Raw genomic sequence first — 144179 nt, forward strand, 5'->3', positions numbered from 1 at the left:
GAAGAGTGCAGAAATGTAAATGTCTTCTTAATGCTGTGGAGGAAATCAGACGTGCTTATATGCACAATGATGTGCATTTGTGCTGCAAAGCTGTTTCTATGGCAAAGACAGATAAGACACCCCAGTATGTTTTGTAGTTGCATTAGTCTGACAGTTCAAATCTAGATCCATGTAAAAATCTGTAAGTTGTGGTGAAATGTAATTGTAATGTTGTTTCTGTTTCCTATTATATATTATTTATATTTTTAAATATTAGTATTTGTTCAATGTATGAATTAGAGAAAATATGGTGAAAAAGCAAAATAATTTCAGATTTATGAAAGTTGCTTCTATGATAAAGGCAGCGTAAATTAAACCTGTGAATCAAGTGTGCAAGTAGTGCAACTGTTAGACATGATGAATCACACTGTAAATAGTATATGTAGGTCAAGGTTCAATTCCTACCTGTATCTTTTACTGATAAAATGTAAAAAATACTTTTAACAATAATAATCCATATTAAACTCTGCTAATCTCATTTGCACATTGCTCACCTCCATGCAACCATGGTGTGATGGCCCAGACAGTTGCCAGTTTCAAAAGGGATATGTTGTTGCATATTTTGCATTCCATCAAACAAACATGCTAAGTGGCGTTGAGTCCCAATCAGCAAGCTTCCACAACACCTACAGGTCTGGAACACCTACAAACAACAGGCAGACACTTGTCGGTTTCAAAATGGATACATTCTATCATGTGTGGTATAGGGTCTATATTAAATTCTCGAAAGTCGACAAGGTCGAATCTGACATTGTCGACATGAGAATAGCGAAACTGCAAGCATCGAGCAAGTAACTGGAAATCTCTGTAAGGGGAGATTTCCATTTACTTCAAAGTACTGTGGTCTCGGAGTTGGTATATTTAAGTAGCGGGGGGTGTGGAGGGGGTGCAGCTCCCCACGTGGGGGGTGCAGGGGTGCTTGCCCCCCTGCCTACACTGTTTAGTTTTTTGTTGTTGTTTTTATTTTTTTTTCTGAACATTCGATGTTTTAACAGTTCGATCACTAAAGGTTGACTTTTAGTGATTCGAACTGTTAAATATTCGATGTTCTAATATAGACCGTGGTATATACTATAAGGATTACTTGGAATAACATCAGTCACAGTTTCTAAATGTTAAAAGCAAACTTAATGTAAAAGTAAAATTATTATTTATAACATTAAAATAAAAGAATAAAAATACCCCAAACAACTATAGGTCACTTGATTCAACAGTAGAATGATAAAATAAACAAAATCAAGTGTCCACCACGGCTGCTGCATAAAAAGTTTATTACAATTCAACAGGGTAAGCACTATCAGGTGTTAAAGTGCTTATCCTATCAAATTCTAATACACTTTTTATGCAGCAGCCATGGTGGACACTTGATTTTGTTTATTTTATTATTTATATCATTCTAATTTATTGTATGTCACAAATGATGGTACTAATTACCTTCTTTTTTGTCTCTTATCACATTCTTTAGCTCTCTTTTTTTATTTTATATGTGTGGTTACAACATTCTGATGTCATGAATTTCAGACAACTCACAAAATGATTTACAGCATGGGTAGGTAGGCCAACCAGTGCAGCTCAGCTCGCTCCCACTCCAACAACTGCTGCACCAGTGCCCAGTACATCTGGGACCCAACCTTGCAGTATTGCCTCTGCTGTGTCTGCACTACCTGGGCCCTCCACATCAGGTAGCATTTCTCTGGCAGCTGGTGTGGTGATACCCTACAGGAGTATTGACTGAGGTGGTGATTTTTTTCATGGAGATTTTGTCCAGGAGGTGCCAGGCATGCTGCTTGAGGTCATGGAAAGTGCCTTTGGTGCACAAATTAGCTGGATGGAAAAGATACTTGCAAGAATGCTGGGCAAAACAAAATGTCAGGCACTTCAACAGCAAGTTCAGGAGGGGGAAAGTCATGACAGTTCTGAGGGTGAGGACTAAATTCTAACTGTACCCATGTTTGATGGGCATTGGATTCCGATGTCCCCTCCCTTTCCCCAATTGTGGTGTCCTCTAACTGTTGTGTCCCTCACCATCTCTGTCTCTTGTCTTGTCTGTCCTGTTTGTCTGCATCCACTTCCTCACCTATTCTACTTACTTGACCCTGACATACCAATGTCCCTTACCCTTGTTCTTCTCTTAGTAAAGTAAAAATACAAAAATGGGCACCTGTCCAAAATAAAACATTGTTCTGTACATAGTTCTCCAGTTTGCACATATCTTCTCATCACACTTGATTCTGTCCACTTGGCTATACAATACTGTGTTGTTGTTACCTATCTTTTTAAGGTGACAGTCCATATTTGTCTAATATTCTATCCATGTTCATTTTACATTGCTGAAGAATAGGATAGCTATAGTTCTTTCCCAATACCCTCCTGCACATTCCTATATTGCTTCCCCTTTGTTCTTCCCCCTGCTTGCCCCCCATTTCACCAGTTTCAAATCTACACCATTTTCACACCTTTAATCTGGTCAAATATGAGAATCACACACCACACAAATAAATCCCTGATGAAGCCCTTCACTTTTTGCCCTCTGCGTTGAGTGGAGTTTGGCATTATGCACCGATGCTGAGTGACTGTGAATGGCTCTTCATGTCTTTTGGCATTGTGGGGTTTCCTCCGTGCAATGCTGCTTAAACTCACTGCACTAAGGAAATAAACATTTAAAGCAGAATAAAGACTCTGATATTAAATGTTTCATATAAATATTTATTTAGACTGATGACTGTATAGATATGTAAATCCATATGTGTGCTGTTTGACAAAAATCCCTTGAGTACTGTTTGTTTTTCTACAGTACTTCAGTCTAGTTATTCTCTCTCACATTTTAAAAAAATATCACATGTAATTATTTAATTACATCAGGAAATCATATGTAAAAAAATTGATAGAGATGGATTTAACCCTGTATCATCTGTGCTCAAAATAAGAGCCCACTGCTATTACACTTGCTGTCACAGAATCAGCTAGGCAGCTGTTTTTTTTTTCTTCCACTCAGTACTGTCCAAAGTGCTGACTGCTGCTCCTCTCCACTCAGTGTGTTTGTGCAGAAGAAAGCAAACAACTGCAACTATCATACGTTTTTCAGTGAAGCAGACACCCATGTTTGCTTGTCATTTAACTACATGCAAATGGGGAAAGCAGAAAATTAGTTTTTTATGGTTATACAGTTTATGACACAACATTTCCGACATGAACTTGTTATGAACACCATAGTATCTGTTTGCTGAGTCTACCATAGCCAGTATAGATAAATACTTCTGAACTTCAAGTAGGAGACCTTAACTGTGTATCTCACATGAGCAAACACTTTGCCATTGATTGCACAAGCAGCTGCTCAGCAGTATGCTATGGAAAGTGCTTATTAGCATGTATTACTTAGGTTTACCAGCCAGTTAATATTCATTCTATTAAAATCCATGTAAAAATACAACCAAAGGGAAGGTACTTTGTTAATGACTGAACATGCTTTTAAACTAATGTGTTACCTGCATCCATGCACTTGAAACTTGATATGTTAGTACTAGTTCTCAAAAATCAACTACACTACAGAAATGAATAGCAAAACTGCACTGTTACATACCATGTACACCTCTAGCATGACAAAAGACATTCCGACTGTCTTATACATGTATGAATGTGAACAGCAGTTCTTCACAAATTTGAATACATGTACATACACAGTTGCATCCATGCTGATCACAAAAATGTGTGTGCCTGTATGTGACAATAAGTGTGTAATGTACACGACATACTGGGAAATATCTGCTTATGTCTCATTTGTGCTGCATGCATTTATGACAGTGTTTTGCATCCAGTTTGACAAGCCATCTCTTAAAGCATACCTGTACATTGGAAATACAGCAGAATATAGTACATTCACACTTTGCACACCATTCTGATAACAGAATATGTTACCCACATCGTATAATGATGACAGAGTCATCTATAAAGGACAAAGTAAAACATACTTCAGGGGTGTTGCAATCATTAAATACTGTGTTTTGCAGATGGGAACAAAATACTTACACATCTGTTAAATTAAAACAAGCAGCCACATTATGTATGTGTCTCTATGTATGTGTAAGTGTTTGTACATAGTCAGACGAAAATCAGTCTGCATCCTATTATCATCAGTCTTGTCCCATGCAGAACTAATATTTTGACAGTCATAAATGCCTACACATCCATGTCATACAGGCCTCCCAACATCTTCTCTCAAACTTCCAGTGATGATGTCATCCACTATAAATTGTTCACCAGCATGTTAGAAGTCAGACTGGTACTGTGGCACTTGCTTAAGTACTGAGTTATCTAGCTTGTGTACTTATATAGGGGTTCTAATCTCACTGCAGTCAAGTGGTGTGAGAGTGTGTGCATTTTTATGTTCAGTTGGCTCACATTCAAGAGACCATTTTAGAACAGCATGTGAGAAATTCCTTCTACCATCTTCTTCTCACCAGGCACTGCAGATGTCATCAGCTATACAGTGTTGTCTGACATTATAAAACCCAGATTTGTGCAGTGGCACTTGTGTTAAGTACTGTGCTCTGTAAATAGTTATGTATAGGTGCTACTCTCAGTGTGGTCAGGTTCTACTCTCACTGTGGTCAACTGGTGTATGTATTTATGTTCCTTTGGTTCACATTAAGTGCTGTGCTCTGTAGATAGGTAAGGATTTTACACTCACTGTGGTCATCTGGTATGTATATTTTTGTTCAATTGGTTTACATTCAAGAGACCATTTTAGAACAGCATGTAAGACACTCCTACTGCCATCTTCTTCTCAAGGGGCACTGCTGATGTCATCAGCTATAAAGTTTTGTATGATTCTAAAAAAGCTGGACTTGTGCTATGGTGCTTGCATTGAGTATTGTGTTCTGTAGATAGTTTGATAGGGATTCTATTCTCACTGCAGTCAAATGGTGTTTGTGTTCATTTGGCTCACATTTAAGAGATCATTTTAGAACAGCATGTGAGACACACCTACTATCATCTTCTTTTCACAAGACACTGCTGATGTCATCAGCTATAAAGTGTTGTCTGAAATAACAAAATCCAGACCTGTGCTGTGGAGCTTGCATTAAGTGTTGCGCTCTGTAGATATGTATGTACTGGTTTTACTCTCACTTTAGTCAAGTTGTGTGGTTGTGTTCAGTTAGCTCACATTCAATAGGCCATTGTAGAACAGCATGTGAAACATTCCTACTGCCATCTTCTTCTAACCAGACACTGCACAGATTTGTGCTGTAGCTCTTGCATTAGGTATTGTGCTCTGTAAAGAGGTAGGGGTTCAACACTTACTGCAATCAACTGTTTTTTTGTGTATATTCAATAATTAGTATGTTGACAATTTTATAATGATATGTGAGGCCACAGCTATGTCAGATACTCCTCAGGGTATCTTATTGTAACATACATTGATGATGTCATCCTGTATAATATGAACTCTGACAGCATTCAAAACAAACTTGCACTGTGGCAGTAACATTAAGTACTGTGTTCTTAATTTTCTTTACCTAGATATATAAAGGTTCTAATCTAATAGCAGGCAACTTGTGTGTGTATACATCCCGATATTACTATTACAAAGAGATGTGAGTCCACATCCATGTCAGACACTCCTGCCAACATATTCTTCTCAGCATACAATGATGCTATCATACTTCATAAAGTGCAATGTGACAGTGTTAAAATCAAACATACCTGTTGTTGCTAGTGTTACACTGCATGGCATTCATATTCTATATGTACAATGTGTAATCGTCGCTCATCTCTCTCTCTCTCTCTCGCACTCTCTCTCTCACACATAGATGGCAAGCAGGCAGGGTATTGCATTTAGATGCATTAATACATAGAAACACATCAGGATGGATAGCAGCATCATAAAATACAAAAAAACTAACAGACAGACCTTACATACATACATGCTTACATCTCAATGTCTTACTACAAAATAGCTGTTTAGCTTGCACACGTATTTATACAATTGTGCAAGCCCTTGGATAGCTTCTTAAAGGTATATATGCACACATTCATCTACAGTAATGTTCAAATTGGTCCCAGTGTACTGCTGTGTGCGTGGTTGCTGGTACATTAGGGCCACTGTATGACCTTTTGAATCACTCTTCATTTCATTACCACTTACAAGAACCTTTAAAACGTAGCTCCATACATCCACCAACCTCTTTTTTCCTCTGTCCACATCACATCCTTCCTGCAGAGGAGTGAAGGATGTCCTCATTTCAAATATGCATGCATACATCATGAAGCAGAGTCCTGACATGGGCATCTATAAGCCATCTCTAGAACACTGCATGTGTTTTGCTAATTCTGTCATATTGTGGTGCACAAGTTCCATATGGACAGTGGCAGTATCTAATGCAATCAAAAGAATAAACTCATATGCACAATACTCTTACAATCTGCCATCATACAGATATAAAGATTTTTTTCAAATGGTATAATAATGGCTAGAATTTTATATGATGTTGGCTATTAGCTTTCTAATGTCATAAGACCCTGTGAACATTTAACATGTCAATGTTGCTGTCATTGTCACATGCCATGTTGATGTGTGGATGCACAGTATGCCTACAATAGGTTCCTACAATATGTGATGTAGCTAATGTATCAATGGCCACTGCTGCCATTCACTACTAGCTCCTTCTATAACAGCTGTAGTAATATGCCTCCTGAGAACTGTTGACATGGTATGATAAACTTTTACTTATATTATTGGCTTATTAAGCTGCATTGTTGCAGTGGAGCAGTTTTCATTCCACCATCACAGAGACTCTTGCAGTATGGCACAGGTGTGCATGTGTCTTCTTATCAACATTAAATGGTCTGTTACAGACATCAATATAAATCCATACTGATTACCTGGGCACATAAATATCACGTTTTGATTCAATTGCAACCTTGTGGAATGTACTGTATGTGCAGTTGTGTTTCTGTTCCCAAGGATTATAAAGGTGGTCAGCAGAACCATTGTGTGACTATCAGCATTTGTGTCAGAAAATGTTCTGCATGAGCCACAAACAACTGATTTGCAATATGTCCACGTATGGCATCAGACCTCTCAAACACAGCTTTCACATGAAAGACATATAGGCGTATGTTGTGCAACTGATGTAATTAAATGACATTGGTACAGTTGTATGACTATGTGAACAGTACAAGTGTGCCATGTGATGCATGACCAAGACTGTATGTGGAGTTGTTTTCACAAATCTTGTATTTCAATAAATGTGACATGTTAGAGGACTACAGAACTATGCACAGAGTTGTGTATGGCACCAGCCATACTCAACCAGAGAAAATAGACAAGCTACTAGCTGACAGTTTGTCTCACACTTCACCTCCCCATCACCACTGGCCATCAGCCAAAGTATACATGCAAACATTACTCCGTTTTTCTCCTCAGGAGATCTGCTCATCTGTGTGTGCTCTGCGGGTAATAACACAGAATCAGTGGGCCCTGACAAGATCCCTGCTTGCCTATACTGTGACTTAAAACCTGACCTAGCACACACAGTTGTATCCCAACTTCAACACAGCCTCCAAACAGTCTATGTTTTTATAGAATGGTGCACAACAACAGTCATCCATCTGACGGGGGGGTGGAAAATCACCTGATGCATGAAGTTATAGACCCATATGCCTCAGTCACCTCATCTATGAGGCATACCAGTGAGTTATCATGGACTTTATCAAAAAGAACAGGTAATTTCTCAACCATGTACCACACCCATGTTTGGTTTGCTAAGGCTACATCATGTCTTTTACCTCTGTTTGATGTCCTCAGGAAGGTCACCAAGGTCATGCATAAGGAAATTACTCTCATGCTGCATAACTTGACCTGGCCAAGCACTTCACAGAAATCCTCAGGTGTTACAGAGAAACTGTCTCAAGTGAACATACACACCTACATCACCAAGTGGGTAGAAAAATGGATCACATACATGACAGATAATGTAAAAGTGTATGAACCTCTATCTAGACTGTGTGACCAGGACTATAACTTGGGTACCTATCATTTCATCGAAGCTCCAATTCACGAAATGTCTATTTGTCAAACTTAAAGCATCAAATACCATTTCAGCAAAGGATTATATGATCAAATCTTTTTCCTGGGGAAGGGAGTTAGCTAGCTATTGTAACAAATTTGCACTTTTCCCCAATGTAGTGAAGTCTTAGAGTTGGAATATATAATTTTTTTTGGGGGGGTGAACCCCCCCCCCCCCCCGCTCACCTTGATGAGGTTAAAATAATGTAATTTGTGTCACCATCACTCTGGTAGCCAAGTATTTGTTTTCCCTGAGAAATCTGTTTGATGATTTAATCCTTCACTGAAGCGGTATTCAATGCTTTAAGTTTGACAAATAAGCTTTCGGTGAATTGGGGCTTTGATGAAATGATATAGACCCCATAACTCAGAATTCTGTACTAAGCCCTTTTCCTGTTCACTATTTAAGTCTCAGAAGTCAAGACTAACTTACACATCCTTTCTCTTAACAGCTCTGCAGAGGGCTGCAAATTTTGGACAATCACTGAATCCGAGATTTGTATTGGTATAATGCAGAGTATTAACACACACAAAGGATGGTTGCCTCAGCCAAGGGGACACAGTAGATGAACAGAAATCAATGAGGGATTAGTTCCATTATGACAGCAAATACACAAGCTAAATATAATGCAAACAGTAAGTGGTATGTGACCTGTGTACTCAGGAAGATGGTATGTGGAATGTCCACCAGCAGGTGCTCACAGTGGTGACTAATCTCTCGTATGTAGCACAACTCCTCAGTATGTGCAGGATATCCACATCAAAGGGCATTATAGTCCCATTATTGTCAGTCCACATCACACCAATAATTCAGTACAAGGCACCCTTTTGGATGTACCTCCCAACACATCTTCCAGGAATGATTTACTCAAGTGCAGCACTTTTGAACAATGAGCTCCCACACATGTTATTGGCCGTACCTAAGTATTTTTTTACACACTACAAAAACATTAAGATTTGACAGTGCAGAACTCTCTTGAAGGTGTTATACAAGATGCATGTTTGATATGTGTTCCTGGGATGCACCCAGTAAATACATAGCTCATCAACAACATTGTCGGCATGAGTTAAATTCATGCTAGTGTGGATTATGAAATATATATGCCATGCAAACCTATCAACTAGCCAAGATCGATTGTAATTTAAACTACAGGTATAACAGTGTCCCTCATAACACTTCCAAAGTGTGTCATTTTTTCAGCAAAGTGTGCTTGATTCTCCTTATATATTACTTACAAATCATTCTGGTTTTACAACTGAGTGCATACAGAACATGTATACTAACTCAAAATCATATATTTAATGTCACTGACACAGATAAGTAGTGTTATTATTCTGATATTGTCCATGATTGAGCATGCTTCTGTCTACTGCTGTGCATGAGTCTATTACTATGTGTCCCACTTGGCTGAGACCTGTGCTGACATTACCTTCATATTCAAGAAAATCAGTTTTCACATCTTAACAATGTCCACATACCCCCTAGTGTATATACCAACCTTGATAAATGTCCTCTCCAGTGATCACATCAGGATGCATATATCACAACAAATCTTCTCCAATAATATGTCACCTTCTGTGACAGTCACATAATATACATTAACTCTTGATGATCTCAGTGTATACACATAGGAGGTATAAACAGTAATATGTACTATAGTATGTAGATATGTGATTAATTTTTATACTGCAACTGTCTTGTCTTTGTGGTGCATGTACATTGACATGCTCACATCTACAGTACATTACCATGTTTCACTTGTCCTCTTCCCCTGTGTTCATTCCTACCATTCATGTGTGTGGCCCTTTTCAATACACACAGTTACCCAGAATAATTATTTATAATGCAGTCTACATACCCTTGCTGATCACCACCAAAACATTTATTCTGCATGCCTAAAACAGGTTTGCACAGTACTCTGCACTGAGTGCACTTTCCTATAATGTGTTAGAACTCTATACATTGTCTTATATTAAGCCATGGTTCTTATTGTGGCTGTCCGTGCAATCCAGCAGACCTACTTTACCCATAGGTAAACATATCTGCATGTGTTTGTTTTTTACATGGTTTTCTGGATGGCATCACTGCTGTTGGCTGAGAAACCTAAATTGCATTCATATAAATGAGATGGAAGGTATGCATATGCAATTAGCACTGTTGCTCATCCCACAAACACTTAAACTCCATGTAGGCTTTGCACTAAGCCTACATAGAGCTTATTGAATTCCCAGAAGTATCTGCTCTTTATATAAAATATTCATTATGTTTCATAATATGTCTGAGTGCTTGTGTATGTGATATCTTGTATTACACATATCACATTCATGTCAAGTCTTTATTATTGCAGTTTACACTTTGCATGGTTGCCGTACCTGTGCCCTTTTAGTTTGGAAGCTAATTACTACCCCGTTCCCCAGTTGTGTTCAATATTACATAGATTCTTGCATCTGGAGCACTAGGCTTCAGAACACTTCTGAACACCTATGGGTGGCCCATTATTTCCCCATAATGCTGACCCTGTCAAGTATTATTGCTTGCTGAATGAATTAGTGCTATTATTCTGTATAACCCACGTCCTGAAATAGGTTACTTATAAAGTTTCTTTAAACTTTTCTTACTGATTTGTTATCTACTGGTCAAAGCAAGAGTAATGAACACTGGCAGCAGGAGAGGCACAATCATCTGCTTACAATTCATCCATACATACAGGAAATGGGGTTAAACTCCATAGCAATGTGAAAATGTAATAATTATTGGGATAGCTTGATATGCATGTATTTGAAAGTCAGTCCTGTTTCATGTTCATTTCCTTGTTTTTATATAAAAATCTTCATTCTACTTTAACAATAAGAAAAGATTTCCTAGATGTAGAATAAGTCTTGGTTTTCATTATTACATGATGTGGATAGAAAAGCAACCTAAGAGGTTTTTTTTTTCAAAACAATTGTATTGATTTTAACAGAGTAAAACCAGATCATAAACAATCACATAAATTGTACAGAAAAATTTAAACTTCAAAGTTATAACATATAAAATTCACATTGCTAAATGTAATAACTAGTAAAGAAAAAAAAAAAACAAAAGTATTTACAAAGACATCCATTAATCTATGCAGAAATATAATACTCTATCTGTTGATATTACAATATATATATATATATATATATATATATATATATATATATATATATATATATAAAGGAGAATTGATGCTATACACTGTAATTATTTATCATTGTTTAACAAGTTATGTAAGTTTACTCACATGTAATAAGCATGTCTTTCTTGTTGTTCTGAAAATAATAGTTTTAAACTGTAGGTAACAAACTTCATTCAACATATTCTTAAATTCCATAAAAGTAAGAGGAGATTCAGCAATCCAATTCTTTGTAATGCTCTTTCTAGCCACAGCCAATATTGCCTATAGTAAAGGATGTTTAACTTTTTTAACTCTGTGAGGTATAGGTGTATTAAAAAGAACTAAAGATTTGTTAAGCATAAAATCATCTGTGAAAAGTACATGTAAAAGTTCATTAATACTATCCCAGAATGTTCTTATTGCAGGACAATCATAAAACATATGAGCCCAATCTATATATATGCCTGACTTACATTTATTACAAATATTATGTTTTTGTTAATTAGGTCATAAGTTGAGGAGTATAGAAGGATCTACAAATTAATCTCCTGGAGTACAGTCTCCATTTAAGTGACAGAATTGTTTTCCCTGCTGATTCCAATATGTTAAATTTATCTTGATCACAGGGAGGCCTATTATTAATTGAGTAAAAATTATTTCAGTAACTTTATGGCCAACTATATATTTCATCTCGTATGATTGTGAATATAAAGGAAAGTTCACCTGAATAGGTTTGTTTAAGCAAGAGAACAGACTGAAGATAATCTAGCAATGTATTACCATCTTGTTTATTTTTGTAGTGGGAGTAATCAAATCTATTTTTTAACTATAAATAATCTAAGAGTTTGTACATCTAACCATAATGATTTATCCAATTCAGTTTCTTGAATCATCTGATCTACACTTTTAACTTTATTCTCTATGGTCAATTGGAACCAAAATTTAACTTTGCTTTGTTTAAATAATGTAATTTTATTTAAGTCAGATGTTAACAAAGAATTTTGAGCGAATGCTACAGGGAATACCAGGAAAAAAACATTCTTTATATCTAGGGTGTTTGTAAATGAAGTCTCTAAATTTTGAGAGAATATTATAAATATAGCTGGTTATGAGGTTTGGTATAACATGTGTAGTAAAAAAACTCTCAACATCCATAACTTTGGATTATTTATTATGTCTAACTTATATGTCTGAGGTTTTACTATTGTTTGCATTGCTATCATTTCCCAATACACCTTTCATTTTGCAGAGTATGAAGCATCTAAAGGTTGTATAATAGTTTTAATTATAGAAGAAATTGAATATAAATTCAAGTCTGGGAATGCTATTCTCCCAGTACTCCAATATTTAAATGTTATTTAATGGCTATTCTCTGTTTTTGGTGGACCAAAAGAACTTCAATAACAAGGAATTTAACTTATTTGTAAATTTTATAGTAGAAAATATTAATATGGATTGAATATAAGATCTTAGGAAAAATGATCATTTTGACGAGTGCTAATCTTTCTTCTGTAGTAAATAAGATCGTATTCCACTTCAGAAATAGAAATTGAATATTTTCATAACATTTATCATAATTTAATTGTATTATTGTTTTTATATCTTTAGCAAAGATAATTCCCAAATATATAATTTGATCTGTATTAGGTTTATATTTATTATTATTATCTGTAGTTTTTTTATTTTTGTTTGGGTATATAGGTAAACTTTTGGTTTTATTATCATTAAATGACAATCCAAACATCCTTTGGAATTTATTAATAGAATCAAACAATGAAGTTATACAGGAATCATTTCCTTTCATAGTTATAAGCACATCATCTGCAAATAACTGAATTTTAGAAGTTATTTCATCATTAAGCTCTAGACCTTCTATATTTTTATTTTTTCTTATATCATTAGCCCATGGTTCCATTATAAGAGTGAATAGAAGGGGAGAGTGGGGGCAACCTTGCTTCATTCTTTTTATGATAGGTATTTTGGTTGAGATATATGAACCTATTTTTATATATGCTAGGGCTCCAGTGTATAGATGTTTAAGTAAATCAATAAAACTTTTTGAGAATTTTAGACATTGTAGTAATATAAATAGATAATCCCAACCAACTGAGTCAAATTCTGAATATATGTCTAAGCCTATTAATGTCAAGTTTTTCTTCTTTCTTTGGGAATAATCAATTAAGGCTGTAATTCGCTTGATATTATCGAATGCACTTCTATTGATTATAAAACCTGTCTGATCATAGTCTATTAAAAGTGGTAGAAATTTCTTTAATCTATCAGTATAAATATTCATAAACATTTTATAATCAAATTAAGTAGCAAAATGGGTCTATAGGATGAGCAATATTCAGGGTCTTTGTTGGATTTTAGTATAGGTGATATAAATGTGTATTTACAAGATGGGAGGGGTTATAGTGTCATTTTGAGCAGTGTTATAAACTCTAAGGAGTAAGGATATAGCAATTTTAGGCATAATTTTATATAATTCGGGTGTAATGCCATCATTTCCTGGAGCTTTATTTGACTTAAGTTTGTTAATTTGAGTTTGTATATCTGCTAGGGTAATTTGTCAATAACTTCAATTTGTTGGTTGTTAAGCTTATTAGAGACATTATTATTAACAAATTCTTTTATCTTATCCTTGGGTTCTATGTTATGTGTAGTTTGATTGTGTGAAAGTGATTTCTGAATTCTATTATGTCTTGCATGCTATATACTTCATTCTTTTTCTTTAGAGAATATATCTCTTTAATATGATATTGTTTATTCATTCTTTTTTTTTTGTTATTAAGGATAGGTGTTTTGAGTTCAATGAGTATGCAAGAAACTTGTATTTTCCAAGGTAATCATAGTCTTATGATGAAGTATAGTTCTGTATTCCTCATTTAGTTTGTCTCTTTCATCTCTAAAATTTTTAGTTGTAAGCTTATCTTTGCTCTTAAGGTGCAACTCATCCAACTTATCTTGTATTGTTTTTAAGTCTTAACGTATTTAAGAACTTAAAGTATTTGTGAAAGACTTGGAGAAAACTACAGACTTCCTCAGATTCTCGATGGAATATTCTTATTCCAATGTTAACTTTTTAGACCTTAACATTGGAAAAGAGAACAAAGGCAAACTTGTCACATCTCTCTACAGAAAAGAGTGTTGGAAAAACACACTATTAGAACACGATAGTATGCACCCCAGATTCATTTTTTCCAATATTATTAAAGGGCAGTTTACAAGGCTAAACAGGATCTGCCAGGACAAAACAGAATGCAATATTGAATTTCACAAACTAGAATGCCTGCTTTTGGATAGAGGCTACAATCAATATAATATAGCATGTATAAAAGAAAAATTTATGAATGATACTGGCTATAAACCAAGGGTCATATTTCAACATAAGGACGGTAATAGGCATCTAGAACATCAAGAACATAAGCAAGTAAGATGCATCATCAGCTACACCAGTGATAATAAATATATCACCGATATTATTAGCAAAAATTGGTCAATATTAACCACCAATGAGGAAATAAAGAGGCTAATAGGAAGTAGAGCATCCTTTACATATAAAAATATGCAGAATTTAAAAAGAATTCTATGCAATGAAAAGTTTAACAAAGCAAGTAGCCATAAAGTTAATACGGGCACTGTCCCTTGTGGAGGGTGCACTTCATGCAAATGGATATCTACTAATAATAAGTTTCTGCATCCGGAATTACTGTATGAATTTGATATCAGTTGCTCAGCTAGTTGTGATGATACTAATGTGATTTATTTAGCTACTTGTGAACTATGCCCGGCTTTTTACGTGGGCATGACAACGAGAAGGCTTAGGGACAGGATACAAGAGCATCTATATGCTATAAAAAAGAAAGATTCTAAAAATGCTCTATCCGAACATATCTCAGAATATCCGAATCATACCTTTGTCTTTAGGGTATTACAAAAAAGAATGCCTAACTTGAGAAGAGGAGACAATTTTAATGACCTAGAGAATTTAGAGTTAGATTGGATATTCAAGGTTAGAGCACAAAAGTATCCAGCCCTTAATAGCTACATTAGCATTAGATCACACTTGAAGAAACGGAAATATCATTGACCTATTTAGTCTTTATATATCCAACCGTATAATTAAGTTTTCTGCTATTCTATGTGTGATTTTATATCAAGGTTTGAATGCTCACTTAATTAACATCATATATTTTATATATCACTATTTTTATGTGTTTATATGCATTTAGTTGCTTAGATGCAATGTTCAGACACATCATATATATACTATTAAGGATGTAGATATATTTCTTGAGGTTATTCTGATTGCTATTTTTCTATATTTATTTTATTTATTTATTTACTATCATGCAGGTCCTTTCATGAGATAAAAGCTTTATGTCCTTATAAATGAATTTTTAGATTAAGTAGATAATTATTTATTTATTGATTTCATGATTTATGTATATTTATATTCAGTTTTTACTATGTCAGTTTCTATCTAATGTATAGGGAATGACTACCCACTATAATATTATGCAGTACACTAACACTCTATATAGATTATGTTTCATCAACATTGTTATAGTCCTTAGTTTTTCAACATTTAATATATTCATTTAGGGCAATACATATACATATACATTTATAGATGTTATATATTAGTTATTTATATACATATTTTTTATACATTTGTCATTTTTATATATTTCTGTCATATTTATATATTTCATATTTATATTTATACATATATACATGAATTATAAATACAGTTAGATTCTACTTGGTTATTTAATATTTACTTAATAAATAATAAATACTTAGTTTTAATATACAGTATATATAACATATGTATTTTTAACAGATATACGTATATTTCAATAGCAGTTTTTAACATTTAAAACATTATACACACCTGGTCGTTCAGAGATTCCCACTCCGCTATATACCTGACTCTATTGTTACACAGTAAACATCTCGGATATAATTGGGTAGAGTATATATTCAGTATGAAAGAGAAGATATATAATAAGATTAGTATTTTATCAATATGAACCCTCACATTCTTTCATACATAGTTTTAGTATTGAGTGTTGTGAGTGATAAACGCCATCTCACATAACGAAATGAATATAAGTTTTTTCTCTCCATTTTACTGACTAAGCATCACAGAATGCAGTTTATGCTATACAGCTTTAAGTAAATTGATGATTCAAGAATTAAATGGCGTAATTAATTGATTAATTAATTAAATATTTTTGCTGCTAGATATATAAGGCGTGGATCACTATAATATTTTAAATCTGTCTGAAGAAGCGTGCATTGGAAGCAGCCTCACTCCTTTGGATTTTATATGAAATAAAAGTTTTAACGTCGTTCGTGGTGGTGGTCTACCTTCTTTACTTGTTTGTTGCTGGTTTTTTGTGGTCGACCAACTTTGAGGGAAAGGTGTGCTTTTTGTTTGGAACTGTTTTTGCTGTTGGCTGTTCACCGATTCCCTACACGATGGATAATTCAGCTGTCGAACTTGATTACCATCCTGAAAGAATTATGTCGAATTCTAAATGGATTCATTTAACGGAGCAGAGATCTAATCCGTTACTTAATATGGATTTGTCCATACAATCTAATATAACGGAATCAGGTACTGTAAACCTACTTAATGACTTTAATACATTATACAAAGAACTGGAAAATGATTTATATAAACCATTCAGACTGATATGGCAACGCCGTCACTTAGAGGCATGCCTGCATCATAAAGTAGTACCCAGGAGAATGAGGGTGCTTTGCATGCCCTCCTACGGCAATAGCCACCCCGTGCTCCTTAAGAACTGGCAAAAAATGAACATTGAGCTTGGTTTCAAATATATTCAATTAATTATTGACTATTTTCAACCAATAGAAAATGAATTATCAGCCAAAACTGATTCATTATACAAAGACATAAGTAAGAGATTTAAAGGGGAAATATTTGCCAGTAAAATTGACAGTCTTATCAATCAAGTTAGTGCTTATGGAGAACGTTTACAAGTGGTTAAACTACGTAAATTACAGAGAGATGTACAAGATTTCGCAAATGGCCAGGTCTTTGTATGGCCAAGATATAATCAGAGAGAAGGACAACAACGAACCGAAAGGGTTGAAGGAAGAGTAAGAGGATCAGTTAGTGAGAGAGAAGACCAAACCCCTTTAACAGACTCAGCCATGTCTTGTGACGTAAATATGGTAGATGCAACGAGTGGTCACAGAATCAACACAGATGACAGCACACCACCACCCAATCAGCTAGCACTGTTAACTCAACATGGACCGGGAGCGAGACCGAAACTACAGCAAACAAACTTGGATTCTTTTTTACCACTTCCCGTACGCCAACGAAGAGAGTCCAGAGGAAGATCGACAAGCCATGGAAGGCGGAAAAGAAGAATGTCAGGAGAACCGACGAGCAAGAGGGGGTGAGGAAAGGATTGAACGACCTGGTTTTTAATTTGTCTGACACAGTATTGACGGAAACGGACTATAAACTTTTAAATAAGGGACTGAGCTTCATACCAGCTCAAGTTAGTAATGTTTCTACCTTGTTAACAGAATTGCGTTTATTTACTCGCAATATTGTCTTGGCGTAATTTTTTAAAGAAACTACTCAGAATAGTAACAGTTTGAATGAGGGAGTGAATGGTTTTGAATGTTATAAAAGGAAAAGCACCTTCTCACCTACCCTACACCCGTGCATAGAATGCTTTATCAAAGCATGTGAGAATGATCTGTATAAACATTATGCAAGTTACAAAAAAGGTGCACTTTCACTCTTTCACAACATTTCCAAGGAGGAAAGGTTAGCAATGAATACTTTATCTAAGGACAGAACTGTGACAATCAGACCTGCAGATAAGGGAGGGGGGATTGTTATACTCAACAAAGTTGATTATATACAATATATGGATACACTTTTAAAGGATGACCTCACATATAAGGAGATAGATAAAAAGACAATAGATAAATTAATATATGAGGTACACCATGACATCTATGATATGATGGTCACTAGACAAATTAGCCATGAGTTTTATTTGTTTCTACTTATTGAACATCCATTGATACCATACATTAAGGGGCTACCTAAGATGCACAAGGGTATAACACCACCGCCCTTACGTCCCATAGTAGTAGGACATCAGTGGGTTACGGAAAATATTTCGATATTTATCGAAAAGAAGTTAAAACCAATAGTGAACAATATCACTACAATATTAAAAGATTCATACCAATTGATTCAACATCTTAATAATATACAGAAACAGATCTCTGACAAATATTTACTAGTTACACTAGATGTGCAGAGTCTTTTTACGGCGATACCCAACACATATGGTCTAGAGGCCATAAGATACATACTAAATAAATTTGGGGCCTACAATAACAGTGAACAGATTTTACTGAATGCATTACTAGAGATAGTGCTTACTAAGAATGCTATGATGTTTAATAACTCTTATTACATACAACAGTGGGGGGTGGCCATGGGCACCCCCTGCGCCAACTCATATGCTAATTTGGTCGTATATAAATGGGAGACCACATGTCTGTTTTCACACCTTGCATATCATAAAGTATTGGCGTATTTTAGATTTGTGGACGACATACTATTAATTTGGGATGGAACCCCTGAGGAACTTAAAGTATTTGTGAAAGACTTGGAGAAAACTACAGACTTCCTCAGATTCTCGATGGAATATTCTTATTCCAATGTTAACTTTTTAGACCTTAACATTGGAAAAGAGAACAAAGGCAAACTTGTCACATCTCTCTACAGAAAAGAGTGTTGGAAAAATACACTATTAGAACACGATAGTATGCACCCCAGATTCATTTTTTCCAATATTATTAAAGGGCAGTTTACAAGGCTAAACAGGATCTGCCAGGACAAAACTGAATGCAATATTGAATTTCACAAACTAGAATGCCTGCTTTTGGATAGAGGCTATAATCAATATAATATAGCATGCATAAAAGAAAAATTTATGAATGATGCTGGCTATAAACCAAGGGTCATATTTCAACATAAGGACGGTAATAGGCATCTAGAACATCAAGAATATAAGCAAGTAAGATGCATCATCAGCTACACCAGTGATAATAAATATATCACTGACATTATTAGCAAAAATTGGTCAATATTAACCACCAATGAGGAAATAAAGAGGCTAATAGGAAGTAGAGCATCCTTTACATATAAAAATATGCAGAATTTAAAAAGAATTCTATGTAATGAAAAGTTTAATAAAGCAAGTAGCCATAAAGTTAATACGGGCACTGTCCCTTGTGGAGGGTGCACTTCATGCAAATGGATATCTACTAATAATAAGTTTCTGCATCCGGAATTACTGTATGAATTTGATATCAGTTGCTCAGCTAGTTGTGATGATACCAATGTGATTTATTTAGCTACTTGTGAATTATGCCCGGCTTTTTACGTGGGCATGACAACGAGAAGGCTTAGGGACAGGATACAAGAGCATCTATATGCTATAAAAAAGAAAGATTCTAAAAATGCTCTATCCAAACATATCTCAGAATATCCGAATCATACCTTTGTCTTTAGGGTATTACAAAAAAGAATGCCTAACTTAAGAAGAGGAGACAATTTTAATGACCTAGAGAATTTAGAGTTAGATTGGATATTCAAGGTTAGAGCACAAAAGTATCCAGGCCTTAATAACTGCATTAGCATTAGATCACACTTGAAGAAACGGAAATATCATTGACTTATTTAGTCTTTATATATCCAACCGTATAATTAAGTTTTCTGCTATTCTATGTGTGATTTTATATCAAGGTTTGAATGCTCACTTAATTAACATCATATATTTTATATATCACTATTTTTATGTGTTTATATGCATTTAGTTGCTTAGATGCAATGTTCAGACACATCATATATATACTATTATGGATGTAGATATATTTCCTGAGGTTATTCTGATTGCTATTTTTCTATATTTATTTTATTTATTTATTTACTATCATGCAGGTCCTTTCATGAGATAAAAGCTTTATGTCCTTATAAATGAATTTTTAGATTAAGTAGATAATTATGTATTTATTGATTTCATGATTTATGTATATTTATATTCAGTTTTTACTATGTCAGTTTCTATCTAATGTATAGGGAATGACTACCCACTATAATATTATGCAGTACACTAACATTCTATATAGATTATGTTTCATCAACATTGTTATAGTCCTTAGTTTTTCAACATTTAATATATTCATTGAGGGCAATATATATACATATACATTCATAGATGTTATATATTAGTTATTTATACACATATTTTTTATATATTTTTTATATATTTCTGTCATATTCATATATTGATATTTTATATTTATATTTATACATATATACATGAATTATACATACAGTTAGATTCTACTTGGTTATTTAATATTTATTTAATAAATAATAAATATTTATTTTTAATATACAGTATATATAACATATGTATTTTTAACAGATATACGTATATTTTAATAGCAGTTTTTAATATTTAAAACATTATATACACCTGGTCGTTCAGAGATTCCCATTCCGCTATATACTTGGCTTTATTGTTACACAGTAAACATCTCGGATATAATTGGGTAGAGTATATATTCAGTATGAAAGAGAAGATATATAATAAGATTAGTATTTTATTAATATGAATCCTCACATTCTTTCATACATAGTTCTACTATTGAGTGTTGTTAGTGAGAAACGCCATCTCACATAACCAAATGAATATAAGATTTTTTTCTCTCCATTTTACTGACTAAGTATTACAGAATGCAGTTTATGCTATACAGCTTTAAGTAAATTGATGATTTAAGAATTAAATGACGTAATTAATTGATTAATTAATTAAATATTTTTGCTGCTAGATATATAAGGCGTGGATTACTATAATATTTTAAATCTGTCTGAAGAAGCGTGCATTGAAAGCACGCGAAAGCGCTCACTCCTTTGGATTTTATATGAAATAAAAGTTTTAACGTCGTTCGTGGTGGTGGTCTACCTTCTTTACTTGTTTATCTTGTATTGTTTTTAAGTCTTTATCCCAGGATGTCTTTTTATTATAATAACACTTGTTTATTTGCCCATATAAGTACGCCTTTAAAGCATCCCATGTATATATATGCCTAGAGTGATAGATATAGAGTTCGTATCTATGAAGCATTGTACTTCTTTTAGGAGCATCTGAAAATCCTTTAACTGTGTAAGATATGCAGAAATTCTTATTTGTACATTAGGTAAATTACTAATGTTAAACTCAAAAATAATAGAATTGTGGTCAGAGATTGGACATAATATAATTTTACAGCTAGATAAATCATTTATAATTTGTGTAGAGAATATAATCCTATCTATTCTTGAATAAGTTTTGAATCTATTGGAATAGAAAGTGTATTGTAATGAGCTCTGGTCTGTAAAGTTATGTATGTCTTTTAGATGATATGTTTCCATAGATCTTATTAATTGTTTACAAGGCAATAGTGAGAAATAAAAAAAACGGTGTAACAAAGCATAGCAGCAAAAACCATACAACAAATTTAATAATGATTAGCGCTTTCACCACACACTGGTGGCTTCATCAGACCATCAATACAAAAATATAAAAAAATTCTCTCATATATATATATATACTTACAATTTATCAGCACTGATTAGAAATCAGCGTCAGCTGCTAGCATATTTCCATTCCATGTAAGGCTCAAAAGGATGTGTAACCATACATACTACGTATCAAAATCTAAACAACTTTATCCCCTTAAAGGTACAGTGCTAACTTAACAGATTTAAGAACATAAATGTATAAATATGTAAATATGTAAATAAATAACAGGCAGCGACATTGAATACTTTTAGTTAAATGCATTGCTTCATTTTTTGAGTGTATAAATATTCAAATTAGATATGATTCCACTACTTGCATCCACTACAACCATTACCTTAGCCATAAAAGCTATAACTAAATGTAAATTCCTAACTAACAAGCTAGTGAAACACAATACATTCACCTGCAAAAATACATAAATGTATAATAATATAAAATAATGTAAAATAATAATGTAAGTTCAAATATATATATATATATATATATATATATACAATACGTGAAAAATTCAAAAAGGTATTCAATAAATCCAAGTTAACAGATCCCATTTATGGTATCAAAATAGAATCAACATTATTAGTAAGCCACAAATATCAACACAGAACTGAGATTAACTGTATCTTAATGATGATTAAATAATCATAACAATCTTCTTCTTCTTCTTTCGGCCTTTCCTGGTTTGGGGTCGCCACAGCGGATCACCTGTCCGCTCATGATTGTCAGGGAAGTTTTACAGTGTCGAGTTGCCAGCACGGCACCCAAACTTCCACAGAAGGCACACACACGCACTCACACCTAGGGAAATTTAGAGTGTCCAATCCACCTACTGCATGTCTTTGGGATGTGGGAGGATACCGGAGCACCCAGAGGAAACCAACGCGACCACAGGGAGGACATGCAGACTCTGCACAGAAGTAAATAATCATAACAATATAACTTATTATTTTACTCTACAGGTAAAGCCCAATTTGTTTAGAATAAATTTAACCTAAGAGTTTTGATGAGTAAAGTACTGTACTCATGCCTTTCATGGGAACTGTTTTGAGAGAGTCATTCATTTTAAATCTCATAACAGGAAGGGATAACTAATACAGTTCATCTCACAAAGAGGTAGAAATATGGAAAACACAGTTAATAAAAAAAAGCTCCACCAAAGTGTAAAGATATATTTCAGAATAAAATAAAACCTTGTAAAATTAAACTGTAGTTCAGCATATATTGAGGAGATATCATTTCCTATTGTTTTCACCTATAAAATCATAGCAACCTTCAGATGCACACAGGTTTCATTCACCAATTTACACACACACATATATATATATATATATATATATATATATATATATATATGTATATATATATATATATATATATATATATATATATATATATATATATATACACACAAAACAAAACAAATTCTGACAGTTACATGTGTGCATATTTTTGAAACCAAAAATGAATAAAACTATCAGAATTAAGAAGCAAATACCCAACTTAAATAGCAATGTCTTTAGGCTTCTCCTATTAGAGGTCACCACAGTGGATCAGTAGTCAGCATATTGATTCACAGTGTGGTTTTTATGGTATTGAGTTGTCATCTTAGTGCCCAGCCTTCACAGAAGGAACATACACACACACACACACACACACACACACACACACACACACACACACACACACACACACACACACACACACACACATATGCACCTACTGCATGTCTTTAAAACTCAGTCGACCAAAGGGAGGATATGCAGACTCCACACAGAAGGAAGTCCAGCCGAGAAATTACCCAAAGAACCTCTTGCTTCGTCTTTTTCTTTTGGCTGCTCCCATTAGGGGTTGCCACAGTGGATCATCTGTTTCCATTTCTTCCTGTCCTCTGCATTTTGCTGTGTCACAACAACCACCTGCATGTCCTCTCTCACCACATCCATAAACCTTATCTTAGGCCTTCCTCTTTTCCTGTTACCTGGCAGCTTCATTCTTAGCATCTTTTTCCCAATATGCTCTGCATCCCTCCTCAGCACATGTCCAAACCAACATAATCTTGCCTCTCTGGCTTTGTCTCCAAACCTTCCAACCTGGGCTGACCCTCTAATATACTTATCCCTAATCCTGTCCACCCTCGTCACACCCAGTGCAAATCTTAACATCTTTAACTCTGCCACATCCAGCTCTGACTCCTGCCTTTTTGTCAGTGCCACTGTCTCCAACCCATATAACATAGCTGGTCGCACTACCCTCTTGTAGACCTTCCCTTTCACTCTTACTGGTACTCATCTGTCACAAATCACTCCTAACACTTTTCTCCACTCACTCCATCCTGCCTGTACTCTCTTCTTCACCTCTCTTCCACACTCACCATTACTCTGAACTGTTGATTGCAAGTATTTAAACTCCTTCACCTTCGCCACCTCTACTCCCTGCATCCGCAACATTCCTCTATCCTCCCTCTCATTCACACACATATATTCTGTCTTGGTCCTGCTGACCTTCATTCCTCTTCTCTCTAGACCATATCTCCATCTCTCCAGGGTCTCCTCCAGCTGTTCTCTACTCTCACTACAGATCACAATGTCATCTGCAAACATCATAGTCCACGGGGACTCCTGTCTGACCTCATCTGTCAACCTGTCCATCACCATTGCAAATAAGAAAGGGCTCACAGCTGACCTTTGATGTAATCCCACCTCCACCTTAAACGCATTCATCACTCCCACCACAGACCTAACTGCTGTCACACTACCCTCATACATATCCTGTACCACTCTTAAATACTTTTTTGACACTATCAACTTCTTCATACAATACCATAACTCCTCTCTAGGCACCCTGTCATATGCTTTCTCTAAGTCCACAAAGACACAATGCAACTCCTTCTGACTTTCTCTGTACTTCTCCATCAACACTCTCAGAGCAAACATCGCATCTGTCGTGCTCTTTCCTGGCATGAAACTATACTGCTGATCACTAATCATCACGTCCCTTCTTAACCTAGATTCCACTACTCTTTCCCATAACGTCAAGCTGTGACTGATCAGTTTAATCCCTCTGTAGTTACTACAGCTCTGCACATCAACCTTATTCTTAAAATTGGTACCAAAACACTTTTTCTCCATTCTTCAGGCATCCTCTCACTTTCCAAGATTTCATTAAACAATCTAGTTAAAAACTCCACTGTTTTTGTTTGTGTCTTTCAGCTTTTCCCAGTTAGGGGTCGCCACAGTGGAACTCTGGTCCGCTAATGATTGGCAGTAGAGTTTACATGCTGGCTTGCTGGGCCTAACGCACAACCTTCAACAAAGGAATGCCCGTTCATGCATGTCGCCACACAGAAGACGCTCTAATTGGGAATCGAACGGGCAACGTCTAACTGTGAGGTGACAACGTTACCACAGCACCACCACCACAGCACAAACTCCACTGTCATTTCACCTAAACACCTCCATGCTTTCACAGGTATGTCATCTGGACCAACAGCCTTTCCATTCTTCATCCTCTTCATAGCTATCCTTACTTCCTCCTTGCAAATCCACTGCACTTCATGATTCACTATCTGCACATCATCATACCTTCTTTCCCACTCATTCTCTTCATTCATCAGCCCCTCAAAGTACTCTTTCCATCTGCTCAACACACTCCCCTCACTTGTGAGTACATTTCCCTCATTATCCTTTATCACCCTTACCTGCTGCACATCTTTACTAGCTTGGTCCCTCTGTCTAGCCAATCTGTAAATCTCCTTTTCTCCCTCCTTAGTGTCCAACCTTTTATACAACTCTTCCTACGCCTTATCCTTAGCTTTCGCCACCTCTCTCTTTGCCATGCACCTCATCTCCTCTTGTCTACTTTCTTCATCTCTCTGACAATCCCACTTCTTCTTCACCAACTTCTTTCTCTCTATACTCTCCTGTATTTCTTCATTCCACCACCAGGTCTCCTTGTCCTCCTTCCTTCTTTCCAGATGTCACACCAAGCACCTTTCTAGCCATCTCCCTTACTAGCTCTGCTGTAGTTACCCAGCTATTCGGTAACTCTTCACTTCCACCCAGTGCCTGTCTTAACTCTTCCCTGAACTCCACCTCACAATTACCCTTTTTCAATTTCCAGCATTTGATCCTTGGTGCTGCCCTCACACTCCTTCTCCTCTTCTTGATCACCAATGTCATCATACAAACCACCATCCTATGCTGCCTAACTACACTTTCCCCTGCCACCACTTTACAGTCTCCAATCTCCTTCAGACTGGCCCTTCTACATAAGATATAATCCATCTGTGTGCATCTTCCTCCACTCTCGTATGTCACCCTATGCTCCTCCCTCTTGTTAAAATATGTATTCACCACAGCCATGTCCATCCTTTTCACAAAATCCACTACCATCTGATCTGTATTCCTTTGCTTAACACCATACCTACTAGCTGTGAGGCAGCAATGATCACCGCTGCATCACTGCAGCCAGCAAATACCCAACTTATTAAAACACGAGGCTTATATCCGGGATATCAGTGAAATTATTCAGTACCATGCTGACACAATTAAACTAATGTGCAAGGATTTATGTCTGTCAGCTTGACATGTTGTTTACAAATCACCTAGAATATGAAAAAATATGTGTCACTATACATGCTGACCAAAGATAAATAACCTATAAAACAAAAGTAAAATACAAGAGATTTATAAAAAGCAAAAATAAAGTATTTTTAATACTTTAATGTTTAAGTTAACTGCAATTTGAGGTCAAAGTCACATGTAGCTGTGCCTTTTACTAGAACCTACCTTCAGTATGTAACACACAGGATTATGAGAGGGGTGCCGATGCTAAATGACTTATTATGTGCTTGAGAAATGGATGCCAAGAAATTCATCTAGACAGCAAAGCTTGAGAAATGAATCTTGGCATCTGTATCGAGAATACATAATATTAGGTTAGCATCATCATTATCTGATCACAATTCTTTGTAGTGTACAGAGCTTTATCTTCTCCATGCACTACTAGTTACAGTAAGAAGGAAAAAAAGTTAGTAAGTGTTTTTCCAGCTTTCAAAGCCATAAAGCACTTAGTGGATGCTGTCAGGAAGGCAGTATAATTTAGTCCTTTACGTTTATACTCACCTTCCATACCTCTCAATTGTTCAGATTTTTGCCTCACGAAAAAATGTTTCAATTAGAAAAACGGTGATGCCGAGAGGAATATATTAATACATTAACATATGCCATGTAATACCTTCTTAATACTTCAGTGTCATTTCTCCTAGTAAAGCAATTCATTATCTTAGATCATTAACTTGAAATGAAGGGTGAAATATGTGATCAAATGCCATTAATACTTGTTATCCTTTCTATGCTCTAAATTTTTATTTTGGACTATTGTCATTCTTCCTTTGTATAGGTGTGTGTTAATCTCTCTGGGGTAGGGGAACAGCTATGTCAGCAAATATATGAACACAGCTGATCAGCCTGCAACATTTACTGTATAAGCCAATAACATTCTGATTGCTATATGCATACTGCTACAGTCATTGCTACTGAGGAATCCTATGAGCCTGAGTTCTAGACAGTGACAGCAAATGGCTTGATATAGTCTGTTCTTCTTCATTAAGTCCAAAGCAGAATTTTTTTCTTCTGCACTATAAATATAGAACAACCCCTGCAAAGGTTTTAGTACTGACAAACTCATTTTATAGTAGTTTCTTCATTCAGCTACAATAATTCTTGCCAAGACTTTCTTCCTTTGTTTTTAAAATGTCATTCTGGCAATAGGAGAGTGTAACATGCAGAAATAGCTGTGACTAGTACAAGAGAAGAAAATGCCTTTAGCACAATAAAAACAGCATGACTGGAAAGCAATGCAATCCTGCTGTGTAAAAAGCTAAGTATGACATTTCCTTGATCTTTTCAGCATGGCAACCACCAACTGTCCTTCAGACCATAAGTAAATGAGCAGAATGACTTATGAATAAATGGATAGCTTCATGATATCCAATATTTACTTTCTATTGCATTGTATACATAGCACTGTTAATAAAGGTTTTTTACACTGTATTACTAAAAGAAAAAAGTATTATGAAAATGAAAACATAAACACACACACACACACACACACACACACACACACACACACACACACACACACACACACACACATACATGTATCATGTTGACAACACACTCCAGTATTTAGGGATATAGGAGCCTATGCAGGCAACAAACTGTCCTTCAATAGCCATGTATCCACCATGGTAAAAAATTCCTTTTTCATTGTACAGATTATTACTACTGCTATGGCATCTAGATCTAGGGATATGAACATTCCGCTACATTCAGCACTTATCAGCCAATCATTGAGTATAATACCCCCTTGGTCAATACATGTCCAAACACGTAACATTTCTTTAATGACAAAAGATAATACAAAAATTGAGAAACTGGAAGCTCTGTTATATGGATACGGATAGTAAGATACAAGCATTTAAAATCGTGTTAGTCCCTTCAGTCTTATACACAGGTCAGGCATAGTTCATCAACCAGTGGGAAATTGTGGATAACAATTAATAAAGAGCTGAAAGATTTTAGTTGGGAGGGGAAGTCAGTAAGAGTCATGTGGGATAAGCTGATTCTTCCAATAGGACAAGGCAGATTGGAGTTACCTGATTTGAAGGGGTATTTCAGAGCTACACAGTTAAGGCTCCTATACATAGCACAAGCAGAAATATATCATTCAAAGTGGAATGCGATGATACTGAAACAGTGGGGAAGCTCAAGAAACAAACAGAGACTGGGATGCAACTCTTTAAGGAGAACAGCAATAATCATACAGAATATTATATTCATGAATTAGCAAAAAGTGTTCTAAGAACTAAACCAACATGGCATTGGAGAAAGGGGATCCTGCCAAAAAGGATGACTACAATTAGGGATACAGGTAATAGGCAAGAGGAGGCTGGAATTTATAGGCGAAAATTGGAAAAGGAACCAAGGTATTGGGAGCAAACAACTAGAGAGGGAAAGATAATAAAATGGGAAGATGCAAATAATTGATTTGGACTGCAGGTTAGAGACTGCCTTCCCTATCAAGGATTGGGGTTTATATCACATAATCGAAATGCAATAACATTGAACTTATAACCGTGAGAACTGAAAACATCGAAAGCTGAGAACAGCAATTTTTTTCCCCTGGGAATAAATTGCTGTTCCAGCACAAAACACAAAACACACAAACACTACTATGTCTGATGTGGGGGGCTTTGCCCCCCCACAACCCCCCAATGTGGGGGGCTGTGCCCCCCACACTCCCCTACTTAAATATACCAACTCTGAGATTGCACCACAGTGGAGGAAATAGCGAAGCTGCGGAAAAGTCCCACCAAATTCTTTCCCTGGGAAAGAATTTGATGTTCCACGGGTTTGCTGTTTTCAGTCTTCGAGGTTTTGGGTTCAATATCATAACATTTGAGGTTTTGCAACTTCAATGTTATGATATAGACCCAAGGATTGATATCAGAGTATAGGCAAAGAGAAAGAAATAAGGGGGTCCTAAATGAAAGACCAGCACTGGTAGAGTTTTTAGTAGAATCTAGAGCAGAAGCTGCTGTTAAAACAGGAATAATTAGTAGAACATATAAAATATTGCATGATAACTATGCGAATCAATGTGATGAGGTTAGAAAGGATTGGGAAGAGAGACTGGATAAGACATTCACAAAGAAGCAATGAGGGATATATGTATGCCACAAATATGTATCAAAATCTAGAAAATTTACGATGTTGGTTGAAATGTTTACACAGGTATTTTTATACCCCAAGTAGATGCCAGAGAATTCTTCTGCAGGTAGAAAGCAAATGTTAGAAGTGTGATGGGGAAAAAAGAGGTAATTGGGAATATATTATCTAGGAGTGTAATGAGTTGGCTGATTATAAAGATTCCTGTAGACTACTCTATCAGAGATACTTGGTCAGCAAATTGGTGTATCTAGGGAAATGATTTTTCTGAGTTATGGTACACAATAGGAATTGGCCTGACATAGTAAGGCCTGGCTGAGTCTAATTATGGTTACTGCCATAAAAGCAATTACTAGAAAATAGAAATAAAAGTATAAAACCAACTGTGCTAGAAGTAATGAATATAGTTACAGAGAACAACTGGCATTGAGATCATTAGAAAAAGGATTGGAGCAAGTTACATAGACAAAAATGGCAAATGTGGGAACAATACATACGGGGCAAATGAGATTTAAAAGAAGGCAGGATTTGAATGAGCTATGTAATATTTGACTTAAAGTGATTGGGTAGATTATAAGTTGCCCAGAAATAATGCAGGTGGCAAGGTTAGTCTGACTGCTACCTATGGTAAAGATGGCAAGCCATTGTTAAACATTGGCTCTTGGTGAAATGTGATGAATTCTTCAGCAATATTCTGTCAGACAAGTTGAATTGTAGCTACAGATGATTTGAAATATTGGTGAGTATTAAAGTTTGTACAAGAAAGGCTGAAAAATTATTGATAGTCAAAGATTATTAAGCAGTTGAGCCTGTAGTTCAGCTAAGTGTGTCCGGTGTGTATATTAGAGCTACAGAGCATTTTATTTCTGTTAACAGTACAAAAACGTATACCATTAGACTGATCATGACTGTACTTCTGATTGGTTGATTTGTACAGTAGTATGCCATTGTAGTGTGTTTTACAATGAGCAAACCACAAAGGAGTAAACACAGCATATAGCTTTATCCTGGATTGATATCAGAAGTAGGAAGGAAAGGCATTCTATTTAAACATGCAATAGATCACACCACAGTAATATTTGCATTCATTGGTATTGATAAAATTACCCCTGGAAGACAGTTTTAGGGTGAAAAACTACTAGGCTAGTTCCCCTTGTGGACCACTTTAAACCTAGCCAATCTCCCTTTCAAAGGGGAGAATCAGACCTGTAACTTGTATCTGTGAGGGTTAAACTTGGATCAGGGTGAAGTACCACACTGAGAACATAGCTTAAGAGCATGATACTGCAGCAGAGTGTGTGCACAACTTTGAACAAAACAGTAAAAGCTTGATTTGTAATTAAAAAAAAACAGCAATGCAACAGATTTTTGTAACCTGCCTCAGCAAATTAGTTTGTGTGAGTTCAGATATCTGCAACCTTTTCCTTTACGGTTTGCACCTCCCACATTTGCCAACATTTAACTTCTCCCTGCATCACTCTCTATAATGTTATGAAGTCTGAGACTGTGAAAGCTGCTGGGTTATTATAAAACCCCATAGGCTTCTTGACTCTTCTGTTTTGTATTTGTTCACCAAACTAGGATAATTGAATTTGACTGTAAATACATGTGCTCTTATATAAAGTTCTATCATGAGGAATAACTTATGGTTAAAACCATGGAACAAAAAGTAAAACAAATCTTTCCAAAGAAATTATCCAGAAGAGACAACAATCAAATGTATTCACTCACCTGCTACTCCATGCAGTTATAGTTAATTGTGCAAAAAATGTTATTTTATTTTAGGCCACTTATTCTCAAAGTATACAGTCCTTTTTTGCATTCTTTTTTCCATTTGTTTTTCAATGCACTCTTATTCTGTGCAGGGTAGAGACAGAGCTTAAGGCTATCTTGCCACTCATTGAGCTTAAAGCAGAAGAATAACCTGGACAGAAACCCAGACCATAAAAGTATGGCAGGATGCACACACACACATGCACGTGCGCGCACACACACACACACACACACACACACACACACACACACACACACACATACTCACAACACGCGCACACTGATGCACACACACACACACAAACACACACACACATGCATGCACAACAGGCACACACACACACTTGCACATGCGCACACACACACCCTCATGCATGTGTGCATACACACACATGCACACACATGCACACACAACAGGCCCTCACTCTCACATACACACACACACACACACATACACATACACACACACACACACACACACACACACACACACACACACACACACACACACACACACACAGCGCACTCTCACATCCTCACAGAAACACATATCAGGAACATGCATCCACACAAGACACACACATACGCACACACACACACACACACACACACACACACACACGCACACACACACACACACATGCACACACATGCACACACACGCACACACACACGCACACACACACACACACACACACACACACACACACACACACCAGGCATATCCACACACACGCGCGTACACACACACACACACACACACAAACACACACACACACATACACACACACACACACACACACACACACACACACACACACACACACACACGCACATATACAGCAGCCACACACATACACCCAGATACACATCGACAGGCACAGAGATACACAAACATACACATACACACAGACACACACACAAACAATCGCTTAAACCTCAGGGACACCAATATAGAAAATCACCATTTGCATGCCAGCATGCCTTTGCTATATGGTAAAAAAAAAATAGCACCCAGCAAAACCCATATAGTTATAGCAAAGAATATGCATTTTACACAAATGGACACACAGCTGTACCATTTTTATGTGAATGGATTTTCACAAAAAATATATCTTTTCACTCTTCATAGAAACACATTTTAGCAATGGTTTTATAACTATTGATATTTTTTTGTTGATCATAAGTTCTAGGTATGTTTCCCTAGTGGGTCTTGATTGACAGACATCGCAGTACTATCCTTGCTTACTACATTGTGTCTGACATACTGAACTATAAGATATAATAGTGGGCAAATCCAAAGTTAGCAGCGGATTTAGGTACATGAGTGTAGCACGGCCACGGTGGTGCAGCGGTTAGCATTGCTTCCTTCCAGCAAGAGGTTCTCCGGTTCAATACTCAGCTGGGGTGCCTTCTGTGTGTAGTCTGCATGTCCTCCCTGTGGTCACGTGGGTTTCCTATGGGTGCTCCGGTTTCCTCTCACATCCCAAAGACATGCTGTAGGTGGATTGGACACTCTAAATTGGCCCTAGGTGTGAGTGAGTGCGTGTGTGTCTTCTGTGGAAGGTTGGGCATCGGGCTGGCAACTCGACACTGTAAAACTCGACTGCCAATCATGAGTGGACAGGTGATCCGCTGTGGTGACCTCTAACTGGGAAAAAGCCGAAAAAAGAAGAAAAAGAAGAAGTATATCACAAACTCATGTGATAAAGTGGCCTGATACAAAATAATTAAAGAATGTGAATCTGCATGACATCATGAGTTCAATTGGTTTGCTCAGCATTCTTAACACTATTATGGGGTTCTTTGAACTAAAGTGACTATAAGTTGGAAGCCCAGATGACAGATTATATAGCAGTTAAAACACTTTCAGTTGAACCTTGGGTGAAGCAGGTTTGACAAGTAACTAGAATTGTTTTTACTACAGGTTGAGTCCTAGGTGTCTGTAACTTTTGAGGGGAGTGGGTAATATCTGTCTCACCCTTAGCAAAGTTGTGTTAATTAATATTAAAGACAGGTGATATTTTTACAAGAAATCTCTTAGCATTTTAAACAAATTGTAATGTATAATAGATTTCCCGTATATCATAGCTTCTTTATGCTTAAACTAAGCAGAGGAAATATGTTCTGCACATGCATGCATTCTTTACAAGATAATATACACACAGGGCAGTTACACAAGTTATTTACTGTCAGTATGTGTTTGCTTGATGTATAGATACAGCAGTGTGTATTTTTCTAGTTTACCATGTATTACTCTCTAACGTGAAGTCCTTCATACATGTTTGATTTTCTTCATACGTGTCTGATCTTTTTAATACGTGTTTGATTTTCTTCATACGTGTTTGATTTTCTTCATACATGTTTGATTTTCTTCATACGTGTTTGATTTTCTTCATACATGTTTGATTTTCTTCATACATGTTTGATTTTCTTCATACGTGTTTGATTTTCTTCATACATGTTTGATTTTCTTCATACATGTTTGATTTTCTTCATACTTTATTATTGTTTTCAATGAACTTGCAATTCACTTTGCAACAGAATTGCATGCTTTTGTATCCTTGGCTAAAGTGAACTTTTTGCAATGATAACTATAGTTGGTTTACATTCATTTGCCTGTATTGCCCTTGGTCGGATCCACTTTAAGAGAAGTCTGAAATATGAACATTGAAAATGCCGAATACCAATATGTCTGACTGACAAATCTCACTCCCTTCTTGACCCATGTTAATACTTGCCCCTGGGTCCAGAGCAGTAAGACGTTGTGAATTCAGGATTTATTTCGGGCATACCAGAATTTGGCATTTCAATGGAAGCATTGGGATTATGAGATCACTCTACTGAGTGCAATTCGTGTAAATAAATGTAAACCCTAGCGTTAACCAGCACTACAAATACTCAATATCAAATGGCACACTTTTAGATCCTTTCTTTAAGATGCAGTCTGCAATATGCATCTAACTAATGAAAAACACATTTGCAATTACTGAAGCAGCTAGAATGCATCAGAGTTGACAGGTATTGCCATGGATTAATTGTGAGACCCACACAAGAACACTGGTAATTGGTAAAGGCAAACAGTGACATGTATGGCATGATGTGTGGAAATGGGTCTTAGAAAGACAGGGCAGCACATTCCACTATACAGATCCATGGTGAGTCAAACTTGAAATACTTCACTGAATTCAAAGCAATAGAAGTAATTTGTTTTATCGTGTAGATTTCTTTCTCTACTCTTTCACTTAATTTCAATGAACACTAGAAGTAGCTTACTTTCTTTTTGCTTACTCAGGGTACAAGATGTCATTTTATAAAGACCAAATATTCCACCCCCTCCCATATGACTGTTTAGGGGAATGTTCAGAAGATTTTTTTTTGTTTACATATTGCAGTACATGTAAGTAAATTTCATGAGTCTTGTGTACAATCCTTTGTTGCCATCAGAAGTCACTCTATACATTAATACCATATGCTGTAAAACAGGTTGTGCATATATGTAGCTATAGTTATCACCGAGCTCCTTAACATAAGTACTCTGCTAAGATTCCTGTAGCTTTACGCTACTGTGAACAGTGAATCTATCATAATAATGCCTGATGTCAACTAACAAGAGGATTATTCAACTGCCTCATTGTCGATAATATAAAACAATCTACTGTAAGGTGCAAAGTAGATAATACTTAAAACAGTCTGCTGAGTTTATGCTGTAAAATCCATACAAATTCATTTACAAAAATTAAGTCTAGGGAACATGTTTTTCCTTTCATAAGCATAGCAGCAGCTTGTGCGTGTGCTTAAAGTTCTGAAATTAGCAGGTTTCCTGCACTTGATGTTTTATTTAGTGCTAGATTGAATACCTGGAGGAGATTCTTCTCAGCGCTGGCCTAACAGCTGAAGAAAACATTAAAGACTAGTATCTACCTCAGCAGACTGATGCCTTCTGACCCTATTCGATCAAACAGAACATAAAGCAGACTACATGCATCCAGTTCTTTTTCTTCTTTCAGGTCTGCTGAAAAGCCATCAAATCTCTAAAACCCTAATTATTTTGCCCAGTGGCAGCCTTCTGTACTTGGCAGCCTATAAAGCCAGGTAGTTCAGATTATTCTTGAAAACGAAAGGGTCAGAAGCACTCACCCACAACCAATGTTGCTGCAAGCCTTTTCGTTCAGGTTCCAATTAAGTAGTAGAGCTCTGGAGATGGAACAAGTGAACCTCTAAGGTGTGAGGCATCCATGCACAGAATATGTAGCCTGACTGAAAAAATACAATAACTGACTTACTGATTTGACAGAAAGAAAAATAATAATGCTGCTCACAATGGTAAAAACTATTTTTTGATCAAATAAAATAATATTATACATGTGTTTCAGCCCATGAAATATTTCTTTGTAAATATTTTAATTCAAAGACATTTTAACATTTGTACGCAATTTTATTTCAGTTTTAAATCAGTTCTATCAAAGTTTCAGTAGAAGAAAATTACTATGGCTTTTTTCATAATATTAAGTATGCCTCTGTGTGCTGTGCAGAATATACTTAATGAGGAAATACATAGAATAGCTAGTGGTCCAGTTGTGCTTCTTATAAATAAATAAATAAATAAATACATGCATCTGCTGTTGGAGTAATTTAGAACTACAAAGCTATCTTCTGATACAGTTTCACAGATTTCATAGCAATCTAGTAATGTCTCTGAACCCTTTCTTATGGTAGTTCATATCATAACAAGGAAACAAAACAAAGCAAGGACGAATTGTTTGGCTCCTACACCTGTTCTGTTGACATCTTGCAATTCTCCTATTAGCTCACTCATTCCTCTCTTGCACCCATTATTATTATTAGGCTGGGGATCATCTGATTCTGTCTCTGACCTTTCAGGTGAGTGTTTACTTCCTTGGGAGAATGTGACTATATAGCCTGCTACCCCTATGAATGCCACCTCCCTACACCACCCTATTTATTTAGCTAGAGGTTTAGCTGAATCATGCTGTAACTCTGAATGTGGACCCTTCTTCTCCAAGGAGAGAGTAATCCTGTGGACTTTTTAATCTAATACTTCTTTCCTCCTTTCCTCCTTTAAGAGAGGTGAGAACCATGGGCGGATATCATATGCAGACAGCTGGGAGGAGTAGTTCTGGGATATGCAAAAGGAGTCAATCCTAACAGAATAGGGCAAGGATGATGTCATATTAATTACCACCCATGATGTCAGCAACTCACAGCCCCTACTACTAGTTAAGAAATTGTGCTCTGGCATCGACTATGGAATGCCCCCAGCTTTTATTTAAAATTTGTTGACTGGGAATGTCCGGCTAGGTTCCACAGAGCCTGTTTTCAGCAGAGGCCAGGGGAGAAATGCTCCAGATGCATGTCTTTGGAATGTGGGAGGAAACCGGAGTACCCGGAGGAAACCCACGCGAACACAGGGAGAACATGCAAACTCCACACAGAAGGCACCCCAGCCGAGAATCGAACCAGAGAACCTCTTGCTGTGAGGCAACAATGTTAACCGCTGCACCACTGCGCCGCCCAAATAAAGCTTTAAAAGGATCTCCATTCCCTCTCTTTTTGGATTGGCAATATGAAGTAAACTGCTTAGTCCCACCTCCCCCAACCAACTCCTGAATTTCATGAGCTACTAATTATACTCTGTTTTTCTGGGTTTCAGTCTCGGCTCCATCCATCTCCAACATAGAGCCTGGTTCTGGCAAGAATAAATTTTCCAATTAAAATAAATATTATTTATTTCTTAGAATTTACTGCTAACAACATTCTTCATTACAAAGGTTTTATTTTTTTTAATAAAGACAAGTTGTGTTTTCTGTACTGACCACACCAAAATAACCCCATTTTGCCTGTCAACTTCCAGATGTTCAGTGTCTACCACATTGTCTTTTTTCTAGCTACTGCTCTTTGGCCATTCCACTTAGAGGGATGGTTATGCGCTAACAAGTTTCATCCTTTTAAGGCTGTGTTTGATTCCCCCATTTTCCAACCAAAAACTGTATGGCACTGAACAAGACACTTACCTACACAGTACTCTTTAGTTACTGCCTACTTGGTTAACGTATAGATAAATAAATAAATAAATAAATACCAAACTAAATTAAAAAAGTGCTATCACAAGAAAACTGCATTGGATTTTTGTTCATGGAGACAAAACATGCTAGTTGGCATCCATAGGGAGGAAAGAGTTATTCCTAGTAACACTATGACCTAAAATGTATTGTTTTTTTTTTTTTGTGACAGCTTCAACTCCCACATTTTAATACTACCTTTAAATGGTACTAAATTGCAGATGTTGTAAAACCTCCAACCATATTTCTTCATCTATGAGAATTCATTTGCAAAATACCTTGTCAATCTGCTGCTACCCATTAGCAACATACTGCAAGATCCTTGGAAAAAAACTTCAGTTTGAACCAGCTACTTCTTTCATTACATTTGTCTATTGCAAAAAAGTACATATCTCACTAGCAAGACAGTGCTGTGTCCCTATTTTTGTATTTTAATGCTCCACCTTCATATTTTACACATGATTCAGTCTGTCCATCTTTATATGTCCTTATGGTTAGATGCTCACTTGATCAGAAAACATTCTGCTATTATACCCTAACAGATGTTCTTTGTGAGAATCACTATTTCAATGATCATTTCAGGGAAGTCTTCCACAGGCTAGTCTGATGTCTGGTTAGACTTTAAGAACAGCCTTCAACATCACTGGTGCTGCTATCACACTACCTCATCCACTTTTCCATACTTTCTGTAATGCTGATGTCGTCCTATGCCATCTTCATTTCTTTCTTGAAACATTCAGTGATGTACACTGTTGCATTCAGATCAGAGAGTGCATTTACTAACTTGCAAGTCAAGGCTTCAACCAAAGACAAGAAAAGCAAATATGTACCCCAATGGGGACTCTTCCTATTCAATAATTTCTGTAGAGTCAATGTATTTTATTTTTTTCTTTAGAAAATAATCTACATGTCTATATGGTATAAGCTCGACAAGGATGATTAGGGTTTGTCCTCTGCCACTGAAGTAAGTAGGTATTTTTGCAGATGTCTGGTTCCATATAAAGATTCCCATGCTCAGTGTTCTTACTGTTTTAAAACTGAAGCAGAAAGTTAAGAACTGTGATATTTTCCAAGGAGTTAGCCTCTAGGTGATCACTGACAGATGTATGGAAGTGCTGGCCAACATGAACCAAAAGTAAAGAGCTTCCATGTTAGATAAATTTGCTTTATCCTTTGACTTACTTGCTAGCCACATGGATATCAGAATGTCAAGAGAGATCATAAAGTCAGATGGCTACCCTTGTTATCCTAGAACCAAGGATATCAGCACTGTGGAGAGGTTTAACCAGTCCCTAGCCCTGATGTCTTTTACAGCAGAGACTTCTGTTGATACTCCTTTGGTGGTTGCTCTACCATTAGATCATCCCACATCCCATCGGATGATCATCAAAGAACATAAACATAGTTGAGCCCCAGATGTCAGATCCAGAACAGATTAATTATTATGCAAGGGGGCTCAGTACTCCTTATGGGTAGTCAAGGAACTGCCTGTGTTCCTAAGAAACATTATCTACTGACATTCAAAACTCTTCTCAAAATGTACCTCCAAAACAACAAGTGTGTTTAATTTAATACATTTATCTAATCACTTAGAACATTAATTAACCCTTATTTTTGTTATCCAAAATCAATTCCATCTGTATCCTTTGAAGGTATTGTGAATATATATGATTATAAGGGTACTGTCTGCATGAATCACCTCAATAATGAATATAACATACTCTACTCATTACTAAACTAATGACAAAACAGACTTAATTGCATCTTCCATTAAAATTCCATCTGGATTCCTTACTACTTACTAGCCCCTATGACTGAAGGCTAATTCCTATTTACTACTTTTCTACAAATTTTAATTCCCCAATTTACCAATGTCGTAACATTTCATTCAACCATTTCTTTTCTAACTCTCACTACCTAGGTACATTTTTTTGCTACTCTATCACCACTTAGTATCTTCTCACTTCAATGATTTACTATCATACAAATGACCCCACTAGAAAGCCATCCCCATTACACATTCTCATACTCATACAATCAGTTGTAATAATCTCCACACTAATGAGTCTTCATCTACATGATCCCTTAACCCTGCTGAATGACATACAATATTTTTCCCACCTCTCGGAAGTAAGAAAATTAAGAACCTCATGCTTTTTTACTATAATTTCTCATTGTTTGTTCTGTATTTGATCATGTATACATTTGACTTAAAGTTACCAACTTGTTTATTAGCCTGCTATATAATAAATGACTTATGTTAGTGGGTGGTATTTGAAACTCTGGATGCCCTGCTAATATCAACAATCACTATTGTTTGCTTATTACTGTCACTGTGCTATAGTTCTTATTATTAAAACTTCAAATTTATGCCTGTAAAAGGTCCACAGACAGGTGAATTTACACAGTTATATGTAAATATGTGTTTGTTTGGCCTGCTTGCTCTGAATATTGCTGATCTCTGGCTGAATTTTATTTTGAATTGAAGCTTTTCATTTAAGGTTTGATCACTTCTATTTTGCAGACAAACTGGTAGCAAAAAACAAAACTGTAAATCCAAAACTCTGTGAACACAGTCCAAGCAGTCACCCAGGCACAAAGCTGTGAACCATCAACGAACCGACTAAAAAAATGAACTTGCATAATATATAAAATTGTATTTTATTAAGAACAAAGAAAGCTTTTCGTTGTTTAAAATAAAACAACTTCCTCAGATAAAGACCATTTTCCGGAAGCAGGGTTTAAATTCCCCTCTTCTCTATCACATGATTTCATCCAGGAATTTAATAGGTTATCTTTCACATAGTCACAGGTCAAAGACCCTCCCCAACCAGAAATAATTAAAGCAATAAAATATTGTATTAGCCTAACAATAAAAAGCTATCCAAACATATATTCAAAATCCCATACAAGGGTAAAAGCTGAACTATTAAAAATAGCAAATTTCATGCAGACATAAAAACAGGATCTAAAATCGTGAAGTATACTAGTCATTTAAAATATAGTGAAGGTGATATACATGTAAATATATATATATATATATATATATATATATATATATATATATATATATATATATATATATGTATATAAAACATTATATCTCCATCACCTACAATTTTTTTTTTTACCTATTTAAACTCTTCAGTTTCAAAATACACATAATGAGGCTCAATTCATTTATGCCTGGATAGTGACAGGCATCTAATCTTAATTGCCAAATTAATTCACTTCGTTCCAGAATAAGTGAATCTGGGCCCCCTCTCTAATCATTATGTACTTGGTCAATTGCTCGGAACAAAAACTGATGTGGATGATCAATGATGTGTCTTGCAAGGACGTTCTCCACTTTGCCTCTCCCTATGGCATATACATGTTCATGGACTCATTCTCAGAGCTTTCTGTCAGTCTTCCCTATATAGAAGACCAGGCATTGTGAGCATCTAGCTATATACACCACCTGTTTGCTATGGCAATTGTATTTGCCCCTTATTTTATATTTCCTTCCTTTTACATTGAAGGTCTGCCCAATATCCATGTATTTACAATAGCGACACATATATTGCACTTAGCCATACCTAGTATACTTCCTACCATGCTCGATTTCCTCTACAAAATTTGCTTCAAATTATTTCCTCGTTTAAAAACAATCATAGGGTTCTCCTGGAATTTATTTTGCAATGTACCATCGTTCATTAATAAATTCCAATTCTTTTGGATAATGGAAATCACATTTTTTGCATCTATACTGAATGTAAGAATAAAACTATAGGGACTGATTCCCTGTGTAACTGGCCATAATTCTACTAGTTGCTCATTATACTGGAACCAGTGTTTTTATGTCTGCATGAAATTTGCTATTTTTAATGGTTCAGCTTTTACCCTTGTATGGGATTTTCAGTATATGTATGGATAGCTTTTTATTGCCAGGCTAATATAATATTTTATTGCTTTAATTATTTCTGGTTGGGGAGGGTCTTTGCCCTGTGACTATGTGAGAGATAACCTATTAAATTCCTGAATGAAATCATGTGATAGAGAAGAGGGGAGTTTAAACTCTGCTTCCTGAAAATGGTCTTTATCTGAGGAAGTTGTTTTATTTTAAACAACAAAAGGCTTTCTTTGTGCTTAATAAAATGCAATTTTATATATTACGCACGTTCATTTTTTACTCGGTTCGTTGATGGTTCATAGCTTTGTGCCTGGGTGACTACTTGGACTGTGTTCATGGAGTTTTGCACTTATATTTTGCATCTTATTCTAGTATTACTTTTTATTTGTTTTAAGTTTTCTGTCTGTTGGAGTTTTAAGAGTTCTTGTGTAGGCTCAGTTAAAAAAGTTTGCAAAGAATTCCTTTGCAAACAGTGAATAACATCAATTAATTAGTGAGAGGATCTGAGAAACAGCATGCTATTTTATTTAGAAAAATCTCTATTTAGCCGAAGTGTTTGTTTGGCCTGCTTGCTCTTAATATTGCTGATCTCTGGTTGCATTTTTTCCCTCCCACCTGCCCAAATCTTTATGTGTTCTTAAATTTGGTGGCTTTTGAGTTGCCTGCCCCTACTATAAATCCTATTTTGGACACTCCTCCCAGACCCATCTCATCAGCTGATTCTACAGAGTATAGAGAAATCATTTGGGAAGGCCCACCCTCTTAGTTTCTCAATATTGAATTATCTTGTGTCTTCTCTTCCCACTTAACCTAAAAAAGGCACTTTATTCAGCTGCTTCTATTGTATTTGTGTTTTGTCCTACTTTCTTACTTTATTTTGCTTTTGCTGCTTTTTCTTAAAGGTATTCAATCGCATTTATTCGGCTGCATTTATTACTGCTTGTTAGTAGCCTGATTAAATTGTAATGGTTATCCTAAGCTATTTGGTTTAAGTGATTGGGCTTCAGGCCAATTATTTTACATAAGAAAGTTTGTGGTCTACAGTCTTGTGGGAGAAGAAGGTAGATTCTGCCCTTCTGAGCTGGGAATTGCTGGTTGAAGGCTTATTGTGCCACCTTATTTAAACCTTTTTTTCTGAAACTGGTGCATTTTGTTAGCTGTAACATAGACTAGAGTCAGGCCTGCTGAATCTAGCTCTGTATAACTTGAGAACTAAATCAGGTCATGTTTTGTTGGAGAGGGTTCCCCTGTACCCTAGTGGCAGAAGTGTACATTAGAACTCGGCTGATTGAAAGTTGCTGGAACAGAGCTCAGTTTTGAGCTTTTATATTGGTCAGTTGGTTAATTTGTTTAAATCAGTTTGTTCTTGTTTGCTAATGTTATATTTAAGTGTGTAACTGTACTCCTGTGTTAGACTTACCTAAATAGAGTTTAAATATCTTTAGCATAGTCTGGTTCCATTTTTGCTGTATCCAGATCTGTTTGTGTAATTCCTGTGTTTCTTGCTACACCATCTTGTATTGGCTGGTGCTTGCCTGCACTTAATGGGAGTAAGTGAACTGGTTGGAACTGGTCTGGCATAGAGTTTTTAGCTAAGAGCTCAGGGACAAGGGTTGATTGGTCAATTCCACTGTTTCTATTTTACTTTTGTTTTTTGTGGTATTTAAACCCTTCTTTGCATGGGTTTGCACTTGTTTGTACATTGTTCACAGTCTTTGTGCTGTTTTAACCCTTTGGGACATAATTCAGCTACATTTATTCCCTTACCAGCACTCTTGTATAAGTGAGGCCCTACTCTGCAGCTACTGTACTGATTTTATCCACCCCCTACTCAGAATTATAGGTACACTTCTCAGATAGTACCCACTCTACTATCCCTAACCTCTCTCCCACAGATTCTGACAACCACGGATTGACAATTTCCTATGGTGTCTCCTGCTAGTCTGGTTGATATGGGCATCCTGAGACAGTGTAGCAACTGCCTCATGTAAACTGACAACCCCCTACTACTACTACCACCTAGGAACACAATATGTGAGAGATGCAATTACATTAAGAACCTAGAATCCTTGCTGTCTCAATCACAAGCCCACATCTGGCACTGAGAAGGTTGCCTGCAGAAACACTACAGACACCACACCTCTACAACCACCCACATCTGTATAACATGCTACTACATATGCAGAGGTTCTCAACAAAAACATAACTAAACAAAAGAGATCTCTTAGGCAAAAACACACACACTCACACACACACACACACACACACACACACACACACACACACACACACACACACACACACACACACACACACATATCACAACCCACAGCACCAAGCACCACACATAGTACACATGCCTGTGTCTCACAGCCTCTAAGGCCCAGTCACAAACCCGACATACTAGTCATAGGAGACTCTATCAGAGACACACAGATGTGCCCCTCATCAGACTAGACAAGGAGAAAGTCACGGTAAGTTTCTTGTCAGGTGCTAGAATCCCCCATATCACACACGCACGCAAGCCTCTTAACAACAGGTATTGTTATGGCTCTGTCATAGTCCATATTGGTGTGAATGACTTGAGACGTACATCTCTGGAGTATATGAAGAGAGACATGATTGAGCTTGCTGAATATGTGTCCCAGGCAGGTATGTCCCTAGCCTTAAGCAGCATCCTACCATCACACAGAATGATGCCTCATTACAAACAGAAAATGATTGACTTTAACAATTGGCTTAGTTTCTGGTGTCATTCCAAGGGGATCCAGTACCTGTCAGCCTGGGAGGACATGACTGACAGATCACGATGCTTTGCCAGAGATGGTCTGCCCTGGGCTTCAGGCTAAGGCTATTTCTCCCCCATAGTGCCTTTTTTAGGCAAAGTCATGAGGACAAAATTACCAATGTGAAAAATTCTTCTAAATGAAATTTAAAGGTCATGCTGCTAAACACTAGGAGTCTTATTATGAAACTGCACTCACTGCAATCTTTCCTTGCTCTGAAGGATGCTGACATTTGGGTAGTCACAGAAATATGATTCAAAGCTGTGGTGGGATCCACAGACTTACCAGGTTACTCATCCTACCATACTTTCAGACTCCAAATGGAGGTCTACAAAGCCAAAGGAGGTGGAGTTTCAGTAGTTATGAAAGACATACACACCTCCAGGCTGGCCAAACAGTATGACGTACAGGAGACACTCCAAGTGCAGTTAATTGTTGACAAAACTGTTATTCAAATCATAGCTATCTACAGACCCCCAAACATGACTCAGGATGCCCATTCTACCTCTCTGGACTTATTTGAATCCATCAAGATTCAACCCTCTACCCTGATCCTGAGTAACTTTAACTACCCAACCATAGAGTGGAAGACCTATTCTAGCCCAAACACGAATGCCCAGAGATGCCTCTACTTTGTCAATGCCAATGCATTGGATCAGCTGGTTGGCAACACCATGAGAGGTGAAAATATCCTGGACCTGGTACTAACCAACATGAGTAGCCACTGTAGCACGCCTATAGTGTTATCCTCCTTGGTAACATCCGATCATAATGAGACCACTTTCAAAGTCACCATCTCCCCTGACCAACCCATTGCCAGGGTCAAACAAAAAAACTTTTCCTAAGCTGACTACAATCTCTTGGGAGCAGGTATAAGCAGCTTCATAGCCACCATCCCTTCAGTTGGAACTAGAACTAATGTCTAAGCCTGCACCAAAAAACTATATGAGTACCTACATAGCTGCCTGGACTCAGTAATACCTGACAGGACCAAATAATCTTCCTCAATGAAGAGTAAACCTGTCTGGTGGACAGCAACAATAAACAAACTCTATAAGAAAAGGAAAAACATTGCTGTCCAGGACCAAGAAGGAGCAGGTGCCAAGTTGGAAACAATCTCTCCTTTGTCTGAACAAGCAAATAAGTTCACTGGTAAAATCCTCTAAGGCTAACTTTGAGTCCAAATTGGCCACATCCACTAAGGACAATCACAAGGCTTTCTTCATATACATCTGCAATCTCAAAGGTAACACCCAAATCTGTTCTGAACTGGTGGTCAGGAACACCATATACACAAATGCCATAGATATAACCAACCTGCTGGCAGACAGGTTCAGTGAAAACTTCACCCACATGTTCCGCCATCAGTAAACCAGGACATCCCCAGCACCTGCACCCCTCCCTTCATTACCAGGGAGCAGGTCTTCAATGCCCTCTCCAAGGCAAAAAATACATCTTTCATGAGGCCAAGCCACATCCTACACAAACTCAGGCATGAGCTCTCAGCACCATTAGGCACCCTATTCAACCAAGACCTGAGCATCAGCTTCATCCCAGCCAAATGTAGGACAGCCGCTGTCATCCCTCTACACAAAGATGGAGTGTGTAATGACCCAGGCAATTGTAGGCCCATCAGCCAAATTAGTCTGATCTGCAAGGCCATGGAACGCATTATCATGGACCTTATAGACAAGGAGATTGGCAACCTACTAACACTTCACACCACACAGTTTGGTTTTGTCAAAGGGAGATCATGCCTGTTAAACTTGGTCCACTTCTTCAAAACAGTCACCAAAGCCATGTGCATGGGGAAGATGGTGCACACCACCTACTTTGACCTAGCCAAAACCTTTGATACTATTCCCCACTCGGACATAATAGATAAACTCTCCCAGCTAGGCATCAACTGTTTGTTACCAGATGGGTAGCTAACTGGCTCACTGATAGAACCCACTCCATCACAACAGGGGAAGCCACCTCAAGTAGTAGACCCATAAAGAGTGGCATACCCAAATGACCAGTCTCGGTGCATCTACTGCTTGTGATATACTTTTCTGAGGTGCAAGCCAAAATCAGTGGTCTGTGGCTGACCAAGTTTAAAGATGACTGCAACTGCAAGCTGGGTGCTGTCTTAAATTCTCCTAGTGATGTGAACATCATCCAACAGGGTCTTAACCAAACTAATGATTGGTGCCAGAAGCATGCAAGCATGCAAGGCCTCAATCTGGCCTGTGATAGTAATAGAACTTGTTGGTGGGATAGATTTGTGTCCCAAAGACTCCCCATCTGTGGAATAGACTCCCTCTCCATGTCAAGCAGAGTACCTCACTAGCCCTCTTTAAGAGGAACCTGGATGACTGGATGGGAAACAGAAAATTCACCACTGGGGTTCCACCTGTGTCCCTGCTGGACATGGAAAAGAGGTGCTGACTTTGTTTGAACATGGGAGGAGAAATTCTTGGCTTGGCTTATCAGGGCCTCCAGACCAATAGCCTAGTATCATCTTATGAACCTATAGACCTGTAAAGCATTGGGGCACCATTCCTCCACAGCTGCCAGCTGTCAGTGCTCTGAAGTCTATACCAAGTAAGAAATGCTACTTGGCTGCTCAACAGTCCCTGAACCACCTCTGCTTTCTTCCAAAAATTTGGATAATGTTGGTTCAGAGATATTCCAAGTTCCAACAAAGCTTAAAGCCTGACCCAGCCCAGTATTCTGTATCTGGAGTGCAACCTTCAGAAAGAAAGAAAAAAAAAAGGAACAGTCTCCTGAGAAGGATTTAAGTCCTCAGATTCAGGGAAAGTGGAAGAAGATTTGGATTATAATTTATAGATATACTCCTTCTTATCCTGAGAATTAAGATATTGAGAGCACTTTGGCCTCCAATCCATCTCAAGAACCACTTCTTTAAAGATATACTCTCCTTAATAGCAGAGCATTTTCAATGTCAAGCATTCGAGTCCTCAGCTTCCAACAAAAGACCCATGGACCTTCTAGGACTCTGCCTGTGCAAACCAGTAGCTATTTCTCCAATTCAAGAAACAGTTCTGCAGCCAGGGTTTCTAGTCCCCACCACTAAATCACCTTACAATCACTACATGGAATAGGACCCTGATAAATTTCGTAATGAGTAAGTGTGAGAAAGAGAGAATGTAGATTATTAGATGATTATGCATCTTTAGAGCATAATACGAGTATAAAAAGAACTGACCTATCAAACAAGTCCCATCTACCAGAAACAGACAAAGGAGTAAAAAAGCCAAAGGTAAAAAGGCCAATCCAAAGGAAAAAAATGGCAGCATGATAACAAAGAAAGGCAACTAGATTCTTTAGGTTCCCACCCCCTGCAGGGTGCAGCTGTAACAACCCCTTGGATCCTTTTTCCCCAATCCCTCAAAAAATATTACTCTCTGGTCATCCATCCAATCCACCTTTTTTAACAAAACAACCCCAAGATGGGGGTTTGCATCATTGCCATTTGATTTATTTAAGTATTTACAAAATGTATGGCCCCAGTAATAGAACACTGCAGAACCAAAGCCATCCACCTCTATCCTACCTTGACAATTTTCTGATCTAGGATAAATCTCTAGAGAGGATGCAGAGAAACATACCTTATACCATATAGAGCCTAACCAGTTTACATTTTATTCTTAACTAGTTAAAATTCAATGTGTGCACAGCTCAGAAAATGGTAGTCCTAGGGGCTATCCTGGATACAAGTACCTGCATGACATTAACCTAATAGAGAATGTAGCGACTCTGAATGCCATTTTCAAAAACATGGCAGACTTACCCAAGTAGACTACAAGAAAGACCTTGATGATACTAAGAGACATGGCATTGGCCAACGGTTCCTCTGGTGAATCCACACATGAGGATATTACAGTGATTTCTGAGTAATACCTGGAACCAGCAATAAAACCCGCAGTGGTGGTGCTGCGGTAGTGCTGTCGCCTCACAGTAAAACACTGTCCGGTTCAATTCTCAGCTAGAGCATCTTCTGCATGGAGACATGTGTGAATGGGTGTACCTTCGTTGAAGGTTGTGCATCAGGCCTGGCAAGCCGGTATTTAAAAATCAACTGCCAATCATTAGCGGACCGAAGTTCTGCTGTGGTGACCCCTAACCGGGAAAAGCTGAAAGACACAAACAAACCTGGAACTGGCTAAGAATAATGAGAGAAACTTGGATGGCAGTTGAAGGAGATTTTGGACATCCTTCAAACAAAAAAAATTCAAAACCATGCCATAAACAGATGCATGAGATGAGGCCAGGCGATCCCTTTTCTTAGACCTTATGGTTATGGGCACTTGGAACTCTCAAAATCAGAAAATTACATATATAAATTCAAGAAATCTCACTAATCATTTTTGCTCTGACAATATTCAATACAGCCTGGGTGTTGGGGACACTGGCAGTGATTGCAGGCAACACTACCATGAAATTGCAAATAATATGAAAGAAAGCAAAGTGGGTGAGGGGATGGGGTATCTCACTGCTATCACCTATGGGAAAAGCTATGCAATAGAAGATACTCTTGATAGCCTCTTATGTACCTTGACAGGAGAAACTGACCAATTGAATGTGACTGCCATGGATCTGTGAAAGTGGATGCTACACAAGGCATCATACTTGCTCCTTACCAAAAGGTAGAGTATTCTAGAGATGTACCCATTTGGTTCACCAGTCAGAAAGCAGCTGTGATAGTTATGCTCCAAAGTGCCTCATGAAAGGATTTGGCAGTAAACACTTTCTGTCTCTGTGTGCTTTTCCTCCAGTTCCATTGTTTTCTAGGGTCATTCACAAAATCAGGAAAAATTGGCCAGAAATTATGGTAATTTTCCCTTTCTGAAAGTGTTGTAACCCCTGCGAGTACGGCAGCTGCGAAGTCCCAGAAGAACAAGAAATCCAAACAAAAAAACGAGGACCAGCAAACAAGGCACCTGATTATAAATACTTTAATAAAAGTATGTATGTTCTTATGACAGACTGGTTTCGGCTGATTTAATACAGAGCCTTCATCAGTGTTGAAGGCTCTGTATTAAATCAGCAACCGTCTGTCATAAATGCATCTTTTTTTTCCATAATAAATTTTTATTGAAATATATTTTCCAAAAAAGAACATGCATACTTTTATTAAAGTATTTATAATCAGGTGCCTTGTTTGCTGGTCCTCATTTTTTTGTTTGAATTTCCCCTTTCTGACCTACACAGTGGTGATTCTCCCACTTTCTTCAACTGGCCAGAGAGAAAGCTTTACAGCTGACACAGTATACATAACATTTGATCTTATACAGGGGATTTTCTATATACTCTGACCTGTTCACCATAAGCCTGTAGCAACTTGGAGGATATAACCTGAACACCTTTACTCTAAGAACATGTTGAAAATCACAAGGAAGGCCACATAGCAGAAATATCATACATATTAATATGAAACAGATTTACCCTCTTGTGTCAATGGTGGAGCCTGCACCCTAAATAGAGGGAAGTGCCTATTGTTCTTCACTACCTCTCAAAGCTGTTTTCTACTGGTTTAGTGTATACCTCAGTGAAGGTGCACCACTTGTCTATGCATGCAAATATAGAGCACCCTTAATATTCAGATGATCTGCCATACAGTTTCTGAAAGACATCTTGTACTATAGACCCTCTGTCGAACAAATTGTGGATCAAGATTGAATCTTAAATTTTTGCTGTAAATGTTGACAATGTCACCATTTGAGCCAACAGTAACTGCAACCATAGAGATTTGTCTTGTAAAACAGCATTTTTATTTTCAGTTACATTAACCAGGAGAATCTTAGAATCTAGAGCTACAGGTCATAATGTGCAAATAATCTTTCCTAACATTATACAAACACATGGTGACACTACACACCAACCTTCATACCCAGAGTCATTACTCAAGAGACCCTGAGCTAAGCTATCCAACTACCAGTCCTTTTCCTTGTACTTCGGAACAGAGGGGAAAGAGATCTCCATACACTGAATGTATGCAGTATTTAGCATTGCTGCATCACAATAATTGGTTCTTCTCTAGCTGGGATTTGTTCTATGCAGAAATACACGTGCTCCTTAAGTCCAGATTTTTTTTTTTTATTTGGGTCTCCAACTTCTTTATATATCCCAAAGACATGCTGAAACATGAACTGCTGATCCTCTAAATTATCCACAGGTATGTGCAAAGTGCACAGGTCCTGTGATATGTCCACTGCTCAATATCTTTTGGTTGCTCGGATTGGATCTGGCTCCTCAGTGACCCTGAAAAATTAAAAGAAGTATCAGAAAAAGCATAATGGATTAACAAGTATGATTTGGTTGTCATTATCATTTATTTGTTCTGTGAGTCGCATTGAAAGATCAGTGCAACAGGAACTGTTTAACATTTGCTGAGCAGTGTCTGTGACCCAGGATCAGTGTCCTTTGGATGAGTGTCTGTTTACTCTGTTTTGCAGCTTATGCCAATAATTTGGTAGGAAACTATTTTATTATTATTTAAGCATTTATTTCAGAATTAGATTTGAAATGTGTGCATTTATATGTTGTTATATGATATGTGACTGCTGTGTAAATGCTTTGTGTCCTATCAATGAGTATTAGAATAGAAAATTAGGCCAACCATCACAGTGTTTGTCATACTAACACAGCAGCTTATTCTATACTTTACCTTTACAATTTAACAAATGGTTGCAAAACTGCATCTCATGCAGTGGAGCATGAAATAATTGCAAGGATGTATCTGTTCAGGATGAGACATTTCAGCCTGGTTAAGGTTTTGATTTCTATAAGTCCTTGTTAATGCTTAGCAAAAGTCTTTCTTCATGGTTGTACGATTGCAGGGAAAGGCTGGCAATGCTATCTTTGACCCATAGTTATATTTCTCTTACGTGTATTTATTATTTATGGAAACACTATTTTCTACAAAACAGTATGTTTTCTTGTTATTTGTCTAAACCACTGTTGCAGCATAATAAGACTATTGCCTTATTTTTCTGCAAAAATCCCAATTTTGTGCAATAGTCAAATTTATGTAATATTTTTGAGAAGCTCGTTTTTAGAATCTGATGTATAAAGAAAGGGTTTATTTATATATTTTAGTTCCTTATGTTTATTAGCTGGGATAGTGGACTGTTCCTCAAGGGATCCATTCCATCTAAAGCCTGGGAAATACAGCAGAAGAATACAAGTGGTTACTGAAAGGAACATCAAGAAAGTAGAAACATTTCCAAGAAAATGTTAAAATGCACTTCTATTTGCTTTACATTTACGTATAACTTAATGGCCATGGATGCATGGTTTCTTGTTCAGTAAAAGGAGAAAAGTGTTGATTGCTTGAGGTGTCTCTTCTATTTATGTTGTAAGAATTATAAGCAAAAGAGGAAAGTAGGATGAACTACTCCTCTCAGCTGTTCACATTTTTGCAGGATGTACAGATTTTCGCCTCATATATTTGATCAGTTCCTCATAAAATGTGTGGTTTTCTGAAAAATCACCAAGGTCTGAAGTCACTCGGTACTGGCATACTTTTGAGTTTCAAGCTTTATGTCTTTCAGAAAATGTATGTCAACACTAATCCTGTAACAACTTTATAAGTTTATAAGAACAATATCCTATTTTTGGGCCATTGTTCCCTCATTATTTTAGGCTTTATCCAGATTTCTTGCATTGAGAGGTTGAGAGGTATGGATGGAATAGAAGTGAATTTACTTAGGAGTTATCCAGAAAAGTACACAATGTTCTGGTTCTGCAATGGAGTAGTGAGGTAAAGCTAATTGTGTAGGATCCCATATGTTATAGCACTGAGGTAATTTGAAGCAATAGCAAGCCGTTCCTATTTTGTAGTCATGACATACCTCTCAGTATCTTAGCTGAATAATTAGGGACAAAGCTAAACTATATGGGTGGTGGTAAAAAAAACAAAATTTGTGCGGGGGCAGATTTAGAATATTGATATTATATAATTAGAAAGTTAATAGAGCTGCAGGTATTGCATCAGTAAACAGTTTTCTGAAGAATATCAAGTCTGAAACTCAAATGGCTGTCATAATTTAGTGACGGCAATCCTCAATAACTTGCCAGGAAACCACACATTTTCTGAGGAATGACCAAAAATATGAGGCATACAAGGACATTCTTCAAAATCAGGGACAGTTGAAATCTATAATAGGCAGTCAGTTTGGATTAGCCCTATATGTACTGTAGGAGGATTAAATAGACTTCCATTTCTCCAACAGCAGGTATGGCTCATACTTTGTGATGCCCATGAATTCCTGAGCAAGCTGAGAGATATAATCCCTACAGTCTAACCTGTGTCTTCCCAGGGAATTATCTCAGTGGTCATGCCTGGAACACCACTTGTGAGAGATAGCCAGCCTACATCCTCACAATGCAGCCAAACTACCTCATCTGACTCATCTCAATTATTAGCAGGAATGGTTGTACTTGGAGATTCAGCTGAATTACCATAAAGTATAAGCCCAACAATCACATTCAGAAACCTAATTTTTGTGATTTATATCCATGACATCATCCTTTCATTCCCTACTCAAAGCCCACAACCATAACTGAAGATGGGAGCATAAACTGTCGTGTCTTGTCCTATGACTCACTTCTTGCTCTACCACCATGGAACCTGGCAAACTGAAAGCTAACTTTCTTAATTTAGTTACTGCTTCACCACTGAGGCTTGGTAAAATGCCTGCACATCTGCTATCATTGCATATTTCTCCTGTATCTTCAGTAATGAACAAGACCCCAAAACACTTAAACTGCTTTATCTGAGTGATCTGTTTTCCATTCACCTGTGGAGAGTAATCCACTCTTTTCTGGAACAGAACCATGACCTCTGATATAGAGATACAGATTTTCATCCCAACTGCCTCTCATTTAGTAGAAATCCAATCCTGCAAATTCTGGAGATAACAGAAATTATGAGAACAACACTGTTTGCAAACCACAATATGCTAACTTCATTTGCTCAAACTGAATACATTTTCTAAACCTTAACAATGCCTTTGTGTCCTGTTCATGAAGATCATAAAACAGGAGAGGAAGAAAAGTCACATGACTGATGATTTCTACAAACATTCTATTGTAATAGTCTTGCCTTCATCCAACTACGTCATGATAAAACTGTTTTTTTGTAACCACTTACTCCAAAAACTATACTCATTTTAATGACATATTTCTTTTTATACAGCTTGAAATAGTTATACTATACTCCTGATTACTGACACTGTATAACCTTGTATTGCTACTTAATACCTTGTAATAATCCTGTAACATTTGCTTTTTAACGCTAATTTATAAAGAAAATTGCATAATATGTTGGAGCTTTTCTCCCTGGGCCTCTGCTGAAAAAGGGCTCTTCAGCTCAGTTGGACAATCCCAGTCAATAAATGTAAAATAAATAAATAAAATAAAATAAATTTCCTATACTCAGGCTAAAAATATTCATTTTAACACTGACAAAGTAGATAGAGCTTTTGCTTCTTAAATATAAGGACAAAATAGCATGTAAGTAGTGGCACTAAGACACAATACTCCTGTAATATCTCTTACAGACATTTTAAATTTGTGGTCATAACTCTTCTCCAGGTTCCCAAAGCATATGTGTACAGTACTGACAAACCCAAGGCATATCCTAAGAAAGATAATGATCTAATTCATGTTATATGTCCTGGATGGAGTCTATATTCTTCATTTGGACTAAGTGGTCAGGCTGTTGGAAGAAGAATTTTTACCACCACTCTGACAAATGTTTTCCCACAATGTTCAATGTGTACAATCCCAGGCTCTTTATAAATGAAGTACATTTTGCTGGTAAGCTTTTTGAAAATAAAGACAAATACTTGAGTTTGTCTCTCCAGAACCCCTGCCCAATGGTACCACATAACATAGAAAAGGTACACTATGACAGAAACTACAATTAAGTCTGGTACCTTCATCATGTCTGCCAAGATTAAATCAACTCCTGCAGGCTTGCTATAACTGAATTGCTAAAGATGGTAACAGATTAACCTATATAACTAGATCATATCCACCATCTGCTTCTGGAACTTCTGATGAAGGCAGGAAGACCACAGTACTGAAGAATTCCTCAAAGGGTTTCTTCTGCCTCTTAGGACTGTCTCTAGTCAAGGTCAGCATTTATCTACATCTGCTGAAAGCAGCATGAGTAATTCCCTAATTATCCACCCTGAGTTTATCAATGATTCACTTTAACCTTGAAAAAAGTTATTCTTCAGTACCTTGCCAAATCTGTACCACAACCAGATTTTCAATTCTGTGACTGCTACAGCTGCTGCCCTTATGATTCCACAGTTTTTAGTGAAACCCAGAAGATTACTTCTTAATACTTATTTCCTTAACATAACAGCTTTCCTCAGTTGTGGCCTCACAAAGAGATTCTACTGTTAAGGACATATCAAGCACTAACTAGCTTTCAGTTATAACTCTGTGTCTAGCTACCTTAAATATTGGTGTTTAAAGTTTCTCAAGACATTCTTGACTTGTCAAGCAATTGTTCATGGTTTTATGAAGCAACATTTTAAAACAATGCATACCTGTATTGGTGTGTAGGAGGCTGCATTTGAAGAAAAAAAACATTGTTAAAATGTGCAACAAGGACAAAATGTAAATTTGAGATTCAGTCTACAGGTTCCTTTTTTGGGGAAGAATTCTTGGCTAGGCTTGTAAGGGCCCCATGGCCATTAGCCTAGTAACGTCCTATGACTGTATTTGAAGGGAAAAAATTTGTTAAAATGTGCAGTAAGGACTAAATATATATAAATATAAAAGAGCATTCATTCAGGTGTCATGTGCCTGACCTACTCAAATATATAGTAGACACTCTACAGTAGGCAGAAACTCATGTTCCATAGAAGCATTGGTTAAGCATTTCCAGGGCATGTTCACTACATGTTTGGATTTTCTGAGTCTTCCTAGCAACCATCTTGGCCATTTCACTTAACTCATCATTAAATGGTCAGCAGTTAACAAATCATCACCTCTGCTGACCCAGATATTGAGACCAAACTATCCCAGGTATGATAACCTGAAATCTGAGTAAAGCTGTGAAGGCTGCCAGCACAGCTAGCTGGAATGTTGTAAATAATTCTGTTATTTGTGAATAGTAATATGGTTTATATGCTTGTCTTACAAATGTAAGAAAACTATATGTTATGTTAAATTGTATGTTATGTGCTCAGCTTCAAGAATGTAACCACAGTGTACCCTTCTGGAAAAGAACAGAGTCAACTTGCAAACTCTAAGAAATCAAGTGAATTGTTTATTATGGTGTTTATCTCAGCTAGGGGACAGCATGTCTGCAGCTAGAAATTCTTTCTATTACCTGTAAACAGAAATAATTGCAAGTTTCAAAGGTAAAAGTGTGTAACTGTTTCACAACTTCCAGTTGCAGGAAGACTTCTAAAATATAAGTATTTTTGACACAGAGGTGCTACATTTTAAGTTTCTGTTAGCCTGGGAACTAAAGGCAGAGGTGATAAAGAATTATGTAATCTGAGATAACCCAGCAGAAATGTTTGATAGCAATTTAAGAACTATGTCAGAAAGTGAGTCTGGGCCTTTTCTATTTGTCTTTGGATCTGACAACATCCTTTCATCAGCACTTTTTCATCTATATTTGCCTGGCTCTGTAAGTAAGTCATTTAGGGCATAGTATCTCTTAGATATAGATAGTAACACATTAAAGATTAGTTTAGATGTTTTATGTATTTATGTGAGATTGTCCTGTGATGTTGTTTTAAAGAATTTCCTGTGATTCTGAACTCTGTTGTCACTGTGTTGAGTTATTGAGTATTGTCTTGTGCTTTTATTATTTATTATTAAATATATTTGAACCTTTTAATTGTGGCTTGTTTGTTTATAGATATTAAAGCTCTTAGAGCACATGCATATGTATTTGGTGACATTGTATAGGCAACTTCTAATAGCCTTAGTCTTGGACACACTTACCATTTGGATAATAGTGCATTACACATGTAGCCCCCACTGTATTTCATGTAGAAGTAATAGGCTGTAGTTTTCCATTACACCACAAGGTGGAGCTCCTTTTCAGGAATATAAGAAGACAATTTTGAAATTAAAAGAGGTTTCTGGAACACTAACTGAAGGAGGGAAGACTGAAACACAGAGTTGAAGGGAAAAAGAGCCTTGCGGCATGACTGGATTTTCTTTTCTAGTGTTTTGGGACAGGGAAGTTAAGTTGCAGATTGTGTCAGTCTCTTGCTGAAATTCTGGATATGGTATTTTGTGGAATCAAGAGAGTAGGTCCATGCCTGCTATGATTTAGCAAGAAAAGGAGTTCCCTTGGGCCTAGTACCGAGAAGCCATAGATGATAACCCAAATTTTTGTAGGTGATTTTCTACTTTTCTCATTAGAGGAGCCACAGTGCCTGGTCACTAGGATAGTCTCAACAGTGGTGAGAGGCTCTGGCCTTTATTTTATATTTTTATAAGATTGTGGTCACCCCCCTTAATGCTTTGTGGATTACAAATAACTGACTGGATCCATATGAGCTCCACCTTAGGCCCCATCATGGTGGCAGCAAGACTGTAAGTAGTCACTGGCCAGTGAACAAGGTATAATAGAGTGTTTTTTAGTTGGTCTGTTTAAAATTGATCAAGGGGGTAGAGGGTGTTAGTACGGTTGAATGACATTGTGTTCTCTCATATTTGTATTGTGGCACTATAGATCTTTATTGTTCAATGATAATGTGTTTTGCCATGTTAGTACTGCTGCCTTAAAGAATCTTTACTGCTCAATGACATTGCATTTTTTTCATATTTGTATTGTTGCATTATAAATCCTCATTGTTAATGACATTGCATTTTGCTCATGTTAGTACTGCTGTTTTCAAGAATGTTGCTGCTCAAGGACATTGCATTTTCTTATATCTGTATTATATTATGACTCTTTTATTGCTGAATGGCATTGCATTTTTTCCTGTGTTTGTATTGCTGCATTATAAAGCTTTACTGCTCATTGATATTGCTTTATTTGTGCATGTTTGAATGTCAAGACTTTCTTCCTGTTGACGTCACCTTTGGAGTCACAGCTGATGATGCACCAGTGCGATCTCATTATAGTTATGTGGAGAGACTCAAGAAGAACCTCAGAAAGGCTTATGAGCTTGCTGAAAAATCAACAGGACAAAGACATCAGCAAAACAAGGCTCATTATGACAAAAAAGTAAAGATGCATGACTTGCAGCCAGGGGACAGAGTTCTTCTGAGAAATTTGGGACTACAAGGAAAGCATAAACTAGCTGACCACTGGCGATCTGAGATTTACATAATTTGTTTTCAGCTACCTAATATCCCTGTCTACCAAGTTTGGCCTGAGGGGAAAGAAGGACCCATAAAAACCTGGCAGTGAAACAACTTAATGCCTTTGGCAAAATCAGAGAAACTCATGAATCTGGAACCCAGAATGGCTCAGTGGAAGCCTAACTCAAGGTGATATCGAAGGCAAGGCAGAGAGGAATTAACCTCTCCAATATTCAGGAACCTATGCTTCCTCCTGCTGAAGGAGAGGAGGACAGTGATGATGACTGGGGTTTCAGTGGGCTTTTTATGAGGATGTTCAAGACCCAGTGGGCTTTAATCTCAATGTAAATACACTGGAATTCATTCCTTGTCATTTTGAGCAGCCCAGACCTAACAATAGACTAAGTGATGTTTCTCTGCCTCTTGCAGAACCTGATACGGATGGAGGCCCTGTTATGCAAGCATCAGAAAATAGTGCTGAGGATAGTCATACCATTATGGAAAATGAAAGTGAAGTTATACAAGAGGAGATCTTAGAAGTAGACAATATGCCTACTGTAGAACTAGACATTGAATGTGATGTGAGTGACAAACCTTCAGGACAAAATTCCTTAGGTATCTCTTCTGAACCCAAACTACAGAGACTGATTCAGCCCCCACAGAGACTTACCTATGTCAGTTTGGGACATAGTACACATGAACCTGTGACCGCAGCTCATTGGATGGTCTGCGCTCATAATCCCTATGGCTCCTACTCCAGCAGTGACACCCCATTCCAAGTTAAGCATAAGGCTTATTACCCTTGTTGAAATGTACCTTTTGAATGCAAAAATATTGTTCAGTTGATGGTGCATTAGTGTTTGTAAATAGTTTCTGCTAATTTGCCTTTTTACTTGGGGGGACCAAAGATTTTCAATTGGGGGGAGAGTGTAGCTCCCACTGTATTTCATGTAGAAGTAATAAACTGTAGTTTTCTATTACACCACAAGGTGGAGCTCCTTTTCAAGTATATAAAAAGACAATTTCGAAAGTGAAAGAGGTTTCTGGAACACTAGCTGAAGGAGGGAAAACTGAAACATGGAGTTGAAGGGAAAAAGGGCCTTGCAGCATGATTAGATTTTCTTTTCTAGTGTTTTGGGACAGGGAAATGAAGTAGCAGATTGTGTCTTCCTCTTGCTGAAATTCTGGATATAGTATTTTGTGGAATCAGGATAGAAGTCTGAAACCAGTAGTTCCACACCTGCTATGATTCAGCAAGAAAAGGAGTTCCCTTGGGCCTAGTACTGAGAAGCCATATATGATTATCAGAGTTCTGGTAGATGATTTTCTACCTTCCTCATCAGAGGAACCACAGTGGTTGGTCACTAGGATATTCTTGACAGAGTGTTGAGAGGCTCTGGCCATCATTTTTTATTTTTATAAGATTGTGGTACCCCCCCCACCCTTTAATGCTTTGTGGATTGCAAATAACTGGATTCATATGAGCTCCAACTTGTCCCCATCATGCTGGCAGCAAGACTGTAAGTAGTCACTGGCCAGTGAACAAGGTATAATAAACTGATTCATAGTTGGTCTGTTTAGAATTGATCAAGGGGTAGAGGGTGTTAGTACTGCTGAATTACATTGTATTCTCTCATATTTGTATTGTGGCGCTATAAATCTTTATTGTTCAATGATAATGCATTTTGCCATATTAGTACTGCCGCCTTAACAAGTCTTTACTGCTCAATGACATTGCATTTTCTCATATTTGTATTGTTGCATTATAAATCCTCGTTGTTCAATGACATTACATTTTGCTCATGTTAGTACTGCTGTCTTCAAGAATTTTGCTGCTCAATGACATTGCATTTTTTCATATCTGTATTGTTGTATTATGACTCTTTTTATTGGTTAATGACATTGCATGTTTTTCCCGTGTTTGTATTGCTGCATTATAAAGCTTTACTTCTCATTGATATTGCTTTATTTGTGCATGTTTGAATGTCAAGACTTTCTTCTGTTGAGTTCTGGGGAAGAGGGTGAATGTGTGTTTTTATTGCATGCATATCTCACCTTGTGTTATTGCTAACTGGTGCACTGTTGAAATAATTTGTTTATGGTTGTGCTATTGCCTTTTTAAACTAGATGTGTCACCTAGAATATAATCTGTCCCTCTTGCCACCTTGGTGTGATGGGCCTACAGGGGTGTCACCAGAGTCAGGTAGGAAGGAACTCATATCTCTTCAGCTACATCTGCGGGTGCGCTACACACAGTAGAATTGATCACCCTTTGGTAAGGACCTTATAGTAGCTGATAAGTAACAGTGGCTGGTGGCAGCTGGTACTACCTTATAGTCCGGGCAGAAGGGGGCATACCTAGTAAATATGTTCCAAACTTCTCCAGGAGTGTCTGTGTGTTTGTACATAAATCGAATTTCAAAATGTGTTTGTGTGTGTGTGTGTGTGTGTGTGTGTGTGTGTGTGTGTGTGTGTGCGTGTGTGTGTGTGTGTGTGTGTGTGTGTGTCAGCTACATGGGCAGGGACACAAAGCACTGGTTGGACAGAGAGGGTGCTGGATGTTTTGGCTTGACCACTCAGCTGAGATCTTAACCCTATAGCTGTGCCAGTGGGGAGACTTATTGGGGATTTAGAGAGAAAGGGAGAAACCAGCCACAGACTGACTGTGATCTCTGTGTGCTCGTAAGGGAAATTGTACTTTACTGTGTGTGTACTTGTCATCCTCGCAATGTGCACGTCCATCACTAGTGTTATTGGTGAGGATTGAGGCTCTTTGATTATTAGCCAGTGCAGGGGCATCACATATTAATTGTTTGGCAGTGATGGGATATCCACATCAAATGTTAATTGGTTGATAGTGGTGAGTTAGCCACATCACATATTTATTGGCTTGTAGTGGCATGAATATTGAATTCCTGTAGCTTGTGTACAGTGATCACTGAAGGTGTTTGTACTCTAAATCAGCCATGCAGTGAACACTCAATCAGCCATGCAGTGAACATTCAGAGTTCATATCACAATTGTTTTGTTTCTTTTGTTAGATTAGTTAGTCAGGGAGAGCAGGAAAGCATGTCAGCAGAGGAGTATGGCAAGCTGACAAGGAGTCAGTTGGCTTAGATGTGCCAGGCTAAAGGACTGGTGCATGCCAACCTGACTAAGTCAGACTTGATTGCAGCTTTAGTCAAAGCTGCATCAGAGAATAGCAACCAGTAGGACAATCAGACTGGCCATGGAGATGTACAACTCTCAGAGAATGGACAGCTCAACCTTTCCACAGAGGACTTAAAAATCTGTCTGGAGTTAAAAAGACTTGAGTTGGAGGCCAAGCATTTGGAAATAGAAGCAGCAGAGAGACTGAGGCATCTAGAGACTGAGGAGAATGGGAAACTGTGATGCCTGGACTCAGAGGAGAAGGAGAGGCAGAGGCAACATGAAAAGGAGATGCTGAGTCTTCTCTAGAGTCATGGAGGTAATGGGGAAGGGAGTAACTGAACCCTAAAAGCAACAAAGGTCAGTAAATTTCTTCCACAATTTACAGAGGGGGATAATTTTGGTAGTTTCATTCACATGTTTGAGAGGGTATGTAAACAGTATGATGTTGACCAAGGGCTCTGGGTACAGTTCCTGACCCCTGTTCTCCATGGTAAAGCTGTAACTGTTCTTTCCAAACTGTCTGATAATGACTGCTTAAATTATAATGTTGTAAAGAATTGTTTGCTGGAATTTTTAAGTTAACACATGAAGCTTATAGGAAAACGTTTTGTGAGCATAGACGCAAGTCATATGAAAATGTGTGTGAATATGCTGCTAAAATAAGCACTTATTTTCATAGATGGGTGAGTGGATGTCAGGTCACTACTTTTGAAGGGCTGGCAGACCTTTTGGTGAGGGAACAAACCCTTAGTGCTTTGTCTGGGGACATGAGAATCTGGTTAGCTGATAGACAATGCCTTACTGTAGATGATTTGGGGAAGAGGGAAGACCTATACCTAGCACGCAAGACATGACTACACAGGAAAGGGACACCCAGTGATGATCATGGGTCTAAGGGAACCCATGGTGGGGCAGCCCAGACTGCCCCAACATAGTCTGTCAGTAGCAGGGGAAACCACTAGTCCAGGTACACATAAGGACCTAGGGTTAAATATTTTAAATGCAACCAGTGGGGCCGTGTAGCATATGAATGTCCACAGAGGCAAGGTGGGGAACAAAAGGCGGGAAAACCAGTAAGTGGGAATGACAAAATGCCAATAGTAGGTTGTTTTCAGACAAGAAGGGCACCAAACTGCCACCCTGCAGATGTCCTGATAGGGAATGATTTTGATAATGAAGTACTGTGTGCTCATGCAGTCACATGCAGTCAGGCTTAGAGTCAAGCATGTGGGACTGGTAGCCTGAGGAAGACCTAGAGAGACTGCACACATGAAGCCAGGACTGGTGAGAAGGTTACTTCAGGGAGGGAGCTTATCCTGTAGCAGTGAGACTGAAGTTGAGCCACAGCCGCTTATGGGTACTGATGTTCCCTTGGTCAGAGTGACTGCAAAGGCAGAGGTGAGTAGTAGTACCTAGGCTGACAGTGAGGCACCGCTGTCAGAGAATACCAGATTTTCTGTGGAAGGGGACCTGGGAAGGGTTACAAAGAGAGAGTTGAGACAGGCTCAGCTCTCAAACCCTACATTACAAGTCCTGAGGGAGATAGCTAGTGAAGCACCTGATTCTCAAGGAAAAGGGGAATCTGTATACTGGGACAAAGGGTTAGTGTATAGAGAGTTGACCACTGAGAAAGGGCTAGAGGGTGAGTGAATATAGCAGTTGGTAGTGTCCATAGCCTATTGGCTGGCACTTATAGCCGTAGCCCATGATTTTCCCTTTGCTGGTCATATGGGCATAAAATGTACAAAGAGACATATTATGCAGAATGTTTATTGGCCTGGGATTTCCTGAGATGTAACATGGTACTGCAGGACCTGTGAGCAGTGCCAAAAGGTAGGCAAGGCAGGAGACAAGGTGAAAGCTCATTTAATGCCTTTGCCTGTGATTGAGGAGCCATTTCAGAGGGTAGCTATGGATATTGTGGGGCCTCTGAGTACTCCAAGTTCTTCAGAGAAAAAGTATATCCTAGTGGTAGTAGATTATGCTACCAGATATTTTGATGGAGTGGCTCTGTCCTTCATTGAGGTAGAAAAGGTGGCAAATGCTTGTTAGAGATTTTCAGCAGGGTAGGTTTCCTAAAAGAAATACTGACTAACAGAGGTGCCAGTTTTGTGACAGACCTGCTGGCTTGTCTGTGGAAGTACTGTGGAGTAAAGCACCCGAAGACCATCCCCTACCACCCCCAGAATAATGGTCTTGTTGGGAGGTTAAACTCTATACTCAAGACCATACTATGGATATTTACAGACCAGTTTAAGATGGACTAGGACAAATATCTGTCCCATCTGTTGTTTGTTTACAGAAAGGTTCCCCATGAATCCACAGGTTTGTCACCCTTTGAGTTGTTGTATGGTCATTGAATGAGGGGACCCCTAGATTGAATTTGAGATGAGTGGGAGGGTGAGTGTGAATCCCACAAGGAGTCTGTTGTAGAATATGTCCTCAACTTCAGGACAAAGCTCAAGGAACTCATGGACTTGGCCTAGGGGAACCTGGCAGAAACACAACAGCACAAAAAGGTCTGGTATGACAAGAATGCTCAACCGAGAGAGTATGCTGTAGGGCAGCAGGTAAAGGTTCTCATTCCTGCCAGGCACAAAAAGCTGCAGGCAACTTGAGAAGGACCCTACAAGGTGGTAAGGAAGGTCAGTGATTTTAATTACATGATAGAACTGCTAGGCAGAAGGCAGGGGCACAAATTGTACCATGTTAACATGATGAAACCTTACCATGATAGGGAGGCTCTTGTGCTGAGTATTTGCAGTTGCTTGCAGGAGGTGTCTGATGGAGATCTGGTGACTGATATCCTCAGTGATGTTCGGCCTGACACCTCAGTGGAAGGGGTAGCAATATTCCAGCAGCTATTTCCTACTTAAGTTTGAGAAATCCAAGCAGTATTACAGGAGTATGGGGACATGTTCACTGGGAAACCAGAGTGCACCCACCTGGTGCAGCACCATGTGGATACAGGATCCCAAAGGCCTATTAAGCAGGCCCCTTATAGAGTGCCTGAGAAAGTCAATCAGACTCTGCGGGAGGAGATACAGGAAATGTTGAAACTAGGGGTAATTCAGGAGTCAAGCAGTCCCTGGATTTCTCCAGTGGTGCTGGTATCAAAGAAGGATGGCAGCACCAGGTTCTGTGTGGACTACAGGAAATTAAATAGCCACACAGAGTCAGATGCTTACCCCATGCCTAGGACAGATAAAGCCCTAGAGCAGCTGGATGGGGCTAAGTATCTTACTACCTTTGATCTTACCAATGGTTTCTGGCAGGTGCCCTTGACTCCTAGTGCTAGAGAGAGGTCAGCTTTTATGACTCCTCTTGGCCTGTATGAGATTGCAAAGATGTCCTTTGGGATGAAAAGTGCTCTAGCAACTTTCCAGAGGCTGGTAGATCATACCCTATCAGGAGCAGGAGATTTTTCCCTTGCTTACCTAGATGATATTGCCATCTACAGCTATGCTTGACAAGAGCACCTTCAGCATGTCAGGGAAGTGCTGGGCAGACTACAGAGGGCAGGGTTGACCATGAAGCCCAGCAAATGGCAGGTGGGTATGGCAGATGTCTCCTACCTAGGACATAGAGTGGGGAGTGGTAAGATCAGGCCAGAACCTGCCAAAGTGGAAGCCATTCAAGCATGGCCTGCACCTGTTACCAAAAGCAGACGAGGGCATTTTTAGGGACAGCAGGGTACTACAAAAAGTTTGTCCCCATTTATAGTACCATAGCTGCTCCCCTCACAGACTTGACAAGGAAAAACAGGCCAGATAAGGTAGTGTGGATCCCAGCATGTGAGCAGGCATTCCAGAAGCTTAAAGGAGGTTTGGCAGGACTCTCTATGTTAGCCAGTCCAGATTGCAGCAAAAAAATTGTTGTTCAGGTGGATGCTTAAAACCATGTGGTGGGGCAGTACTTAGTCAGATTTCTTCAGGGGGAATAGAGTATTCAGTGGTTTATCTCAGTTGTAGGCTCCAACCCAGGGAGAAATGCTATGCAGCTGTAGAAAAGGAATGCCTAGTCATAGTGAAGGCACTGCAGAAACCTCAGCCTTATCTGTATGGAAGGAAATTCACTGTAGTTACAGACCACAATCCTCTTACATGGCTACATTGAGCCAGCAAGCAAAATGCCAAGTTTCTAAGGTTAAGCCTAGTATTGCAAGTATATGATATGACAGGGCAGCACCACAGTGGGGTTAACAATGCCAACACAGATGGGCTCTCAAGACATGGAATGGGGTAAGGTATTCCCAGATAGCATCAACCCTCTCAAGCAACATTTTTCAAGGGTCACTTGAAAAATTAGCTTGAGTTCTCTTGGGGGGGGGGGGTTGTGAAGGCTGCCAGCACAGCTAGTTGGAATTTTGTAAATAATGCTGTGTGATTTATGAATAGTAATATGATTTGTATGCTTGTCTTAGAAATGTAATAAAACTATATGTTATGTTAAACTGTATGTTATGTGTTGAGCTTCAATACTGTAACCACAGTGCACCCTACTGGAAAAGAACAGAGTTAACTTGCAAACTCTAAGAAAATAAGTGAATTGTTTATGATGGTGTTTATCTCATCTAGGAACAGAATGTCTGCAGCTAGAAATTCTTTCTATTGTCTTGAAACAGAAATAAATGCAGGCTTCAAAGGTAGAAGTGTGTAACTGTTTTACAACTTCCAGTTCCAGGCAAACTTCTAAAAGATAAGTATTTTTGACACAGAGGTGCTATATTTTAAGTTTCTGTTAGCCTGGGAACTAAAGGCAGAGGTGACAAAGAATGATGTAATCTGAGATAGCCCAACAGAAATGTTTGATAGTAATTTAAGAATTATCTCAGAGAGTGAGTCAGTGCATTATGTATTTATCTTTGAATCTGACCACATCCTCTCATCAGCACTTCTCTTCTATATTTGCCTGGATCTGTAAGTAAGTCATTTAGGGCATACTATCTCTTAGATATAGATAGGACCACAGTAAAGATTAGTTTAGATGTTTTCTGTATTTATGTGGGACTGTCCTGCAATGTTGTTTTGAAGGATTTGCCATGATTCTGAACTCTGTTGTCACTATGTTGAGTTTTGTCTTGTGCTTTTATTATTTATTATTAAATATATTTAAACCTTTTAGTTGTGGCTGGTTTGTTTAGAGATATTTTAAGTGCCTAGAGTACTTGCATATGTATTTGGTGACACTGTATAGGCCAGTCCTAAATAGCCTTAGTCTTTGACACACTTACCATTTGGATAATAGTACCTTACACAGTAGAACTGGTCACCCTTTGGTAAGTACCTTATAGTAGTTGATAAGTAAAGGTAGTTGGTGGCATTTGATAATACCTTATAGTCTGGGCAGAAGGGGGCATAGCTAGTAAACTTGTAACAGCCTTCCCCAGGAGTGTATGTGTGTTTGTACATAAATCAAATCTCAAAGTGTGTGTGTGTGTGTGTCAGCTACTTGGGCAGGAATGTGAAGCACTGGTTGGATGGAGAGGGTGCTGGAGGTTTTGGCTTGACCATTCGACTGAGATTTTAACCCTATATAGCTGTGCCAGTGGGGAGACATATTGGGGATCTGGAGAGAAAGAGGGAGAAACCAGCCCCAGATTGACTGTGATCTCTGTGTGCTGTTAAGGGAAACTGTACTTTGCTGCATGTGTACTTGTCATTCTCTCAATGTGCACGTCCCTCATTGGTGTTAGTGGTGAGGATTGAGGCTCCTTGATTACTGGGCCAGTGCAGAGGCAACACAAAATCATCCACTTATTGGCAAAAATTCTGATACCAAGCATATCTATATGAATCATTATGTTTGTAAATTATATTTGTTAAGCAAAATCCATGACTATCTTAAAAGCCTAACAACAGCTCATCAATCAGGTTCAGAAGAGAAAAGCTATTCTATCCAGTCACATCCCAATAGTTACCTGCACTATTATTCGTGGAATGCTAAGATCTCCCAGCAGAACTATAGAATCAGTAGGTGATACCACACTGAACAATGCATCAGTGCTTACAAAAGATAGTGAGTAGTTCTGAATAACTATCAGTTGCATATGCACAAACAACAGGTAATGATTTCCTTTCTTCAGCATTTACTGGATACATTTAAGGATGCAAGATACAGCTCCACAGTTGTAAATCACCAGCCATGAGTTTGTAAGCATCTACCTACCTTCTGCATCGACCTTGTTGTAGGTCCATGGGTTACCAACAAAGAACTAAAGCTTTCTGTCTTGTTCCTTTCTGCAGTTTCCTCATTGGAATTGACAATCTTTGTCACAGGCCAGAAGTATTAATATTCCCACACAAATACACAAACAAGTGGTAAACAGGCCAATCAGTAAACATGGATATACTCTGTCCCACACACACACACACACACACACACACACACACACACACACACACACACACACGCACACACCCACACACACACACACACACACACACACACACACACACACACACATGACTGCTCACACATTACAATCCACACGCACACATACACAGGCCCTCATATACATTTCACTTGCATATACACGTATATACGTGTGTGCGCACGCACACACACACACACACACACACACACACACACACACACACACTTTTTTACTTACATAAATGAGAATGAAAGGCAAAATGCAGAATTTACATGCAATTTTTAAATGCCCTATATGCGTTTGTTCAAGACAATGACGCTGACATGAATGACTGTTCTCTGGAAAAATTGTAATGAGGTTTTTGTCAGTAGAAGAGAAAAGGAACAATTATATACTATTAGTATTGCCTTATGCTAGTGATTTTAGATTGGTTAGACATGTAATAGATTCTAACTGGAACATCCTTATTATGGATGACAGGATTAAGGGTAGAGTGGGGGTTTTCCCTTTTTATACATATAAGAACAAGAAGTCTTTAAAGATGGCTCTGCCATAGGGAGTCCAAATTGTGTCAGGAAGACACTTCAGATAGGCATTTACCTTTTGGCACCTTTCCATGTGGCGGATGTAAATATTGTTCTTTTATAGAAACATCAAATCTGTTTATACATCCTGATTCTAAACAAAGATTTGTTTTTAAGGTACATGCACATTGTAAAACTAGAAACATTGCCTATTTAGCAACATGCATAGCATGTGAAAGTTTTTATCTAGGAAAAACTAATAGAATGTTTCATGAAAGACTATGTGAACATAAATATGCTATTATGAGAAATGATTTAACCAATGCTCTAGCTAAACAAGTGCATGAGTCAGGACCCGCACATAGTTTTATGTTTAAGGTTGTAGAAACTGTGTTTAAAGGACAACGTGGAGGTGATTTAAAAAATTATACTGAAGAAAGGGAATTGCATTGGATTTTTGAGTTCTGTGCTGATATAAAACTGGGTATTAATGACAAGGTCTCTTTAAGACTGGTTTTAAAGTCAAGGGATTTGCATAAGTAATTGCTATAAGCAAAATTATTGGTTTGTTTTTAATTGCTGTGTGTTTAAAAGTTGGTTTTGCTACATTTTTAACTTGTCTGAAGAACTCTGTTCTAAAGCCCTTATATATTTTATTAAATATCAGTGTTTGCTAAGCCTTGGCTCTGTGATTCCTTTGTTTTTTTGGCTGAGTTGCTGAGTTTTTCTAAAATAAAAATGTAAAGCAATTATCATTCACGGCTTTTCATTAGTAAATTTAATGCAGTTTTCTCCATTTACATTAACAGTCATACCTCAATAATACAATCTACTGGAATTAGTCATAGTAAACCCATTCAATGGAAAAGGTAATATTAACCACAGCAGGAGTACTAGTTAATAAACAGGATCTTTTTCAAGAAGTCACATTAAGTAACACACAGGGTCCAACTGTCATAGATACTTTCTGCACTTCTGCACAAATTAGTGCAAGGAGTGAAAAAGCACAGTTTTTTTTATAATTCAATGACAGAGGTAGCACAGTCATTAAAGGCTAAAATAGGATGGTATGCAGAACATCAGAATGAGTGCACATTAACATGGAAATGAGTAACTTTATGCAAATAAGGTAAGTCAAGATGGTGGACTGATTAGGAAATGTATAAATAAGGCACACTTTGCAAGAGCATATGTCCATTTTATGGAAAAAAGTTATGTATTTGAAAGGAGGAATGCTTGCACTATTAGCAGCTGTATCTCCATCCTTCCATCTTTCCACAACCCTTTTTTACCATTTTTAAATACGGGGTGGGGGTGTGACTTCAGCAGTGACAATCTACTACAGCCAAGGTTCAGACCATCAGTTGGGTACCCCTGCCAAGTTTATTCTTCCACACCACACACACCTATGGCCAATTTAGAGTGTCCAATCTATCTACTGCGTGTCCTTGGAATGTGGGGACAACCAGTGCACCTAGAGGAAACCCATGCAAACACAGGGAGGATATGCTCTCTCTGCACAGAAGGTACCCCAGCTGAGAATTGAACTGGAGAACCTCTTGCTGTGAAGCAGCAACACTATACCTTGTGTCATTTGCTACCCTTGTAACCAGTGCTCACAGTGTTGCACATTGATGCATTCCACGGGCATGTAGGTGGTTTGGTCAGCCTTTGACATACAATACCTGAGTGACAAGCAAGATGTGAGGCATTCCTGTGTAAATCAGAGTTGAAACATGGTCAAATGGGGCCCTAGACAGAGAAATGGATAAGGACCCCCCCCCCCGCAGCCAGCCAGCCCTTCAAGCCATTTTATTATTTTCTATAATCCCAGTCCTTGGCCATCTTTTCGCAGTTGACAAACACTGTTCAAACCTGTCAGTGCCCATATTACTTTCTTCTTTACTTCTAAAATGATTACACATGTTTGGACTTAAGACTTTTATTTAAAATGTTATAGCACAATCACTGATAGATATTTGCTAAACAAAAGAGTACAGTCTCACAATGAAAACAGAATTAGCATGAGCAGCAGTAACCATCTCTGTCCTTGAAACTCACATTCACTGAAACTGCATGGAAGCCCACATTCATAGAAAATGCATTTAGCCAGTGGTGGATTATGTGTATATTTGGATTGTTTTCAAACCATGGGCCCCTGCACACATTTTTAGGATCATGCATAAATGCTTGTGTTCTTTAATTCGCCTTCCTGATAATATTAAATTATTCATTATTTAATACAGCACCACTTGTTAGAGTGTGTTTTAAGTTTGTAGTTTTTAACATTTCTTCAATAAGCAGTGGAACACAATGTATGAACTGATAATGACAAAATTCCCATTTCAGAACATTTCAGCCATAAAAGGTAGTCAGTATGAACAATCTCTGCAAAAGAAAATACAACTGTATCTAATGAAGAGGCTGGGGTTGGCCAACAACATTTCAGTGTTTCATCTACAAATTTAGTGTTTATTGCCATTGAAGAAAAATTGCCTAGGTTACATTAAAAAAAAAAGAAACATCATGCGTTAGCAATCAGGGAAACTAGAACTCTTTATGGACTGAAAACTGTTGATTGATCACATAAGTTTTTAGCACTTTTGTTCTTTTTTATATATTACAAACTTCATCAGAAAACCATATTGTAGTAAAAACCAAATTTAAATATATATATACACAGTGACACCAGCAAGCTTAAAAAGCCCTAAACCAATCAGAATGATCATCTCATGCATAAATACTTAAAAGACTTAATACATACAATATGCTTTTAAACACATAAATATTAGGCTCCAACATATTATTATCTAAACATCTAAATAATTTTACTCTAAGTATATATTTAATATTAATACTTTCATTCAGCCCAGGCTGCTGATCTCCTTAGAGTAATACTTGCCATTTGACTTCCTTGCATTCAAGAGTATTATTGTAACTTTCCACAAAACAATCTTGGCTTTACTGACTCTAACACAAAGAAGCTGAACTTTCTAAAATTAGAACATTGCAATGCATGCTTTGTCAAACCGTTATTGCAATCCTTTTTAATGGCTGCACAGTGTTCATAAATCCTTTAGGACAACATCCTAATAGTCTTCCCAATGTAAAAACTAGTGCAGCTGCAGCAGCTGGCGCACACACACACACACACACACACACACACACACACACACACACACACACACACACACACACACACACACACACACCATGCTGATAAGTATGGGGCTTGGCTGATAATCTCTATTTGTGCACTCTGTTTGGTCCAAATCTGTTACCATCTTGGATGTCTTAAATATCCTGTAGTTTCTAATCGGAGTTGCATTATGGAAGTCATCCTAATGTTGAGGTTCCTGGAGTTTGCTGTTCTATTAATTCTCCCTGCAAAGTTCCGATGTTGGGGCTGTGTGGCAATTGAAGTCAACATGCCATGTCTCTTGCAAGGTCTTAATGATGGTTTTACATTTTTTATTTAGAGGAGATTTTTTTTAGGGAAGACAGAGCTCCACCAGCCAACACGGGGCCTCAAAGTCAACACAGGCCCTAAGCATCTGCTTAGGTTGCCTAGTGCTGGATCCAGCTTAATCAAGAAACTTTATGGGATGTTTTCTAACTATGTCCCCTACAAGCAGAACTGAGGTATGAAAAAGGAATGACTGCATGTGTGTACTATGGTATGTGCAGACTTAAACCATGTTAGCTACAGAGGCTTTCAGCAACCTTCTCTGAGCATATTATGGATAATGTTGGCCTCAGACTCCTGATTCTTGAACCAATTCCCTGACATGCTGCAGCAAGTGTAGAAGCATGTGTGGTTCTTCAGAACTGCAGAGGAGAGAGCCACCACCATGCAGGCATTTTTATGACATTGTTCATTTCCCTGAGCTCCTGGGAGATATTGATTAGATAGACATTGCCATTAAGGTGCTACTGGTCCAGAGGCAGAACAGATGTGATATATCAGAAGGAAGTGCTTTCACTCCCTCAACTGTTATGTGGTTTGAAATGCACAGGGCATTATTTAAAATGCACCAAGTGCCATTCAGGTAGTTGTCAGGATTCCAATATCTGGCACACCTTTGGTTTATACCAGAGGCTCCTATGAGGGGATTTCTCATAGGGTCATCTAGTTGTTAGGTACAAATACAGGATATGTGGATAGGTCTATATAAACAGGAACCAAGCAGACAGGGAAAAGCCACATATGATATGTTGCTTGTTGTGTGAGAACAACAGTGGCATGGAGATTGAAAAACAGCAAGGTAAAATGTGGTTTTAGGAAAAAGTGAGTAAGAGTGTCAGAATAAAGAATTGGATAGAAATCCATGAGGAGTATCAACTGAAAAATAGATTGGAGTGGTTGTATCAAAGGGGGTTGGCAGCTTAAGGAAAACAGAAAAAATACTGGAAACTGGGCTACAATTCTAGAAATAGATTGGGCAATTGAAGACAGAATGATAGAAGAAAGGATGTTAGAAAGTATTGGAAGAATAGGGTGGATCTGGATACAAGATACAGAAAGACAAGTGGAAAATGGAGTAAAGGTTAGGTGAACCCAGGAAATACAAGAACCAACAGAGATATTTGAATACAAACAGTATTTAAACTTCCACCATATATTACTAAAGCACATAAATTCAGGACATTTTATGGAAGTGCTTGCATAAATAATTCTATATGCCAACAGGACTGAATAAGATTTGCCAGGACTGGAGGGACATACTGGAGATGCAAAGAACAGGGAGGAACATGGGTGCATATTTTTGGGGCTGCCCAAGTTGATATCATTTAGAAAGGAAATGTAGGAGACCTTATGAAGAAAGATACACATAAACTAGTATGTGAATGAGAATAATATAATAGAAATGGAGGAATAACTGGTAGGGATAATGAGAGTAGGCAAAAAAAAAAGCTATGCCAAACACATGGAAAAAGCAAGAGAATCCAAGTAAGAGGATAGGGAAAAGTGTGCTCAAGAAAATATATAAACAAGAGAAAGTAAAAGAGGGCACACTGTGGAGAATGCAAAAAAGGTGGGGTAGACAGGTAATGGTGTTAGGAAAATGAAATGCAGGAGAGCAGGAGAGTTAGCTGGGAAACAAGAGAATAAAGTATCAAGTAGTAAATATTGAACAAGGTGAGAAGGGAGAAGGAGAATGGAGGAAAATGGCAAATCAAAAATACAACAAAAATCGAAAAAAATGAAATAAGTTCAACAAGAATATTTTTTTTTCATATTTTTGTTAAACAAGCAGTTATAAGTTTGGGCCATTTAGTAAAACAAAGACAAGTGGGTATATATATATATATATATATATATGTATATATATTTTTTCCCTTTATCATAAGCTAGTATTTGGATGAAAATAATATACAGAACGTTTTGCTATAAAGTAAATATTGGAATATTACACAAAACTAATATGATGGTGTATTCCATATATATATATATATATATATATTAGGAAAGGAAAAGTTGATAACTTAGTACCGTTCTGCAAATAACACAATGGAGCCTTGTCAACTCCAAATAAAGGTTGCAAATGTCCCAGGCAGCATGCCAATGGCCAAATATGTGGCCACTGGCAACGTACCCCGATGCAAACATAAATTGAAAATGTTTTTTTTTTGTTGCAAATGTTTAAACATAGGGCAGTGCCACACAAACGGGCTGCACTATAAAAAACAGAAAATAAAAAAATTAAATGGGTTTATGCAAAGCATGAGTTTACAATGGAAGGGAATAGCAGGCTAAAACAACATGGCCACCGAGTAGAGGTTGCTAAGAGGGGAAGCTGAGTGTAAGACATGTAACTAAGCATTAGTAGGCAATCCTATGTAAATGAGTGGCAGGATAGTGAATCGTACTGTTACATAGGAAATGAGCACATTCCGTGCAGTGTAGGAGTAGGATAAGGGGGAGTAACAGAGTAGGAGATAGGTGACATCACAGGGGGAATGTATGAAAGAAAAGAAGCTCACTGGAGCCCAGTGGCATGTGAAAGATATCAGTCACACATCATGGAAAGAGGAGTGTCAACAAGTAGGCATAGGAAAGCCAAGAAATGGAAGGTGTACACTATGGATAACACCAAAGTTTCTTGCAGGGCGTGCATGTGCACGTGTGGTGCTGGTAGGCACTAGTAAGATAGATTGCGCGCGTGTAAGCGTGAGTGCATGCGTTTAAGACAGAATATGCATGTAGGAGCCTGTTTAAACACCTGTAAGCTTGTTTGCGCTGGTGTGCACGCGTTTTAACCCAAATAAGCAAGTTCTAGTCCGTGTAAGCATGTGTGCACGCGTGTTAGCCGCTGTGAGCTTGTTTTTGCTGGTATGTGTGTCGCTCCCCCCTGAGGAAACAGAAGGGAAAAAGGAAGCATGAGAAATAGTAGGAAGCTAGCAGGGATTACTGGCAGAGCTAGCAGGTGAAAACAATCAGAAGAAGGCAATTACACAGGCAGAACAGTAGCCCAGCCCAGCACTTAAAACTCTGCAAACAACAGTGCAGAGTGTTTCTTTCAAGAGACACTGCAACAGAGGAGTAAGCTATTAGAAGTTAAAACTGAAAAAGCTTCACTCAGACCAAAAATGCTAGGGGCTGCCATAGCTGTTATAAGGAGAACTTATGCAACTTGCTGAGGGTGGTGACTATACAAATGCTGCTGGACAACCCACAGTGAGGAGACGGAGAAGAGTGTACAGGCCCAGGGTCACCTACCAGGGGTTACATGAGCTGGAGATAGTGGAGCACTATAGAGTGGACAGAGACCTCCTACAGCAAATTGTTGAGCTGTGCAGGCCACACCTCACACACAGAACCAACAGAGGGGAACCCATACCAGTGGAAACCAAGGTATGTGTTGGCCTAAGAATAATAGCAACAGGTACTTTCCAGAGGCCAACTGGTGATATGATGGGGATATCACAGGCATCAGCATCCAGGGTACTGCACCAGTTCCTGGATGCCATGTCAGCACATGTCGGTGATCATGTATATTTCCCCAATTTCCGAGAGGTATTGGCCAGCAATATGCATCTCTTCCAGCAAATAGCAGAATACCCTGAGCTAGTGGGTGCAATAGACTGCACGCATATATGCATCAAAGCACCAGCTGGTGAGCGGGGTAAGGTCTACATTAACCACAAGGGCTTCCCCTCCATCAATTGCCAGGTCGTGTGTGATGCCCAGGGCATAATAATGAATGTGTGTACTGGCTGCCCTGGAAGCTACCATGATTCCTATATCTGGCATCTGATGCATCTCTACCAGACATTTGCCAATGGGGACATCCTACATGGTCACTTAGTGGGGGATGCTGGCTGCGCACTGGAGCTGTGACTGATGACACCCATCAGAAATGCACACACACCTGAACAAGAATGCCATAATGAGGCACACGCACAAACACGAAATGTAATCGAGAGTGTGTTTGGGCTGCTCAAGTCAAGGTTCCGGTGCCTGGACACATCTGGTGGAGCCTTGCAGTACTCACAAACTACATGTACCCAAATTGTCATGGTATGTGCTATGCTACATAATATGATTCTGCGAAAACAGCTGAAGCAGGATCAGCATAGGGCTGGGCCAAACAGCCCCCCACCATTGCCAAGGCCATCACAGGCAGAGCGTGACTCAGAGCAGGAACAACTTGAGCCTGCCCCAGTAGGCAGGAGGAGGCGTGCCCAGTATGCCTTGGCCTTGGCAAAGTGGCAACGCATAGCGCATACACTGGCTCAGTAGGAACCCTGGAAATGATACCTCTCTCTGACTCACACATATAGTAAAAGGGATGCCTAAGTTGACACAACCTGCTTTCAAACATGTACAGGGAGTGTAGTATGTGCATCCAACATAGACAGCCCTGCAGCACCACCTGAGGCATGATTGCCATGTGTTAAGCAATGTAACACCATGTAGTATATGCAAACTTGATGACCCTGACTAACATCCTACCCTCACCAAGCATGACGCCACAATATGAAGACGAGATTATCAATTACAATAATTGACTTAAGTATTACTGTTAGTCAAAGGGGATCCAATGCGTGCCAGCCTGGGATGACATGCTGAGCAAGACACGATGCTCCACCTGCTAGGGATGGCATGCACCTCTCAGTCTTGGCCTTTTGGATACTGGCAAAGGCTGTTGTCACCACCACTGTGCCTTGAATAGGTAAGGCTCAAAACACAAACCCACCTCCATAGGTATCACAAGGGATAAGAACCTAGACGTAATGCTACCCAATGCCAGAAGTCTAAACTGCAAGATGCATGCAGTCTAAACTCTCCTCAGCATGGAGAATGTTGATATCTGTTCTGTAACAGAAAACTGGGTCAAGGCTCACAAGAGCACCCTAACACTACCAGGTTACACCTCATACTGTGCTTTACAGCCCCAAAACATGGAACAAACTACAAAAGGAGGGTAACTAGCAATAATTGTCAAGGATAACCACACCCCCATGTTGGTACCACAACAAGAAGCAGCATGGACTATCCATTGTCAAATAACAGTGGCTAAAACTGCCTCCCAGTTTGTAGCCTGCTACAGACTACCCTCCTAATTCCAGGAACTGCACTTGGCCTACGTTGGAACACATGAAAATATCAAGCTCTCCAAACAACATTATATTGGGTGACTGAAAATACTCAAACATAGACTGGGAGCATTAGTCTAGCTCCAACACCCTAGGCCAAAGGTTCCTAGAATTCATAAATCAAAATGCTCAGGAACAATGTACCACTCCCACAAGAGGGGTAAGCATACTGGATGTGATAATCAGCAACATGGGTACTCTATGGCCAGATGAGAAGTGTATCCCTCACTGGTAAGATCAGACCATAGAGTAATCACACTGGATATTCACATCCTGACCACAGTCCCTGGCCAGAAAACTGCTGTGAAAAACATGTGTAAAGCAAATGTTGCACTCCTCCAAACTGATGTGGAATCCAATAAAGGCCCTGTGCCTGTGGAAAATATGGGCCACACCTCAGAACTCTTTATAAATGCATTCTATGAACACTTTCGGGAATCCATGGATTATGCAATCCCAAATAAAACCAAGACCCAATTCCATACACGCAGGCATCTGGCATGGTGGACCCCAGCCATTACCAAACCATGCAAGAGAAAGAGGAAGCTACTACATGATAGAGCAAACCCAAAAAGGGAAGTAATCTCTGATCTTTATTATGGCAATAGGATATGGCCAGTCATAAAATCCACTAAGGCCAGCTACAACATGTTGAATCTGTGAATCTTGAGGCAATGTCACACCTGCCCCATGTACACAGACAACCCCCTCCTCCCCCCAAGAAATACAAATATATGTGAGAGATGCAACCATTTATCCAAACTGGAGGCTGAGCTCTCTCAACTCAGTACTGTCAAAACTAGTCAGGAGGAGAAGGTAACCACACACACCACAAACCCAATCTCACATAGACCTATCACAACTGCAAACCAAGGACATAAATACACAAAAACATTCCCAGAGGCTCTAATTAAAAATCCACCAAATCAGCAGAGGCCTCCAAAGCAGACACCCACAACCACTACCTCCAAACATAACACATGCAACACATAGTACACAAAGTTGGTGTGCCAAACAGTCACAGCCCTTAAGGGTAAACAACATGCCTGATACACTTGTAATAGGTGACTCCATAGTCAGACACACTGATGTCCCGCTGACCAGACTGAACAAGGAAAAGTGTACAGTAAGCTGCCTGTAGGCTGCTACAATCCGCCACATAACACAAACACGCAGGTCACTCCAAAGCAAGTACAAATATGACTCAGTCATTGTCCATGCTGGTGTGAATGACCTGAGACATACCTCCCTGGACTACATGAAAAGAGACATTGAGGAGCTCTCTGATTATGTAGGCCAGGCCGGTATGACTCTGACCCTGAGCAGCATCCTACCCTCACCAAGAATTATGCCACAGTACAAACACAGAATGATCAGCTTTAACAATTGGCTCAATTACTGGTGTCATTCCAAGGGGATCCAGTGTCTGTCTGCTTGGGATGATGTGCTTGACAAGCCACACTGCTTTGCCAGGAATGGCTTGCACCTGTCACCCCTGGGTGTCTGGATATTGGCTAAGGCTCTTGCCACCTCCATAGTGCTCTTTGTAGGCAAGGCTGAAAAGACAAACCCACCTCCCTAGAAAACATAAGTGGAAAAAACATAAGGGTAATGCTGATCAATGCCAGAAGTCTAAACCTCAAGATGCATGCTCTCGAGGCCCTCCCCAGTATGGAGAACATCGATGTCTGTGCAGTGACGGAAACCTGCATCAAGGCTCCTGAGAGCACCCCAGCACTACCAGGTTATACCTCATATCATGCTTTTTGGCCCCAAAACATGGACCAAACCACAAAAGGAGGGGGAATATCCATATTCAGCAAAGATACCCACACGTTCAGGTTACTGACAATGCACGAAGCATCGGAGACCATCCATGTGCAACTAACCATAGGAAAAACTGCTGTACAGTTTGTAGCATGCTACAGACCACCCTCTCAAACCCAGGAACCCCACTCAGCCTCCCTGAAGACACTGGAGAGTATGAATGTCTCTCCAAATACCAAAAAAGGTACTCACAAATTACCACATAGGTGGTAATCCATTGTGTATGGAAGAAGTAATCAGGGACGTAGGGACACAAGTTGACAGTAACCTCTCATGTGACACTCACATTGTCAACATGGCTAGGAAGACCTTCTATATTGGCCACCTTATCATGAAAGGATTCACATCTACATCAACAGAGGTCATTGTGCCCCTATACTCTTCTCTTATCAGGCCCATAATTGAGTACAATGCCCCATTTGGGATGTACCTTACCTGACACCTGCAGCAGTTAGAAAGACCTCAAAAGTACCTCACCAAGAGGATAAAGGGTCTCAAACATTTGTCATATGCTGCCTGTCTGAAGACACCCCTGCTGTATGCAGTCGCATACTGCCTACTCTGAGGCAATGTATGCCCGATACAAGGCCATGTCCAATACAGAATTAATGGACATGCTCCACCTCAGAAAATCCATCAGCGCTGCAAGAGCGAGAGATGTCAACCTCAACACATAAATAAATAGTATGTGCTGGAGGGACAGATTCATAACCCAGAGGCTCCCTACACTCTGGAACAGAATCCCAGTCCATGTTAGGCAGAGCCCCTCACTGACTCTCTTCAACAGGAATCTTGCCAAGTGGATGGGAGATCATAGATTTACTCTGGGGGTCATCACTGTGTCACGTCTAGACAGACGCACAGTAAAGTAAACCCTAAATGGGCATAATATTCGCATAGCAAGGGGTGGTGAAAGCCACACACACTCTGGCTAGGCTTATAAATGCCCTAGGGCAGATAGCCTAGTATTAACCTATGAACCTATGAAGATACAAATTGTACAGGACACTAAGGATAATAACAAGGCTTTCTTAACTGATGGTAGGAACCTTGGTGAGAATTCACAGATATGCTCTGAATTATTCAAATATTACAAACAATACACCAAACTCACACACATTGCCAACATCCAACCTGACAGGTTCAGTGCAAACCCCTCCCCCCCCACCAAAATGCCAAATATCTATCCCAGCAGAGTGCTGGCCCCCTGACATTGCAGATGCTGCAGTAACAGCCAACATCTTCAAAGCAAAACACACAGCATCAATGGTACGAGATGGTGTCCTGGGCTGTGTCCAACATGACTCCAAGAAGAATGGAACACCAAATAACACTACTGCTCAATTTCAGCCTTACCACAGGATATGTACTCAAAGAGCAGTGTACAGCAACAGTGGTCCCTCTCCACAAAGGTGGTGCCTGAATGGATACTGCAAACTATCACCCCAGAATCCTGACAAGCTTGGTCTGCAAAGCTATGGAAAGGATCATCATGGACCTCAGAAATAAAGATATTGCGGACCTACAGACATTGGACCCTACCCAGTGTGGCTTTCTTAAGGACAGATCCTGCCCATAAACATTTTTGACTCATTTGAAACAGTCATCAAGGCCATTGATGAGGGGAATGTGGTCCATACAGCCTATTTGGACCTTGCAAAAGCCTTCCATACAGTACCCCACATGTTCATTATAGATAAGCTCACCAGCTTAAATATAAACCCCTATGTCAGTAGATGGGTTGCAAACCAGCCCAAGGACAGAACTGACATGGTCGGAAATGCTGCAGCCATGTCAGACTACAAACCAGCTACAACTGGCATCCCACAAGGCTCGGTCCTGGGACCTCCCTTGTTTGGTATATATTTCCCATAGGTACAAGCCAACATGGAAGGACTGTGTCTGAACAAGTTTGCAGAGGATTACAAACTGGGCACCATATCTGACCCTCCAGCTGACACAAGCATCCTACAAAAGGGCCACATAGAAACAGACAACTGGTGCCAGAGCCATGTCATCAAGCTAATTGCAGAAAAGTGTATAGTCATCCCCTGTGGATAAACAGTAAGTGGCCACCAGTTACCATATAGGTGTTAACCCATTAAGTACTTTAGAAGTAATAAGAGACCTGGGGCCACAAGTTGATAGATATCTTGCATTTGACAACCAAGTGGCTGTAGTGGTTACAGAAACATACCATATACCCACCTAATCATGAAGGTAGTCAGATCTAGATCAGGGGAGGTCATAGTGCCTCTTCAGTCATCCTTCATCAGCCTCACAATTGAGTACAATGGCCCCTGTGGGATGTACCTCAGCAGATACCTCCATCAACTGGAAAGACCCCAAAAGTACCTTACCAGGAGGATCAAAGAGCTCAAACAGATGCCATGTGTTGCCTGATTAAACAAACTGCAGCTCCACACAGTGCCATACTGCCTTCCCAGAAGCAATCTGTGCCTGATGTATAAAGCCATGTCCAAGCTGGAATCAATGAACATGTTGCACCTTGTACAATCTGAATGCTAGTGAGCTATGCACATGAGAGACCTGAACCCTAGCACTGACATACATAGGACATGCTGTAGTGATTGATCCATAACCCAGAAGCTCCCTCCACTCTTGAGTAAACTCCTAGTACAGTTTAGCCAGAGAGTCCCTCATTGACTCTCCTCAAGAGGAACCTTGATGAGTGGATGGGAGATGGTAGGTTTACCCTGGGTATCACTGTTATGTCATGGGTAGACAGAGGCACAGTATACTAACCTTGAAATATGTCATGGCAAAATCCAGTTACAATGTGTGTTGAAGGACAAACACACTCTCTGACTAGCATTAGAAATAGCCTAGGGCACATAGCTAGTGTTTGTCAATGTCCACCCAAGTTGTGGAATACACTACCAATGTTGGACAAGCCTGGTTTAAGTAGTCCATATCTGAACAAAATACAACATGGTCATATGTGCACAACTGGCCCTTAACTAGTCTGATGTGCTCACTATGAATATTTAAAGCAGCGATAAGACTGAAACCCAGGATACTGTCCACCACAGTGAAAGTAATGAACCAGTACACTATATATTACAGTGTTTGGTCAGTATGAAAGGATGTTGACAACTGTATGAAACCTATCTCATGGAAACCCTGCAGGTACAGTATAATTCCTGTTGGGTTCAGACACAAAGCAGTTGGGCAGTAAGTACACAACATGACTCCCAACACACAACTATAAATGTGAAATATTGTTGAAGTTCACACACAACCACAAATGTGGTGGACTGCAGATTTCAACATATGGAAAGCTCACACTGGGCATGCTCGCACACTTTGAAAAATTAGACATATGTCAGGCAACAAGCCATGGAAAGCCTGAACTGGGCATGCTCACACACTTAGGCCATGTCTCAGTTTAGCAGTTTGCCACACATATCTGGTATTTGTATGTGTTAATCCAGGATCCTCCCACAATACAGCAATCTGTCCAGTGCACACAGTTAAATGACTACAGAGACATAAGTTAAATAGTGGATCCCTCTCATATTCAAACATCTTCCACAGATACACAAGTTGTTCATAGAAACAGAGAAAGCTATGGCAATAAATACCTGCAAACAGTTTATCAGCAACAAATATTGTGCATCTGAAAATTAAACATATGGGTATAGAGGTCAATACTAGGCTATTTGCCCTAGGGAATACAAGCTTAGCCAGAGTGTGCTTGGCATCTGCCTCCCCAGTACAGTAGGCTACTGTGCCTCTGTAAAGAAGGTCACAGAAGGCACCATGTAAGGCTAGTGTGCTGTGCCTCCGTCAAGCAAGGACACAGTGGACATCCCAGGGGTTGAATTTGCAATGTCACATCCATGTGGCTGGTGTTTGCTGGAAGAGGGTTGGTGAGGACTTATAACAGTAATTGGGTGTCAATTATAGACTGAGCGGAGCCTTATCTGCAGTGTCTGGACAGTTTCACTGTCAACACTTTGACGTGATGATTTTGAGGGATTGAAGTGTCGTGCCAATACTGTTCAGAGATGTCCTCCCTCTGTGGGATATTGCTCTGTAATGTATTAGCTCCCTCCTTCTGTTGTACAGCTTATATATGGCTGGTGTACACCAGACAGGTCTCCTGTTGTGGAGGAGTCTTGTGTTTATTTGGGATAGGATGATCAATGCAAACCTTCCAGATGCTCATAGAATGCAATTGTCAAGGATTATGCAGAGTGGCCTGTATAATCCCCCAGCATGGGTCCTTTGCAGTCTTCCACCCCAGTCTTCACAAGTGCAAAGTCTGCTTTTGATAAATACTTTGCAGTGACTTCCTTGCCTGGGGGTGGGGATGGGATATGGATGTCCAGGGAAAGTTGGGTATGGTCAGATATTAACAATGGTGGTCTACCTCTGGTGTGGAACATAGAGTCCCCATGTTGCAGATGGTCAGGTCCAATATGTATTCCCCCTTGTGGCTGTGGTGAGTGGTCCTGCCATAGCACATGGATTCACAAATTGTAGTGGCTGTAGGGTGATGTTGTTGAGGCCTGAGTAGTTCCCCCACACAATATACCTGTACCTGAAGTTAACCACTGTAATGGTGCATGTGAACACCTTCATATCCTACACTGTTCCCAGGCAAGCAAAGTGTGTTTCCTGGATATGGGAGGGGTGGTCTGAACTGGTTGTGTTGTGTGTTACAGGTCCTGTGGTCATGAAGCATGGTATAAAACATAACCTGGCAGTGCTGATGTGCATATCTGACCCTGAAGAAGGTGGCTGTTAATGCATATATATGCTATCCCCCTAACTGACAGATAGTAATAGATGTACATACCTCTTTATAAATAATGATGTCAGCACCCTATAAATACTGCAGGAGAAGAGCAACTACCCAATAATTTGAATAGCACGCTCCTCTAATGCATGTCTTTCAAGTGTCATGATATAGTTAGGTAGGGGTTTGAATCCTGCTAAGTGTGTGCGTTTGGGTGAGGTGAATTAGTGTGTGTGAAAGAAACGTCCCTTTTGGCAATTAGAGGAACACACTGCATGATGCACATTCCTCTTTCTAAACACTGATGGTGTCAGCACCCTATAAGTATAGCAGGAGAAGAGAATCCTCCCAGTAATGTGAGTAGTGCGCTCTGCTACTGCATCTCACTCAAGTGTCATAACATAGTTAGGTAGGGGTTTGAATCCTGTAAATGCTCAGAGCATGTGTGTGTGCGTGTTTGGATGAGGGGGGTTAGTGTGTGCAATTCTGTGTGAAAGAAATGTCCCTTTTGGCAATTAGAAGAACACACTACATGATGCAACTCTTTCTAAACACTGATGATGTCAGCACCCTATAAGTATAGCAGGAGAAAAGAAGCCTCCCACTGATGCGAAAAGCGCACCCTGCTAATGCGTCTTTCTCAAGTGTCCTAACATAGTTAGACAGGGGCTTGAATCCTGCAAATGCTCATAGTGTGTTTGGTTGAGGGGGTTAGTGTGTGTGCAATTCTGTGTGAAAGAAATGTCCCTTTTGGCAATTAGAAGAACACACTACATGATGCACATTCCTCTTTCTAAACACTGATGATGTCAGCACCCTATAAGTAGAGCAGGAGAAGGGAAATCTCCCAGTAATGCAAATAGCACACTCTGCTAATTTGTTTCTCTCAAGTGTCATAACATAGTTAGGTAGGGGTTTGAATCCTACAAATGCCATGTGTGTTTTTGTCACACAGTTTGTCCATGTGTGTGAGGTGTTGCTCTTAATATTGTATGACATAGATTATATCAGTAATGTGAATGCACACATGAGGTATGTGCGTGCCACATAGAAATATGTACCTGCGACCTTAAATAGTTCCCATGTCTGAAGCCTGCCTCATGTGAATACATGGAATTTGCATTACACAACTTTATGACTGTGGTTTTCTGTGCAGGGGCTGCATTTGGAATGTGAATATACAGTGAGAGTAGTCTATGGTGTCATCTTACCAGCGAGGGATACACTTCTGGTCTGGAGCATATAGTCCACATGTTGGTGATGATCAGGTGCAGCATGTTTTCCCCTCTTGTGGGAGTGGTAACAAGTTGTTCCATAGCAACTGAGCGTATGGATTCTAGGAACCTTACACCTAGGGTGTTGGAGCTACAGTAATGCTCCCAGTCTATGTGTGGGTAAATGAAGCTGCCCAATATATTGTTGTTTGGAGACACCTGCAGATATTCATGTATTCATAAGTAGGACAAGTGGGTTACCTGGGTTTAGGAGGGTGGTCCATAGCAGGCTATGAACTGGAAGTCATTTTAACCCACTGTTAGTTGCACGTGGATAGTCTGTGATGTGTCACACTGTGGCAACAACCTGGGGGTGTGGGTATAGGTACATAGGTTAATAGGTCCATAGGTTCATACTAGGCTATCTGCCCTAGGGCATTTATAAGTCAAGCCAGAGTGTGTTTGGCGTTCACCACCCATTTTAGATTGATGTTGCTATGCCCTTTTCTGAGGTTAGTATACTGTGCCTCTGTCTAACATTGACACAGAAGTGATACCCGGGGTACACCTACGATCCCCCATCCACTCATCATGATTCCTTTTGAAGAGAATCAATGAGGGACTATGCCTAACCTGGACTGGGATTTTATTCCAGATTGAAGGGAGCCTCTGGGTTATGAATCTGTCCCTCCAGCATGTCCTATTGATGTCAGTGCTGAGGTTCAAGTCTCTCGAGCACAAAGCTCGATGGGAGTTTGATTTTCTGAGGTGCAGCATGTCCATTACTTCCAGGTTGGACATGGCATTATACGTCTGGCACAGATTGCCTCTGAGCAGGCGGTATACCACTGAGTATGGAGTTATGATAACCAGGCAGCATATGGCATCTGTTTGAGCCATTTGATCCTCTTGGTGAGGTAGTTTTGTGGTCTTTCCAGTTGCTGCAGGTGTCTGGTAAGGTAAATCCCAAAAGGGGCATTGTACTCAATTATGGTCCTGATGAGGGATGAGTAAAGAGGCACGATGACCTCCCCTGATCTAGATGTGAATCCTGTCATGATTAGGTGGGCTATATAAAATGTTTTTCTAACCACTTTGGCCACATGGTCAACAAATGAGAGATTGCTATCAACTTCGGTCCCCATGTCCCTAATTACTTCTTCCGTACGTAATGGATTACCACCTATGTGGTCATTTGTGGCCACTTTGTTTTTGCCAAAGGGGATGACTATACACTTTGTGGCATTTAGCTTGAGGCCATGGCTCTGGCACCAGTTGTCTGTTTCTATGAGGCCCTTTTGGAGGATGGTTGTGTCGGCTGGAGAGTCAATTATAGCACACAGTTTGCAGTCATCCACGAACTAGGTTCAGCCACAGTACTTCCGTGTTGGCCTGTACCTCCGAGACATATATACCGAACAGGAGAGGTCCCAGGACTGGGCCTTGTGGGACACCACTTGTAACCGGTTTGGAGTCTGACATGGCTCCAGCAATTCTAACCATGTGGGTTCTGTCCTTGAGCCAGTTTGCAACCTATCTAGTGACATAGGGGTGTATATTTAAGCTGGTGAGCTTAATTATAATGCCCGAGTGGGGTATTGTATCGAAGGCTTTTGCGAGGTCCAGGTAGGCTGTGTGGACCACCGTCCCCTTATCAATGGCCTTGGTGACTGTTTCAAAGACATCAACCAGGTGTAAGCGGCAGGATCTGCCCTTAAAGTCACACTGGGTAGGATCCAGTGTCTGTAGGTCCCCAATATCTTTATGTATGAGGTCCATGATGATCCTTTCCATAGCTTTGCAGACCAAGCTAGTCAGGCTTATGGGGTGATAGTTTCCAGAATCCGTTGAGGCACCACCTTTGTGGAGAGGGACCACTGTTGCTGTAAGCCACTCTTTGGGTACATAACCTGTGGTAAGGCTGAGATTGAACAGTAGTTTTATGTTTGGGTTTAGCTCATCTTGAAGTTCATGTAGGATGCAGCCCAGGACACCGTCTGGTCCCATTGATGCTGTGTTACTTGCTTTGGAGAGGGCGGCTCTTACTTGAGCATCTGAGATGTCAGGGGGGCAGCACTCTGCTGGGATAGATATTTGCCCTTCTGGTGGGGAGGGGGGGAGAAGTTTGCGCTGAACCTGTCAGCTAGGATGTTGGCAATGTCTTTGGGTTCGGTGAAGTTTTTTGTCATTTTGGACTAATTCAGAGCATATCTGGGAATTCCCACCCAGGTTCCTAACATAACTAAAGAAAGTCTTGTGATCATCCTTAGTATCCTGTGCATTTCATCTCTCGAAGCTGGCCTTAGACAATTTTATGAGTGCCTGTAGTATTTTGCTAACACTGAACAGAGATGCCTCCCATTTTGGGGATTTTCTTCTATCATGTAGTAGCTTCCTCCTTCTGTTGTATAGTTTGTTTATGGCTGTGGTCCACCAGACAGGACGTCTGCCTTTGTAGGATTGGGTCTTGTTTTTATTTGGGATTGCATGATCCATGCATTCCTGAAGGTGTTCATAGAATGCATTTATGAAGGATTCTGTGGTCTAGGCCATATTTTCCACAGGCCCAGGGGCTTTGAAGGATTCCACCTTGGTTTTGAGGGGTGTGGAATTTGCTGTAGAGAAGTTTTACACTGTGGTTTTGTGGGCAGGGGGTGGGGTTGGGATGTGAATATCCAGTGAGATTAGTTTATGGTCTGATCTTACCAGTGAGGGGTACACTTCTGGTCTGGAGCATAGAGTCCCCATGTTGGTGATGAACAGGTCCTATATGTTTCCCGCTCTTGTGGGAGTGGTAACAATTTGTTCCCTAGCATTTGAGTGAATAAATGCTAGGAACCTTTGAGCTAGGGTGTTGGAGCTAGAGTAATTCTCCCAGTCTATGTTTGGGTAGTTGCAGTCCACCAATATAATGGTGTTTGGAGAGACCTTCATATTTCCAGTGTTCTCAGGAAGGCCAAGTGGGGTTCCTTGGTTTGGGAGGGTGGTGTGTGCCAGGCTATGAACTGGAAGGCAGTTTTACCCACTGTTAGTTGCACATGGATAGTCTCTGATGCTTCGTGCTGTGCCACCAACCTGGAGGTGTGTGTATCTTTGATGAATATTGATACTCCCCCTCCTGTTCTGGTTCAGTGCAAGTTTTGGGGCCGACAAGCATGGTATGAGGTATAACCTGGCAGTGCTGGGGTGCTCTTGGGAGCCTTGAGCAAGGATTCTGTTACTGCACAGATAGTGATGTTCTCCATGCTAAGGACAGTTTCCAGTGCATGCATCTTGAGCTTTACACTGCTGGCATTGAGTAGCATTACTATTAGTTTCCTATCCCTTGTGATACCTATGGTGGTTATTTTGTCTTTTGAGCCTTGCCTAAAACAGGCACTATGGGGGTAGCAAGAGTCTTTGCCAATATCTGAAAGCCCAGGGGTGACAGGTGCAAGCCGTCCCTAGCAAAGCATCTTGGCTTGTCGAGCATGTCATCCCAGGCTGGCAGGCATTGGATCCCCTTTGAATGACAGCGAACCTTAAGCCAATTGTTGAAATTGATCATCTTGTCTTCATATTATGGCATCATTCTTGGTGAGGGTAAGATGCTACTGAAGGTCAGGGTCATACCAGCCTGGGCCACATGCTCAGAGAGCTCCTCTATGTCTCTTATCGTGTAGTCCAGGGAGGTATGTCTCAGATGATTCACACTGGCATGGACAATGACTGAGTCATATTTGTACATGCCTTGGAGTGACCTGTGTGCTTGTGTTATGTGGCGGATCATAGCGCCCGACAGGCATCTCACCGTGACCTTCTGCCTGTTCAGCCTGGTGAGTGGGACGTCAGTGTGCCTGACGATAGAGGCACCTATTACAATTGTATCAGGTGTGTTGTTTAGCCTTAAGGGCTGTGACTGTTCAGCATACAGGCTTTGTGAGCTATGTGTTGCACGTGTTCTGTTCTGGGGTAGTGGTTGCTTGTGTGTCTGCTTTGGAGGTGTCTGCTGCTTAGGCAGATTTGTATTTAGAGACACCAAGTATGTTTTCGTGTGTTTATGTGTTTGGATTGCTGTCGTGGTAGGTCTATGTGAGACTGGAATTGTAGTGACTGTGGTTTCCTTCTCCTCCTGACTGGTTTCACCAGTACTGAGTTGAGAGAGCTTAGCCTCCAGTTTGGCTATATCGTTGCATCTCTCACATGTGTTGGAATTTGTTGGGAGGAGGAGAGGGTTGTCTGTGCACATGAGGCAGTTGTAACATTGCCTCAAGATTCCCAGATTCACCAGCTGGACCAGAGAGGGGATTGACAACTGACATTTGGACATGCTAGAATAGTATTGGGAATTCCTTTATAATTGACAACAAAAAGGGCCAATAGGGAACAAGGTACTCAAGGTGAGTTTGTGAGGGTGTAGTGCTTTTAATTTGTTAGTGCTGGCATATATAAATGCTTTAGTGAGCAAGTGCCAGGTAACTCAAATGCAATGTGTTACAGGTAACTTAAATGCAAAAATGACAAACAGTAACTTTCTTACAAGTGAAACAAGGAAATAAGTACAGTAAGCAATGCAGATGTCACTAGGGATCCACAGAGGCGCTGTAAAGCTGCGTTTCAGGTGGAATTAGTGTTTCAGGGAAATAACAAGCAAACAAGCATACAAACAAAGCTACATTCAGCAGGCCTGGATCTAGTCTATGCTACAGCAAACAAGGTGTACCAAATTCATTAAGAAAGTTCAAATATGCAGGCACTATAAGGCTTTAGCCAGAAATTCCCAGCTCAGACGGGCAGAGTCCAGCCTCTCCTCCCCCAAGAGTGGAGACCATGAACCTTCGTAATGTAAAATAACTGGCCTGAAGCCCAAGTGCTTAAACCAGAACTAATACACATTTAGAATAACAGACACTGAGCCCTCAATCAGCAGTTCCCAACTTAGTAGGACGTAAGCTACCTGTCCTGCCACTACAGTATCCTTGACATTTAATGGGACTCACCCTCCTGTCATAGTTAGTTCTGTGTTTTGGGGCTGTCAAGCATGGTATGAGGTGTAACCTGGTAGTGCTAGGGTGCTCTTGGGAGTCTTGAACCTGTTGTCTATTACTGCACAGATATCAACATTCTCCATGCAGAGTAGAGTTTGGACTGCATGCATCTTGCAGTTTACATGTCCATCATTGAGTATCATTACTTCCATTTTCTTATCCCCTGTGCTACCTATGTAGGTGGCCTTCTGTTTTCAGCCTTACCACCAGAATGCAAAGATGTGCAGACATTACACTATAGTAATTAATAGGGGTGTACCAAACAATACAATGACAATCATACTGTTAATGCATCAGGCATGCTGGGATATACCCACAATGATATCATTACACTGTACTGTTGACAACATGATAATATTACTACACTTCTATGTAGTCACCCTGTGCATCAGCACCATGTTAACCTGTTTCTGCATCAATGTTACAGATTGAAGGAGGTGGCACAATTTCATCATATGCACAGGGTGTGTACTTGGTATGCCTGAGTCTGCCACTGATACAACCAAGTGACATGTATGTGTATGTGTGTTAGTGAGGGACAACAGTACAAGATGGGGCAATGTTGATGCGGTGTGTGCATGTATGTGTTAGCCCTAGGTGTTAGCATTATGCGTGTGTGTATGCATGCACACAGTTCCACCTTGTGGCTGCCATATACGGGTGTTTGTGGACAGCCACAGACTGTACCTGCCAGGTCATACAGATCACTGTCTCTGGCCACGGACATGGTACCTGTGCCTAGCAGGGGTGCTACGGACAGTATTGGGTACTAAGCCAGACTGGGTACTGTCATCAGAAGCAGTTGGTTGATGACTGGAGACATGTCCCTGCTGGGACTGTCCAGAGCCACATGCACGTGGTCTCCTAGGGTGGTCTGATGACAGCACAGACCCAGCATTGCTGGGTTTGGTACTGGCACTATGGGAGTGGCTGCAGGTTTGTTGTCATCCGCGATGACTGCCAGCTGCTGATATTGGTGGCGTACGTCCACGTCGATGCCTCAACCGTCCTGCATTGCCCTGGCTCATGGACATGTAGTTGTGGAACAGATCTAATGTGTCCCCCCAACGTCTGCCAATGACCTTGGTGAAATTACGGATGGCAGCCTCAACATCACACATAGTGTCATTCATAGCAGTGCGATGTGCTCTCAGCTCCCTCAGACCCTGTCTGGTGTACTGCTCCATACCTGACTGTGCCTGCATTACAGCCCGGAACATAGCTGAGGTTGAAAGACCTCTGTGGGCACGTCTGACAGGGGCAGTACGACCACGGATGCTCCCACGAGAACCCCTGGACATCTGCCTATGTGGTACCATGTCAGGACTCTGGCCATGGCTGCTTTGAGGGGATGCATGTGCCACTGATACCACATTACCCTGGTCAATGCCCACTGTATGCTGTCCATCACCTAGGGACATTGGTGACAATGGATGTATTGGTAAGATGACTGTGCGCATTGATGGGGTTGACAGCTGTGTACTGTCGATTGGCTGACAAACAACAGACCCTGGCACACCTCCCTGTGCCATTACACAGGTATCATCATTATCACTATCCCCAGCAGTGGATTCAGGTTCCCTGCTGCACACCACCAGAGCAACACCAGAACCTGTGAGAGGAAGACAGGAAACACAGTTTACAATGTGTACACAATGTTACCACAGATGCACACAGGCACATGCACACATGCACACATGTGCACATGCACACATGGGCACATGGGCACATGCACACATGCACACATGGACACATGCACACATGCACACATGGGCACATGGGCACATGCACACATGCACACATGCACACATGGGCACATGCACACATGCACACTCCTCAGTGTATGAGATACAAACACACAGACACAGTCACACCTGCAATCAAACACATAGCAATACTGTTTGAGGGTATTATTACTATTATTATCATTAGTATTAAAGGTATTGTTATTACACACTCACCAGCATGGATTGGCTGCCTTGCTGTTACACCAGAGGGACCTGCACAAATGAGACATTTATTGTCAGTGGGCACAACTGTGCCATTGATACTGTGAGTATGATACAGTACAGTAGTACAACAGTTGGCTTTCACAGGTCTACTGCTGATATTGAGAATATCACTCTTGCACAATAATTACCAGGATAACAGCTACAAACACAGTACATACCTCACACATGCATAAACTACCAGTGTAGAGAACAGTCAACTATAGATATGGCATGTTACCTGCACGCTCCAAGTCTACATGCTGGGTGGCTCCAGCCTCCATCATTACATATGTTTGCAGATGTTGTTGTTGTTGGGCTGGAGCCACAACACTTAGGAGGAGCCCCTCCAGTCTGTTGGGGGGGGTGTATAGCCGCCCCACCACCTGTGGCAAGCTGTTGCCTGTGGATATCAGATGCATGCTGACAGACATTTCTAATTAAATCACTGCAGTGACGGCGTACCTGCTCATATGTCCGGTTATGCATGCCTATGTCATTTACCCGACGGACAAGGTCTTGCCACAGTGCAGCCCTCTCCTGCTGGTTCTGGCTGGTGTGGGAAAGGAGTGCTGCAAAATCCCGCACCAGGCTCTGGTGTATCTCCTCTTCTTCTGCAGCAGAGTATGTGGGGTTGCACTAGTGCACCATCGCCCTGGAAGGAAAAGAAAAATATGTGAGCAAGTGATATGGCACACATATTACTCTACTGAACTGCCATATATAGCATCTATTTGTCTATTGGGGGATACACATGTAAATGACCACATATCAGTGCTCAGCCAACAACTGTGTGACAGTGTCTGGCACACTCCATACAACAAACTAGTATACTCCAGCAGTCGGCACACTGTTTGAGGTCCAATGCACAACCTCACACTGGGGGTTTGTATCAAGGTAATGTATGGTGAACATTGTCAACCCATGCATTGCATGTAATGCACAGTAAAACTTTCACTGGTAATGCACCCTGGTGTTTGTTGCCATAACCCTACCTACACCGCAGTCACATACAGGGAATCACAGCACAACATATGGCAATGTAGTATGTTTGTATCCCAATACCTGACACATCTTTCTCTGGCCTCACACCAAGGACACACACTACCATGACAGACACAAAGTCATGCTGAGCAATCACACCATTACAGACCTTGCACACAGTCAGTGGCACACTCATTCCACCTCACATATTTGGTATTGCAATGAGTACATGTGTGTGTGTGCATTGTGTCATAGGTAGGTAGTATGATATTGGCCCTGGGCCTACAGCAGCATACTGTTATGCTACCCTGCCCCTTGGGACACATGTAATGTGATTGTACTTGCTCCTGTCAAACAGTTACACAGGGTGACTCATATGGCATATTACCTATATGCATAACATTCAACAGGGGTATGTCTGACATCTACTAATGGGGAGCCTTGCCTCTTAATGCTGGGTGGCTTACTCCAGGGTATGGCTTATTTGTGGGTAGGAATCTGTACCTCCACCATGTGCTCTTTACTGCGGTGCCAAGGATGACAGACATAGGTCATTTAGGCTGGGGATATTGTGAAGTGTTACCATGGTTGTTGGACAACTGTTATGGGTGTGACTTAACTATGTATATCCAGCAGTGGTAACCTCTGTGTAGGTAGTATGAAAGGCACTCTATCTGTGGTTTTGTCAGTCACTCTGCATAGGTAATGTGTTTGAGGGCATTATCACTGTTTGTTAGGTATGACTGTGTCCTTCTCCCTTTCTGTAGTTGTCACTGGAGGTACATACCATGTAGGACATTGTGAGGTGTAGAGGGGTACAGTGACCTACATTTCCCTAGCTGACACACCATTTCTGCTGACACGTACCATGTACAGGTATTACAAGACTAGTGTGCCACTGTGAATATCAAAGGGGAGGCTATTGTGCACTTGTTTCCCATGTTCCCTCCTGACACATCCAGTAGTAGGCAGGCAACCACCTATGTGGTGGTTAGTGGTGTAAGTGTTTTGGAATGGGGTATGGTACTCCAGTATCCACACTGGTGTTCAGTCCATGCCTTTGTCACCAGGTACCTGTTGCAATACATCTGCTCTGCACTCGTGCCTCTCTCAGTATATATATATATATATATATATATATATATATATATATATATATATATATATATATATATATATATATATATATATATATATATATATATATATATATGTAGAGAGAGAGAGGGAGAGAGAGAGAGAGATATTCATATACATACATATCTGTAGACATTCATATCTGTCTGTATATGTGTATGTATCCATATATATCTATATATGTATGTGTCTATTACATATATATGTATATATATATATATATTCTATTTATCTATCTATATATGTCTATTTATACATCCCTCTTTATCTATGTATACATATATGCATATTATATATATATATATATATATATATATATATATATATATATATATATATATATATATATATATATATATATATATATATATATATATATATATATATATATATATACCTTTTTATTTACACATACGAATACACACACTAACATACTGCTAAACATCCATTACTGTACAACCTACATTGTACGTTGCACTGCAACCTACATTGATATGTGCACATAGCAACCTTCAAATACATATGTATGTCCAGCCTTCACTAACAGTTGCAGTACGTCCCCTGCCCTATGCACATCTTCATATATATATATAGATACAGACTGCTAACACATATGGAGGGTTCACAGTATGTAGACTATTAGATTATTAGTTTATATTACCTTTGTTTTTCACTGCTGTTTGTGATGGCTTGCTGCTTGGTGGCCTGCTGCTGGTTAGCTTGCTGGTTTTTATTGTTTTTTTTTTTTTTGGTGTCTCTTCTTCTCTTTTTATGTTTTTCTCTTTTTCTCTTTTTGTCTTTTTCTGTTTTTCTCTCTCTCTGTCTATCCCTCCAGATGTTGCAATAAAAATATTGCATGTGTGGACTGGGAGTACAGGCTGCTTTTGTAGGTATATGCACATGTGCATGTGATGGCCTCTGCACCAACTGTTAGCCAGCATTTACTAATTGCATGGAGCCTGCTGTGTGGTAATTGCAGTTCTCACTGTGATTTCAGGACAGTGCTATAAAATGTTAAGTTAGGTAGGCGTAGCCCTTTCAGATTTTTAAGGTGGGGACCATGCTGGTATGCTGTGGACACTGTTCTGTGAGTGTAAAGGTTGGTATGTCTCTCATATTTCAGGCTGTATTGTAGGCACTGAAATGCATGTTGTACTGAAACCTGACTATTGCTTCCTCCAGTTTATTCTTCTCAGTGTGTATGTTAACTGACACCTAATAATACTAATACTGTTTAAATGGGAGTATGTGCTTTCCTGTGGGACTTGTGGAGTAACTGGTATACACCAGTGGCTCTTGCAATTTGTTGCTATGGCTTCACTATTTGGCCTTTACATTCACTCCTTGAATGCCTGCTAGGTGTCTTTACTGGAATGTGTTGCTATGGCTTTTCTATTTTCCATTTACATTCACTCCTTGTAATGCTTGCTATATTTCTTTCAGCAGCAATTCCTTATATGTTTGTTGTGGTTTGATGGTACTGCATGCAGTCTGGTCTGGCCAAGGTGTGGGGCTTGACACCTACAAGGGTATTTTATTTTGCTGCTGAGCAGTAGTGGGGCCTTATACTTTGTACTAACAGTTATGGATAGCAGGCACATGCAGCGCTTGCAAACTGCTATACTGTTCTTATTTTATTAGTTGGCTACATCCTTTGATATTTGTGGGTTGTACACCTACATGCAGGTGTGCTTGTGGAAGCTATTCTACAGCTAATCACAGAGTGTGTGACAGCAGACATCATGATATGCCTGTGAGTTTGTGACACTTGCAGGCCTCAGATACTCTCAGGTGTATCTTTTATCAGCCTCAGGGAATGGTACATATCAGTGGGATGCACCCGTGATATATTTCAGATATTCTGCAGTTGTGACTGTGGGGTATTTTGAGCATATGTATTACTACACCATTTCTGACATGCAAGTAGTGCATACTTTCAGTAATTGACAGTTACCATTACGTGGGATAAAACACTTTTCTGCCTACTGTTAGTACATTTCACAGGGAGTCAGTGGGGCACAGTTAACATTTGTTTTCAAATCAGGGACATCCCTGTAAATCAGTCACAGTTGCGAGGTCTGGCCTCTTACCCATTCAGATATGGCAGTGTTTATCCTGCTCTGATAGTGTGTATGGTTTGCAAGGTGCTACTGATACATTATTACCTACTAGCTACTGACTAGCATGGCTGTTTTTCTTCTCAGACTAATGTTATACAAATCCACAAGAATTGCCAGTAAAGATACAAGAAAAGCTTTGGGTAATAACCTTCCTATATTCCCTTTACATTCAGTCCTACTATTTCATGATATCTTGCTTTCATCACAAAGTTTTTGTATATCAGTCATGGCTTAATGGTAAGTCATGCTGACTAGTGTTTCCAAGGTCCTGGGTTTGAGACTGACCAAGGAATTTTATTTTGCTGCTGAGCAGACTACAGGCCTTGTCATTCAGAGTGACTAAGGCACTTTTAAGCAGTTGTAAGCAGGTTAGCTCTGGATTACATGGTGCTCATGCATGCGCACTGTCGCTTAGCTTCGCGCACACATGCTTAGCTAAGCGCACATAAGCGCACACCTGCTTACAACTGCTTAAAACTGCTTACTCCCGCACACCCATGCTAATTTCTTTGAAAGAAAAGAAAATGGGGAGATAGGAAAGTGGTTATAAAGGGAGCACAAACAGGGTAGGACAGTAGGAAAACAAGCTTGGGATTTGCAGGAAGGATGTAAGAAAGGCCCATAGCTGCCCATTTCTTTATCAGCAACAGCTGTGCATATGTCTGTAACTTGGTGTGAAATTTAAAACCTTCCACCCCTGAGAGAGGGGAGAGGACAACAAAATATGTTGTACAGCCAATTGTAATTACCAGTTCACATGTCCAGCAGACATGTCTGCAAAATGGGCAGCTATGTATGGGGCGTAATTTTTTTGTGGGAACAGAGTGCCCTTTTTTTATTTTTATTTCAGGTGAGAGTGGAATGTGAGGTACAGGAAGTAGGTATATTTGGGGAGGTAGGTAGGGGAGGTTAACAGACAAGACATACAAGATGCATACAGGGGTGGAGTATGAAACATGTGGGGGGGAAACACAATTGATGGGGACGGATGTTTGGATATCGCGAGCACATGACCCCACAGATGGCAAGAGTGGAACTGAGATCCCCACCCGTGGGCTGTTGCCACTGTGCCTTCACAGCCCAGGATGGGGCTGTGCTGGGGGCTGTGTAGGACGGGCAGCAGGCACGCCCATGAGATGCGCCACCTGAGCCTCAAGCTGGTGTAGGGGTTCAAGCACAGAATGCCTGATCTCGCTACGCACCACAGACCGGACACTTTGGAGGGTGAGTGGACGGTCTCCTCTGGCCACGCTTGCAGAAGGAGGACAAGCCCCATCCCCTGCAGCGCTTCCACCCGAAGGTGGCACAGGGAGGGCCACCGGAGGAGGTTCCGGCCTATGCACTAGTGCCAGGTGCACTCGCCAGCTGAGGTGGGAGACGTGGGTCCGCTGGAACCCACCTTCCGTGTTGTCCTATGTTTAGGAATATTTTATGACATTTTGGGTTAGTAACAAACAATACCATTCAAAATTAGTTGTAACAGCATGCATCAGTATTCCCATTAACCAAACACCCATGAATTCCAAACATTGAACAGCAAGCATAACACATGCATATTTTGAACAACAGTACACAATCCAACAGCATGCAGGGTTGATTGATGGCAACAGGCCATCAGGTTTGGATATGTGAACAGGGCACATGCAGCAACGTACCTGCAAATATGTTTGAACCAACAGGACAAATGTCCATAGGAATTAATTGTGAATACACATACCCAGTTTGTTGTGGAATGGCATTATTTGTGAATATAGGGTAGGGTGAAGAAATATTTCATTAACAACTTCAACTACCTATACATATGCTGTACATCTCTAGTAGCTGCAGATATATATACCCTACAGGTCTTAGTACAGTTTCCTATATGTAACCTTAGGATTGTTGGTGATGGGACTGTTACTGCTTCATTAATATACATTGCATTTTTATTCATACACGTTCATATCTGGCTGTGTTCAGGTACAGTATCCTGCTACATTTGATTTATATGGCTCTAGACAACTGTGGATGTTCATTATTTCATACAACCATACTATCTCCATATTGCAAGGGTACAGCAAAATATCCAACTTGTGGGACAGACACATTCCAGCTTCAGTACTTTATTTCAAACATTTCACTGTTTGGTTGTGGCTGTCTCATTCATTTCATGATGTACTGACTGCAGTATACTTTATTCAGTAGTTATAACAGCTTTCTTGGTCAATTCATACCTCTTTCTCACACTCTCACTTGTTTTATTTTTACAACTCAAGATGGTACTTTATTCTAGGCGTTATTAACATGTCATACTTAGTTACAACAATCCTTTCCAACAAGCTCACTTGTTTCATATTGCAGATTTTCAAAGGGGATGTCTTTGACACATGTCTATTGTCTTTAGCTTGTTTACCAGTAATTGTCAGGCTACAGCAGGTTATCTGATATTACAATACAGATGGGAAATCTCTATTTCAGACTTGTTTAATTTTTCTTTCTGGATTACAGGCTGCATCACTTATCTAATCATACAGTACTAGCATAATCTTTCTTCTTGTGTTATTTGAAATGTATTAATATGTAACTACACTGAACTCTTTTAAAAGCTGTCTCACTTATATTGTATAACAATTACAGAAAAATAATTACTAACCTGCCTGGTGGTTCAACCGCTCCAGCCTATCACGATAGGCTCGCCGATTTGCAGAACGCACACCTGCAGCTGTAATATAAATGAAGTAATATTGGAACATACATCTCCATAATATCAGCTAGGATAATTCCTTACATACATAATTACATGGATACTTACTCAGTAGTGGGGCGTTGGGCATTTGCCGGGCCTTCTGGATCCAACGGTTCAGTTGGTCCTGCTTTCATCTCTTCAGGTCCGCATGGTGGTGATGGACCTGTTCACCAGTCCTTGGTATGCCTGTGGCACTGGTGAGATCATGTGCCAACCGGTTCCACGCCTCTGCCTTGTATGCTCCCCACAGAACCTGGCCCTGCATGAGTTGAGCCTCATGATCGTGGACTAGGAGCCAAATCATGTGTTTGGACTCCTCAACACCCCACCTCTGTGCTCGGAAGTGACTACCCTCTCCTACACCTGCCATCCTTACTGCAAATAGGTTCCACAATCAGTTATGCTGTGTATTCCCGCCTATGAGGCTTATATATGCCGTTTTCTTGCACTTATCTGTGACTGGCCATTTTGGAATTGTATCAGCTTAAAAAACCTGCTTTGTCATGCTTCTATTTCCATTCATTCCTATATATATGCTAATACTGCATTTTTCAGTACAGCTGTCATGGCTTAGTGGTTCAGTACTTTGACAATGATGCACAGTATCCTGGGTTCGAGCCTGGGCATTGCTTTTTTTATTTTACTACTGTCTAGACAGGCTAGGAGGTGTGTCTGCTTAAAGGTGGCTTTGATACAGGTTTCTCAACGTTGCCCTCCGGTAAGCTGGTTGGCGCGCTGTGCAGCTCCGCGCAAACAGTTTAGGCTGGTTATCGCGTTATTTGGCTATGAGCATGCATATTACGCTATGAGAAATGTTGCTCAACTATGGGCACACAGTTTCAGCATGTTAAAGCACTGCTCAACTACGGGCACACAGTTTCAGCATGTTTAAGCACTGCTCAACTCCGGGCATTCATATTACACCTGTTAAACCACTGGTCACCTACAAGCAATCATACTCAGCTTGTTAGAGCACTGCTCAACTATGGGCACTTATAAAATATTTTTTTTTTATTGTGTCAGATTTCTTCAAAAAAACATGGCCCATTTCATTAGATTTTACTTAAATTACAGTTTTATATATATATATATATATATATATATATATATATATATATATATATATATATATATATATATATATGTCAGGGGATTGTTTTGTGCTTATTTCACTAAAAATAAAAAATGATGTTGTTGGGGCTCGAACCGTGACTACCTCCTCTTTGGCCGACGTCTCTACCGCTACGCTATTGCTACTTGGCTTAATTTGCATATTTAGATCTTATATGCTTTTTCAATGACTGCTAACTGTGGCTGAGCAAAGGGCACACCTGCGCAAACGAGCACAATTACGGGAAAACATTTTTGAAATTATAAAAAAAAAATTAAACTGTTCATTTTTACGTTTTACATTTCAGTTGGGTTTATAGTCTGTGGGGGCATGTGTGGTGTTGTGTTTCTTGACATTTCCGCGGACTCACTCGTGGGAGTTTTCTTTCGGGACTGTGATTCTTCTGGGGGCGTGTCCCTTTGCAAGACTCGTCGTGCGGACACGCTCCCTACTTTGCTATACGGATCGTGTTAGCCTAGGGTGTGATTCAGCATGCCCTCATGAATATGCATGGCATGCTGACATCACCCTGTTTAACTGCAGCCTCCGTGTAAGACTTGCTAACTCTTACATGGAGGCTTCGTGAATCCTGCCCACTATGTATGCAGTTTGCACATATTATAAAATGGTATGAAGTTTAATAAATATGTTATATGTTTACAAAATGTTTACATCTATGTGTTTAATTTGCAAGATATGTATACTGCAAATTACCCAACAGTAAAAATGTAGAAAGTTAAAACATACAAGTACAACTACCTTCATAAAGGGAAAATTTCAAAAAGTGTATAGGCTCTTAAGTATAGACCCACATAATCACAAAATCAGCATGTGAACATGCTAACGTGCAGATATGTATGTAATAACATCTGCACATTAAGCGTTTACAGGATGTGCTCTCATGTGCACTGGTGTCAGACCCTGTTGGATCACAAGATCAAATTATAGGGAACAGTGGCAAAGACTCGCTTGCAGTACACTATTGTTTAATTTCTGTCAGGAAGACAGGAAACGTCAGAGACAACATATGTTACTTTAATTTCCATATATTTGTACCATTTCTTTCTTCTGCAGTAAACAATTAATACTAAAGTGGTTCAACACATAAAATGCACAGGTAATAGTTTATAGTGCTAGCTTATCATTAACTGCACCTAACTCACTGATTACTTAAATTCCTCACATAGCCATCTTCACCTTGTTTTTCTTACCAGTTGCATAGCATTAAGAATTGCCATGTTCCATTTTTTTATTACTATACAGTCATTTGAAATAAATGTAAGTTACCATTATTTTAGGCATGTTTGAAAAGAAACTATCCTTTATAAACATTCTGTCCTTATGTATCAACTCTAATTCAGAATTTTGAGTTGCTTATAGAACATGTTCATTTTCTTCCACATATTCAACAATACTACTTGCAAAGATTTTAAAAAGATTAAGCTCAGTTCTAGGCCATTGCATTTAACAGGAGACAATAACCGAATCAGCATAAAAGTTTTCCTGTGTTTTCAACAAAAAGATATTGGGCAAAAAATGTGTTTTGTCAGTGCTGTTTATATTGCTTTGACCTTCTCTCATAGCACAGTTTGTGCATGAAATTTTATAAAAGAAAGCTTCCATACATCTCTGCAATGAGATATTTCGATATTAAGCAAAATATGAAGCAGTATATAGTATTAAACAAAGTATGCAGAAGTGTATGTTTCCATACTGGTTAATTTTCTGCTACACTTTACATACTAGTCTAATATCTTCCTGGATAGAGTGGCAATGTTAGATAACAGGAATTCTTCATTTTAATTAGGATACTATGTGAGAACAGAGACATGGTGCTCTGCAAAGCTTACAATGATGTCCTCAAACCTAGGTCTCAATCTGTCATGGTTCACAGCTTTGAAGAATTGTTGAGAAGTGAGACTTCTATAATATATATATGTATTTGTAAGTAAACTCAACTCAGCCTACCAAAACTGATACTGTTGACAGAACTATCCTGTAAACCCACTGGAAACTGAATAATGCATTGAGCCAATTGCAAACAGTTATTTATACTCAAAGCAAAGCTAACTTAAAATGGAAATGCTAGTGGTTTTACACTGATGATCACTGAGCCTCAGAGGGTTAAACTCTTGACTCAAGTTTGAACTGTAGCCTTGACACTGAAAGAGATGATTAAGGAGGAACTGTATGTAAGGCTGAGTACGACTACCCCATCATTAGGGGAAGAAGTTGGCTCTGTGCTATCATAGAAACTTCCTTTGGGAAAATGCTTAACATTGAGCTTCATGTACACAAAGACATGAGACTTCAAGGTCAAATGAGGAGAGTTTTCACTATAACCAACCATTGTGGATCAAAACAATTTATTCACCACAGCCATTCTGTAGCAGGCATGTTGCATGGCTTGCTAGCCAACAGAAGATGGTGATAAGCCTAGCAAAAATAAATCTTTGCAGTTACAAGGATAGCACCACATAGAATCTACCCTGATTTTACTGACTAGGCCATGGATTGAAAGGTCACTGCTACTGGGTCTACCTCTCCACTGGGATAATCCTGCTTGACAGCCAAGCTGCACATGGAAGGCTGGGGGGATTAAGTGATTTGGTGGACAGAGTTGATGGCCACAGCATTACTGGGACACAAAAACAAGATGTAACTTGCTAGCAGTATTAGGAAATACATGGTGGCATTTTCGTACTTTAGTATTTCAGAAAGAGCATCCAAAGTCATTGAATGAGAAGCAAAAAATGTATTAGCACTGAGTATTCTGCTGGGAACCTATACAGAGCAGGATTATGTGAGTGTTTTAGTTTTGTTGCGTGTTCTCATTCGTGTTGTTATTATTATGGAGTGCATAGGTCAGAATAATTCTAAAATATGGTCAGCAGTATTTTTTATGATTTATGTAAGCCATTCGGCTGAAATGGAAGCTGGATGGCCACCAAACAGTGCTTTTGTCATAATTCAGTATAACATTTTAAAAGAACAGATATAGTTTAAATTGAAAGTCTGCAAAATATTAAAAAGGTTCCCCTCACTAAATTCAAAGACATGAGACTTCAAGGTCAAATGAGGAGAGTTTTCACTATAACCAACCATTGTGGATCAAAACAATTTATTCACCACAGCCATTCTGTAGCAGGCATGTTGCATGGCTTGCTAGCCAACAGAAGATGGTGATAAGCCTAGCAAAAATAAATCTTTGCAGTTACAAGGATAGCACCACATAGAATCTACCCTGATTTTACTGACTAGGCCATGGATTGAAAGGTCACTGCTACTGGGTCTACCTCTCCACTGGGATAATCCTGCTTGACAGCCAAGCTGCACATGGAAGGCTGGGGGGATTAAGTGATTTGGTGGACAGAGTTGATGACACAAAAACAAGATGTAACTTGCTAGCAGTATTAGGAAATACATGGTGGCATTTTCGTACTTTAGTATTTCAGAAAGAGCATCCAAGGTCATTGAATGAGAAGCAAAAAATGTATTAGCACTGAGTATTCTGCTGGGAACCTATACAGAGCAGGATTATGTGAGTGTTTTAGTTTTGTTGCGTGTTCTCATTCGTGTTGTTATTATTATGGAGTGCATAGGTCAGAATAATTCTAAAATATGGTCAGCAGTATTTTTTATGATTTATGTAAGCCATTTGGCTGAAATGGAAGCTGGATGGCCACCAAACAGTGCTTTTGTCATAATTCAGTGTAACATTTTAAAAGAACAGATATAGTTTAAATTGAAAGTCTGCAAAATATTAAAAAGGTTCCCCTCACTAAATTCTCTTCTACGGCATGATTCCCAAACTCTTAAATCAGAGTTGCAACAATTGATTCCTGTTCTGTGTTTGGTGCAGATTAAAGACCATTACAAAATGTGCTACAAACTATTCGTTATCAGAAAATAGTTGTGCAGAGATGCATTAAAGAAACACCAAATAACTACATATATCTAACACCACACAAATGGGCTTACATTAAGTCAACATTCTATATGACATACCTGGAAGTCATTGTTGACTCTTCTATCATGCAGCTTCATTGCAAAGCTCTGTTGTTGTTGTGAGTTTCATCTCAATGTTTTTTTTTTTTTTTTTTTTTGAGCTGGTGGTGCATTTTCATTTATTACTACCCCTTTTACTGTTTTACTGCTGTGGTGGAAGTGTGTAGTTGGTATATATAATTTTGGAGGTGTGGGTGGCTTATCCACTTGCAAAAAAGAATTTTGTTTTATATTTTTATAGTTTTTTGACTGATCATAAATTTTCCATAAATTGTGAGCTGAAAAAGTCTCTTCAAGGACTTGTAGGAAAACTACATCAAATATATTCCATCATAAGGATGTTATTGACTTTGTGAAGAGTTACTGTCATAACAGATCCTATCTGAGCAAACTCTCAAACTATTAATCATTTAATTATGTATGCAGCTGAAAATACAAGTTTTGTTTAGTTCCATCTCTTTTAATCTCCAAGTCAGCTTCTGTTTCCAGGTAATATTCTGCCTTGATAAATTATTCTTTTAAAATGTATAACAAAATGTATTAGAGGTGGGCCATTATTAGAAGGTTTGCAATACATTCATTGATCACAAACTTGAAACTGTCTCTGCTCCATGCTCAGAGTTTGTATAGTTTGATGAAGACCTCAGTTACCATTTTAAATGTTGTTTAGAACTATAGCAGCAGTTACTAGGATTAATGAGCACCGCTGTGCCATTTAGTATAACTGATTATTAGCAAAAACTCATTACAATTCTATTACATACAGTGTCACACACTGGCAAAGGTAAATTTAATTTAATGTAACCCTCTTATATTTAAGGATACAGCATTCTCTAAGTTGTCTTCTTTCAATATACAAAGGAGGAGTTAATTAAATATTTTTTTCCTACCTAAAGGTCAACTCATTAGTTTTAATCATCATTTTAAAGTTTTAACAAAAATAAATCCATGAAGGACTATGAATGCAAAAGTTATCTGCAGTGATGGCAATTTAATTTAGTGAGTTCTCAATGCACTTGCTTCCTCAACCTGCAAGGTTTAAAGGCCCCATACCCCTCAAGATATGAGTGTTTTAATTGATAAGACCCAATGACTGCTCTCCTCAAGGGAGTAAAGGATAAAGGGATAAAGGATTACCAGTTTGCACACTGATGCTGCCAAAGCCATAGGCAAGAATGTAAAATATTAAAAACTTAATAAAATTAATGGAAAATTACTTTCCTTTATTCTATGTGATATAAAAATGAGCAATTGCACACTAGGAAAATCTTTGTTTACTAAATGTTAGATTAATAAAATTATGGCAGCTACCAGTAAATATATTATTTATAATAGGCACTTCCTTTTGTTTTGTGTTATCTACATGTTCATCATTGCCAGAGAATTAGTAGACAGTACGAGGAAAGTAAATTATAAAGGTCAGTTTGTGCAACACTGACGGAATTAACAGTTTGCAAAACTGTATATCCCATTTTACATATTTTAATATATGTAGATATAGTACTGCAAACTATTAAAATACTTTTATTGATCAATGATTTTTTTTTTACTTGTGAAGACAGCTTAAAAGTTAAATTATCATGCTTCCATTTTATTTTAGACACTGTCTGCACAAAAAGACCCAAAGCAAGTTACTTTGCTTATCCATTCAATGTCTTCAACAACTCACTCATTGTCTTCTTAATCAGTAATGGCAGTTCATAAACATTTTGTTCCTTGTTCTTACACATACTTAATAAACAGTAGAAGCATGCATGTTTTTAAGAAGAAATGAAGTTGGACATAGTGAAGTATGTAATATGCAATTAACACCTCTGACAAACATTTTACAGCACTGCCTTACAACTGTACACTGCATGTTGATTGTCTAAGTTTAGAGAGTGTGTGATCTGTACATCAACTCTCTGATTAGAAAATGAATGTTCTCCATCCAGGTGTTAATGTACAATTAATGCCCACCGAAAAAGGAGTCTGCCACTTCATGGCAGCATGTTAAGCTTCTGTGGAGGTATGGACTTTAACATACATAACATCTGACATCATTTTAGACTTGCTAAACAGTGCTTTTACTGTTTATTGAGTAGAAAATTAAAAAAAATAGAAAAGTGTGTGTGTATGTGTGTGTGTGTGTGTGTGTGTGTGTGTGTGTGTGTGTGTGTGTGTGTGTGTGTGTGTGTGTGTGTGTGTGTGTGTGTATGTGTGTGTGTGTGTGTATGAGGATGTTTGCTTCTGTTTGCTTGTATGAGTGTATGGCGCTTGCATACATGGCAGCAGAAGTTTGTGTGTATGTGTGTGTGTGTGTGTGTGTGTGTGTGTGTGTGTGTGTGTGTGTGTGTGTGTGTGTGTGTGTGTGTGTGTATGTTTGTGTGACTGAAAGACAGAGCAGTGGATGCAGCTATTAAAAGGTATGCATATCTCTGAATCTCTTAGCCCAAGAAATTTGGATAAAGCCAAAAAGAATGGGGGAAACAAAGGTTTAAAATAGGGATAGATTTAAATGTTGATCTTATAAAATTAGAAAGTTGCTATAATAACATGATTTATGGTGTCTAAATTATAACATCGAAATATCAAAACTTCGATTGTTATAACATCGAACCGGAAACCTCGAAGACTGAAAATATCGAAGCCACGGAACATCAAATTCTTTCCCAGGGAAAGAATTCGGTGGGCCGTTTCCACAGCTTCATTATTTCCTCCACTGTGGTGCAATTCAGAGTTGGTATATCTAAGTAGGGGGGGTATGGGGGCAAAGCCCCTGACATTATAAATAGTTTGTAGTGTTTAAAAACAAAAAAGTGAGGTTGTAGAAGAGCAGTCACAAGGAAATTCGTTGAAAGTTTTTTGAGTTTGAATTAGTTTGTAGTGTTTGTGTGTTTCGTGTTTTGCACTGGAAGAGCGATTTTTTTTTCAAAGGGAAAAAAAAAATCGCTGTTCTCAGTATTTGGGGTTTTCAGTTTTCATGGTTTTGGATTCGATGTTATAACATTCGAAGTTATGACACTTTGATGTTATAATATAGACCCGATTTATGTTAACATGCATTTTTTGATGGATATGAAGTCTATACCTCTCACCTGTCCCTGGTTTTCAGGGACACCCTTGATTTTGACTGAAATTTACACAATGACAATAAACAGAGTTACAGACTTTTTAAGTCAGAAACTGTATATTAATTTGCATTGTCTTATTCTGTCAATGTATCAAACTAGTATTTTAAAAGTGTCCCTGATTCTTTTAAGATTTGATTCTGATTAGTTGAGCATTATGATAAAGTCTGAAACTAATTATTTAATTTATAGTTCATAAATTTGTCCTAAGCTAACTACTGTTGAGAACCATTTTAAGTCTGGCCAATTATCCCCTGTGAGACTCAATCCCTGTACTTTGTGTTTGTAAAGCAAACACCTTAACCAACCCACTCAGCTGAATGACTTCAACCCCCAATGATTTGCCAGCATATACTACAGCAAGTATGAAACAGTAGGTGGAGGAACTATTTTACATCAAAAGTATAAAAAAAATAATATATATTAATAAATATGTACAAAAACAAAGTAACAGTCCATGCTCTAAGCACAACAATGCCCTCCAGTGTGTCTGTTATTGTGTAAATAATGCCCTTCCATTAGTATAGAGGCCCATAGCTCTAAACCTTAAATCTCCAAAATGTGGAACACTGCCTCTCATAATGTGGATCAAATGGGCAAAATGTGGAACACTTACTAATGCCTTACTAACAACTTAAACTAGAAAACTCACAGGATGGATAAACTGTGATATTTTTACTTATAGAATAGGCCTTTTAATAAAATAATGTGATTCAGTTCTATTTACCATTGATATCAGCTAAAATATTCCTAACACTGAATGTGTAACAGACCCTTTCAATGTGGAACTTCGAGGAATATGAACTTTTTAAGGCCCCAAATGAGGAACATTCCTCAAAATGAGGTACACTTGAGAGGTACGTAGAGGCCCTTCACTTGTGGCATCAGGCCTCGGAACACCCTTGGGCAGGTGTTATTTGCTCAGTAACACACACTCTATCAGACATTATTGCTTGCATAATCTGAAAAACTTCAGATTCCATCAGTGAGAAGCAGTTTTTGCAGTGTGAATCATGCAGCCATTCAACACCAGCCTTTCTGATTGGACCCTGAAGATGGGCCAAAGCATGGTCTAAGGTTTATCAAAGATTTTTACTTCATCATGCAACCACTTTTAGTGGTTAGCAATGACTGTAACAGTAATAAGTATTTCAGTACAGAACTTAATTTTAAACACAAGGTTTTGCTATGAACATGATGTATCAAATTATTTTGATAAGTGGAAGAGAAATGTGGTCTATCCTTCGGAAGTAAGATTGATGAAGATCAGAAGGATGTCATAACTGATTGAGACCATGGATGAGTTGAACAAATGGCAGGAAGTTTATTTCCATTTCATTACTGACCAAGATACAGGTTAGAATGATATCACTACACTACATGATGCTATCAGGGCATAGTACTTTTGATAGACCTAATTCTATCTCATTAGTGACATTAATGTTTGTTAAAACAATGTCAAAGAACCACATTTTAACATCATGCATGGCCACATGTCTCAATAGTGCTAGAGAACATTTAACCACTAATGAGTAGCACAGATGTCACACCGGTGTTAAGACTGACATAGGTCAAAGTCATGCCAAAATCTACAAACAACATCAGGGATCTGCAGAATGCAAGTCGAAATGGAAGTCTTGAAACAGCAGAATGACAGATTTGTTTTTATGTAATAATTGAACCAGTTTGGTGGTCTGCACTTAAACATGTTAATCAAAACAAGTGACAAATAACCACTGAATTAGACATAAATAAGAAATGATGTGCAGATGAATGCACTTTAAGTAATCACTTGTCAGTGCCAAAAATTAACAGCTTTGCTGATCATTTTATGAGTATTACAACAGGGAAGTGCAGAAAGAGATGTGAGACAATATGCACTGTGAAGTAAAAATGAACTTAATTTGCATTTCTTGTTTTACCATGTTTATTGTGATTGATGCTGTATACAAAATGCATAAAGATCATGCATGTTCATTCATCAGGATATAGACTGCCATGTAAAGTACCAGTGAAAAAAATCAATAACTTTCCCAGCATTAAACCAGATAAAATATGAGAAAAGAAGGATAAAGTCATATAATGTTTAAAGTGGAGAGGTGGCATGCATTTAACATTACCTACTCTCATATTTCTTCCATTTATTACTAGTCAAGTGAACAAACCTACAACGGATGCATTAAAACCCACAATGGATTTTACATGACTGCCTTACTAAAAGAAAAAAAAAAAACACCAGACTTGTTCAAAACATAGTCACTGTTTTGAAGTACAGACGCCTTTCTTTCTCCATTAATTTTTTGGTTCCTATTCTCCCACAGCCAGCAAGGCCTATTTAATTAAGGGATCTTCTGTTCCTCCCAAACAATAGCACCCTGCAACATTAGAACAAAGCATGAGGTGGAGATTAGGCCAAACATCCAAAGAGGTAAGGAAATGTGTTAGTATATTCATCACACCCCTCTAACTTTTGTCAGAAAGCATGCTGCAGTGTCTGCTTTGACAGGCATTGCATGAATGCATACTTCTTCACATTCAAGACTCCACATAGAATACTTCCGCAACTCTTGGGGGCTCACCATCCCATGTCCTTCTTTGAAATAACTGCAATGCTGGGCCTTCACCCTGTAAAGCTTCTGCAGAAGGACTTCATCTACAATATAATCCCCCCTGCCCTGGCACAGATGAGCCATTAGCAGCTACTGGCTCACCTAGTTTCTCTGTGATAGTTCCTGTGTGGCAGGGCTATATCTGCTAGAGAATAGCATTCATGCCCACATTGGCCTAGTGGAAAAGATACTCGTGAAAATTGTCAAAATACTCCCACATCAAGTGGTCTCACAGACAACTGAGAATGGGAACAGTGATGAGAGTTCTGAAGGTGAGGACTAGATTCTCACTCATCTCATGCTTGATGGGCATGTGCCTCCAGTGGCCTCCTATCTATGCCCAATCATGGTATCCCCAACCTTTTTGCATCCACCACCATCCCTGTGTCTTGTATGTCCTGTTTGTCTGCACCTGCTTCCTCACCTACCCTACTTACCTGACCCTGACATTCTGATGTTGCTTCCCCATCATTCCTCTCTTTTTGAAACAAAAAATAAGGGCACCTGCCCCCCCCCAAAAAAAAGTCCCATGCATAACTTTTCACTTAACATATGTGTCTTCTCGACACACTTAATTTGATCCAGTTGGCTATAAAACATAATTGCATTGTTGTTGCCCATCTGTGTTGTGATAACAGTCCATATTCATCAATTTTGTCTACCTGTGCACATTACTGTGATGAAGATGTGAATATCTATAGTTCTCTTCCAATCCTCTCCTGAAAATTATTGTATTGTTTCCCACACCATTTCACCACTTTTATATCAACCTCATGTTTACACATTTAATCTGTTTAAAAAATAGAATCACACATACAGCACACATGGAGAGAAATGTACCATACAAAAATGTACTTTTTGTCCTCTGCATTTGCATGAAGTTTTACTTCATGCACCAGTGCTGAATGGTGTTGAATGGCTGTTCCCGTCCTGTGGCAAAATGTGGTGAGTTTTTGCCATCTGCTACACTAGTCCATTTATCACCACATAAAAGTGCTTAAAATCACTGCCCTAGAGAAACACACAGTTAAAGCAGAGTAAAAGCACTACTGTGAAACAGGAAGTCTGACAGGTCTTAGACTGCTGGATGTAACAAAGCACAGCTTATATGGAGTATTTACATAAATCACTTCACTGAAGACTTTTTTTGCCCACAGCATCAAGGGTTCAATTCCAGATGCATCTCATATTATTTCTTAATGTGATGTTATATGTCTGTGATATTTAATAACCCACATCTTGTCATTTGCCACAGTTATGAGTTCTCATGGAGATATATTGAATACCAGCCACAAAAAAGTATTTGAAGGGCATCCATCCTCACAACTATGAGATATTTATCCAACCTTATTTTGCTTGTCATAAGCCTGTTGCCACTCTCCTAACCCTTCTTTACCCCTAAGTCATTCACTTCATGCTACAGAGTATAGCAGGTTAATATTGAGAACACAGCAAAAACATGTCCATGAATGCTCCCTTACACCCAACTTTATGTATATATTCATCTCACCCTTTCACTCCCACCCCTCTTTATGTGTGTGTATCTATTAGTATGATGGATGCAAAGGTCATCTCATGGTTTCTGTGTACTGTCATGTTACCTTGATTCAATAGGTTAGCAGTGCTCCTGTAATGTGCAAGATTTCAAAATCTGCTGATGAATTCCCTTTGTGTCATATTCAGGTGGTAATCAGATCTATAACATACTTTTGCATCTTGTCAATGCTTATAACCCAGCAGTGGGGGGTTACTCTTAAGGACTGTTTTCAGAGGTCCTGTGTATCTGTTGTCTGTCCATCTGTCTATCCCTTCTCCTACATAAGTATGATATATCTACCTATCAAGTAAACTGTAAGGTGGGCTACAACTGATATAAATGCAAAAATCAATTTCCACATGGCCCCATTATATTTCAGATGTCCCACATCTTCTTCAAACAAATAGCTATGGATATATTAATTATTGTCGCTCTATATCCCCTCCATCCTTATCTCATGCAATTCATGCTACAGAGCAGAACATATTCTGAATGAGAAGACACAACATATCAACACACCATTAGGATGTTCAGGAATTTGCCAGAACAGTGCCTCCTATTGCCTGTGCAACCCTGTGTCTGTCATCACCTCCTCTGTCTCAACAGAATATACTGTAGCATCTTTAGTAGGATGATGGATGAAATGTTCATCTAATATGATGTGAAAACTGTCCTTACTGTGAAGAAGCAAATTTCTCCCACTTTTCAGGATATCCGGTACTCCACAAATAGTTATTATATCTGTTGAATCATAATAATCATTTAAGAAGATGTACCACCCCTTGTCATTTGTAGTAAACTGTACACACAATTAATTTGTGATATGCATTGAGGCCGGCAAAACATCTTCTAGCTGTAGAAGTGTATTGCAGTAGGCATTACTGATACAATTTGGGGAGCACACTTACTGTAGTGTAGTCATTGATAGTCACATTTACAGTCCTAATCACATTTACTTAGCTAATGACATTCTGACACTATATGTACAAAAAAAATCTGGAATTGAACCCCAGCTCACTTATGCTCTGACCAGAAGCTCAATGCTCTTACATCCTGTCTCTCAAAGAAAGCTAGCCAGCAGGTGCATTTTCCACACTCAGTACTGTCCAGAGTGCTGATGGCTATGCATCACCGCTAAGCCTGTTTGCATGAAGGAAGGTGCACTATATTAAATTTTTCACTGTTTTCCTTAAGCAGAGAACATTTACTCAGCACTTAATGTTGGATAGGTAAGGCAAAGCCAGCAGTTATTTATGTAGTAAAATTTTGGCCCAACATTTCAGAGATAGAACATTTCACTACAGCATGCACATCATACTAGCTGCTAGCTATTTCTCCCGTAACATATCTTGCAAACTTGACACATAAAACTTTAATGACAAACAGATGTATTTTGCAGTTAACCCTGATCAGGTCAGTTACTGTATGCCCCTGTTTGCACACAGTTTGACAATGAGCACCAGTGGACACTTCTGCTTTACAAGTCCAAGATGGATTCCTAAAATTTGAATCACACATGCGTTAATACTTTGCCATCATCTGTGAAAATCATTTTCTTGGTGATGGACTTTTTGAAGAGATGTATAGCATGCTTAACTCTGGTTACTGTTCTGTAATCCTTTTATACATGGAAATGCATTCATAAACACAAGAGAAGGGCACTGATATATGTGCTCAACTGAACACATACTTTCTGATATTTATGTGTGCCCTGCAGCAATGCATTTGCAAATGATATATCAGTATTTGGGCCATTATCAAGCAGACTCAAGAATTACATAGCTTAACTGAATTTTTACATTTGGTATGGATTTATAGGGACAGTGGACTTTGGTCGTGCATGATCATATCCCATAGATATTGCAGTAACTTGTATTAATGAGGACATACTTTCATCTGAATATGAAGATACATCACTCTATCATTGCCCTAGTGTTGTTTCCAAAGTGTGTGTTTGTGTGTGGATGTATGTGCGTGAGTGTGTGTGTGTGTGTGTGTGTGTGTGTGTGTGTGTGTGTGTGTGTGTGTGTGTGTGTGTATTTGTGTGTGATTTACACAACATCCTGAAAAACAGGTACATGTCTGTCTCACTTCTGCAATATGCGTTCATGACAGTATATTTGACCTAGGTTGCAAGGCTGTATTTATAAGTACTTTTGTAAATTGCAGTCACATAATTATATCAAAAATCCTGGCTTTGCACCCAAGTCTCATAACAGTATATGTTGCCTGCAACACTGTGATGATGTCATCCTCTATAAAGTGCATCTGATACTATTTATTCTGTAACTAGATAGGTAGGGGTTCTATTCTCACAGTAGTCAACATATGTGTGTGGTGTGTGTGTGTGTGTATGTCTGAGTGGGTGTGTGAATAGTCAGGTGAGCATGAATCCAGGTCCTGCTGCTCTCACTCAACTGACATTCTGGAGATACTCTTAGATACTCTTAGATTCCTACATAACTCCAAACAAATTTCAAACAGTCTTCCTAACATCCTCTTCTCAGATTACACTGATGATGTCATCCTCCATAAAGTGCATCCTGGCAATGTTTAAGGTGGAGCTAGTGTTAAATACTGTATTATCTAATTTATATAACTAGATAAGTAGGAGGGTCTAATATCACAGCAGTCAGTGTGTGTGTGTGTGTTTGTGCATGTATGTGTGCGTACTTATGTCAGCCTAAGCTGATTTATCGCAATCTTCCTTCAACTATCAGTCTGAAGACAATTTTACACTGGGATGTGCGTCCACAACTATATCAGACACTCCTCCAAACATCATCTTTTCAGCATACACTGATGATGCCATGCTCTATAAAGTGCACTCTGAAAAAGTGTAAGTTAGACTTCTGCGGTGGTGCTAGTCTTATATTGTATGGAACCCTGCCCAGCTTGTATACCTCGAGTGTTATGGTGTTCAAATCTGATGTCAGTCAACAGTATTTCATGACACAATGGCTTTGCCCCTGCCAGAATTCAGACTAACTCCTCCCATACTATAGTATACAAAACTGTATTGTAACGAATACCTAGCTGCTTATATCTGATTGTCTGTAACCAATATAAGATTTAGCTATGTCTGACAAGAATTATTTTTAATGTTCATGCTTAATTTCAATGTAATGTTTAAATGTTTGGAGCTTTTCTCCCCTCGCATCCACTGAAAATGGACACGTATCCAGTCGGACTATCCCAGTCAATAAATGTAATATAAATAAATAAATAAAATAAATAAATTATGCTCATTGTATAATGTTTTGAATCTGTTCTTATTTGACTCTCACTCAGGAAAACCTTTGACATAGCCCCCTGATTCCAAAATCCCCTTCCCCCATCTGTCCACATATGATCCTTTCTGCGGAACACTGAGGATGTCATTATCTCAAAGATGCATACATACCTCATGAAGCAGAGCCCGTACCTGATCCTCTACAAGCCATGTCCAGACCACTGGATGTGTGATTGCTAATTCACTCATGCGGTCATGCCCATGTCCCATATGGATAGAGGCAGTCTGTAATAAAATCAAACACAGACACACATACCTTACTATCTTCACTCATCTATAGATAGCGATTTGGTTTAAATGGGATAATAATGTCTAGGCTTGTATGGGTCCTGGTAATTAGCCCCTTAATTTCTTATGACCCCATGACAATTGCATTTGTTGATGTTGTCACCTAGATCTGCTATTTAATGCCTCCTGAGGACTGAGAACATGGGATGATGCTATGTATATTGTTACCTTACCAAGGCATGTATTCTGATAGTGGAATATAACCCTATTCTATACAATTTTCATTCAGTCATCGCAGTGACAGCTGCAGTATGGCACAGGTCTGCATGTGTATACCTAGCATCTGGAAATGTTATCTGAAATACAGCAATATTACTTCATACTGATTATGTGGGCACATACTCCTGGGTTCATCAAAATGTTGCAATGCTATTATATATAAACAAACATATGACATTTTGAAATTCACTTGCAACCTTGGTGAATTCATTGTATGCACTATTGAGTCCCTATTCACAAGAATTATACAGGAGTTCCCTAGCAGCATTGTGTGGCTGTCAGCATTTTTTGTCATTAACGGTTCTGTATAAACCATACTCACCTTAATTATAATGTGTCCATATATAATGTTAGAGTCCTCTCCCACACATTTCCCCATATACAACTAATGTAATGACATGAAATCAGTACAGTTCCACTGTGTCACATGTGATTCATACCCATGGTTTTATTTGGATGTCATGTACAGTTTGAAGTCCAATTATAATATAGGTACAGCTATAGTGTGACTGTACAGTGTCACAAGAATACCACTACATGGCACCAGTATTACCACATGATAGTTTGCATGAACACACATGGATGAATATTAGGATTTTGTGACAGTATAACATTTTCACTGGTAATTTCAGAGGAACAGTGATCATGTGGCACATGTGTTGAGATTTGACATGTACTTATAGAGGTGTGCTCCCTGTATTGTGTGGTATATGTACAATATCACAGTGGCAGCTTCCTTGATTATTGACACTTGACTTTGCACTGCTGTACTGTGCACATGGTCATAGTCGATGCATTGTCATCAGTCTCTCATACTGCTGTACCTTTCTTTATCATGGATCAAATTTTTAATACACACTTGAATTGCAGATGCTATCCATTGCTATTGCATGTGGCAGATGCATGCAATACTCAGCTGTGTGTAGACAACATACTCATAACAGTGTGGTGATGTATGTGTTGTTACTTGTTTGGCTGATACCTACATCAGGCAGGGATGTTTTAGTCTAGTGTATCACATTTGGCACAGTGAGTTCCACATGTGGTAGGCCATACAGAACTCTTCTCTGAGATGCATACCTATTAGCATTTGACAGTGCAGCCTTTCATTAACATGTTCTACTAGATGCACATATGATATGTTTTTCTGTGTTGCACTCAATGAATACTCAGCTCATTGACAATATTGATGATAGGGGTTTGATTTCTGCAGGGAGAATTGTGGCATGTGTGTCATGCAAACCTTTCAACTCACCAGGATTGTCCCTGACTGCAAAACATGTATAATAAGTCACAATCACATATTTTGTCAGCGCCACAGGTTTAATGGTTGTAATATTTTAAAGGTGTCCATGATTGTGCCTGTTTCTTTCCACATTTGTTTAGAAGTTTGTTGTTATGTGTCCCTGACTGGTTTAGAGCTATGGTGATGTCAGTCATATTCAAGCAAGTCATTTTTCAGAACATCAGAGTATGTGCATATGTCCTATTGTATATACCATCCTTGCTAACTGTCCTCCAGTAAGCATGTCAGTGATGGTTATATCACAGTCATTCATCTCCATTGACATATACCCTTGTGTAGCCATCACATATATACTTTCATGTGTGTTTATATCATACTGTACTTGCTCAGAAGGTGTAAACAGCAGTGTGCACTGTGCTATCTACTTAAGTGCAAAATGCTATGCTACTGATGTGTCTTGGAAGTGTACATACATTGATATATCCTATCTTGGGGGACATTTTCCATATATACCATGCCATATTCCTCTTTTGCATTGCAATCATTCATATTTGTGCACATTTTCATCAGCACACTTTCCCTGTGTACCTTTTCTTGTAGTTGCCCTTGCCATTTACCCTCTCCCTCAGTTATTTCTTTCTGCAAATAATTGTTTTAGTGTAGAATGTACTCAGTCCATTTTTCTTTACTGTGTTGTTATTGCTGCTATTGTAGTATTTTCAACTCTGGTAGTTATTGTGGCTGTTTATACGATCTCGCAAAGCAGGTTTACACATTGACAAAGTTGAATGCATCTTCTTTCTGTGCTCATTCTGCTCTGCAGAGTTTCCTGGCTGGCAACATTGTTGCTGGTCATAAAACCTTGCTTGTATTCATGTAAGCATGATGAGCAGAATGAATATGTGACTAGTGCTGCTGGTCATGTCGCTAACATGTAAACTCTAAATAGGCTTCGCTCAAAGCCTACACAGAGTTTATTGACTCCCCGGGATGGTCATTGTAATTACACTTATATATGAATCACATTCTCTCATTGTAGTACTGGCACAACAGAGGTACCAGGATTCACAAGGAGGTGTACAAAGTCCGAAAACAAATTTATTAACCCCAAACCATGAAGACACATAAACACATTAACTTTCTCACCATGGTTTCATCCTGTCCAAAGAACTTCATCAGATAACAATACAGCTGCATCCCAAAGTTTAAATACCGATAACCTTTATCAATTTAGTTTAATAATTGATCATTTAAACCATATAACATAACTAATTTTTAAAAAATATATACAGTGGTTTCAAAATGTGAACTCAAGAACAATCCAGAGCAGTAAAACTTCCTACCCTTACATGTAAAAATTCCTATCCTTACATTCTGATAAATTAGTGTTTAAAACCTAACAATAAATTATGTGTTTCAAAAATCAGAAAGCATAAAATCAGATCCAGTTAAAATAAAATAAAGTGAAATAAAATCATCACCATGGAAACATAAGCATCTAGCAACTGAAAACAGACAGTCGTGCCATCCAATTTCAAAAAGTTTTAAAATAAATATATACAACTTGAGGATATTTAAATATAAATTAAAAATATTTTTACTGGACAACATAAAAAGTAGCAGCTCCTTAAGTTACATAAAACTGTAGTCCTTAATGGATAATTCTCTACCATTTATTAAATTCAATAAATATTGCCATCTGGTGTGTAAAAATACAAATTTCATTCTTACAAATAACTCTAAGAGGGATTACACCAGCAAGTTCAAAAAAACATTTTTAAACTCTAAAAAGTCAAATATAAAAACCTTCAGAGGCATGACATAACTAAAATTATAAAAAAAGGGTGGAAAATCTATGAAAGACCAGCAGAAGGGATTCTTTTCAGGTGGAACAGTCCCTAATTAGGTATATATTCAACACACTTGAACAGGTAAAAACTCATAGCCTCGCTGCTCTTTGCTTTAATAAGGGGGTGCCTTTAACATGGCAGCACCTTGTGTTTACTAGGTATTACACATTTTGGCTATAGTTTGTTGGGCACTAATTTCTTCCTTTACTGTTTGGTCATTATAACACTGGCATTACAAGTGTTTTGCAATTAGTGCATGAGGTGAAGCGTGTTTTGAATCCTAGGGATTATTCGATTATTATGCTTAAATAAACCATTATTTCCATTTTTATTTATTTTCATTTTTACTTTGTGTAAGTGTTCACTTATTCTCTGATGTAAGATGAAAGTTTCTCTCATTTCTTATCAACATACAGTGGAACACTAATTATGTACATTCTGAAAAATAAGATTGCCTTGATTTTTCATATATGATACCCAATGGTTACATATACCTTACTTATCTCAGTGATAGACAAATTGATCAGTAACTACTACATGCTAATGCATGTTGCAGTTAAAACTTCTGTGTGTTCCCATACTAATGGAGAGACTCGTACTACATAATAAATTGGTTCTGATAAATTCCTTAAGAATCTGGTCCTAAAAAAATAACATAAAACTAGTCAAGAACCACTAATTAGAAACTTTGCAAACGCAAACTCTTCAAGCAGCCTAAACCTTAATATTTATTTACTTGTTCATGGATGCTCAGCTGCAGACACACACATACACACACACACACACATACACACACACACACACACACACACACACACACACACACACACACACACACCTCATTCACCACTCAATCATCTTTGCGCTGAAACAAGCAGAAACCTACATAAAGCAGACATTTTACATGAAGGCAAGACATGCGCACCACCACAAATCTAATATAACCATCTCTGAAATCACACTTAACATGGGATAAGTGCTACTCAGGACAAAGAGTGACATAAACACATGTTTCACACAACAACCACCTCTCTCACTTCTCAAACATCCCCAGAAAGTTCATCTAATAAACACAATAAGAAAGCCTTACAAACACACATCACATCTCCCAGCTACACATACAAATAAAATCAAGCACACAAGAGCAGTTCCTGTATACACACACAACAGGCAATCAGTTACTTACTTCTACCCATACTGCATGTTTCTGGCCACAGACTCATCCATCCCTACCATAATATACACACATCTAATTTCTGGTCACTCACCATACACTTTATTTTGGGCAAGTCACTAAACATCTAGCCATCTCAATCACACACACACACATAAACACACACACACACACACACACACACATATTCACACATGCATGCACACACACTCTACATGCTTTTACTCACAAGTAACAATCCCGCATGCACAACTTAGTTTTCACCTTCAAATACCAAACCTTTCCTGCACATATGCATATTCTAATGCTTTTGATCATACACAGCAAATTCTATTCCCAAAACACTATTGGCCACTCACTCCAAACACTGCCTGCACAACAATAACCCAATATATCCTTGTGCACACACTGCAAACCACCCACATTGCTGTGTTAGATCTAACACCTTTCTTCTAGATTCACAAACACTTACTACAAGATGGAGAGAAAAAAAGAATATATATAGTTATATTTATTTATTTATTTATATATATATATATATATATATATATATATATATATATATAAGCATCAAAATATCAAAGTACAAAAAATTGTAACATCAAAACATCCCCCCGGATTCACAAATCCTCCATGTAAGACTAAATATGTCTTACTCGGAGGCTGCAGTTGAACGGTATGATGTCAGCATGCCATGAATATTCATGAGGGCATGCTGACTCTACTTCAAGTCTAACACGGACCATGCAGGAAATCAGGGGGCGTGTCCGACTGCCCAGCAGTCTAAAGGTCCACACCCCTGCAAATGTCTGAAATGCAAAATGTCAACACACAAGAGCGAGTCCGCTCAAATGTCCATGTACCCAACACCACACTCCCTTGCATTGTAAACCCCCAGCATAGTTATAAAAAGTAAAACATTCATTTTTTTTTTCTAATTCCCGATATAGCTGCCCGTATTTGTGCGTGTGTGCGCAGGTGTGCCCATTGCTTAGCTGCAGTTAGCAATCTCAACATGGAAGAGCATAATAAGGAATGTTTATGCAAATTATGCGCAATAGCCTAGTGGTAGAGCATTTGCACAAAAAGGAGGCATTCACGGTCCGAGTCCCACCACTCCCCTTCCTATTTTCTGTTCTAAATTAGTAGATGAAATAATTCCTGACATATATGATTAAACTTTTACTAAAAAGCATTGAAATGGCCTATGTATCAGTGAACAAAATGTATATTTATAAAGGAACCTGACAAATAATTGCCCGCAGTTAAGCAACGCTTTACCCAGCGCAATATAGTTGCCCGTAGTTAAGCAGCACTTTACCCAGCACAATATAGTTGCCCGTAGTTAAGCAGCACTTTACCCAGCACAATGTAGTTGCCCATAGCTAAATAGCACTTTACCCAGTGCAATCAGTTTGCGCGGTGGTGCTCGCGGCACCAACCAGCACACTATCGGGCAACATGGAGCAAAGTTGCCTAAACACAGCCACACCCCCTAGCCTGTCTAGATAGTAGTAAAATTAAAAGCAATGACAAGGTTCGAAGCCAGGACACTGTGCACCAGAATCAAAGTACTGAACCACTAAGCCATGACAGCTTAGGATAAACAGTCACTGTTAACATACATATACTAATAAATGGTAGATTAACCATTGCTAAGCAGGTCTGCAGTCAGTCGAGAATTTTCAAAAACAGCCAATCACAAAAAAGTGCGGGAAATGTGGCATATTTAAGCCCCATAGGTGGAAATACTCCCCATAACTGATTGTAGCTCCCATCTGCAGTTATAATGGCTGGTGCTGGAGAGGGTATATGCTTTAGAGCGCAATGCTGGGGCATCGAGGAGTCAAAATACATGGTTTGGCTCCTTGTCCACAGGCATGAGTCAAGACACCTGCAGGGCTAGTTCCAAGGGACAGAGTACAAAGCAGAGGCTTGGAACTGGTTAGCTCATGACCTCATCAGTGTCACAGGCATTCCTCAGACTGGTGAGCAGGTCCATCACCACCATGCAGACCTGAAGAGACGGAAGCAGGACCTACTGAACCAATGGATACAGGAGGCCCATGGGATGCAAGATGCCCCACAACTGAGTAGGTAGCCATGGAATGCAGTATGTATGACATGCTAATTTATACTATATAATGGATAGGTATGTCTCAATATCACTTCATTTACTTCACAGCTGCAGGTGTCCGTGCTGCGAATCAGCAAGCCTATGCAGATAGGCTGCTAAGGCTGCACCACCAGGCAGGTTAGTAATTATTCTGCATGTATTTTTATATAAAATATGTGAGAGAGCCTGAAAGAAAGTGTTGTAGCCCAATAATACAGCCATAAAATGCCCTGAATAATTCCTCTGCATGTACTGTTGTATAAAATAAGTCAGAGAGCCAGAAAAAGAGTGTAGTAAGCCATTAAGAAAGGTAAAATATGTCCAGAATAATATTTCTGCATGTACTGTCATATAAAATAAGTGAGCAAGCCTGAAAAAGAGTGTTCTAACTTATTAATAAAGGTAGAATATGTCTTGAATATGTCTGCCATATGCACTTTAATATCAAATAAAGGAGAGAGCTTGTGGAAAAGTGTGTAATGTAATTAATAAAGGAATAAAACTTGGAGTGTGTCTGTGTCACTTACTTTGAAATGTTGTACCCTTGCATTATGCAAATAGTACTGTTTTAATAAGTTCTGGCAACCCACAGTTGGGAAGTCACATCTAAAGTGGTTGATGGAAGTGCCAGTAGCTATGAAGCATATGTACAGTCCTCAACAGTCAGTTACTGGCTGGCATGCCTAAGTAAATCTGGCACACGAGTAGCTCGTTAATTTGTTCCCCAGAAATGTGAGTGCGCTACGCAAAATGCAGGGTTCTGTCCAAATTTAACTGAAAATGTCATGTGAACACACCCAGATATGTAGATAAAGAAATATAAATAAAATCAATAAATATGTAGCAGTAACATCTGCATCTTGGACAGTTAGTATGTCAGATATAGGTCAGGTATATAATGAACTAGCAAAACCCATTACACAACCTAATGCATGTTGGCAAGTGTAATAATACATGTAGGGGATATACACCTGCAGTCAGTAGGAATGTAGTGTAGACTAAAAGTACTTATAAGATGTTAATTGAGGTTTCTTCTACACCCTACTGTATGTGCATAAACAATGCAATTCCACACCTCAAAGGGTATTTGTAATCTCAAAACATTTGTTGGGACATATGTCCTATTGTTCTATAAATATTTGCATTCACTTTGATGTATGTGCCCTGTTCAGACACCACAATCATGGTGGCCTGTTGCCACCAATCATCTCTGCATGCTGTTGGAATGTCAACTGTCATTCAATATATGCATGTGTTATGCTTGCTGTTCAACTGTTGGAACCTTGGTGTGTTGAGTTAATGGGAATTTTACTGCATGCTGTTACAACTAATTTGGAATGCTGTTGTTTATGTTGTAATTAAACACACATAATCTCAGAATGTATGGGAAGGCTGGTCCCAGCGGACCCACCTGTCCCTCCTCAGCTGGCGAGTGCATCTGGCACCAGCAGGTCTGGAGCCCAGCCTGGGCTTCCCTCCACCGTTGGTCCTATTCCACCTTTGGGTGGAAGCGCTGCAGGGGATGGGGCTCACCCCTCTGTGCAAGCATGGGTGGAGAAGGGCCACCTGTCACCCTTCGAAGGGTCCAGGTTGTGGTGCTTAGGGAGATCCAGCGTTCAGTCACTGATCCCCTATGCCAGCTCGAGGCGAGAGTGGGGTGTCTCATGGGTGAGCCTGCCCATCCTACATGGCCCCCAGCACAGCCACCCTTGGGGCTGTGAAGGTGGAGTGGTGACTGCCCATGGGTGGGGATCTCAGTTCCACTGTTACCATCTGTGGGTTCATGGGCTTGCAATTTCCAAACATCTGTCCCCATCAATTGAGTTCACCCACTCCATGTGTCATACACCACCCTTGTATGCATCTTGTTTGCCTTGTCTGTTTACCTCCCCAACCTACCTCCACAAATATACCTACTTCCTCTACCTCACTTTCCACTCTCACCTGAAAAAAAAAAAAGGGGCAATCTGTACCCACAAAAAAATTACACCCCATACATAGCTGCCCATTTCGCAGACATTTCCCTGGACATGTAATCTGATAATTATAATTGGCAGTACAATATACTTTGTTGTCCTCATCCCTCTCCCAGGGGTGGAAGGTTTCAAATTTCACTCCAAATTTATTGCATATGCACAGCTGTTGCTGGTAAAGAAATGGGCAGCTATGGACCTTTCCTACACCTGTCCTGCACATCCCGAGCTTGTTTTCCTACTGGCTTTCCCACTGTGTGCCTCCTTTCTCACCACTTTCCTATCTCCCCATTTTCTTTTCTTTCAAAGAAATTAGCATGGGGGTTAGCAGGAGTAAGCACATTTAAGCAGTAGTAAGCGGCTTTACGCAAGTGTGCGCATGTGTGCGCTTAGCTAAGCATCGCTAAGCGTCGCTCAAACCCATGCAAACCCGCTTAGAACTGCTTAAAAGTGCCTTAGGCACTCTATGTCAGGGCCCTTGTTCTGCTCAGCAGCAAAATAAAACACCTCTGTCAGTCTCAAACCCCAGACCTTGGACTCACTAGACTGCATGAAGTAACACTAAGCCACAGCAGATATACAATAACTTGGTCCTGAAATAAATATATCATGCATTACAATGAGTGAATGTAAAGAAAAAATAGGAAGGCCATAACACAAAGCTTGTTCTGTGGATCTTTACCAGCAATTATGGAATTGCATTACATGAGTGTTATATGAGAAGCAGCCATTCAAGCAGCAAATAATGTTACAGAGGCACTTTACAACCACCACACAGTATCATAGCAAGGCAAACGGTGGCATATCTGATTAGGGCAGAGGCCATACTTCCTAACTGTAACTACTTTTCAGGGATGTCCCTGATTGAGAAACATATATTAGCTGTGTCCCTCTGAATCCCTCTGAAAAGTACTGCTGTCAGTCAGAAAGGTGGGGTATTACACAATGAATACTGACAATAATAACAGTAGACACCATTTGTACTTCATAAAAGGAGTACTAATCCATATGCACTGCTTCACTCAAGTCTACACATACTGTCTCTATTATGTGTAAGGTGTACCTCACTTTTAACTACCTATCCCTGACCCCATGCGAAGATGTATCTGAGTGTTTCATAGGCCTGGCAGAGGCACAAACACACAGGCATATCAGCTATTCTGCTGTTACACACTCTGCAAATAGTTTTGGTAGGACCTCCACAAGCATACCCTTATGTAGGAGTACAAAACAGAAATACAAAAGGATGTAGCCATGGACTGGTCACAACTGACTGTAACAATGCCATTGTACCAGTCCTGAAAACACCTGTGAGTTGCATAGACAAAGAATAACAGTGTAACTTCTGGTTACCATCTGGATAGGTTCACAGTTGGGAACTATGCAGACAGACCACCTGCCTTGATAAACTAACAGGTCCACAGCAATCCTTTAAGTCCAGTAAGATAATATTCACACAATAATACATTATGCTTTCTGTATGTAAGCACCCCCCCCCACAATTAAAATATACTTGTGTGTTTAGGGTCTACCAAGGGTGTAGGTAGGCATACTCAGTACTGGAATTGTCCAGTTGTCCTGAGAACCCTGTGCTAATGTCAGCAATAAAAAACACAAACCCTGCAGATGTGAGTACATTAATATTCACAGTATAACAGTTCGCAAACAGTTCATGTGCCAAAACAATACTTCTCAATAACTACATTTGTATGACAGTTAATTATATGAGTAGAAAAAACTACAAAGTCACATGAATGTTGTGTAAGCATTTGTAGGGGTGAGTTAAACTCTACACTGATAGCTCTGTACTGGAAGTGGCAACAGTCAGGTCTGAGTACAACATGTACATCACTGTCTGCACCTTTAGCTTCATATATAAGAAGTATACCAACCTTCTGACTTTCACAACAGTGTCCACAGCAAACAAGCATGGGCCCCACTCTGAAAATCTGAAAGGGCTATGCCTACATACCTTAGCAATTTATAGCATTGGGTTGCTATGACAGTGAGTACTGCAATTACCACACAGCAGGCTGTATGTATTTACCAAATGCTGGGCACCAATTGGTGCAGAGGGCATCACATGCACATGCGTAGATACCTATAAAAGCAGACTGTACTTGCTATCCCCACATGCAATCATTACATTGCATGTATCAGCAACTCTAGAACTCCTGGAGAGTAGTGACAAAATATAGTACTTAATAAAGAAATATTTAATTAAGTAAAAAATATATATACTTAATTATAACCTAAATATATTAATTAAGAAAAAACTTAATTAATAACCAAAAATAAAACTTAAGTAAAAAACTTTACTTAATAAAAAAAAAAAAAAAAAAAAAAAAAAAGTCAAAGCATACACAGATAGATCTGAAAGTGACAAACAGGTATGTAACAGATTTGTAGTTACCGGCAAGGAGTAGATGTTTATGAATAGTACTGTACATACTCTGAAACATGCATATGTGGCAGCAGTAGGTATGTATGCACTGATGCCATACATAACTACTGTCATGGACAAATTAGTGTGTAGCTGTGTGCAGTGGGACATAACTGTGACATATGTAGCTCAGCATTATATGTCAAACATCTGAACAAGTTATCTATGGTCTGTACAGTACTGCATATAATGGAAGTTTGGGGGAGTAATGCAAACACCTATATAAACTTGGATGTGACAGAGTAAGACATGCATGATAGTCACATAATGTGTAGCTTAGCATTGGCAACTGCTGTTCTAGGCTAGTATAGTAATGTAGCATTTGCAGCTATACATACTCCCTGTACTATTACTGCATGCACACATGTGACAACTGTCCATGTTGTAGCAAGGCCCAACAGGTCATCTGTGAGGTGTATGGACTTACAACAGTATGGACCCTGCATGTGTATGGCACACACATAAGGAGAGATATTTATGTGTCCGATATATTAGCATCTCAACATGTGCATAGAGCAAGGGACATACTGCAACTGTTTGTGAAGGGTGGACATTTATATGTTGGTGCAGGTTGTTATGTGCATATTTATATGTAGGTTGTAGTGTGTGGCAAACAAGACAGCATACCGTGCTGGCATATGACATGTGGTGTTTAAACATCGTGGGTATGATTTGTTAGGTTTTTAGTCTTCCAGATAGGGGGTTCTGCTAAAGATACATGGGCTGAGAATACCTTCCATGCATTCTGCACAAGACTGTGCAATATCATTACATAACTGTATCCCTCTCAACCTTTGCATAATTGATATTCCCACCATGAAAGGTGGACTGTATATGTGCCTATATGTATATCTATATGTACACCAATGGATGTTCATATGTACGCTCAAGCTCAATGTTGTAAACGTATTGCCATCCCTTTTGTTAAAAACCCTGTACCCATGAACTAGCACATAGGTGGTAGTCTACTCAACACCAAAAGTGTGATAAGAGACTACGGGACACAGGTGGACAGTAGTGTCCCTTTTGATAATAACAGTGCCACACTAGTCATGTAAACTGAGTACGGTCCACATGTCATCAGAAAAGGTGTGTCATCCATGGAAAAAGAGGTCAGTGTTCCACTCTACTCATCAGTCATAACACCCATCATAGAGTACAATGGCCCTGTTGGTATGTACCTCAGAAGACATCCACAGCAACTGTAGATGCCAGACACATACCTCACAAAGAGTATTACCAGACTCAAACAGATGCCCTATGTAGACTGTCTTACAAAACCATGCCTACACTGTGTCGCATACCGCCTACCCAGAGGCAACCTCTGCCTAACATACAAAGCTATGCCAAACCCACAGGCGTTGGACATGCTCCATATAAACAGATTAATCTCCATACAAGCTACACACTGTACTGATCTAAACCTAGTAATGTCAAAAAGCAGAGCATGCTGGAGTGGTACATTATCATCTCAGACACATACCATATTCTGGAACTAACTACCTATCAATAGCAAATGAAGGTCCTCATTAGCAGTTGTCATGAATAATCATGATGATTGGATGTGAAATAGGAAACACAACCCGGGAATCACCTCTGTGGCTCTGCATGACAGGGGCACATGAACCTACATTACATGAGTGTTGAAGGGCAGGGTACCATATGGCTAGGCTTCCATAGGCCCTACAAATAATAGCCTATTAGCTACCCAAGACCCAATACACACACGCATGTACTTGTTGCATTACTTGCTATGTGAGGTTGACTGGGTGTGATGGTGAATATGTAGGCGAATGTGACAAAGTTGTGTATATGCGTGATAGCCTAGTGGGAAACTGTGTATATCATGGTATGTAGTGTTGTAGCTCTAATCCCAGCAAAAGATACATATGCTATTGCTAGGCAGGAAAAGCAATATGGCATACGGTGTGATGTAGTCCCATGGTGTCGACTGGAGTGTGCCATTGTAGGCTAAAGCAGTACATGTATGCTTATTGGTTGTTAACACTAGTGAATGCAAATCCCGTATGAACTGCAGTACTACCTGAAGCTGTAGGCCTAAACAGCACAGTATGGTGTATATCCACATTGCTTGGGCACACTGGTTTGTTTGTTACCTGCAGTCCTCACACATAACATACCTCAGGCATAAGGTTTTGTAGGTGCTGACACACAGTACTGTATGGTACACAGGTAAAACTAATCTGGGTTGCCATACCTTTGTGTCTTGTAGGTATGTCTGATGTGTGTGTGGGTATGCCTGTAACATGGCCTCAGTGGTATGTGTGTCACAAGATATAAGTGCATATCTAGCAACATGTATATTGTAGTACAGCAGTATGCCACCTATAGTGATGAATGTGCACATATGTTACTGAGGGGTTTGCTATCAACAAGTAGCGGGGTGAACTGGTAGTACTGTAACTGTACTTTACATTCATTTCAATGGATGACAAATGTCTGTATGCATTAGCTTCATATACACCTCCTGTGGCTAGGTGGTGCATTGTGTCACATACAGTGTGCCATGTACTGTTGTATAGTCTTACATACAGGTTTCATTTTGTTTGCTTTCCAGAACATGGTTTTGTAAATAGTATGTGCCAGGCACTGTCAGGCAGTTGTGGGCTGAGCAGTGATATGTGGTATTAAAAGTGTGTATCTACTGTCAGGCAATAGGTTGCTATATATGGCATTTCATTGATGTCTGTACTTTAGAATGTTAAGTGTGCTGCATGACTTGCTCACAATTACTGTTTTATTGTCTTCCAGGGACATGTCTCACAACAGGAAACCTGTGTATTTCCCTGAGGAGAAGGAAGTCATCCTAGATGCCCTGATACAACATCACAACCTGCTGTTCTCCAGAATCATCCAAGACCAGCATGGGCGCACTGCACTGTGGCAGGATGTTGTCCGTCAGGTGAATGATGTAGGCATGCATAACTGGACTTATGAGCAGGTACGTCATCACTGCAGTGATTTAATCAGACATGTCCAGCAGCATGCCTCTGATGTCCACAGACAACAACTTGCCACAGGTGGTGGTGCAGCAACACATCCCCCCTCACCAGAGTGGAAGAACTGCTCCTCAGCGTGGTAGCTCCTGGCCAACCAGTACAACAGACATGTGTCATCATGGAGGCTGGAGTCACCCAGCATGTTGATTCAGAGCGTGCAGGTAACATGGCATATCTGTAGACTACTGTTAGCTCAATTGTTAGAACATGCATTTATCAAATGTGTACTGTGTATTCAGAAGATGTGGAGCCTGGTGTCATACAATACTGATAATTTGGAACATAATCTGTATGCCTGTGACTGTCACCTCTTGTTCTACTGTAAAATTGCAAACACACAGCAGCAATGCCATAGTTTTTGACACTGACAAACTGTCTCATATCCTTGTAGGTCCCTCTGGTGTGATAGCAAGACAGCAGACTCATGCTGGTGAGTGTTCTACATTTAATATAGCATATAATATGTGCATGTCATAGGAGAGTTGTAGGCCATATACACATGTAAAAGAGCTACACATAATGCGTGCTCTGCATGTTCTCTGTGGGACTATGCACATCCCAGAACATGATTAGCTGCCTCAAACACATGCAATACACAGAGCATCCCAACCAATTGTGGTACACTGTAGTGGACATTGTATAGGCAGAGTCAATACACATGCACACAATATACACCACTTTGTCATATGCAGTAAGTGTTAATATGATACACATGATGTATGTAGACACCTGTTGTAAGGTCATACTCCAGTATCCCAAATGTCATCAACACAACACACATACTATACCTGAGGGGTAGAGGCCTATCATGGGGTGGTGTGACATGCTTCAACACACAACACATTCATGTTAGGCAATGCTCCCTACTGAACACCTTACATACCCATGTAACAACTGGCTGTGAAATGGTTAATGTAGCCAAAGTGGTGCAGGTCAGGTACATCAAGATAGTTGCCAGTGTGACATACATTAGTGGCCTTGAGTGACCACATGATGCTCCCTGATGATGGCTCATGGTACTAGACTACATCCAGTTGCAGTAACTATAGTACTACACATAGCATTCATTGCTATACACCTGACAGTTGTGTGCATCCGGCCATGGTATGTATACCTATGAGTGATGGTGCACAGGACATTGGAAAGCATTTCAGACTTGCACAGCAATGTTGTGTCCATGTACACATTGTGTTCCAGGGTGAGGCCAATCATTGAACAACACACATGCATCAAAGACATGTATACTGTTATCAACAAGGACTCTCTACACTCGCACTGAATGCTGTTGAGCAACACACATCCTGCATGCTGACACGTGTGATAGGACTCTTTGGCTTGTGATACTGTACTCCACCATCAACCACTAATGAATATGTTCTGTATTGCTGTTGGTGTGTGTGTCAACTTGACTGAGTAGTGTATTTGTGTGCATGTGTTCATGTGTTCATGTGTGCATGTGTGCATGTGTTCATGTGTTGATGTGTGCATGTGTGCATGTGTGCATGTGTTTATGTGTGCATGTGTGCATGTGTTCATGTGTGCATGTGTGTATGTGTGCATGTGTGCACATGTGCTAACATCCTGTACAGATGGGTAAAGTGTGTTTCATGTCTCCCTCTCACAGGTGCTGAGGTATTGTTGGATGAGTGCAGCAGGGAATCTGAAGTCACAGCCACAAATAGTGGACATGATGATACATATTTTGTGGCACAGGCAGGTTTGACAGGGGATGTCATTGGTCCGTCAATCCACATTACACAGCGTTCCATCCCATCTATGCACACATACTTACTGCCAATACATCCCTCAACACCAAAGGCCTTAGCTGGGGAACAGCATAAAGTAGGCATTGACCAGGATAGTGTGGTATCTATGGCACATGCAACCCCATACAACAGCCATTCCCAGACAACTAGAATGGTACCACATAGGTATATGTTCAGGGGTTCTTGTGGGAGCACTGCTGGTCATAATGCCCCTGGCAGACGTGCCCCCACAGGTCTCACATCCTCAGGTATGTTCCAGGCTGTAATGCAGGCACAGGCACATATGGAACGGTACACCAGGCAGGTACTAAGGGCGCAGAGGGCTCATAACACTGCTATCAATGACAGTACCCATGACCTTGCCGGTGCTATCCGTAATTACACTGAGGTCATTGATAGACATTGGGGGGAGACACTAGATGTCCTCTGCAATGTAATGTCCATGCACCAGGACAGTGCAGGACAGCGGAGACATCGATGTGGATGTATGCCAGCAACATCATCAGCTGGCAGTCATCACGGATGATACACAAGTCCCAGCCGCTCCCGTAGTGGCAGTACCAGCCCCAGCAATGTTGGGGCTGGGCTGTCAATAGACCATCCTAGACGTCCACGTGCAAGTGGCTATGACCAGTCCCAGCAAAGACATGGGTCCAGTCGACATCCCTCTGCCTCTGACGATAGTACCCAGTCTGGCTTAGCACCAGATACTGTCCGTGGCACCCCTGCCAGGCACAGGTACTGTGTCCATGGTCGGAGACAGTGATCTGTATAGCCTAGCAGGTACAGTCTGTGGCTGTCCCACAACCTCCCATATTTGGCAGCCACAAGGTGGAACTGTGTGCATGCAGACACACACACATAAACCAAACACCTAGGGCTAACACATACACACACATTACACCAACACTGACCCATACTGTACTGTTGTCCCTCACACACACACACACACACACACACACACACACACACACACACACACACACACACACATACATGTCGATTGGATGGGTCATTGTCTGGCTCTGGCAAACCAATAACACACCCTGTACATATGATGAAACTGTGCCACCTCCTGTCATCTGTGACACTGATGCAGGAACAGGCTAATACGGTGCTGATGCACAGGGTGACCTAATAGCAATGTAGCAATGTTAGCATGTTGTCAACAGTAAAGTGCAATGATATCCTTGTAGGTATATCTCAGCAACCATGATGCATTAAAGCTATGATTATCAATGTAGTATTGTTTACACCAGTGTTAATTCCAAAAATGGATTGTCCTCCCATGTGCCACATGGTTGATGTGTGTGGTACTGGCAGCATGTGTTGGTGAGTGGACTGTGTGTGTGATGTGTGCAGTACAGATTTGCAGGTGTACATTTATGAACATGGTGGAGGTGCACTGTCTGCATGTACATGCATGGTGGACACATGGGAAGGGTGACATGTCCTGTATTACACAGTGTTAACACTTCATATTTCCTATTGGTGGCCAGTATGCATTTTACTACACATATGTTAAAACTTGGGTACACATGTGTGTATGACATGGTTTGACACTATGCTTTGGGTGATACTGTTAATATTGGTCATTGCTTTGCATTCTGGTAGTATACATAACCTCAACAGCCTGATTTTAACCAATCATTAGATGATGTCTTGATCACTGACATACAGATGTAGGATACACAGTAGCATTTGAATCCTTCCAGTACTATACTATACCAGTACCAGTGGTATTGACCACAACACATTCCTGTAACCACTCCTGTTTGGGATGTAGCCATCCTAGGTACAAGCAAAAACACTAAGGATATGTCCGTCCACATCTGGTAATGCATACAGTGGCCTACAATGCATTCTCCGGATGAGAGACTTATCCTCCTCAAGGGTATCATACAGACAGATACCTGTTGACCAACCCATGCTGTGAAGCTATAAGCCAACTATAGCATAGTCATCCACATTTACTATACATAGTATCCTGTCAGTACCACATTGGTAGTAGCTACAACATGTAGCAGAGGAAACGATGTGTACATACAGCCACCTGTGATGCCATCTGTCCTTTGCTATTCACATTTCCAAAGGTATGCTGATGTCCCTCAGTGTATCACATAAGCAATAAGGTGTCTGTATGCATATCCATGGAGTTGTTGTACACTTATAATGAATGCCCATTACTGACAGACTGTGTTGTGTTTGAACATGTCTGAAATATACCACAGGCATGAACCCTCACTCGCACTATTCTATAGAAACTGTCATAGGTGTGTGTGACACAGATGACCTAGGCCACAGATCACTACAGTGGCTGGCCTTGTCACATACATACATATGTGACCTAACGTCTGAGAAGCAGCAGCACAAACTGTCAATGGTAACAGATGTATTCGTGTAGAAAGCAGGCTTCACACCTATGAACTAACTTGAGGTCACATGTACATATCTGTCATTGACACACAATTACCAATTGAAGTCACATGTACATATATGTATTTGCCACACAGATACCTGAAGTGTACAATGCACATACTGTTGTTTTACTGATATGTCATACAGTAGTAAAAGCAAAATCCACAACACATTAATCGACAGTGTCGCACACACACAGCAATTGTAGGACTCAAACCCCTACTTAACTATGTTATGATACTAGATATGCATTAACACGATGCGCTATATGTTTTACTAGGAGTTTTCATTTCCACTGCTGTATTTGTGGGATACTGACATCATCAGACTTGCCAAAGAGGAAGTTACCTCTTTTAATGTGTTTTCCCAGTCTCCGAAAAGGGCACTCCTCTCAAAGGAAATCACACATACACACACTCAGCAATTGCAGGATTCAAACCCCTACCTAGTTTATGATACTAAAGAGATATGAACGAACAGCAGATGCAGGGTGGTATCCAATGAGATGGAGCCCGAATAATGAAAAAATTCTTTCTTTACTCAATCCAATGATCAAAATGAAGTACAAATACACATAAAGTCACAGTTTAAAAATGATAAAACAACAAGTTAAGCTTTTCAATACTCAGACTTCTTCAGAACAGTGAATTGCTGGCTGATAACTCCTTAAATACACACCCAGTCAATTAGTAAAATATTACCCCACATCATTTCCTTCCAATTAAGAAACATCACAGGAAGTGTAAGGTAGTAGTGAATACTCTCCCTGTTTGCAAGTACACAAAAACAATGAACAAAGTGAAGAAACCTAACTACTGAGTAGCACTCCAATCAAGGCAAAACACAAGTAGAAAAGGTAAAAGGAGTACTAGCCACTGATGGAACAAAAGCTCTGCAACGCTCAGATAAAATCAGAATACAAACGATTTATTGTATTGCAATAGAAACACAGGTAAGCGCTTTCACGTAGGAACACCTACGCTTCTTCAGACAAATAAACCTAAAACACCATTCACTTATATACATAAAAGAGCGGGAACAATTCTAATTAATTAGACAATCAATGCATTAATGATGTAATAATATAGACCACAACTGGTTAAAGAAGAAGCAACCTTAAAACAATGCAAAAATGCAAAAAAGTCAGTAGACCTAAAACGGGTCATAATATAATAAAAACCATTGTTTAACAAATATCAACCTAATAGATAATGTACATCAAATAAAATAAATTGATTGCAAAGCTTGCTAAGAACCATTCTAAACTAAAAACTATTCTTTTTCAGTATAGGTTTAATGGATATGAAGTTATTAAGGCCAGGGGGTAAATGGGCCCCTAGTGAAAAAATCCATTTTAATTCTGCGACAGCCAAATCATTATCATTGTCACCACCTCGTGGTCTACATATCAGAACTTGTAACACTCTAAAAGTGAAGCTATGTGTAGGGTATTCCATTACATGCCGTGCTAAGGCATTAGTCTCTTTAGCTCTACGTATATCATATAAATGATTATAGATGCGATCCTGCAATCTACGAGCAGTTAGCCCCACATAAAAAGCATGGCATGATACACAAGTGGCAAGATAAATAAGATTTTTGGTATCGCAGGTTGCATGGAATTTAGGACAAAACCTGAAGCTAGTCAAGCTGCTCTCATATTCTTGAGTGTGAGTTATATAAGCGCATTTACTACAATGATTGCAAGGAAATGTTCCTAAAGATAAAGGCTTGATAACTATAGGCTGAGAAATAGCTTGAGAAGTAAAATTATAATCATTACAGAGAATCATTTTCAAATTTTCACAATTTTTGTAAAGAAAGTGGGGTTTTAGCCCAACTAGCAATTTGGTATTGCTGTCTAACATTAATACGTTCCAATTCCTGGCAATAACCTCTTTAATCATTCCAATGTCACTAGTATATTTAGTGACATAACTCATCCTCTCCATAGCATTGTCATTATTCACATTGACAATGGTATGCCCAGATTTATTGGTTCTTCTATGACCAAGGAAACTTCCATGGTTAACTGACGAACCCGGCACACCAATGATAGTATTTTTAATGTCTCTAACCATGGTGGCATCATAGCCCCTTTGTAAAAATAGGGACTCCATAAAGTCAGCCTCATCTATCAAGGAAAGTCCCCCTCTATTGAGTCTATTTACTCTTAGAAACTGACTTTTAACAATGCTTCGAAAAACTGATCTAGGATGCATGCTGTCAAATGGGAGCAAACTGTTCTTCCATATTGATTTTCTATAAAGTGACGTCACAATGGAGCCACAGTCAGATAGCTTTAAAGTAACATCAAGAAAATGTATTTCATCATGCGAGACCTCGCTGGTAAACCTAAGAAAGGAGGTGGTGGACTCTAAATATCCTAGAAAGACATCAAAGTCCTCTCTAGATCCCTCCCATATTATAAGCACATCGTCGACAAAACGTTTGTACAAAACCACATGCTTAAACATCTCATGTGTAAACAAATAGATCTTCTCCCATTGTAGAACTACTAGGTTGGCGTAAGTATTAGCACAGGGGGTGCCCATGGCTACCCCCCACTGCTGTAAGTAATGTGTATTCATGTATAAAAAGACGTTGTTATATAGTACAATTTCCAACAATTGTCGTACTAAAATCATTTTATCATTACTAAACTGTGGCTCACCCACTAGTAGCTCTTCAATAAATTGTATTCCAATATCATTAAGAATACATGTGAACAGGCTTTTAACATCTAAAGTGATAAGTAAATAACTATGTGTCTTGTACATACACAAAAAGTCAACTAACCAAATGTTAAATCAATAGTGTCACATGTAAAGAATGTTATAAGGCAAAAAATACCAATGACAATATAAATAAATCATAACATAAATAACTGTTTAAGTTTCAAAAGTGGTGCTATAGAATGTCTATCATTAGGACCTGGGGGGAGTATGCATTCAGTCTGATCTGCCACTTTAACTCAATGTACTCCAAATATTTCTCAACAGGTCCGCCCCTTTGTCTAAAATCAACTTGTTCAAGAATAAAAAAAACTAAAACTGTGATTACTTTGGTCATTAATATGCCTAAATAATGCATTCTTCATATTTTTCTGCTTGATGTCATATAAATGTTGGTAGACTCTAAATCTAAAAGCATTTTTTGTTTTCCCCACATAATAACCTTGGCAGTTTTTACATACTGCAATATAAACAACCCATTTAGTATAGCAAAACATTTTCTTTTTATTAGTAATGGATCCAAAATTCTTAAGATTAAATTTGTCTGTATCCATCATGAAAGGGCACTGGGGACATCTACCACATTTATACATGCCGCCTCAAGTGAGATTAGGTTTGCCTTTTTCAAGTAGTCCTTTTATTGATGTACTCTTTTTATAAACTATAGTGGGTCTCTTACCTATCTTGTCCAAGACCCCAATATCATTATCAAAAACCTTCCAATATTTATGTATTATGTATTTGATTTCTTCCAAATCTGCAGAATATGTGAGTGTCAATGCATGTGTGAAAATAGTATTATTGTGCCTCACATTATTGTGGCCATCCCTATTGCCCAATAGGGCTCTAAAGTGTCCACTGGTCCTCTTATTTATAACTTCCTGAATGATGTTTGATAGAAAAGGCTCTGGATAACCTCTTCTCTGAAACATATTGGACAAATTGTCACATTCCTTGGTAAAGTCGTAAATGTCAGACACCATCCTGGCCAAATAATGAATATAATCTAGATCCTTGACCATAGTAAATCTCAAAAAACTGGTGGTACTGTTCATGTATGAAAAGAACCTATTCAAATCCTGTTCTGATTGATTTCAAAACAGGACAATATCATCAAGGTATCGCCCATACAATACCCATGAATTCCTGAATTCAGAGTTAAAAATGTATTGATCTTCCCAATGTGCTAAGACAATGTTGGCGAAGATTGGTGCACAACATGCACCCATGGCAACTCCATGCCTTTGTTTAAATAAATGTCCTTCAAATGTAATGAAATTGTTTTCCAAAACCATCTCCATACAAGTACGGATGGTCAAGATGGTGTCATGATTCAATGACGAATTACTGCATAGAAACTCATAGAACCAGTCCAGACCTATATCATGTGGTATAACTGAAAACAGGTCACAGACGTCAATAGTCACCAGGATGAGGTTACTGTCAAACATATTCTGATTGACTTTACCAAGGAAGTCCCATGAGTCCTTAATTATAGTAGTCCGATTATCAAGGACCCCCTTAGTCATATTATCAATGTATTTTGCTATACTAAATGTTTTGGAGGCTTTAGCATCTACAATGGGTCTTAAACGTGGACTGTGTATTGATTTGTGAATTTTTGGTATTCCAAATATGGTGGGAATCCTGGGATGTTTGGTTAAAATGTAGTTGTGTGTGTCTAGTGTGATTTGTCCATTCAGTAAAAGTTGCTCCAATTCTAAGTCAATGTTATGATATGTTATGTTTAATTCATTTCGTGAGGTCTCAGTGTACACTTCACTATATAGTATGTCAAACATTCTACTATTGTAATCATCAGTATTCATAATAACCAGACCCCCACCCTTGTCCAGTTTCATAAGTCTTATATTAGTCTGATGTAAAATTTCACTCAAAATACCCTTCTCCTCTATTTTTAAATTGTCCATGGGTGAGTCATTATGCCTATAACCCAATCATGTTCTAATGTCGTTTTCACATAGAACCTCAAATATTTGTACCAAAGGGTGATTGGGAGGTTGAAAGGTACTTGGTCTTCTAAGGTTTGAGCCACAAGTAAAATTACTATCTGGAAAAAATAAAGCTAGATTTAATTTCCTTGTAAATAGTTTTAACTGCACCATAACATCTACTATGTTGCCCTTGCTAGTAGGCACAAAATTCATACCTTTGGATAGAAAATCTGCCCATTCCCTAGTGACAGTAAGACCACTGTAATTATAAATACTGAAGTCACCCAAATCATTAGTCACAATTGAAAGAATCACATTCTCAGTCTCAGTATGTGATGGGCTGCTTATCTCCGGTAGTTGTTCCATCCCCTCCCCCTCCGTGGTGCAGATCGAGGACTGTAATAATTCGACCTCATCTGTCTTTGGTTGATTAACCTCTCTGATCTCCTGAGGGGGGCTTGTTCTAAAGGGATTTCCTCTCCTTCCTTATCATCTTGTATCTCACAAGCTTGCCCTAACGTATAAGTACTGTGATTACCAGTCATCTGATTAAATTGCCCTCTTGGGGGGTCTGGATAAGCCACACCCTTCTCATAATCCATTTTGTCCCTACATAAATTCCTTTCCTTTCTCCCTTTTAAATCATTGAGTTCGTTATAGACAGTATCAAACACAGCATTAAAAACATTTTTCTTAGATTCAAACAATAAGTCATTTTTAATGTTGACATCTACCTGATTAATTTCTCTTAGCAATAATGCCATTTTCTTATTGTTATCCACAATAAGAATACGTAACAATTCACAGCCTTGTCTGTTAAAAAATCCCAGAAGTTCTTTGTAAAGATGTGAATCCTTTTCCAACCCGGTTGGATATTTCCACATTCGTAGTCCTTTAGGGACTTGCTCCCTATTAATACACTCAGTTAGATGCTCATTTTCTAACTGAATTTTCTTATATTTGAATAACAAAGTTTTAAACATGTGGATTTTTTGATCTAGTGTACCCAGGTCAGAATTCACATTCTCGTTCCTACAATTTAAACCGAGATCAGTTTTTAACCAATGTTCTATGGAAATGTTAACATAGTCCGCTTCACGAGGCTCATGCATATTCAAGCCTTGAGTGCCAGACGCACCAATGTTAGTGGAATATGTCACTTCCTTATTCCCGTTACCCTGGCAATTATTTCCTTGTCCCGGAGGAATGGAAGAACAAGAACTAGACTGTGAAGTGTCCAAAGGTCTATTTCTCAAGCCAGCATTGTCCCTGATAATATTATCGACCTTGGCTAACAGTTCAGCAACAGTCTTGGTAAGAAGTGTCACAGATGTCAAGACACTTTGTAAATTGGCACCATCAACGTTGGTCACCTGGCCACTTGCATCCATAACAAAACAACGACAAACTCAGTAAGCAGAATAAAAACTAGAATGAACAACAGATGCAGGGTGGTATCCAACGAGACAGAGCCCAAATAATGAAAAAATTCTTTCTTTACTCAATCCAATGATCAAAATGAAGTACAAATACACATAAAGTCACAGTTTAAAAATGATAAAACAACAAGTTAAGCACTTTCGTCAATACTCAGACTTCTTTCGAACAGTGAATTGCTGGCTGATAACTTCTTAAATACACACCCAGTCAGTTAGTAAAATATTACCCCACATCATTTCCTTTCAATTAAGAAACATCACAGGAAGTTTAAGGTAGTAGTGAATACTCCCCCCGTTTGCAAGTACACAAAAAGTCACCTAACCAAATGTTAAATCAATAGTGTCACATTTAAAGAATGTTATAAGGCAAAAAATACCAATGACAATATAAATAAATCATAACATAAATAACTGTTTAAGTTTCAAAAGTGGTGCTATAGATAAGATAACTTGTTGTTTTATCATTTTTAAACTGTGACTTTATGTGTATTTGTACTTCATTTTGATCATTGGATTGAGTAAAGAAAGAATTTTTTCATTAATTGGGCTCTGTCTCGTTGGATACCACCCTGCATCTGCTGTTCATTCTAGTTTTTATTCTGCTTACTGAGTTTGTCTGTGTTTTGTTATGGATGCAAGTGGCCAGGTGACCAGCGTTGATGGTGCCAATTTACAAAGTGTCTTGACATCTGTGACACTTCTTACCAAGACTGTTGCTGAACTGTCAGCCAAGGTCGATAATATTATCAGGGACAATGCTGGCTTGAGAAATAGACCTTTGGACACTTCACAGTCTAGTTCTTGTTCTTCCATTCCTCCAGAACAAGGAAATAATTGCCAGGGTAACGGGAATAAGGAAGTAACGTATTTCACTACCATTCTGGCACTCAAGGCTTGAATATGCATGAGCCTCGTGAAGCGGACTATGTTAACATTTCCATAGAACATTGGTTAAAAACTGATCTCGGTTTAAATTGTAGGAAGGAGAATGTGAATTCTGACCTGGGTACACTAGATCAACAAATCCACATGTTTAAAACTTTGTTATTCAAATATAAGAAAATGCAGTTAGAAAATGAGCATCTAACTGAGTGTATTAAGAGGGAGCAAGTCCCTAAAGGACTACAAATGTGAAAATATCCAACCGGGTTGGAAAAGGATTCACATCTTTACAAAGAACTGGGATTTTTTAACAGACAAGGCTGTGAATTGTTACGTATTCTTATTGTGGATAACAATAAGAAAATGGCATTATTGCTATGAGAAATTAATCAGGTAGATGTCAACATTAAAAACGACTTACTGTTTGAATCTAAGAAAAATGTTTTTAATGCTGTGTTTGATACTGTCTATAATGAACTCAATGATTTAAAAGGGAGAAAGGAAAGGAAGTTATGTAGGGACAAAATGGATTGTGAGAAGGGTGTGGCTTATCCAGACCCCCCCCCCCAAGAGGGCAATTTAATCAAATGACTGGTAATCACAGTACTTATACGTTAGGGCAAGCTTGTGAGATACAAGATGATAAGGAAGGAGAGGAAATCCCTTTAGAACAAGCCCCCCCTCAGGAGATCGGAGAGGCTAATCAACCAAAGACAGATGAGGTTGAATTATTACAGTCCTCGATCTGCACCACGGAGGGGGAGGGGGGGATGGAACAACTACCGGAGATAAGCAGCCCATCACATACTGAGACTGAGAATGTGATTCTTTCAATTGTGACTAATGATTTGGGTGACTTCAGTATTTATAATTACAGTGGTCTTACTGTCACTAGGGAATGGGCCAATTTTCTATCCAAAGGTATGAATTTTGTGCCTACTAGCAAGGGCAACATAGTAGATGTTATGGTGCAGTTAAAACTATTTACAAGGAAATTAAATCTAGCTTTATTTTTTCCTGATAGTAATTTTACTTGTGGCTCAAACCTTAGAAGACCAAGTACCTTTCAACCTCCCAATCACCCTTTGGTACAAATATTTGAGGTTCTATGTGAAAATGACATTAGAACATGATTGGGTTATAGGCATAATGACTCACCCATGGACAATTTAAAAATAGAGGAGAAGGGTATTTTGAGTGAAATTTTACATCAGACTAATATGAGACTTATGAAACCGGACAAGGGTGGGGGTCTGGTTATTATGAACACCGATGATTACAATAGTAGAATGTTTGACATACTATATAGTGAAGTGTACACTGAGACCTCACGAAATTAATTAAACATAACATATCGTAACATTGACTTAGAATTGGAGCAACTATTACTGAATGGACAAATCACACTAGACACACACAACTGCATTTTAACCAAACATCCCAGGATTCCCACCATATTTGGAATACCAAAAATTCACAAATCAATACACAGTCCACCTTTAAGACCCATTGTAGATGCTAAAGCCTCCAAAACATTTAGTATAGCAAAATACATTGACAGTGTGACTAAGAGGGTCCTTGATAATCGGACTACTATAATTAAGGACTCATGGGACTTCCTTGGTAAAGTCAATCAGAATATGTTTGACAGTAACCTCATCCTGGTGACTATTGATGTCTTTGACCTGTTTTCAGTTATACCACATGATATAGGTCTGGACTGGTTCTATGAGTTTCTATGCAGTAATTCGTCATTGAATCATGACACCATCTTGACCATCCATATTTGTATGGAGATGGTTTTGGAAAACAATTTCATTACATTTGAAGGACATTTATTTAAACAAAGGCTTGGAGTTGCCATGGGTGCATGTTGTGCACCAATCTTCGCCAACATTGTCTTAGCACATTGGGAAGATCAATACATTTTTAACTCCGAATTCAGGACTTCATGGGTATTGTATGGGTGATACCTTGATGATATTGTCCTGTTTTGGAATCAATCAGAACAAGATTTGAATAGGTTCTTTTCGTACATGAACAGTACCACCAGTTTTTTGAGATTTACTATGGTCAAGGATCTAGATTATATTCATTATTTGGACATTACCATAAAGAAAGATTATGTGAACAACTGTTTTATTTCCCAACTATATAGGATACCAACCTATTCTAACACATTATTACATTTTACTAGTGCACATCCTTTGCACCAGAAGAAGGCCCTGGTCAAGGGCCAGTGTGTTAGATTGGCCAGGATGGTGTCTGACATTTAGGACTTTACCAAGGAATGTGACAATTTGTCCAATATGTTTCAGAGAAGAGGTTATCCAGAGCCTTTTCTATCAAACATCATTCAGGAAGTTATAAATAAGAGGACCAGTGGACACTTTAGAGCCCTATTGGGCAATAGGGATGGCCACAACAATGTGAGGCACAATAATACTATTTTCACACATGCATTGACACTCACATATTCTGCAGATTTTGAAGAAATCAAATACATAATACATAAATATTGGAAGGTTTTTGATAATGATATTGGGGTCTTGGACAAGATAGGTAAGAGACCCACTATAGTTTATAAAAAGAGTACATCAATAAAAGGACTACTTGAAAAAGGCAAACCTAATCTCACTAGAGGCGGCATGTATAAATGTGATAGATGTCCCCAGTGCCCTTTCATGATGGATACAGACAAATTTAATCTTAAGAATTTTGGATCCATTACTAATAAAAATAAAATGTTTTGCTATACTAAGGGGGTTGTTTATATTGCAGTATGTAAAAACTGCCAAGGTTATTATGTGGGAAAAACAAAAAATGCTTTTAGACTTAGAGTCTGCCAACATTTATATGACATCAAGCAGAAAAATATGAAGAATGCATTATTTAGGCATATTAATGACCAAAGTAATCACAGTTTTAGTTTTTTTATTCTTGAACAAGTTGATTTGGGACAAAGGGGCGGACCTGTTGAGGAATATTTGGAGTACATTGAGTTAAAGTGGCAGATCAGACTGAATGCATACTCCCCTCCAGGTCTTAATGATAGAATTTCTATAGCACCACTTTTGAAACTCAAACAGTTATTTATGTTATGATTTATTTATATTGTCATTGGTATTTTTTGCCTTATAACATTCTTTACATGTGACACTATTGATTTAACATTTGGTTAGTTGACGTTTTGTGTACTTGCAAACAGGGGGAGTATTCACTGCTACCTTACACGTCCTGTGATGTTTCTTAATTGAAAGGAAATGATGTGGGGTAATATTTTACTAATTGACTGGGTGTGTATTTAAGGAGTTATCAACCAGCAATTCACTGTTCTGAAGAAGTCTGAGTATTAACGAAAGCGCTTAACTTGTTGTTTTATCATTTTTTAACTGTGACTTTATGTGTAATTGTACTTCATTTTGATCACTGGATTGAGTAAAGAAAGATTTTTTTTCATTATTCGGGCTCCGTCTCGTTGGATACCACCCTGCATCTGCTGTTCATTCTAGTTTTTATTATACTAAAGAGATATGCATTAACACGACGCGCTATATAATTTATTGGGAGGTTTCATTTCCACTGCTGTATTTGTGGGATACTGACATCATCAGACTTGCCAAAGAGAAATTTACCTCTTTTAATGTGTTTTCCCAGTCTCCAAAAAGGACACTCCTCTCAAAGGAAATCACACACATACATACACCCCCCACACACACAGCATTTACAGGATTCAAACCCCTACCTACCTATGTTATGATACTAGAGAAATCCTTATTAACACGACATGCTATATGCTTTACTGGGTGGTTTCTTTTCTCCTGCTATATTTGTAGAATGCTGACATCATCAGACTGAACATGGTAATGTGTGTGCACTTTGTTTTATGCAATCCCTGGAATGAACCACGTGGGTCAGCAGGTGTTAACAGCTTGAACAGGACTCCACAATTCTTAGCTTGTGTGATCTATCTGTGGACAAATTGCCATTCCTTCATATGACAATACATATTTATGCACAGATTGTTGCCTTTGTGGATACGACATGTGTCTGGGATGTTGACAAAGGGCTATTCAAAGTCTATGTATGATGGGTGTAGCTCCTTTCAGTGATGTATGTCCTGGGTGGCTGCCTTGCAAGCAGTCTAGCAGGTTTGGGAACCATGATCTGCCCATGCACATACCAAAGCTGGTAGGGTTGTGTGTTTGTCGGCTTCCAATAGCTCTGTTTATGACTTCAATCATGATGGACTCCATGGGCTTGCAGATCTGACTTCATAGGCTTATAGGACTATAGTTTTCATGCTCTGTTGTGCACCAACACTTGTGGGGTGTGCCATATGTTGCTTTAACACATTCAACTGTTTTAGATCCTGTAGACAGGGTGAGGCTCAACAGTCTGTTCAGGTGCAGGGTCTGTTTGTTCTGTAGTTCACTTATGACACATATAGGGAAACAATGTAATCCAACTGGTGCCATGTTTTAGGCTTTAGGAGGAGCTGTTTACCCATTCTACATGTGATATCTCCTGGTATGATGATATGGCCTTTTTTCAGTGGGAGGTGAGTATGTATGTATGGGCCTGTCTGACAGGATGTCGGCATTGTCAGTCAGGTACAGTTGGCCCTGACTCAGGACATATATGAGTGTCCATTGCTATTTATGACATAGCTGAAGGAAGTGTCATGGTTCTGTCTGGACTCCTTCGCAGATAATCATTCCAAACCACCGACAAGCCTGAGCACTAACCCGTTTTACTCTTTTACACACTTAACACCCTACTGATCCTTTTTGATCAGTCAACAGAGTATTTCATCATAATATCCTGGCATGTCCAAAGGTCGTTTTCATGTGTACTCTCCAGTCCAGCTGGTGAATATGGGGATTTTGACGCAATGTTACAACTGCCTTATTTACATAGACAACCCTCTCCTCCTCCCAACAAACTCAGATATATGTGAGAGATGCAACTATATAGACAAACAGGAGGCTGAGCTCTCTTGACCCATGATTGGCACAGTCTATCAGGTGATGAAGGTAACCACACACACCACAAATCCTGTCTCACATAGACCTATAGCGACAGCAAACA

This window comes from Protopterus annectens, chromosome 4.part1 (assembly GCF_019279795.1).
Source record: "Protopterus annectens isolate FY-2018-M chromosome 4.part1, PAN1.0, whole genome shotgun sequence".
Taxonomy (NCBI): domain Eukaryota; kingdom Metazoa; phylum Chordata; order Ceratodontiformes; family Protopteridae; genus Protopterus; species Protopterus annectens.